General features: G+C 41.8%; 7 protein-coding genes across 13 annotated transcripts; 4 read left to right on the top strand and 3 right to left on the bottom strand.

Annotated features, from left to right (window-relative positions):
• Nucleotides 1–17,490: 17,490 nt before the first annotated feature.
• LOC128740969 (protein nubbin-like) lies at nucleotides 17,491–19,823 on the top strand. Its single transcript, XM_053836545.1, has 6 exons — nucleotides 17,491–17,542; nucleotides 17,591–17,691; nucleotides 17,756–18,109; nucleotides 18,217–18,384; nucleotides 18,453–19,018; nucleotides 19,382–19,823. Exons 1-6 carry the CDS (start codon nucleotides 17,491–17,493, stop codon nucleotides 19,821–19,823), a joined length of 1,683 nt encoding a protein of 560 aa, XP_053692520.1.
• A 10,253-nt stretch (nucleotides 19,824–30,076) lies between these two features.
• On the bottom strand, nucleotides 30,077–59,319 carry LOC128739165 (adapter molecule Crk). Of its 3 annotated transcripts, none has more exons than XM_053834590.1 (3): nucleotides 59,301–59,319; nucleotides 34,645–34,736; nucleotides 30,077–34,581 (listed from the first exon to the last, which is right to left on the bottom strand). In XM_053834590.1, the coding sequence occupies exon 3, from the start codon at nucleotides 34,542–34,544 to the stop codon at nucleotides 33,699–33,701; it is 846 nt and encodes a 281-aa protein (XP_053690565.1). In that variant the 5' UTR covers nucleotides 34,545–34,581; nucleotides 34,645–34,736; nucleotides 59,301–59,319; the 3' UTR covers nucleotides 30,077–33,698. The 3 variants fall into 3 exon arrangements, with proteins under 3 accessions (XP_053690565.1, XP_053690563.1, XP_053690564.1); XM_053834588.1 differs by lacking the exon at nucleotides 59,301–59,319 and adding an exon at nucleotides 40,056–40,376; XM_053834589.1 differs by lacking the exon at nucleotides 59,301–59,319 and adding an exon at nucleotides 34,792–34,983.
• LOC128739164 (sialin) lies at nucleotides 53,103–73,117 on the top strand. The gene is made up of 6 exons (XM_053834587.1): nucleotides 53,103–53,409; nucleotides 59,316–59,411; nucleotides 69,901–70,820; nucleotides 70,881–71,013; nucleotides 71,215–71,456; nucleotides 71,523–73,117. The coding sequence occupies exons 2-6, from the start codon at nucleotides 59,393–59,395 to the stop codon at nucleotides 71,724–71,726; spliced, it is 1,518 nt and encodes a 505-aa protein (XP_053690562.1). The 5' UTR covers nucleotides 53,103–53,409; nucleotides 59,316–59,392; the 3' UTR covers nucleotides 71,727–73,117.
• A 3,824-nt stretch (nucleotides 73,118–76,941) lies between these two features.
• On the top strand, nucleotides 76,942–79,674 carry LOC128742218 (mitochondrial import receptor subunit TOM70). The gene is made up of 4 exons (XM_053838498.1): nucleotides 76,942–77,201; nucleotides 77,424–77,748; nucleotides 77,804–79,245; nucleotides 79,317–79,674. The coding sequence occupies exons 2-3, from the start codon at nucleotides 77,471–77,473 to the stop codon at nucleotides 79,230–79,232; spliced, it is 1,707 nt and encodes a 568-aa protein (XP_053694473.1). The 5' UTR covers nucleotides 76,942–77,201; nucleotides 77,424–77,470; the 3' UTR covers nucleotides 79,233–79,245; nucleotides 79,317–79,674.
• Nucleotides 79,675–82,220: 2,546 nt separating this feature from the next.
• On the bottom strand, nucleotides 82,221–103,548 carry LOC128741498 (eukaryotic translation initiation factor 4E-binding protein Mextli). 3 transcript variants are annotated; one of them, XM_053837368.1, is made up of 11 exons: nucleotides 103,498–103,548; nucleotides 101,943–102,460; nucleotides 93,379–93,677; nucleotides 93,122–93,314; nucleotides 92,879–92,950; nucleotides 92,301–92,361; nucleotides 91,717–92,233; nucleotides 91,574–91,658; nucleotides 91,214–91,504; nucleotides 89,845–89,963; nucleotides 82,221–83,917 (listed from the first exon to the last, which is right to left on the bottom strand). In XM_053837368.1, exons 2-11 carry the CDS (start codon nucleotides 102,049–102,051, stop codon nucleotides 83,663–83,665), a joined length of 2,001 nt encoding a protein of 666 aa, XP_053693343.1. In that variant the 5' UTR covers nucleotides 102,052–102,460; nucleotides 103,498–103,548; the 3' UTR covers nucleotides 82,221–83,662. The 3 variants fall into 3 exon arrangements, with proteins under 3 accessions (XP_053693343.1, XP_053693341.1, XP_053693342.1); XM_053837366.1 differs by having other exon boundaries at nucleotides 91,214–91,658; XM_053837367.1 differs by lacking the exon at nucleotides 103,498–103,548 and adding an exon at nucleotides 102,689–103,465 and having other exon boundaries at nucleotides 91,214–91,658.
• Nucleotides 103,549–106,954: 3,406 nt separating this feature from the next.
• On the bottom strand, nucleotides 106,955–110,390 carry LOC128742706 (kelch domain-containing protein 3). Of its 3 annotated transcripts, none has more exons than XR_008412267.1 (7): nucleotides 109,367–110,390; nucleotides 109,005–109,304; nucleotides 108,313–108,508; nucleotides 108,097–108,237; nucleotides 107,734–108,013; nucleotides 107,601–107,666; nucleotides 106,955–107,109 (listed from the first exon to the last, which is right to left on the bottom strand). XR_008412267.1 is itself a non-coding variant. In XM_053839147.1 (6 exons), the coding sequence occupies exons 2-6, from the start codon at nucleotides 109,797–109,799 to the stop codon at nucleotides 107,953–107,955; spliced, it is 1,131 nt and encodes a 376-aa protein (XP_053695122.1). In that variant the 5' UTR covers nucleotides 109,800–109,932; nucleotides 110,279–110,385; the 3' UTR covers nucleotides 107,555–107,952. The 3 variants fall into 3 exon arrangements, 1 of the variants encoding a protein (XP_053695122.1); XR_008412268.1 differs by lacking the exon at nucleotides 106,955–107,109 and adding an exon at nucleotides 107,150–107,262; XM_053839147.1 differs by lacking the exon at nucleotides 106,955–107,109 and having other exon boundaries at nucleotides 107,555–108,013; nucleotides 109,367–109,932; nucleotides 110,279–110,385.
• Nucleotides 110,391–118,809: 8,419 nt separating this feature from the next.
• On the top strand, nucleotides 118,810–142,969 carry LOC128740968 (DNA-binding protein D-ETS-6). Its single transcript, XM_053836544.1, is given in 5 exon segments — nucleotides 118,810–118,869; nucleotides 118,871–119,216; nucleotides 136,523–136,570; nucleotides 137,143–137,329; nucleotides 142,468–142,969. Coding segments are annotated over 5 exon segments (1,143 nt in total).
• Nucleotides 142,970–144,179: the final 1,210 nt, after the last annotated feature.

Genomic DNA, 144,179 nt, shown 5'->3' with positions numbered 1-144,179 from the left:
GTGATAGAGATAAAAGCAGCGAGAGCAGCATGCAACAAATATGGTAACCCTTGTTTTTGCTCCCTCGTTGGCTCGTTTTTCCAGCCGGTTCATGCATATTGAACCGTTACAACAGCATATTGCCACATGATATGCGTGCGTGCGTGCATGCGTATGCGGATTGGCTGCAAACCCAATCGGCTGCAACAGCAGTCGAGAGCAGGAAAAAATCAATCATCTCGGTATAACAAATTTCGTGTAATTTGCTAGTCGCATAAATACGCGCAACCCCGCAAAAAATAAGAGCCATCTGCATTGAACCCCTTCGCTAAACCCGTTCCTTTTTCGCTCCCTCCATTAACGTCCGGGACCAATTGGAAATTCGAAAAGGCTGGCTGGCCGGGGCACACAATGGCGAAAATTGCGACTATCACTGCTGTGCATCGATAAATGTCATAAAGATGCATTTTAAAGCGCGTCATGACCTCTATTAGCATGATGCATGGTTTGCGCAACGTGTTGCACCCACCAACCCCTATTACGACGACTGAGCCGTGTGCTGCTGGGAGAAAGTGGCCATCGAAACTGCCATGATACGGGCCATATCAATCATCACGCGTTTATGCGCGCCTTTCGACTCGGACAGAAACGTCCTTTCGCCTACTTGGTGATACAAATTGATACAGTAGACTGTTGACTCGGCGGGCGCATAACCCCGTTAATCCGTTGTGTGATCAATTACGAAATCAGTCGGAAAACTGTACGGCGCGGCCGCGCCATAACACGGTCGGCGGGTTCGGTATGTGAGCTCATAATTCATCAACACGCTTTTTAATGTCAAACCCTTTCCCCCGGACCGGGGTCACCCGGTATCGCACCGAATTGAAAACGAGCATTTTGAAACTGTTAATTTCAATTTTCACCCGAGACCAGCAGCAGCAGCAGCCAGCCAGCCATGTTTTAAACATTTATGAAGTTCGTTAAAAATAGTGTACAGCTTTTCGTCGACGTCGTCGTCGTCGTCATGGCGCCCATTCACAAAATCTACGACCCAAAGCCTACTGTGCGCGACCAACACGAGTCTGTCGAGTCGAGTCGAGTCTCGCTCGACGCTTGGCTACAATAATTGACAACACAATGGCGCTGATTGGGTTGATGCGATTGTAGGTTTGATTCCGAGCAGTAGTGCCTGTTCCGAATTCTAGTGCCTGTCTGTGTCCTATTGCTCTTCTGTTTCGATGTTGTGTTCTGTTGTGACACGCGGTTGGCGTTATAGTACAGTAGTTTTGGTAGATAATTTATCCTCCTCTCGTGGCCGTCGTCGTCGTCGTCGTAAATCAAACGTTTAGTATAAACTAAAACGAGTCCGTTCGGTGGCTGGTGATGAGGCAACAACAGGCTTCAAACGGGTGGAAGATAAATTGTGCGGTGATTATCACGAGGTTCGCACTAGAACTGGACGATGGGCAATAATTTAGTGTGTTTGGTTAGCACTTGCCGAGCAAAGCTGCTATCTTGGCAATACGTTTTCTCATCGTTGAGAACCCAAATAGGACTAGAAAATTTAACCAAACGTTCGCCGAATATTGCTGGATGATTTTTCAACTTTCTACAAGGTTGTTCTGAGAGTATAGTTTAGGTTCTGCTCTTCATTGGATACTGCTGTGTGCAGCCTTGAAAATCCCCTTCTTGCCTGGAAAAAAGGTTAGGTGACAAAAGTCAACTTACTCAGCGCTAAAGAGCTTGCTCTATGCATTTCTGTTAATATCTTGCCAATGCAATGAAGAAAAAGTTAATAAATTGTGTATAACTTCTGATTGGTCCGTTCCCAGAAAACTTACATTGTTTTAGATTGCTTCACTTCTTTGACAGTTATAGCAACAAGTAGATTTTTTTCTACTAGAAAAAATCAGTAGGCTTAGCGTGCGCGCGACCTACATGATGCGCACGCATGAAAGGAAAACGGTCAAAATTGGGACAGTGAAATATAGAAACCTTTCAGTTTCAATTCTGCTATTTAGTTATTATTCGAATACGAGCTCTACCGTTAAGTCGTCGGCGCGTCTGTCCGGTTCTCTGTTGAATATACCTTCGCTAGTCGCTCGTCTTATATCCTACAAACTGCCGCTGAAAATTGATCATAAACATTCTAAAACCGATCTAAACGATGCCCGTCGATCGGCCTTCTTTTGCATCCAAGCTGCCTAACCAGAGAGCACCACCAGCAGAAATAAAAGCGTTCTGCTGAGCAAAAATTTTGAGGGAATTAGAAAACTACGGTTCTTCAACTACGGTTTTGCAATTTAAAGGAGGTCCTGTTTGTGACCTTTATTGTCGACCATTCTTTGACATTAAATCCAGTAGAATGACCTTTATTGCTCGACCATTCAAGTATTGTATTTCGTTCAGCAGAATCGCACGCCGTCTGCAAACATATGACCAAAGGAAGGGTCACGAACAGTGTCAGTTTAAAAAGATTTTCGGGAGTATTCTGCACCTGTTGACATTTTCGTACAATTAGATATTAAGGGGATAACATATTTGAAAAAAACAATTTTTTATTGGAACTTTATAGCATGTTCATGTGTAGAGCAATGTTGTAGACCTTTGAATTTCATTTAACTTTGCCGAAGATACCAAGTATCTGCTTCATATGGATTGCGAGGTATAATTGACTTTCTGTCGTGTCTCCCTTCAAATCAGTTCATTAAACTTTTTGTACACAAAACCTCATCTAACAGGTTTGACATGTGCTACAAACTTTTTGATACTATCAAAATACGTAACTTTCTAGAAGGTGTAAATATCGTATGTTGCTTTATTTGCTTTAAAAATTGATTTAAAGCACAAATTTTACCGTTTTTACAAGTAATTTTTCCCCTAAATAGGCACCTACTGGCAGCTATAAGTGTGCCAAAAATCACGGCCGGGTCTGCTCGAACATTTTGGTTATTTGCTGGCTTTAATAAGTTATCGACGTTTTATTATTCCTATATGTTCATAATAATTTCACAGGACCTCGTCCACGTCTGTCGTCACTATCTGTTGCAGAATTACTTTCGATCTGGAACTTGTACCGCTTTGATTTTTTTTACTGTTAGTCTTCTTAAAGTTGAAATCAACGGATCCGACGTCGCTAACAATCTTCTGAAAACCTCTTCATTTGTCGATATTCTGTTTAGAAATCAGATTACTTAAATAATTACATACAATTCTTGAATCATTACTGTTAACATACCTTGCACATTTACGTGTACGCTTTTCTCTTAAAAGTTTTATGTCTTTGTTACGACACGCTTGCGGTTCTTCCGAAACATGACCTAACATATATAACCAACCGTATAACCGTTGAACATATTGCATGGTCGTATCATAGCAATAAATTCTTAAACTGGCGCACATCGACAACATTCCACTGTATTTAATGTAAACAGACGCGATGACAGTCGTGTTTCCGGCACTTGCTGTACACTGAATGCAATAGGATATCCAAGTGAACTGAGGGCTCGGTGCCATTATATTTTCAAATACATCCGGTAAACTCATATGCAAATTCATAATTGAAATAACTAAAACGATTAAAGCAAAACTCAAAATGCCCGAGCAGACCCGGCTATGATTTTTGGCACACTTATACTATATTCTATGGCGGTTTAAGCAATGCTAACTTTAGCTGCCAGTTTAATTACTTGTAAAAACGGTAAAATTTTTGCTTCAAATCAATTTTTAATGCAAATAAAGAAACATACGATATTTACACCTTCTAGAAAGTAACGTATTTCAATAGTATCAGAAAGTTTGTAGAACATGTCAAACCTGTTAGACGAGGTTTTGTGTACCAAAAGTTTAATAAACTGATTTTAAGGGGGTCACGACAGAAAGTCAATTATATTTCGCAAACCATATGAAGCAGATACTTAGTATCTTCGGCAAAGTTTAATTAAATTCAAAGATCTACAACTTACTACCCACTACCCCAGGAATACCCACAACTCATTAAATGGTGGAGTTAATTAGAGGGTTAATTGACTTGATCTATTATCGCACAATCAACTTCAATGTTAACATTCGGTATGTAATGTTCTGACTTTCTAAGTTTTCGACTGCATTGATCACGAAACATTAAAAACTTTAAAGATAAATTATGAATTATGAACAAAACGGATCCTAAAACACCTCCTTGCGGTACACCAAGCGCAATATGGTCTTAACTCAAAATCAAAAGCGACTATTCTAAGTGCTATCACTCGACTAGTCTTTAAATCTTAGTGATGTTATCTCCCTACTAGCACAGTTGTTACAAAACTGTTGAGCTAAACGAAATGTAACTAATTTCAGTCGTAATCCGGTTGCTTCAACTAAATGGACCTAAGCACTATGGGCCAGAAATTAAAATTTCGGGACAAATATATTTATCCGCAACTTCTGCAACTTGTTAAATGAAATATTTAAGTGTTACTTTAACAACAACATAAATAATGACTTTTTGAGTACATTATTTTTCACCTTTTTGGTTTCAAAATATTAAAGATAAACCAATTTCAAGTATTTTTTCTGAAGATATCAAACTTCTATCTTTTACCCATTTTTAGCAATAGACCTTCGTTTATAAACGACCCCTCAAATCACATTTCTTCTTGTGACATGTTTATTTCAACAGACAACTCAATGTGATGTTCTAGACAATATTTTGCCCATAAAAGAGGAATATTTTTGCTGAAGACTGTTTTGCTTTTGCTGTATTAATTTTAATAAGATACAACTGATTTTAGGTTAAAAACCATCTGATGAAAAATGTGTATTTTTTCAAGGGTGGTGTCTTCGGAGAAGTAAAATAATAAAATATAGCGCATCTTTCTGCACTATTAGGGTGACCATAAATTCACCTATTAGGGTGATACAAACTTTTGTTATGTTAAATAATTTTTAAAAAAAGTTTTTTCCTCAAAAAGTTGCAGAATATACTAAAATAAGCAACTTTGCTGAATAAAGTAACTATCTATCTCTTACCGGTTGTGAAATATAATGATGTGTTAAAAAAGAGCATTTAAAAATCAATTACACTCAATAACTTTACACACGATTATTTTATTGCTATTGCTATTGAGCTGTCTATTGAAATAAACATGTTGCAAGAAGAAGTGTGATTTGAGGGGTCGATTATAAACAAAGGTCTATTGCTGAAAATGGGTAAAAGGTAGAAGATTGATATTTTCAGAAAAAATACTTGAAATTGGATTATCTTTAATATTTCGGAACTAAAAAGATGAAAAAAAGTTTACTCAAAAAGTTATTACTTAAATTGTTGCTTAAGTAACGCTTAAATATTGGACGATCCCTTCAAAATATGCATCAATTTTTCATTCAAAGAGTTGTCGAAGACCACATTGAGCTGAGACATGCCGTTTAACCGCAAATATTTTGTCCCGAAATTTTAATTTCTGGCCCATAGTGCTAAGCTATTCAAGAATAAGGATGAGGATCCAAGGAACTGCGAGGGCTTAGAAGAGATTAGAAGAAAAATAGAAGAACTGTTAGACGCATGTCTCACGAATAGTCCTGTTTTACAAGGCCAATTTTCTCTGAGGTGAGTTAATCATTTGAGACGTCATTCAAAACGAAAGTTTGTATCCAGCACGAGTGATAATGGCGGCTATTGAGCACAAATGGGCACAATCTTTTGACATTCTTTGCAGGAGCGTCGAGTCGAGTTCAGCCTGACGGAGTTACTATGGAAACATCCATGATTGTTTGTTGTTCGAGTGTAAAAAGGAAAAACTTTGTTCAATTTTGCAGATCAGCTGAAGTGGAACATAACTGAACGGATTTAAACTTTTGTAGTGATTTGCGGCCATAATTTCCTGAAAGCACCAGTTGAGAATACTTTTTACGATCGTGCGAATTAAACATTCGCAAACATTAACTACATATTGGTCGAGCCGTTGCCACTTGCCAAGTTTGCTCTCGAACAGCGTCTCGACTTTAAAAGAAATTTTCCGTTGCATATTTGGACATTCTCCCGGAAGTTTGCGAAAACTGCGAAGCCACAATCCACAAAACTTCTTATACATTCAATTATGTTCCTCTTCGGCTGATCTGCAAAATTAAACAAAGTTTTTCCTTTTTACACTCGAACAACAAACAATCATGGACGTTTCCATAGTGACTTCGTCAGGGCGAACTCGACGCTCCTGCAAAGAATGTCAAAAGATCGTGCCCACTTGTGCTCAATAGCCGCCATTATCGCTCGTGGAAGGCTGGATTAAAAAGAACTGAATTTAAAAAAAATCTTCTACTCAAAAGCACGGTAGACGGTTTTTAAAGCCGATGAAGTTGAGCATTTTCGTAGGAAAATTCTTGAAGACACTTGGAAGTTCGTCGCTTTTTTCTAAGCATTCAAATTTCTCGCTCATCTAGTTCCAGCGTAAAATATCTCGTGTGCCTTACGGTTCTGTGCATCCTGAAAGTTTTCTACGGTAATATTGACTAAGGGACTAAGTGTTTTTTCCTCTAACCTTTCAAAAATTGAAATTTGAAAATTTTACTATTCAAATTATCGGTCAAGATTGAATATCAATCAGCGCTGCAGTTTTATAACTACACTGACTGAGTAGAAAATTAAATAACCGGACTCGAACCCTACACTTGCAAGGTAAAATGTACATCGCCAACTACCTTTAAAAGCTTGGAAAATTAATCTCTGCATTCGGCATTGTGCTGCTGGTTCCCTCTGAATGTTTTCTTACAGTTCTTCTCAGTGACTTCTTCGGCGAAAATCTTGAGGAATTTAACCAGATATTTCTCTACTACGTTCAGTAATAAAAATAATTGTTCTGCAATTAACCTACATAGGACGACAATTCTTGCTAACAACCGTCTGCATCATCAACAAGTGCAAAACATCCGGTTAACCGAGGACAAAAAAAAATGTCATCACAATAAACCAAGTCACTTGTCCGATAAACTTCAACCCTTCGCTCCGGTTTCCCAATTGAACCCACTTTAAATATTCACCTGTGCAGCTGCGGTTGTTGTTTTTTTTTCACTCACCGTACCAACAGGGGCACCCCCTTCTTATGTGTGTCAATTTATTGTCCAATTCGAAACGATAAACATCATTATCGTTCGCTGATCTGGGTTCGGAGATAGCTTAATCGTCACCTAAGAGTTAATTTACTACATGTCACACCTTTTTTCTTCACTCACCGCGCTGCTGCTGTGCCCGTTATTGTCCCTGCACTCGAACACAAACCGCAAGGTAATGGTAATGTCGTTGTCGGGCTTTTTTTTCTGCCTCTGCCCTCTTCATTATAATATCGTTCATTCACCATAAACCTGCAAACTGACATCATCGGAACAGCAGCAAAAAAAAAAGGTTTTCCGCACCGAACCCGATTTGATTAAATATGCATTTATTCCGGTGTGCCGGTGAAAGGGGTTCGACTGTCAAGCAAGCGGGTCGGTCGGTATTTGAATATGCTTCAGCCAGCATCAGCATCACCCTTTTCCGGGATCGATCGAAGCAACCCTGTTTAAATATTTAAATCAACCCCTTGCGCCTTTCGGGCGTGTGTGTGTATGAGAATTTGCAGTGTGTTGCATCAGTCGGAGTTGAGATGGGCTATGGTAACTAGTCACAGACTACTTGATGACGACGGTGCGGCGGCGGTGGAAAGTAGCAGGTTCATTTATTAGTGTAATCTTCGGTCGTTCTTTTCTCGCTGCCTGCCTTGCCCTGGTGGATTCGGAAAGCAAAACGAAATGCATCGACGACGGACGGCACACCAAATTTGTATCCCGTCAAGAGCCAGCCTACTATGGTTGGATGGATGGATGGATGGATGGTCGAAGGGATAAGATAATTAGATGCATTCGGCACGACGATGGGAGGAAAAGTGAAAGGGGAAACACAATCAAACACCGCGCATAAATTAAGGGAGTTGGTTTTTTTTACGATTCTCATCCAAGACGCGGGCCAATTTGAATTTGATGTGGTTTGGCGTTTCTTCTTTGCTGTTCGCTGCGCCGTACATGGTTTCCATCATCATCAACATCATCGGAAGTACCACAGTGCCAGACTAGTGCCTGGGCCTGGGCGAACAGCGAGCAGCCAATCACGAGCGTCGCCCGGACTACCCGCGCCGCGCGCGAGAGAGATAGAGAAAGAGAGTGTGTGTGCTGCTGGCTGCTGCTCGATGCGTATGCAACGAGATTTCGTGTTTTCCATGTTAAAAATTTAAAGCGTGGCGTGGCCTCGGCAGAAATGCGATATGAAACTGCGCGGTGGCGGGGTTTTGTCCCGCTGGATGCTGATGCTGCTGCTGCTGCTGCTGCTGCTGCTGCTTGCTGAGTGAGCGCCTACCATTTTGATTCGGTGGCGCTCTCCGGCCGCGTCGCTGGCCACTAGCCAGCCCCGGGCGGGTTGCTGCGATGCACAGTTTGTAATTTAATAGCAATAAAACGGTTTAATTGAAATGGAAATCACGATTTGTGAATAAAAACTTGTGCGCTTTCTTAGACACACAGAGGGAAAGAGGGTAGAGAGAGAGCGAGCGAGTGCGCGCGAGAGAGAAAGAAACGAGATGCGCGCACAAATTAGCGAAATCGTGGAAATCCTGCGGGTTTTCTCGGTAGGTCGTCGTCGCCGTCGCCGTCCAACTGCTGCTGGGAAGGGGTTCTTCGAGGGCTCAGCCATGGGAAGAATTTTAATGAAGCCAACTTTATAGCACCGGATCGCTTCTAAGGATGGTATTGCGAAGCGGAATTTGCCTCACAAAACGGGCGATTATTAGCCCGGGAAGTGCCGTGGAAGAGCGTTCTTCGCGGGTATCAGGAATACCGGCTGCGGATTGCCGATTTGTGCAAATTGTTTGATTTGCTTTCCTGGGAAGAAATAAATTATAGATTTGCTTAAAATTGATTTTTTTCGTTCCTAAGCTAATCAGATGGAATGCCATTCTGATTGTTTTTTTTGCATAATAAAAAAACCCAGACGAAATTTAAAAATGGCGCACCCGCCATACCTCTGCGCCTTCGTGTAATCTTTCCTATATTTGCAAATTCCCCACCAATCGGTTCACAAGCTGGTACTGTTTAGCCGCCTGTTTAATGCGATTATTCCCGTTCCAAAGTAACATTACCCGTAAACAATTTGAATCGGAAAAATGGTACTTAAAATTCAAAGTACCTTCACTGTGCCCAATAAATGCAACTAGCCGATGTTGTTATCCGTGTTTCGCTAGATTTTTTTTATTTTGCAAATCAACCAAACGCTAGAGGAATCGCACCGAGGTCCCGGGAACCGCGCGTTCTGACCGCGATCGAGCGCGGTCTGATTTTACAAGTTTTACAAAAATGACGCCCCGGGCGACCGTCGTCGTCAGCTCGGCAACTGTGCCGCCGCCCGGCTCGTGATAAAACCGCAATAAAGAATGAAATGAAAATTTAAATGAAGGCAATTCAACGGGGACAATTGATCATTAAACATTGCTTAATAGCGATCTCCGGAAGGGTGCTGGCCAGCCAGCCAGCCAGCCGGCCGGCCGGCCTGTCAGCTGGAACAAGTTATTAACAACTGCTTTGGAGACGAAATGAAGCGAAGAAAAAAAAATTAAGCCTTGCACGGCTCGAATCGCACTGACGTTTCTTCTCACGCGTTTATGTTTATGAAGTGTCCCTTTTTTGTGCTGCGCAGAGAGGACTTCCGAACGGACGCAATTTCCTTTTCCAAATGCTGCGCGCCTTTTTTTCTGTATTTAATCGATGTGTATGAGTTTCATCGATGAATCAACGTTTTACGCGTTTTTAATGCCGAACTCATTAGGATTGAATTAGTGTCTTTAAGTACAAAATTTCCAATAGAAGCGGCTTCTGTCACGTTTTTTTTCTTGCCCGGCTCGGCCATTGTTCTGTGCCGCTTTTTATTATCGTCTCTTGCTTCTTGTTGGGCATATTTTTTGGTTATGAGGCAGCTTTTTTACGCGTAACTTATATGGGCACATTTCACTAAGCATTCGTAAAATCCGATGCTTTTCATTTCGAAACAAAAAGCTTCCGTTGAATTAATTCGTTTTTTCAATTACGATTGATTTCTTATTGCATTGAGTTAACTTTTTAATTCAATACCCGTCCATGGTGTGTGAGGTTTTACGGTTTTGCTCTTACTGAAAAGAAACTATCTTAATTATATTTTACTAATAATGCACCTAGCGCATTTACCAATTTCTCATTCGGACCACGTGCTTGTAATACAAAAGGAAAATATTGCAATTATTTTTTGAACAAGCGCTGTTAGTGTTGTCAATTACACACAAATTATAAGTTGAAAAAATTAAAATAAAACTGACAGTTTCTTTCACAGGCTCGGTCTCTTTTTCTCGAAATGACTTCGACGTAGATTCGATATCAGAGCAGCAAATGTTCAGTATCATACCATACGGCTGCTGAAGCAGCGCTGCAGCGCTGCAATGAGACAAAACCAAACTCAGCAATCCATGAGCTGTGGTTCTTGCTTGATAAACGAATTGGTGTTGTTGTTTAATGGTTTCCCTGCCAACTGTCAGAATTTTGCACACCTCGGTCAGTTGTATAGCAGTGTTTAGTGGAGTGAACAAGTTCTTCTCGTTAGCTGAACAAGTATGTTGAACTTTTCCGGATTTTAATTCCGGGTTGAGATTTGCAGTTTAACAATATACAAGTGTTAAATTAAAGTGTGTTTGAAAAACCTTGTTGTTTTTGGAGAATTTAGTGATGTGACGGAAACCAACACAGCACAGGTTTCCGATAAAAAAAAGCATTTGGAAAAAATCATTTAAGCACTGCAAGTGGTCGGTCTGCAACAAGTCTTGAAAGGTGCGTATAAATTAGTATCACTGATTAATAAGCGTCTCCATAAGTACCCTAAAGCGTAGACGACGTTTTTTTTGCGGTATTGGATTTAGTTCGTACTAAGTTTTGCGTTATTAGTGGGTAACTGAATACTCTGAAATACTATCATATCGTTAGTGAAAACCTAGAGAAAAATTGGTAAGATTCCAACAAAACGATAAAACACTTATCGAATCGCCATGCATACTGCGATCAAAAATGACTAACGGTATAAAAAACGTCTCAATGCGCCAACCACTTGCGCAGGCCACTTGATTCATTTTCCGTAGACGGAATAAAAATAACTATGAATTTAAAAATTCAGTTTTTTTAAGCAAAATGATTTTAAAATCTACAAAACGTGTAAATCGAATGATGCTTAGATAATCTTTTCGTGGTTGAAAGTTCGTATCAAACAAAATTTGGTCAAAATCTGGATTTTGAAAAATCCAGATCAGTCATAAACCTGCATGAATGATGTCACTATGTCGTGTTTACACTGTGACCATTGATGAATTTAATAAGTGACGCATCCAACGCATGACGATACTAATCGTGAGTCGGGAGATTAGACATTCCGTTCTATAAATTTACATCCAATAACGAGATTTTACGGGTACACTTTTCTGGGTTTTTCTTAAAGGTCAATGCCACAATGTTATCCATTTTTTCCGTACTCGACGTTGACGCTCGATATTGACTCGAGTAGAGTTACTCGACGTTGACGTTCGATAGTGACTCGAGTCGAGTTACTCGACGTGACTTACATAATAGAGCCATTGATAAATTCAAACAAAACTAAAGCTGGCTTCTTTGAGAATTGAGACAAACTTTTGATCATACAGGGATACCTCGATGTAAGACAGCCTCGTTATAAAACAACCTCGATATAAGACAATTTTGTCTTAAATCGAAACAAATCTATTTGACTGATAGCTGGTAACGATGCCAGAGCTGATTTTCCATTCTGAAATCGGTGCCATGAAGATGTTCATTATTTCAAAATAACCCCAAAAATAGTAAAAAACTAATTGTTCAAACAATAATAAATAGTTCAAAAACCGTAAACGGCGCTCTTAGTGGACCGATTTGGAAGTTCATGGTGTCCAAGTGTCGGGAATTTTGTTAGCTTCACCTATGTATTTTTGACATTCCGCAAAACGACTATTTTGTAAACAAACAACATCGAAGCCGAAAGACGGAAAAAACTTGTGCACAATTATTTGGAAAATCCATTGTGGTCTGCATCTAGGCTAGCTAAACGGCTGAAATTGCCCAGAAATACCGTAGGGCGCGTTTGCAAACGGTATAAGAAAACATTGACGACCATTCGGAAGCCTCAAGCTAATCATCGGAGTGGAACTGTCGACAGGAAACTGCGTGGTAAAATTTTAAAGAGCATCTAGAGGAATCCCAATCTGTCGGAGCGTGATTTGGCCAGAAAATTCAGTGCTGCCCATAGTACCGTGAGGAGAATTGGACTCCGGGAAAGAATCAAGTCATATCGGGCTAGCAAACGGCCAAACCGAACCATCAAACAGAATAGTATGGCCAAAATCCGTGCTCGAAAACTATACGACCGGATGCTAACCAAGTTCGACGGGAGTCTTCTGATGGACGATGAACCCTATGTCAAGGCTGACTTCGGGCAAATACCAGGTCCAAAATCGGGGCGATGTTCCAAGCAAATTTAAATTTGTTTTTGCCAACAAAGTTTTTCTGTGGCAGAAAAACGAAAGTTTTCGTTACAAATAATTCGCCGGAACTGTACCAAAAGCAGTGACTCCAAAAACGAATTTTGTCGTTCATTTGATCTCACCACCACCCGTGATGTTTTGGCCAGATTTGGCAAGCTGTCATTACAGCAAAGTCGTTCAAGAATGGTTTGCAGAGAAAGGGGTCCAGTTTGTTCCGAAAGACCTTAACCCACCCAATTGTCCTGGAAGATGCGTGCGGAAGTCTTCTCTGATGATTCTTCGCATAAATTTCTCACACATTTTGGCTTCCTTGGCAAGACGTAACCTCTTCTAAAAGTACACCCAAATATAGTAAAGAAAAACGAACCACACAGTCGCTTTTAACGCGAATTTACGCGGTTTATTCTTACGCAGTTTTGATTTTCGCGCAACGTATCCTTCGGGTAAAAAGCGACTTGAGAGTACAGTTTTAGAATTAAACGTCAAAATATTTGGCGAATAGCGGCTGGTGGAAAGTTTTACCCCACCCGACATACTTACCAGACTCGCCAAAAGTGTTTTTTATTTATTTCAACCGAATAATCGGGTGCCCTCCCTGAAATTTAAAAAATTAATTAGGGGGTAGTCGTCTATACCGGTTTTATTGCCTCTATTTACACTTTAATGCAGAGAGAAACAATATTATAAGCAAAAAAATACAAAGCAACAAAATTTGCGCTGCAAGGTCCCGGTATTAGATAGATAGTATTATGAGTACAAATTTGCTCAAATCGAAAGCTGTCCTCTATGCTCGGACATGATAAACTGATCTATTAAAACCAGCATCAATAGAAGAAAAAAAACAAGAACAATTTAAAACTTCAGCACAGATCTTGTAACTCCAGCCTTGGCAAGTTTGCTGTATAAAAGTTGAATTTAGTTCTATTAACATAAATTTTTTGTTGAGAGTGATGGTAATGTGGAATGCATGCAAAAATGTACGCGGCAACTCCATTTACAAAGCACATCGATAGGTTAACATTTTTGCTGATATTTTACTGCAATTTTTTTCTGATTTTTTCTACGTTTTGCATTGCTTAACTAGTTTTATTTTACATAGGAATCAAAGATATAGCAATTCTAGATGAAGTAAATATATTTTGCTGGTTACTTTACTGTCCGGTCATAGAGACACAGTTTTAAAAAATTAGGTTTTTTCTTCAAAATCTTATATTTTCCATGTCAAATTTAAACTGTTTCGAACAAATAACTTTATCAAGCCAACGTTCAGAAGTATTGCATCTTTTATTTATTAAAAACATTTGCAACTGCACTCATATGAAATCGATTCTCTTTGTTTTAATGGTTGAACCGTTTGACAGTTCTCATTTGTTTACCTTTTGAAACAAAGACGTCATAATTGGGACACCATAAAATTTTGCAATTTACTATTGTTCCATGCTTTCCGAATATTTTTATCAATCTTTATTTTTGAGAAATCCACAGAGGCTGTCCGGCCATAGACGACTTCCCCCTAAATTAAGAGGAACCTCAAAAAGTCTAACGGGATTATGCGAATAATGTGAAACCGGGATCCGAGAAAGGAGAGAGAGCGAAGTTTTTTAACCAGAAGTTGTTTCGTCTGCATGTGTCCTCTGCCAAGTGCTCTTTAGTACGTGTTTCCAGATTCCTTCTAGTCTGGCCGAAGTAAACCTTATCCCAGATTTTCTGTGTTCTTCAATCGGGTCTTTAGTTGATCCCAACTTATTTTTGAGCTCGTTGTTTCGGCTGATGTAGACTAGGTCAATTCCAGATTTCCTCATTTTTCTACGGAGAGGACGTGTTATATTTTCGTCATATTCTACTGCCACTCTCTTAAATTGTGGTGTTATTGGTGTTAGTGTTGTGAGTGATTTTTTTAATGCTTCTCTCCTTTTCATGGCAATAATGTTCTGGATTGTCCTTTCTTTGTATCCGTTCAGTTTTGCAATTTCCAAAATGTGTGTCAATTCTTTTTGTTTCCCTAGCTCACTTAACGGTAATGTTTCCATTCTATGTATCATGTGATGGAAAGCTGCCATTTTGTGTTGATGGAAGTGGTTAGATGAGCTAGGTGTAACTCATTTGGTGGTTTCCTGTGAATTTCAATTTCTGTTTCTGTGCTTTCAATTTGTCTGATTGCAACGATAGCCAAAAAAGGAAGTTTTCCGTCTGAAGTCTATGTTCCTGTGTGTGCCATTCATGGCTGCTAGAATGGTTTCCAGTTCTCCCTTTTTGATTATGCTGAAAACATCGACGTATCGCCACCATCTTTTTGGGAGCACTTTGTTTTGTTCCAGCTTACTTTCAATGTTAACCATGAACAGCTCACACAGGAACGGTGATAATGGATAGCCCATCGGTGCACCTTTCAACTGTTTGTAATAGTTGTTTCTGAATGTGAAGTAGTGCTCCTCCATACACAAACGTGTCAGCTTTAAATAACCTCCCACCTTTTTCTCCACGCGTTGTCCTCATGTTGTTTCAATAGCCAGTCTTCCAAAAGGCTTATCGATTCTTTCACGGGTACGCTTGGGAATAAGGCCGTAACATCGAAAGAGATAGTAGTATAGTAGATAGTAGATAGATAGTAGCATACTGGTGTTTCTTTCAGTTCCTTGACGATGCGGACTTCAGGGTTTCTCTTTTTTTGATGATGATTCTCCTTGACGACCTCGGCGACCGTTGTTCTGACGTGGTTTATTTAGGGGGGTTGAAGATCACAGATGCTAACTGCTGTTTCCATGTCGATGATAGTGTTCTCGATGTTTGGTGTCGTTGTTACTGAGTAGTTTAGTTCCATGTTTAGTGTGTTGATCTGTTCGTCGGTGGATTGTTGTGATGACTGGTTGACTACAAAGTTGTCTAGTAGGTAAACCATGGGCTTTTCTTGTCCTGTGTTCCTCTTCCTCTCGGATTCACATTTCCTCGTACGTAAAGGCAGACAAAGGAAACAAGGTGGTTTTAATGGACAAGGAGTACTACGATAAACAATGCTTTAATTTTAAAAGATGTAGTCTAACTACCAATACTCATCAGAACTTGTTTTATATAATGAACATAATTGTTTTATTTAACAAATAACTCCAAATAACGTACAATATGCTGAAATGTTTCTGACGTTAAAAATGTGCGTTCGCGAGAATTCTACTAACCGATAGACACAGCATCAGTATTTTATTGGCAGAAAACGCTTTACAATTCCTTCTCGTTGATCCAATTTTTGACCGATCAATTTGATTGAAGCAGGTTTCAAAAGTTGTATACTCTACTCACTTCACTTGCTTTGGCTTTGGCAAATTATAGACTGACAATGAGTCGGAAAAATCTGGAAAAACGTGTTCGCGAAAATAATGACATTGACACCGCGCTCACGGCGCCTGCTACGATTTGTACCAAATATGTAGCTGCTAGTGAGTGAGCTCACAAAACAAAAGCATGGGCAATGAAAAACAATATCACGCAACGATCCCCTGGCCGGGGGGCTAACAATATGGTTGCTTTGACTTGTTTAAAAATGGTTATAAAAATCGAACAGGACACGAACGCAGTTTTACTAAACACGTGACCGTCGTCCTACATTAAAGTTATTTTATTTATTTTTTGGATATTAATTGTTAAACAACTTTCGGGATCCTAAATGAAACTTTTTAATTAGTTCGAATGTAAAATTTATATTACTATCAACTGCCATGGCTCACCTCACTAAAGTGGTATTATGATTTTCCTACCGAATCCGTCCGGTTTCCGCGTATTTCTTCATTCCGAATAAAATGATTCAAATCGTTACCAATAAAAACATGATTAATTGGAAATAACATTATCAACATTATTAACTGCAAACAACAGGAAGTAACGTTCAAAGTGAAGGGTTTCAAAATATGTAATTACTTCAACATGAAACGAAATGAAACACTCACAGTTTTCAGACATTAAGTTGGCTTGAACTTGTCCAATTCGAAGTCGGCTTGCAGAAAAAGAAACTTATTGCCCTAGGTCCAATACCAATACGAGCGCAGCGGCGTGGCGTGGAGTTCTCGTTACAGTCGCCGCAATTCCAGTTCCAGTCAGTCAGTCAGTTAGCTTGCAATTCACCCCAACCAAAAACGGCGGCGGTGGCGACGACGACGACGACGACGACGTCATCATCATCTCAACATCAACATCATCATCATCATCGCCATCAGCATCAGCCGGCATAGATTCAACGCAGTCCGTCGTCATCCTTCCGCAAACCAGCTCTCAGCACTCTAGTTTGCTTTTGCTATACATTTTTCCGAAGGGGTTTTGCTCTCCGATCTCCGAATCATATATAGTAAACAACCTTCGCAGAAGGGTAACACGCGCGAGACGCGTACATTACATACCTACCTACTGACTGGACTGCAGACGAAAATTGCATCAACCCTCCTCTGCTGCTGCTGCTGCTGCTGCCAGTCGGTTCTCGGTTCTGCACAATTCGTTCGAATTCGTAACGCCTGCTGCGATATGTCGACGCAAATTGGTTCCCTCGCGTCGTACACGCACTGGCACTGGCACCACAGACGCAAGCGGGCCGACATTGAAATCCGCGTTTGATTGGTTAAATGCATGTTTTGATTTTAAAATCGGTCGTGTTTTCCCCTACGGTATTGTTGAGTTTTTTTTTTTACTTTTATTTACGTCTATAGATCGTTACTTTAGAATCATTTCCACTGCTGCATCCCTTCATTTTATTAAAAAGCGAGTGAGAAAGGGTGCATTGCATTGCACATTCGTTCGGTGTCTTTCCCCATTACTGGAGGAAGAATGTTTTCCTTTTTTTCGCGTTGACTTCTCGACTGCGGAAGAAAGTCACAGAAGAGAATTTTTCACCTTTTGTTCGACGAAAAAGGTTTTCTTAACTAGGTCATTGACAAGCGAAAAAAAAAATCACAGCACGTGGCCAATAATGTTGCGCACCCCTTCTGCGATAATCGCTCTGGAAATTTATGTCGAAGAAAGTTGTTACTAATAGACACCATTTTCTGCTTCTTTTTTCTCTCCCCCAGATGATGCCTATAGCGATCGGGACGATGGAAGTGATCACGAGCAAGCTGTCAGCCCGGTTCCTACGGAACGACCGGAACGCGTTACTCCTCTTAACCTGATGGTAAGCACACTCAGCCGAGCCTGATTTGCGATAATTTTTTAATGAACTCTAAATTCCTCCACAGATTACTGACGCCTCACGAAGAACTCCATCTCCGACGCAGCCGCCAACACCGGGCAGCGTTGGCCCGAACAGTAACAGCATCGGTGTTGCACTGGCAGCCCTTCAAAATCAACTTCCACTTGGATCTCTGTACCTGCAAAATCAACTGGGACTGGGAACCCTCGGTGGACTGTCCAGTCAGGAGCTGAACGTACTCCAGCAAGCCTTACAGGCTCAGCAGGCCTCGTTTCAGCAGCAGCTGCAAAACTATATGCTCCTGCAGGCTCAAAACACTACAGGAGGAAATGGTAGCGCCGCAGCTCAGGCCACGGCCCACGCGGCAGCTCAATTCCTGATGCAAAACCAGGTAAGCCCAGTTGGCCTTCTAGCTGATTGCGATCGTCGTTGGCACCGTACGAATTGAACGTTCTTTCTTTCTTCCTCTCTGTTTTAATCTCTTTTGATGCCCAATTGCAACTGTAGTTAAATCCAAGCTTTCCCCCTCCGACACCGTCCATCACTAACAGTTCATGTGTCGCTGCTAGTGTCAATACTAACAACACGCAACCTCCCGCTATCACGACCAGTTCTACTAACACTACTACTACTACTAACCTTAAACTATCGCACGACGGATCCCGATCGCTGCAGGTTGGAGTTTCCTCTTTTCTAATCCAGCTTCACCGGAACACTACATTCTGTTAATGTTCTTCCCACAGGTCCAGCAGGCCGTCGCTCAGTTGCAAGCTCTTCAGCAAAAACAGCAACAGTTGAAAACGAGCTCCACACCGACTCCGGCTAACCTCTCCGGTAGCTCGCCTCTACACAGTCCTGCCGGTAGTCCCGGACTACACCATCACCATCACTCTTCGTCGCACACCAGTCTGCTCGGTTCGAGCCAAACTACTCCCCCGAACAGCAACCAGCTGAACGTGGGCGGTATACTGACTCCCTCAACACCAGGCTCGGCCAGTCTATCCACGCCGCAAATGCAGAAACACCACGTGGCCGCTCCCCGTGCGCTGGAACCATCACCGGAGGAAACTACCGACCTCGAGGAGCTGGAGCAGTTCGCCAAAACGTTCAAGCAGCGCCGGATAAAGCTGGGCTTCACCCAGGGTGACGTGGGACTGGCGATGGGCAAACTGTACGGCAACGATTTCTCCCAGACGACGATCTCCCGCTTCGAGGCACTGAATCTGAGCTTCAAGAACATGTGCAAGCTGAAACCGCTGCTGCAGAAGTGGCTCGAGGACGCCGACAGCAGCATCTCCAATCCGGGCGGGTGAGTGGTTTTTCGTTACCCAATATCGTATCAAAATATTTAATAACTTTGCTTACCCTGCAATGAATATAAAAGAAAAAAAAATCGCCTTTTAATTTCAAGTGAAAATAAGTTTTCAACGATCTGCTCAATGATTGACAACTACCAAAATAACACTCTAGTTTCTATAGTAACTGCTATTTTCTAAAGCTCTTTGAACACTTAGAAATCAAAGTAGCCATACGTCTTCACCACATGTTACGTTTTTGTTTACTAAAGTTTTTGTACGCACAGCTCAATGGTTACTTTGATTTCTTCAAGTTATTATAAACCCATTCTCAAACCAATCAAACCTAACCTATTTCTTTCCTCTTGCCATTCCAGCCGAATGTTCAGCCCGAGCACGCTGACCAACACGACCACCACGCCGGAAATCGTCGGTCGGCGGCGCAAGAAGCGCACCTCGATCGAAACCTCCGTCCGGGTGGCCCTGGAGAAAGCGTTTCTCGTCAACAGCAAACCGACCAGCGAGGAAATCACCAACCTGGCCGACAATTTGTGCATGGAGAAGGAGGTGGTGCGGGTATGGTTCTGCAATCGGCGCCAAAAGGAGAAACGAATAAATCCGCCGAACGGCATGGAAAGTCCCACCCACTCGTCCGGCAGCAGCGAGATGTTCCAGCTGCCAGCGATGTCCGGCTCGACGTCGACGTCCACACCGGTCGTCGGTTCGGCAGCGGCTGGTAGCCTGGCGAATCCGCACTATCTAGCCCTTGCCACCGGAAGCAATCAACCCACCGGTGGACCGGTGATCAAACAAGAATGACTAAGAAACGGAATCGGCTCGGGCGGGCCGCTATTGTCCTTCGATGACGAGCCTCCCGGTGGCTGTCCTCCGTTTCTGATGTGAATCCAGTGACACGCAGAGGCGACTTCCGTCCCTTGATCTCCCACACATTCCCGGTTTATTCTCCGAGCTCACATATCAACGACTATTCCCGGAGAACAACTTCTGAGAAGTTCAGTTCTACGTCACTCGACCCACGGACCCGAAGCTCCACGCACGCGCTCAGCTTATTTATTAATCCAAACGAGAATAAAACTTTTTTTTCTCCGAATCATCAATGTGTTCCGCAAAACTTGCAGCAAATCAAGCGACGCCGGAAGAGATAAACTTTAATTAAATTAATAACTAATAGGTGTCGTACGTTGTTGGCGTCGTCCTGATCGTCGTCCTGTCGTGTGTGAAATAAGCAGCAAAAAGCAAAATATCATTCCAAAAGAAGCTTTAAGCATTATGTTAATTTCTGATTTCCTCCCACGAAGAGAGTGGAAATTCCTTGCCACCCAGTGAGAAGGCAATGCTCTTTTAAAAGTTTTTCTTTTAATTCTCTTCAAAACTTTCAAAAGACCATCGTCCTTGCTTCACCTTCAAAGCAAGGAATTTCGCTTTCTCCGAATTATACTGTACATAAAAATTCCCATCTGTGACTGTAAACACTAAATGTAAAACATTTGTTGTAGCTATTTTCTCTTTCGTCCTGTGGTAGTATTTTCAGTAGTTTACACACTCCCACTAACCAACACGACCTGATCGAACTTTTGTGCAATTTGCATACCGGTGTTCTTCTTCGGACATTGTGCTGAATAGGAAGTTAGTAGTTTTAGTTGTAATTAACGATTTAGTTCAATCACACAGCACGGTTTTTTTTCGGTTTATTTTTGGCATGCTCACCCAATAACATTTACAAGCACATACACATCACATACTGCATTCAAACGAGAAAAAAAATTAACACAATTTAAGTAACGAAGATGTATACTGAAAAAAAGACAAACTATTGTACTACTTTAGAAGGAATAAAATCAAGAGGTAAGCAAAATCACATTTAGGCAAACGAAGCAAACCCAATGTGTAGTAACGTGTAGTATCCTCTCCGGAGATAGCATGGTGATCAAAAAATCACGCTCTGTAAAAAATACGAAATTTAAAGTAAGACTTAATCATATATCCAAAGACACAGAACAGCCCTACTAGTAATTCTTTAAGGAATCAGTACTCTAATGTTCACAAAATTGTTGCAAAAAAAAAACAAAAACAGAAAACAACCGTATCGCACTGAGAGGCTTCGTAATAACTACGACCCCCTCGCCCTCTTTACACTTTTCACAACAACAAAACAATTGTTAAAACAAAACTGCAGTAGAAAACAATAGAAGCCATCAACCCAACAACAACAACAACAACAAGACACAAACAAACACACACACACAACAGAACGGACAAACGTGAGCGGAGAGGCACGCTCCTCAGCACTCGAAGCTCTCCCAGTCTTCCAGCCACAATAGTAGCGAGACAGCCGTAAAGAGGAAAAAAAGTAAACAAAAAAATACAACACAAACAAAACAAAACAGAAATACATTGATTACTATTATCCGCTAAACGTAAGAGTAGACCTATAGAGTTCAGAACGGATTGAAGTTCCTATTTAACGAAATGAGCAGCGTAATGCGTTGCATGCACTGCAAAACGCAAATTGTTAGTTTATTCAGTTTGGACTTTTTCGCCCGTGGTTGGCGCCCGTGGTTCCCTGATGGGGAAAACTGCGTTCCACCAGGTAGAAGAGAAGGAAAGAAATTAAAGAAAATAAAAACAATCTTCTGTCTACGCAAATATTATATTTTTCTATTGTGTACGATTCGCGCGATATTATAAATAAATCAATTCAATGGTGTACATAAGTAACGAAAATGGAAAACAAACAGAAACAAAAATCAGCTATAAATAAAAGATCTAGATGAATATGAGTAATAAATATTGATTTACAATTGAATTGGTGTGTTCTGTTACTAACGCGAGAAAACCTACCCAGCACCTGCCCCTTTTGATGTTTACTTACTTTACTTTACTGTCTCGGCGACAGTCCGCGGAATCGGTGCCGAATTCAGGAGCCGTCTCCACAATACTCGGGCATCCAACGGGTACGGGATCTGCATCGAAATCGTCGGCCTCTGTCGGGTTCTCTGCTAAATATTCTTTTCGCAGGTTTCTCATCCAACATCCTTGCAACGTGGCCAGCCCATTGTAGCCTACCGTATTTTAATCGCGCAATATCCGCATTTTTGTGTACTTTGTATATTTCATGATTCATGCGCCTGCGCCACAATCCTTCAACCATCAAGGGTAGCACGTATCAGCCTAATCAGTTTTGTTGGAAACCCATGTTCAAGCATAATCTGCCACAGCACGATTCGTTTAACTGAATCGAACACCGCCTTGAAGTCTATAAACAAATCGTGAGTCTGCAAGTTGAATTCCCGGAATTCATCAAGGATTTGTCGCAAGGTGAACATTTGATCTGTCGTGGAGCGTTCCTTTTGAAAACCACACTGGTATTCACCAACAAAGGTTTCCTGCATCGGCCTCAGTCTGAGAAACAGGATGCGAGAGAGAATTTCGTGTATGTATGTATGTATGGAGGTAGCTACCATCACCTAAAGGGTTTCCCGATGTATTCTTCTTCTACTTCAGCAGTTGGTTCGTGCTGTTTCAAGCACTCGTCTCCATTCAACTCGGTTTTGGGCCACTTGACACCAATTTCCTAGTCATCTCAGAAGTCGCAAATCGCTTTCGACCTGGCCGAACGATCGTGCACGTTGGGCCCCTGTTTCTGGTGCCGGTGGAGTTGTTGAAGAGGACTATTTTTGTCGCACTGTCGTCCGGCATCCTTACGACGTGTCCGACCCACCGTAGCCTGCTAACTTTCGCTAGATGTACAATGAGAGTCTCCCCAAGCAGTGCCTGTAGCTCGTGATTCATACGCCTCCGCCACTCTTCGCTTTTTGTTTGTACTCCACCAAATATCGTCCGCAGCACTTTCCGCTCGAACACGGCAAGGGTGCGTATATCCTCCGTGAGCAGCGTCACGGCTTCAAGTCCATAAAGAACTACCGGACTAATAAGGGGTTTGTACATTGTTAGCATCGTGCGGCGGCTTATGCTTCCTGATCGTAGCGTTTTACGAATAGCAAAGTAGCCACGACTTCCCGCTTGGATGCGCCGCTGGATCTCCTTACTAGTGTTGTTGTCCGCGGTCACCAGCGATCACAAATACACGAACTCATCCACCACCCCTAGTTCATCGCCGTCAATGGTTACCGTCCGTGGAAGGCGCGCGTTTGTTTCCTTTGAGCCTCTTCCTTTCATGTATATGGTCTTCCACGCATTTATTTTTAGCCCAATTCTCCTAGACTCCGCTTTCAGTCTGGCGTAGATTGCCTCCGCCGTCGCAAAGTTCCTGGCTATGATATCGAAGTCATCTGCAAAGCCTCTCGCTTCGTTGCCCGCTCGTCGGATCACCCCCTCAAGAGCGATGCTGAACAACATGCAGGATAAACCGTCACCTTGTCTCAACCCTCGCCGCGTCTCGAAGGGACTCGACAGTGTCCCAGAGATGCGTACGAAACACATCACTCGATCCAATCATCATCTCGATCGACTGTATCGTATGCTGCTTTGAAATCAATAAAGATGTGATGCGTTTCCCAATGTATGCAAGTAGAATTACTGCAGAATCAAATTTATCTACCCAACAATTTTCATGTCAATGCTGTTCGTGAAGGACCAAAAGGGGTTGGGTGGATCTATAAGCAATGTCACTTATGATTTTACGAGAATATAAGACACTCCTTCCAGCATAGACTTCCGGTTTCTAGATACAAAACTTCGCCGTGCAAACTTATCTTGTGTGATGATTTGTGTGCTAGAAGGGCGCGTCAAAATCCTCTCCGACCTTATATGACTTGGGCTGGTTACCACATCCCTCATCCCGTCTTCGATTCATTAGATTCCCTAACGCTCCTTCCCCTTCACGATAATGATGGTATATGGCAACGTAATAAAATGTGTTATATGAAGATACATTATGTGAAGATATTTGGACAGAAGTAGAACAATCTCACAGCAGTCCTTCGAATGGAATACAGTTGCGTCATTTGAGTTTCCATGAGTGCTTCCATTAATTATTTAATTGTTTCCTTTATCCATGGTATCTATGAGCATTATTTAAACTTTATTCGGCCAGAGTTTTCACTGTACACTGTTTGTCACTGTTAGGCTTACCTACTAACAACGTCGTGTGGCCCGGCCGTCACCCAAACCTGCAGTTTTGAGATCAGGCAGCCGGGAACCACCCAGCATCGCACCTCCTAGCTTGGCTACTCAATAGAGTAATACCGGGTATGGCCACGTGGAGGCGCTAGGTAGGGGCTTGAGATGCCTGGAGCTGCGTTGGATGCTTCCTCATTTGCCTTCCCCATTTCATACCAAGATGCGGGAGAGAATTTTGTATGCAGAATTCTCCTCAGGTAATTCCTTCTCAGTCCATACCTTTAGTAAAACCTGATGGATTGCACAATACAGCCGTTCGCTCTCGACTTTCAAAAGTTCAGCGGGCATGCCGTCCTTTCCAACTCCTTTGCCGTTTTCAGCTCCCTCGCCGCTTTTCTAACCTCGTTCAGAATTGGTGGATCCACAGCTTGTCCAGCATCCTCAATCGTTATCCTGTTTCTGTTGATCGCTCCGCTCTTGTTCACCATTCAACAATGCATCGAAATGTTGTTTCCAACGCCTATAGCCACCTCCAATCTTTCGGTAATCAGGTTCCCCTCCTTGTTGTTGCACATAACATGTGTTGGCACGGCCCTGTTTCTGATTCCGTTTATCGCATTAAAGAGGCTTCTCGTATCGTCCTCTCGAAACAATGCTCCGCCTTCGCAAGAACACGATCCCAGTGCTGACGTTTCTTACAACGGTGAAGTTTCTTCTCGGCAGCTCTAGCATCTCGATATCTCTCTCTGCTCTGGCGTCACAGTTGCAGCCAATATGTGACTTCTGGCTCGATTCTTCTCATTAGTCAACTGGAACTGGCTGCAACACTAGTACCCAACACCTCCCGCGCTGTAGTACTAATCGCGTCGTGGATGTGCCTTCCCTGTTCGCTCTGGTTCTCTCCGAGATATTTACCGACCCGCTTATCAGTTTTCCGAGAGTCCTCTGCAGCAAGTCCTTCCGCTGATAACCGGCGAATATTGAGTCGTATCTTCCTCGTTGGTTTCGATTTGAATACGTTGAACAACCGGGCGCGGATCTTGACATCAGAAAAGTGCCGGCCATCAACCAGAACGTGGTCGATCTGAGAGCAGACCTCTCCATTAGGGTGTTTCCAGGAGTGCTTCCGAATGTTCCATCGTGCAAAATGGGTACTACACATAATCATCATTCTTCTGACTGCAGCGAAGTTGATTAGCCTCCGGCCATTGTTGTATGTGGTACGATGGAGGCTTTCTCTACTAATAACGGGACAAAAGAACTGTTCACGTCCGACCTGTGCATTTGTATCCCCGATGACTATCTTTATGTCATGTCCTGGGCACTCTCCATATGTCCAGTCGACACCGCCTTACTGGGGCTGCGATGACTAGTCTCGCGGACAGGGCTGCTGTCTTGGGTATAGCTGGTGAGACACAGCGTTTTATAAGTCAGCCGCCCGCTCCGGATCAGTCGCTGTTGTATGCCGTCCCAAACCTGGGATACAGCCGCATACCTGGTACGGATACGGCGATTCACCGTTCAGTGGGATCACCGTCGGGAGCCGCCCCTAACCAGGAGTCAGACGCTCATGGCTGGCAAGGCTGTTCCTTTTGCCAACACTCAGCAGATGCATGAGTGCCTTCTTCCCTGTCGGTATACGACTATTATGCCAAATACAGCACAAACATCCGCAAAGAGCATGTAAAAATTCGCGATGGCGGTTGAACAGTGAGTTTGATAGCCCTCCACCTTACTTTATAGCAACCAAAATAACGAATCCTTCTTACTTCTAGCAGCGTAAAACCGAGGAAGCTCTTGCCGTATCTACAATTCCTCTCCACTGTACTCAATCCTGAGCTACTTATCGCCAATCCATTGAGCATCTCGGCACATGCCAGTCGGCTTTAACCTGGTCGAGCCATCTTGCATGGTGGGCCCCTCTGTTCCTGGTGCCGGCGGGACTCTTGAAGACAACAGATTCCACTGCAGTCGTTTGGCATTCTTTCGCCAGCCCACCGTAGTTGTACATACTCCGCTGAAAATAGTTCGCAACACCTTTCGTTCAAACACGGTCTTCCGTAAGTAAAGTTCCTGTCTCAAGTCGGTAGAGGACCACCGGTCTGATTAGCGTTTTGTACATCGTCAGCTTTGTGCCCCGAAAAAGTAAGCCTAACTTCCACCTCGAATGCGTCATTGAATCTTCTCACTCGTACTATTGTCGGCGGTGACCAAGGATCCCAAATATATGAACTTATCAACCATTTTCAGTTCATCGCCGTCAGTAGTCACTGTCCGTGGGAGACGAACTTTGATTTCTCTAGAGGCTCTTCCTACTATATATTTGGTGTTTGATACATTGATTTATAACCAAATCTTCCTAACATCCGTGTATAGTTTGATGCAGATTGCCCACGCCGTCATAAGGTTCCTGGTATAGTTATGACGTCGTAAGGGTTGATTACTTTTGCTGAAGGTCGTTCCTGTGGTTTCGATGCCGGCTCGCCGGATCACACCTTCAATAGCGATGTTGAATAACATACAGAACAGTCCATCACCAAGTCGCAAACCTTTGCGCGATTTGAAGAGACTCGAGAGTGTCCCTATTTGCGCTCAACTGTACCGTATGCTGCCCTGAAGTGCGCGAAAATATGATGCGTGGACGCGTTGTACTCCTGACATTTTTAAAGAATTTGTCGGAGTGAAAATTTGATAGGCCACATAAAGCCCGCCACGTGCTGCCCCACGATTTCTTTTCTTATTAATGAAAGACGACGTAACAAAATTTTCGAACACCTTGCAGGTGGCGTAGACCAGCATAATACCACGGTAAGCAATCTAGCCGATCGTCCTTTTTGTAGACGGGACAAACCACACCTTCAATCCACTCCTCAGGTAGATACTCCTTCTCCCAAATCCTTGAAATTATCCAGTGAAGTATCGTTGCTAGCGGTTCTTGGCCATATTTGAGAGTTTTGCGGGAAACGGTCATTTCCGGCGACTCTATTATTCTTCAGCTAAATGATTTCTTGTCGGGTCTCTCCGAAATTGGGAGCCGGCACCCTGTCATCGTTCCGCTTGGTCTTCCTCTGTTATATCGTAAGTGGGACTCTAACCCACACTCTCAGTTTGCGCCCAAGTGTTTTGACAGTTAAACTATCACCACACGGCACCCTATATTAGTGACTCACGTCTAGTTTCCGTCACTCCAGTCTAACCATTCGTACGCAGTACGCACACACATACGCTCCACACGCCGACGGAAGTAGAATATTTATCCGAGGAGGTCAGCATTTCGCGAGATATATACCGTTGATAGTTTTGAACACACATATACTGCTACTCTGTAATGATCCGATCCGGTGATGGGTCCGCACCCCGTATGTTAGTAATGTTCAGGAGAAACCGGCCATATTTGTTTGTTTTGGTTCAATGTTTGTTGGCAGGTGTTCTCCACGCGGGTTTGTGGATATCTTTGTGAGGAATAAAATGGAGAAGGCAAATGAGGAAGCGTCCAACATAGCTCCGGCCATCCCAAGCCCCTACCTAGCGCCTCCACGTGGCCTTACCCGGTAATGCTCTATTGAGTAGCCAAGCTAGGAGGTGCGATGAAGGGTGGTTCCCGGCTGCCTGATCTCAAAACTGCGGGTTTGAATGACGGCTGAGCCACACGACCTTGTTAGTAGGTAAGCTTAACATAAGTTATTTTAATTGTTTGTTTCGTTTTAGCTCATAAAGCAAGCACCTCCTACTGTACAGTGAAAACTCGGTCCGAAGAAAGTTTAAATAACGCTCATGGATACCAGAAGAAGGACTGCTGATGAGATTGTTCTATTTTTGTCCATATATCTTCATATAATGTATCTACATATAACACATATTTTATTACATTACCATATACCATCATTATCGTAAAGGGGAAGGAGCATCAGGATATCGAATGAATCGAAGACTGCATGAGGGATGTGGTAACCAGCCCAAGTCATATAAAGTCGGAGAGGATTTTGAAGCGCCCTTCTAGCACACAAATCATCACGCAAGATAAGTTTGCACGGCAAAGTTTTGTATCTAGAAACCGGAAGTCTATGCTGGTAGGAGTGTCTTATATTCCCGTGGAATCATATAAGCGACATTGCTTATAGATCCACTCAACCCCTTTTGATCCTTCACGAACAGCATTGACATGAAAGTTGTTAGGTAGATAAACTCGATTCTGCAGTAATTCTACTTGCATACAATGGGAAACCCTTGAAGTAATGGTGGCTACCCCCATACATACATACATACATCTTTGCGAGGAATGAAAGTAGTTCTGATCACCAGGCAACAGGAAGCTGCAAAGTTGATCCATCATCGTTATCGTGCCGGTGTGGAAGCAATGGGGCTCGATTACCGGTCTATACATCGTTTGCCGGCCAATCTGGGTGTTCATATCCCCGATGACGATCTTGGGGTTAGTGAGGGCGGTCCCCGAGAAATATACAAAAAAGACCTTGTTTCTCTACCGTCTTAGAGATTTTCATAGAGAAAACAAATGCATAATTAGCTACGTGGCGGAAGGGGAGCTGACTGGGGAGGACGAGGAACGTGAATATGAATGTATGTTGCGCTATAACTAAAAAGAATCAGCCCCCGGGGAGGCGGAAGCGGTCTCTTACAAGTAGGGAGGTTCAAATGGCAAGTGGCTGGACGACATAAGGACAGGAATAGGATGGCCATTGACAAGGGGGGAGGTTCAAAAACGTAAAAGAAGCTTTAAAAGAGGCGTAAAACGTAGAATTGATTCTATGTTGCGTAATCGCCATACTAACAGCAAGTAAGACAATCAAAGGAATTCTAAAAATAGCAAAAAGTTCTATCTCGTTTTACGTAAGCCGAAAGAACATTTCGTGTTGCAATTAGGTAGTTCTAAATGCAACAGGGGCGAAATGGAAATCGGGACAAAATGTATGACAGATCTCTAGATATGCCCACGGTTATTCTCAGCAAATTTACCTGTCCTGCGAACATTCTGTTCGAAAAATATGCATATGAGAAAGCATGGGTTTCCGGATTTTTTCTGTCACGTACGTCGTAGACCGACCAGACCGACCAAATAGCGAAAAATTGCGCATATTTAAGTACCTAGTAGCATACATGTAAAGTTGTACTTATACTTCATTGTTGGACCGACCGCTCTAAAACTTGATCCAAATGGGCAAATAAACTCTCGGTCCGCTTTGATCCATCTTAGTGCATATCACCGCCTTTCTTATCTAGAACAGAGTTCTCACCTGGAATTCCTCGTCTTAACCGGTACTCTCCAGTTCGAAGAACGCCATATACTTCACTGATGTCCCTTGATACTGGACTCGCCGGCAACAGTCACTCAGCTGCGAGCATTCGCGCCTTCGATTTAATTAGAAGTTGTCATTCACAGTTTGAATAAGAAGATTAACCCATATTTTACTAGCTTTCACTTTCGTAATTGACGTTATACCTAGGTACATATCTAAGTACAAACCGCACATGTTTTACTTCGTTTGATCACCTCGCCATGGCAACACAACAAATAAATTACGCATGTGAAAAATTTTGACTTTCGATTTAGATCACCGCCTACTTGTCTCTGCACGTTTGGCAAAGGCTTTTCAAAAGGTATTCAATGTGCATAGATCTGTAACGATATTTGAAAAAGTTGTAATTTGCTCCGGAAACTTATTATAGGCGGACCTACTTTAAGAAATATTAAAATCCTGTGCTGATTGCACAATAGAGCAAACTATCTATGGCGTAAAATTAAAGCTTTGAATGACACATTTTAATGTTGTAAAAGCAATTATTTTAAATAGATGCAAATTGGTTACCATGTCACCACACTTTGAGCATGTTATTGGAAATTAGGCCACCTTTAGTTACCTAGTTTTCCAGTTATACGTCGAAAATTTGAAAAAGTAGTTTATACTTTGAGCATTCTTTCTGAATCATAACTCCCGGGGCAGTGTTCCTACGTACTTTCAAGCAATTTGACTGAAGATTTTATTTTTCACTAGTACCTTCCAGATGGCCACCGAATGACAGTGCCTGAAACAAATGTCTGGACTATCATAATAGGTATGTATAATCAATCGTTTTTGAGAATAGTTTTCTGACGGAGTGATTTCCAGTTTTTTTTCTCACGGGATAGATAAATTGTAATCACAACTGTCGTTTTACCAAATTCTTTGCTTTTCCCTCTTCTCTTCCTCTATACATATATATCTCTTCTTGCTTCTAATGTACATGAAATTTCTTTGATCGATTAATTCAACCATCCTGTTTCGATAACCTACTCCCTACCGGTTTTATATATTTGCATGCCTTCTCTTAAATAAACTTTATTTAAATATATATATGTAAAGTGCAATAATTTCATACATGAAGCGATAACTAAACTCTGTAAGCTACGAATACGTCGGTCTTCTGTGTGTGTTGTTTTTTCTTCCTGATAAATTTACCATTCTTTCCACTAGTTTACTGTTTTACTGTTAGAATATGTATCCTGTTAGTTCTTGATGGAGAAAATCTTCTTCTGTTAATGTTCTACCTTACAATCATATAATACGGAAATAACTGTTTGATAATTGTTTTTTTTTTTCTTATATTTGGTTGTTTCTCTTGTTTTTTTTTGTCTGAATGTGAGTTATTAGAGTGAATTTAAAGATCAAATCAGCCTTCTCAGAACACTTACACGCTAATAGATTGTTGATGACTGTGTCACGCCTGCGTCGCGCTGCCGTGCGGGTTTAGTATCATATTACGGTGTGTTACAATTTATTGCACATTCAGATTAGCTTCGTAATTGTGTTATTGACTTTACAAAACGGTTATGTTATCCATTGCTTCGGGAGCATTGGCAAACATATGTGGGAGGGGAATTATCCGAAGGGTAAATCTGGCCCCATTTCCAAACACTTCGATTCTATGCTTCTCACTCCAAGAGTGAAAGAAGAAACACTTTCTACGCTGGTAGGAGGAATTTTTGCCTGCGGGAACCTTATATAAACGATTTTTTTTTGTTCAAAAAATATATATACCTGTCTGTTTGTTCTCTTTCAGATAAAATACACTCTCTATAATGTTTTCATATCTATCTATACAACAAAATGTTACGCTCACATATTTTTCGTATGCAAACTAGACAGACAAAATAGTAGGCATCAGAAACATATTGTGAAAGTTCAGAAGATTTAATATACCTACGCACAGCTTCTCAACAGTCGCTGAAGAAAAATGGCTGCCTTCATTAGATGCCGTTCTTGTTTTCTGTTGTATACTGCCAACAATACTCTACTAAATAGCCAAGAAGTAGACTATGGCGCATGCTACTCACGGTGAATGGTTCTGGTTCTGGTGTTGGCTACTGTACTGGCACCGACATATGTGACGTCGCAGAGGAAACCTAGCAAACCTGTCTGCTTTTCAGCACTAGTCCGGAGTAAATTGGCTAAACAGCTAGACGGAGTTGTGTTCACTATGGCCCCTTTTGGTTCGTTTTGTTTTTTATTTTTAATATGATTTGTTCCGTTTTTTGTTTACATTCTATTTGGCATTAGTTAGTCGGTAGTGTGGTTGGTTTTTTTCTCCGGTCAACGCTGTAGCGTTTGTTTCTTTTTTGTCGATCTGTCATGCTACTACACATTCCAAATTTGGATTGTTTGCAAAAGTAATTGCATTTGATACCTGATGATACGAAATCTGCCGCAAAAGTTTTATTATTTTTAATGGTTACATTGTGTTTCGATTGTTTTTTTCTCTCAAACCGTTTTGGCTGCAATATAGTATGCTAAATAACACGTTTATTGATTATGATGGGATCGTTGTTAATTTTACTTCTTGATTGGTTGGCTGATTGATTGAATTATTTTTGGTTTACTTCGATTTGCGCTTTACTTAGTCGTTCTAGTCTCTTTCCACCCTGTATATAAACGGGATGTTCCACATTTCACAGTCTGTGCTTGGGCTTATGCTGATGTCCTTAGAAAATTTTATGGTTGCTCAAAACTTTCATATACAATTAACGATACCCAATGAAAAATAATAAATGAGACACAATTCGGCAATTTACCTCCAAAACTCTAGGTTTTTGCTGTTTTCAATGCACTGCTTGAAGCGTATCAAATAAAAAAGTATTGTCATTGAAGCAATTTACAGTTTTACAATCAGTTTAAAATACAGTATTAGCATAAAAATTGAAAAAATTAATATTCAAATTTAAAAAATTAATAATCTTAACGGTCATATTAAATTTGCTACTCATTTGCATTTTCGCTTAAAATGATGTGCGTCAATTTTCCTCGCTGTGCTATGTATGCAATACAGGTTACCTAGCAACAGGTAACAGAAAAAGTAAAAGCTTGTAAAAGTTTTTTGACATTTCTGTTACCTATTGGGATCGTTTCTTGGTTTAAACTTAAGGTGACATTAGTCGTCGACCAGACATTGCGAATTTGGTACAAAAGTCTAGCTGCCCTAATGCCCAGGATTGGACAGAAGCCAAAATTATGCGTACCTAACCTGAATTCCACCAATGACCACAAGCTATAGCTACAGCTAGGAGCATCGACCGATGGTTTGAAGAAGGTCACGGATTGCACCGGAAATTCTCGTGACGGCAAGTTGAACTCTAGCATCTTGGTCATGTTCGGAGGTGGACCAACTGCGTGGGGTTCACGCAAGCAGACTTCATGGCAGCAAAGTTCATGACGCTTGCTGAAGGGTCCCGGGAGCTCGTCTCCGTAGCAACCGATTATCACCGTATCGCTAAGATACGCTTGTGCAACAGAAATGTCCAACGACGGAAGAAAAAAGTACGATCTAATTCAAGGGCTTCTCCCAAAAAAAAATTCGAGCATGGAGTAGCTAGACCAGTTCTTATAAAAGTATAGAAATAAATATAGCATGTTCATGAGTGCTAACAAAGCTAAGGACAATGGCTCATCCCTGCAGCACAGAGAGATCCCGTTCCGATCAGCTCCCCCGGTTATTTACCTTGTATAGATTTTTGTTTCATAAAATATCGATATCTACAACACTCCGACGCTAAAACGGTGCTTTTACGCTCGCTATCATCGTATTTATTGTTACGTTGTTTCTCGCTAGACGATGGGATGATGGAGTTGAAGTTTTGTTTTGTTGAACCTTCCGCTTGCAATGCAATTGTCATTAAACAGTAGAGAAGTAAGTTAGACTTAACCTTGCGCAGTAATTATGCTTATATTGGATACTGTGGTTTACATTTACGCTTGCATGGCGATGGTGGCGACCTCATCGGGCCCGGCCCGCCTTCCTGTGGGGCGAAAGTCTATCAATAATAAATCTATATAAATTGGTTGTTTCACAATCTTGTCACTTTAGAATGGTTTCTCGTTATTTCCCCTCTGTTCCTCACGCTATACACCTACGGCCTAGACTTATACCCTATCCACTAGTCCACCTGCCATTATCGTAACAAACATAAAACATAAATGACTCATCTGTTTTTCTTTTCGTACATCCTAAACATAAACTAATCTGTACAATTAAATAAATCCCTCTGATTGGAAAAAATAAACATAGAATAAAACGACTCTACCGCGAGAAGGGGACACGCTTTTACTGTCCGCTCCAGTGCTGAACATCGTCATCTATGAACTCCACATGGGTAAACGGAAAGTGACCTACCTTGCCGCGTAGCTCACCCTCCCACTGGCCGTTGATGTTGGTTTTGATTACCTTGATCACGTCGCCGATATTCAACTTGAGTGCCGTTTCATCGTACGCGTTCGGAACCCGTTCCTGCTTTACGCGAGCCAGCGCCGGTAGCTGCCGGTTCAGGTTCGATTTGAAGATGTTAGAGTTCTCCGAATGGTGCATCCCAACCCCGGGCGGTGCACCGTGATGCGGCTGGTGTGCGTTCGATCCGGCCCCGACGGAATTCAGTGGTCGCTCGCTAATGTTATCCTCGTATCGAGTCACGTAGGGAACCGGAATCTGACCCGTCTGTCCGCGACTGTTTCGTGCCGTCCACCATTGCTCTTCGTCCTTGCTGATGATCTCCAGAATTTCCCCCTTCTTGAACGGCAAATCATCCGGGTCACTGCCGTCGAAATCAAACTTGCCTATCACTTTCTCACACCGGCGGATGGCTGGCCTTCGCAATGGGGTCGTATCGAGATAGTGAAGTTTGTAAAAAGTCAACAAATCGGGTAAATCGGCGAACGTTTGATCACCGATTCGAAACATACAACATTCATCCGCTCCGGGAATTTTGTTAATAATGTAATGACTGACTTTGCAGTCTTCCCGCACGCAGAGCACAAAATCGCCGGAGATGGTAGTACTGTCGCGGACCAAAAATACACCACTTTCCCGTTCGCTAAGCAACAGATCGGTGGCATCCTGACGGGACATATTGCCGAAGTACCATGCGGCACGGTCATACACGTCGAACGACGACATCCTTTAACAATATCTCTTTTCACCAACTGTAGACGTTCTGCAAAAGTTAAAACAGTTTGAATGGGTTTAAACAACAACCTTTTAAGGAGTAAGTACTTACAGTTTTGAAGTGCTGCTACTAGAAGTAATTTTCTGCGGTTTACCCTCGAGACGCTGATGTTTTCCGCTAACAGCAAGCTACACACGTGATACCTAAAAGCGAAAGGAAATCCGTCAGTTTTCGATCCTCCAGCGGCAGGTGTTTGACCTCTGTTCTAAGTGCGTCACAATTTGCCTTTAAACTGTCGCTTTTGACTTCCTTCCTTCTGCGAGAAGAAGGCATCTTAATTAAAGGCATTACCCGCAACCGTACAGCTTCTGTGTCGCGTCACTACCGTGTTTAGCATCATTCTATAGATTCGTCTCCAGCAAAAGTCACGCTTTTCCCATATATGTAGCAAAATACCACCCATGAAAGTGCCGAGGCACTTGTGTGAGGAAAAGCGGTCGCTCTCTGATAAAAGTGCAAAAGTGCAACGTCGCACATTTAGCTCCGGCTTCGGCAGTCCGCCACCATCTCGCTGCTTGCCGGCTCTTCAAACTTCGCTTCCACCCTCAACGTGCCAGTTACGTTCATCATCATTACGTTGCGCCTATCCTATGCTGTGCAACTGCCATAAGCCGTACAACATGAGTGCGAGGATGACCTCTAATCACTCTAGTTGCCTACCTCATCTATACCGTGGTTGGGCGCGGGTTTGGCATGCAAATGAAATTTTGCCGAAAGCTTTGCAATTAGGTCACGATGATGTTTATGATTTGTCTTGCATAGCACGTTTACGTAATAGTCATGGATTACGCTTACACAAATTATGAGATTTTTCTCGATCAATAAATTTTAATAAAAAATTTACCTAACACAAGACAAATTTATATTTTTTAGCAACTAAACCAATGAAAGTATCTGTGTCAATTCTTTTACACTTCAAAGCTCTCAAATGCCAGAAATAATGTTCGTTGCGCCTAATAGTAGTCATTGTCTAATCGAACGAAACCAGCAAGTCGTACGTTGAAAATTATTCATATTCAAATCATTTACTGTATGAAATCGTCTTACATACCTGAGAGTAGGACGATCTTTAAAAAAATACAGAGAAATTTGACTTCAAAACATGCTATCAATTTTCAGTACTTTGCAAGCATATTGAAAATCTCTATTTTTAATGGTATGAGGTAGGCTGATTTATCGTTGACGATCATAGGAATTCATTACTACTGAAGATATGAATAAACCTTACTCTAGCAACACAATTCAACGAGTCAACTCCTTTTTACATGACAGCCCAGAAGGGATCCGTTGTCCGTTTTTGTCCGCGATAACCAGCAACCCTAAATACACGAACCACCCAATTCTCCTATACTGCGCTTTCTGGTTGGCGTAGGAGGCTTCCGCCGTTCCTGGCCTTGCTTTTGGCTACGGTATGAAAGTGTTCTGCGAAGCCTAGGGGTAGGCTACCTTAGCTAAAAGACATGCCTCTCATTTAGATGCTCGCTCGTCGGATCACGCCCTCAAGAGCGATGTTGAAAGGCATGCAGGTCTTGAAGGGACTCGAGAGCAACCTCCACCGTTTACGATATACACCACATGATTGAAAGTAGCTCTAATCAGTCACTTCAGATAATCCGGAAAACTGTATCGTACGCTGCTTTGAAGTCTATGTGTGAAACATGGGCACGTAGTATTCCTGGCGTTTCTGTAAGATCTGTCGGATAGTAAAAATTTGGTGCATAGTGGTGTCTTCAGACGGCAGAGCCTCAACCATTTTCGATTTGAGCACTTAACTTCTCGTCTGGCAAGAAGGCAGCAGCTCATCCAGTATTTGATGTTGTCAATATCCACACCCCGCAGGGAACGTCGACGGTCTTGAAGTGGCGAAAAACTGTCATATGTTGTTTCTAACCGAAGAACGCTTCCTTCTCGTCGCCGTGTCTACCTTCGTGCCGCTAGCAATGGTGCAAATTGTGCGAGAAGCATATGCTGTCTGGTCTCACGCGAGCGAGTGTGAGACGCGTAGCACCCAACGCTTACGCCACTGACGCAAGCGTACAATCTGGTACCTACACACTCACGAACGCACAGCCTCGTAGCATCTTTCTGCATAGCCCGCTTACGAGGCAAACAACTCATGAGCAGCTACCTACCATTGAGTCTAGCGGCATATTGGGATGTAGATTTTGCGTTACTTTTTCATCTTACGCCCTCAATTCTACACGCGGGTGGAAGTGCAAGTCCTCGCGAGTGATCGGTATCAGCTGCTCGGGCTGCAATGACGAGTGAGAGCGACGACCATGGCTGTTAGCTAAGGATTTCGGTATACACCTCGACGAGCAATTAACTTTTAAACAGCATGCTTCCTATGTAGTAACCAAAGCATCTCGTTACCGGTGTCGCTGTACAGGGTTCTGGAAAATTATTTCTAGAATCGTGTGCTATGCTACAACACGGAAAAGGGTTAGAAGTGCGTTCCAATCACCGAAGGGGTTCCGCAAGATTCCATACTGGGCCCAATGTTGTGAAACGTTATGTACGACGAGGTGTGGAAGCTAGTTACCTGTAGGGGTTGTGATTGCCGGCTTTGCGGATGACATCACCTTGGAAGTCTACGGTGAATCTATCAGAGAGGTTAAGTTGACGCCTGCCCACTCTATAAGCATTGTTGACGGACGATTGGATATGCTCCAGGAAATTGGAGCTAGCGCATTATAAAACGGAGGTGAACAACCGCAAGTCGATGCAGCAAGCAAAGATTAGTGTCGTGAACCGCACTATTTCATCAGCTTCTTCTTCTTCTTCTTCTTCAGCATAGAGCCAGGGTGGCTCGTGCTGTTTCAAGCACTCGTCGCCAATTTCCTAGTCGTCCCTAGAAGTCGCAAATCCTTACCGTCCGGCATCCTTACGTTTCCGGTCCACCGTAGCCTGCTAACTTTCGCTAAATTTTCGATGGGAGTCTCCCCAAACAGTGCCTGTAGCACTGTAGATTCATACGCCTCCGCCACTCTACGCTTTCAGTTTGTACTCCGCCAAATATCGTCCGCAACACTTTCCGCTCGAACACGGCAAGGGCGCGTATATCCTTCGTCAGCAGCGTCACGGCTTCAAATCCATAAAGAACTACCGGTCTAAGAAGGGTTTTGTACATTGTTAGCATCGTGCGGCGGCGTATGCTTCCTGATCGTAGCGTTTTACGAAGGGCAAAATAGGCCCGATTTCCCGCTTGGATGCGCCCCGCTGGCTCTCCTTACTAGTGTCGTTGTCCGCGGTCACCAGCGAACCCAAATAGACGAACTCCTTTACCACTTCTAGTTCGTCGCCGTCAACGGTTACCGTCCGTGGAATGCGCGCGTTTGTTTCCTTTGAGCCTTTTCCTTTCATGTAATTGGTATTAGACGCATTTATTTTTAGCCCAATTCTCCTAGACTCCGCTTTCAGTCTGGCGTAGATTGCCTCCGCCGTCGCAAAGTTCCTGGCTATATCGAGCTCATCTGCAAAGCCTAAAACCGTGCCTCTCGTTTCGATACCCGCTCGTCGGACCACCCCCTCAAGGGCGATGTTGAACAGCATGCAGGATAAACCGCCACCTTGTCTCAATCCTCGCCGCGTCTCGAAGGGACTCAAGAGTGTTCCAGAGATGTGTACGAAACACATCACTCGATCCAATGTAGCTCTAATCAGTCGCGTCAGTTTGTCCGCAAACCGTGCTCGTGCAATATCTGCCATAGCTTGTCTCGATCGACTGTATCGTATGCTGCTTTGAAATCAATAAAGATGGGCACGTTGTATTCCCGACATTCTGCAAGAGCTGTCGGATAGTAAAAATTTGTCCGTAGTTGCGCGAGCCCCCATGAAACCCACCCATTCCTCCGGTAGCTTTTCCTCCTTCCAAATCCTCGAAATAACCCAGTGTAGAGCCTTCGATAGCGTTTCTTCGCCATGTCTGTAAAACTCTGTCGGTAGACAGTCCTGCCCAGCGGCTTTATTGGTCTTCAGCAGCCCGATTTCTCGTTTGACTTCTTGGAGATTAGGTGCTAGGACATTACTATCTTCCATGGGCGCTCCTAGGTTAATTTCCGTTCCGCCTCCCTCTGCAACTTCGCCATTGAGGTGTTCATCGAAGAACTGCTTCCATCTGTCGACCACCTCGCGCTCGTTTGTGATTAGATTCGCTCTCTCGTCCCTACACATGTCAGGTTTCGGTGTGTAGCCCTTCCGAGTTTGGTTCACCTTCTCATAAAACTTGCGCGTGTCATAAGCTCGGAATAGCTGTTCTAATTCTTCACGATCTCTGTCCTCCTTTTGGCGCTTTTTCCTCCACAGGATCGTGGTCAACTGGTTACTAGCTCGTCTGTATTTGGCCAGGTTCTCTCTAGTGGCAAGACTTAGATAATTTTTCCAAGCAGTTTTTTTCCCTCCACCGCTTGTTGGCATTCCCTATTAAACCAATCATTTTGTGTACTCCGAGGGTCAATACCTAGTGCCTTGGTTACCTCTGCATTACTAGGTTCTTACGATATGAATTTTTAGGGACATAAATGATTAGGAAAATTGAGTTTTTTGGCCATAGCTGACAGAATAATTAAAGATTATAAATTGACAAACAAGGAAAAATATTTTAAAAATGTTCTAAAAATTAGTACATGGTTGTCTGACATGTGTATTGCTTTTTGCCGTCTTGGACAATTTCGAACCGTTTTCTTACTGATACTGGATTGCTGAGAGAACTTTATTAAATTTAATAATAATGTTTATTCCAGAGTTCAAATTCAAGAATCATAAAATTTTTGAAATAAGCCTTGGAGAAAATTGGAGAATTTCGCTTGCTATTTTCTGGGAAAATACGGTACCCCGAATAATAACTCTATTCACTATTATAGTGGGTATAATAGCCACCCGTGCGCAAAATTTTATGCCATTTTATAAAATTGTACAATTTTAGAAAATGCCAATCTATAAAAAATAATAATAGTATTAAAACTAACATCTCGTCTTATTCAAATCACACAAATAAATTTCCATTTAGATTCATGAAACTTCATCAAACGAATCCAAACCCCGCCCAAATTACGGTAGTTCCGACTTTAAAACCACTCTATATTATTTTTACTTATTCAAGTCGAAACGCAAAGCAAAAACAAAGTGTTTGGCTTGTCCCTCTGCGTCAATGAGCTCATTTTGATGGAAATCTCTAGTCTACGACAACCAGCCTATTACCGTACCGTACCGTATCGTACCGAACCGTTCGGTTGCCATTGCTGAGCTGATGATGGACAGCCGCATAAAGCGCTTCTAAATTATTGTTTGTTTTCTTCCCAGCTTCCCACCCTACTTGCGGGCTGGCTGGCTGGCTCGCTGGCTAGCTGACTGGGTGTCGTCATTCATGTACGGCAAAAATGCAATATGCAAAAATAATGTGTTCCACATTCCAAACCTGAACCGACCTCAACTTCACCCCCCAGGGGACGACGGCTACTTACCGTAATTGACTCCGGACCTGAATAGATTCCGTTGAAATTACACTGCACAGGACGCAAAAGACAGACGAAGACGACGTAGACGGTCGGTGGCAAAACTTAACAGTGATCACTCCCTGTTATGTTACGCCATCGGAAGTAACTACGAAAGCTACCGGCGGTGATGATGCGACGACTCCCAGGCTCGATGCTGGTCAGTGCTCCTCATGCAATGTGCGGCACCTGGTACCCGGACACTCGCTTGGGCTGAATCACGTTTTCAATCACTCGCGAACACCGTTTTTCTGATTGCTACTAAAATTCCTATCAAAATTAGCGGATACGCGACACTACACACAGCAACAGCAGCGGATAAAAAGATGAAAGCACTCCTCTTTTAGCTCTTTCGCGTATTTTTTTCTTTTCGCTTTCCGAACTTTGACAGCTGCGCGTAGTTGGCTGTCACTTTTCCAGCACTGAACGAGGGAACGGACGGCTCTGACTGCATTCAAGCGGAAGTTTCTGAAGGGTTCAAATTTGAACATGATCATGACTGGGCAGGGCAGCATTAAGGCATTCATAGACGAGTAAAAGCATATTAATAAATTCTGGCATTAGTTTTCAGAAGGTCGCATATTGCATGCAAAAGGGTTTGAAAACTAAAACCTGGAATTAACCTGGATTCGTGCTGACTTGAATCCGAAATTTATGAACAAAATGCGCTGTTCGACAGAGCGATCCCTAAATCGTAATGCTAGTAGACAGTTTTAACCTTCGCTTCAAACTGAATTCTGTCAGTTTACCCGGGATGAAATCTCGGTTAATTACTTTGGATCATTTTGACAGCAATTAGATTAAAACAGAGTGCTAATTGATAATGCGAGTTTTCTTGAGAGTCTTCCACCACCAAAGAGCTTTCGTTTACCACCCAGTTCCTCGGGATACAATGCTAGGGATAATAAATCAGTCGTCGTATGTTCGAATCTCAAATGGGCGGTGTTGCTAAAGAGTCTGTAGGAACATTACTCTAGCCACGTAATTGTCCTATACTGTAATAACCGGCTCAGAAGTCTGTCGATAGAGAAGGGTCAAGCTCTTAATGACGTTTATAAGGGGGGCTCCGTAGCCGCAAGGTTACCGAGTCTGCTTTGACAAGCGAGTGGTCGTGGGTTCGAATCTTAGTAGAATCAAGCCATTCGATGTCAAGTGACTTTAGCATGGGTTTATTCTCAGGCCCCTCCATTTACCCTTCCTTCGTGCTGAATTCTATATTTACCCTCTGAAGCCCCTTGACAGTGTAAATGTCCCTCCTATAGTTAAGTGTGCTGGTCAGAGGTACGAATGAGTCCTCGCCAGGGACGGCTATAATATGGGATAGTGCTGGCAGCGAGGAATAAGTGGGTAAAGTAGATTAAGCTTTGAAGGAAGGGTAAACCCCAATACACGCAAGCACGCATAAAATTTAATAAGCATATCGCTCACTCAATAGCGATTATAGCAAAAAGAAATGCAGTGCAGGTCATACAGCAAACACCCGGGCGATATTACAATAGATCAACTATACTGGTCGCAGTAATGAGTCCACACATGGAAAAAAAAATGACGTTTATATCAAAAGAAAACTCATCCGATATCTCTTGTTGGCTTCTAGGATGAAGGGATTCATGTTGCCATGATAACAAAAATGTTGCCGTTTCTGCAAACGTATACTTAACAGGGTCACATCAATTAACTTGTTTATGATACAATATTTTATGAAATTCAGCGGTAAGATTAACGTTCAAATTTGCATCATTGACTTCAAAAATATTTGTAATTTTGAGCATAAAATCAAATTGGTCCATGAAACTATCTTCTTTCTTTCCGTTTAGCAAGCAGAACATAAAGAAAGTATTTTCATGAACATAACTTTCATTACATCTTATTCTTATTATTCTTATTAATACCACCACAGCGTTAATAAAAAACTCTAGAAAATAATTGCAATTATCTCTAATCATAAAAATATTTCAAATTAATTTTTTGCCAATACTGATGAAGTGATGAAACCCTCGGCAAAGCGCGCAGCGGGCGGAGGGAATGGATTTTGGATGAAACTTGGAGGAAGATCGACGAGCGGAGAGAGGCGAAAGTCGGCATTGAGCGAGCGCGGATCAGATCGGCTAAGACAGCTGCCCGTCAACGATACGCCGAACTGGAGAGGGCTGTTAAACGTGCTTGTAGGCGGGACAAGAGAGCCTGTACTAATTCCCTAGCCGAACAAGGAGAAACCGCCGCCGCCAATGGTGATATCCGTTTGTTGTACGATATTTCTCGCCGCCTTAGTGGTGCCAGGATGAATACAAAGATGCCGCTAGAGGACAGAGCTGGTCAGCTATTGACTGACCGTACAGAACAGCTTAAGCGATGGACTGAACATTTCGAACAACTCTTCCGAGTTTCAAATGTCAGAGACCAACAAAACCAGCAGCGTACGACGCCTACAGTTCGTCGAATAAATCGCGTGAACTCGGAGGCGCCATCGCTGGATGAAATTGTAGCAGCCATCAAGAGTATGAAATACAATAGAGCGTCAGGGATAGATCGTATTTCAGCCGAAATGCTTAAAGCTTACCCATCTCTGTCAGCCCAGATGATGCATCAGCTTTTCAGCAATATTTGGGAAATCGCAACTTTTCCGGTGGACTGGATGCAGGGCATATTGGGCAAAGGCCCTAAGAAAGGAGACTGGCGTGGCATCACGTTGCTCTGTATTACTCTCAAAGTACTCTGTAAGGTAATCCTCAACCGGATCCAGGAGAAGATCGACGCTACTCTCCGGCGGCAGCAAGCTGGATTCCGTGCTGGCCGATCATGTGTAGACCATATCACAACGCTTCGCATTATATTGGAGCAGATCAACGAATTCCAGGACTCTCTTCTGCTGGTGTTCGTTGACTTCGAAAAGGCGTTCGACCGACTCAATCACGAAAACATCTGGGGCGCACTGAGAAGTTCCAGATTAGCTAGTCCATCTCATCGAGGCTCAGTACGAGGCGTTCTCGTGCAAGGTTTTGCACGACGGCGTCTTGTCCGACCCCATAAGGGTTACTGCTGGCGTTAGACAGGGCTGCATTTTATCACCGCTTCTGTTTCTCATCGTTATGAATGTGTTATTAGTTGGAGCAATTGACAGTAGATCAAATCGAGGATTGTCTTGGAATCCTCTAACGATGGAGCAGCTAAATGACCTCGACCTAGCCGACGACATTGTCTTGTTCGCACAACGCCGAAACGATACGCAGAGCAAGTTAGATGACCTCTCCGAGAGCTCGCAGGCAGCAGGTATCACAGTCAATGTAGCGAAAACTAAGTCTATGGTAGTGAACACTGACAATTCCACCAACTTCACAGTAGCGGGACAACAAGTTAAGCAGGTAGACGCCTTTCAATATCTTGGTAGCCAGACAACGCCCGATGGTGGTACCAAGACTGATATAGCGACACGGATCAGGAAGGTCAGGGGTGCCTTTGCAGGTCTGCGAAACATTTGGCGCTCAAACCAGATCACTCTACGTACGAAAACCCGAATCCTTAATTCAAACGTTAAATCCGTACTGATGTATGCCTGCGAAACGTGGTGCGTCTCAGCGGAGACAACGCAAAAACTGCAGGTAGGGTAGGACTGTCCATAACGCACCGTGGGGGTAGAATGGCCCATGCTATTAATTGCTTAAAAACGCGGAAACTATTTGGTAAAATTATGAATGCGCATTTTATTTTGGTATAAAACACGCTAATTCATAATTATGTAGCATGTAAAAGCATCAAACATAGCCACATCCAATAAAAACAAGCGATTATCCACGATCTCATACCACATGTAAGAAACGAGTAAGATCTGGAAAGTGTGCTAGTCGCTCGCGGAATTAGAGACTAGCGACTATGGACCGAGTTAAATAGAAGAACCCCGTTATACAGGCCTTGTTATGCAACGTAATGGAAATATAGTAACTGTTATAGGCATACTCTTTATCGACAGCCAAAATTTCGAAGCATATGAGTGATTAGCACTGATGTCCTATCGGTCAACGTAGACGAGCACGTATTGATCGGTGCTGAAGATCGAGTGATTATCACTGTTATCCCTATTAAGTGTGCAATAAAAATAACTTCTTTGCGCTTTGACAGCTATTATTATTTTCGGAGCCAAACGAATACTTTGCTAGACGACCGCAAGACCGCATTACAATGCGGAACAGTTCCGCATAACCCACATCGTCTAGGCGCTTCATTCCAAAGCAATGTTAATAAAATCAGTTTATGGACATGTCAAGAGTTATAAATGGAAGGTATCAAAAGCATAATTCTATTCGACTATTTGTCGAATCGAATGCCATTCCAGAGGTCACCATGCGAATAAGCCATTTTTGCGATTCATACCGAACGTGGTTAACTGCGCAATTCATTCGATTCATGTCAGACGATAATTTTTCACAATCGTTTGCGCCGTGACGCGCGCAAACCATTAAGAAAGGGGCTTGGCACACGCATACACCCACGGGGACAGCGAATTCATCTAACGAAAACCATATCTGGCTGGGGTCGGCGTCGAACGTGGTGGGCCTGGTGGCCACGATAAGTACAGTTTGCGCTTGCGCTGTTAGCGATGCGATGACCCACCAAGTTGCAAGCGTATTTTCAACAGTAGAGAACAAAGTAATTATAAGTCGTTCGCAATGATTGATGGTTACATATTTTGACTGTTTTTTAACTAAATGGCACAGCCTACCAAGTCGCACATTTCGCACGTTGACAAGCACGTTTCCTGCGATAAGATAAAAAGCTCATTTGATACGCTAAGCCCAATCAGTTGCGTAGAGCGTCCCGGATATTTTCATGGTACCTAACTTGGTAGCTGTAGCTTAAAAACAAATTTTTTAGCGGCAGGGATTTTTTTAAATGACGATTACTATCTGCTGACTTTGATAATTTGGTACGCTTCGCAAACGCACACACAAATATGTTAATAAAAACTAAAGTTTCGATACAATGCCTCATGCTGTCGCTATGTGCCAAGATTTGCTGGTTCATTCATTTACATCAATTAGCAGCGAAGCGTTCGATTGTCTCAATTGATACAACAAACGCGCCACGCTAAGTGTCTTTACGCTTGGCTGAACTATGAGGGTGTCGGCTAGTAACGACACTTTCTTCTCCGGTCAAGAAGATGCTGTTTGCTCAATTTAGAGGTATGCAAAGCTATGCAACAAAACAATTACCGTCTCATCGTCTCTATTTGATCACAGTTGTCAATACTGGCGGCATTCTATTTCAGTCAGAATGCCCAATTTAAAGCATAAATTTTCCAAACTGCTAAAATATAAAGCAATTCAGAACGAAGGGGTCCATCTACCGGTAGTGAAGCTATTTATTAATACTTACTTTTTGACTTCGATAAAAGAATAATTTATTTAACAACGGAGTATCCATTCTGGATCAAGTAAAGTTGCATAATTCATAAAATTTATTGTTTTTGTGAGAATTGCTTGTATATTTGTGATTATCATCACAAATTGATAATTTATTTACTGAGAAAATCATACTGAAAATTATGAAAATCGGAGGTATTTCGTATTATTAATTATTTTAGAAAAATTTACTAAACAAATTATCTCAACATTCTAAAGTGACCATTACAGGCTAACGAACCCTACATACTGACCCATTATTCTGATTTGGCATCTATCACAGTTTATCGAAAGTATATTGAATGAATGTACCAGTGGCCAGGGCGAACCAGCTAGAACTGCGAGAAAGTAGATTATTTAGTATTCAACGACCGTCGGAACATTCAAAATTATGGGATAGATCGTATTTGCTTTTGGGTCCGAAGTGGTTCCATTTCAAACCGTTTAGCATTAAGTATGTGACGAGCTATAAATAGCTATTTTAAACATTTATTGGTCAGTGTTTCGCTGCAATATTAGGCAAATTTCAACAATTATTTGAATGCAGGGATGGCATGTACAGTTGGTTAGCTTTTGCTCTTTTGATTTTACCGCCTCACCCAAGCATAATATCAAAAAAGTTATGTATGAGCCTCTCCTAGTATTGGTTATAATCTCTAATATTACTGAAATAAGTTTGCTCTAGCTTTAAAATTTAAATCACTGATCATAAGTACTCCAATTACCCAATTTTATTCAAATTATGTGCATGTATATCTTACACTTTATTTGGCACTCACGGTGTCCTGTTTAGAGCTGATATGATCCTAACTTACTTACTTAAGTGGCTTGCCGTCCTAAGACAAAGCCTCTTGAACAAGGTTTCTCCAATTAACTCGGTTGTGGGTTACCGCTCTCCAATTCCTTGGACACGAAGCCAGGCCTCGCTCCACCTGGTCTAACCATCTTGCTAGCTGCGCTTCTGGTCGTCTTGTTCCTACCGAATTTGAGACAAACGCCATCTTTGCAAGGTAGTTCTCCGAGATTATTGCAGCATGCCCTGCCCATCATGACCGTCCAGCTTTCTGCCACCTTTTGGATACTGGGTTCGCCATAGAGCTGTGCGAGTTCATGGTCCATCCTCTGCCTCCATACTCTGTTCTCCTGTACGCCGCCGAAGATCGTACTTTGCACTCGTCTTTCGAAAACTCCGAGCACTCGCAGGTGCTCCTCGAGTTTCATGCCCATAGAGAACAACCGGTCTAATAACCGTGTTGTATAGGGTGCACATTGTACGGGGACTTAGTCTGCCCGACCGCAATTGCTTATGAAGTCTATAGTAAGCACGACTTCCGCTGATAATAAGCCTCCGAATCTCACGACTGGTTTCATTGTCTGCCGTTATCCAAACCAAGGCCAAGGTAGACAAATTCGTCGACTGCCTCAAACTCATCGTCGTCTATCAATATTCTACTGCCCAAGCGGCGTCGCTCGGCCTCGGTTCCGCTGGCCAGCATGTACTTTGTTTTATACGTGTTGACCTTCAACCCAATCTTTTCTGCTTCGCACTTTAGTCTGGTGTACTGTTCAGCCATCGTCACAGATGTTCTGCCGATAATATCTATGTCATCCATGACACTTGACTAGATTTGTTGAAGCATGTATCCAACGTGTTGATATCTGCTCGGTTCATTACACCGTAGCGCTATGTTGAACAGCAGGCATGAGAGACTATCAGCTTGACGAAGCCCTCTGTGTGATTCAAATGAAGTTGACAATCCACCCGAAATCCGAACAGAACACTGTGTACCATCCATCGTATGATTTTCCATAGCTCTTTTCGGTCGATGATATCATATGCAGCTTTGACGTCAACGAACAAATGGTGCGTGGGAACTCTGCATTCACGGCTCTTTTGGAGAATTTTTCGCAGCATAAGTATTTGATCCGTTGTAGACCGACCTTCGACGTAGCCGGCTTCATAGGTTTTCATAAATCTGTTCGCAATTGGTGATAGTCGGCGGAAAATGATTTGGGACAGCACTTTATAGGCGGCATTGAGAACGGTGAACCCTTGATATTTCTCACAGTCCAACTTGTCGCCCTTTTTATAAATCAGGCAAATAACCCCATCTTTCCACGCCTCCTTTAGCTGTTCCGTATCTCAAATTCTATTAATTAGCCGTTGCGTAGAAATAGCCAGCTTTTCTAGTTCCCTAGTCTAATTCGATGCCATTTTTCCCAGCTAATTTGTTGTTCTTTAGCCGCATGATGGCCTCCTTAACTTCGCCTATCACTGGGGCTGGCATCTCTTTCCCGTTTGTAGCACCGTCGAAATCGCTTTCCCCGCCGTCATGGTTCTCCGCCTGAGCGCCATTCATGTGTTCGTCGTAGTGCTGCTTCTACCTATCGATCGTCCGTCAGAATACTGCCATTCTTATCCCGACAAATTTGGGCTCGCGGTACAAATCCTTTGCGGGATACCCTCAGTTTCTGGTAAAACGCGTTTGCTGAGAACGATGCAGCCGCTGCAATTGTGCATGTTCCTGCTCTTCCAGGCAGCGCTTTTTCTCCTGAAAGATTTAGTTTCGCTGCATCTTCTTCTGTTTGTGTCTTTCCACGTTCTTCCGTGTGGCACTGCGCATCTTGGCTGCCCGCGCAGCGTTCTTCTCATCCATCACCCTGCTACAATCATCGCCAAACCAATCGTTCCGCTGATTCCGTACCACATGCCCGATGGAGCTCTCCGCTACACTGCTTATGGCTGTTGTGGTGGTGTTCCAACAGCCTGCGAGAGGGGCTTCGTCCAGCTCATCCTCTTTCGGGAGCGCAGCTTCGAGTGAATGCGCGTAGTTTGCGGTGACGTCTGGCTGTTTTAGCCGCACGAGATCTAACCGAGCCTGGTGTCGGTACCGAATGTTGTTCACAACGGAGAGTTTTGGGCGCGTCTTAACCATCACCAGGTAGCGGTCCGAGAACGTATCACAACGCTCCGCATCATATTGGAGCAGATCAACGAATTCCAGGACTCTCTTCTACTGATGTTAGTTGAGTTGAAAAAGCTTTTGACCGACTCAACTACGAAAACCTCTGGGGCGAACTTAGGCGTAGAGGTGTCCCAGATAAGCTAGTCCATCTCATCGAGGCTCAGTACAAGGCCCTATCGTGCAGGGTGTTGCACAATGGCAAGTCTGAGACAGGGTTGCATATTATCATCGCTGCTGTTTCTTCTCGTTATGGGCGAAATACTAGTAGGAGCTATCGACAGTAGCCCAAATCGATTGTCCTGGAAAACTCTAACGATGGTGTTTAATCCATAGCTAGCTGGACAGCTAAATGACCTTGAACTAGCCGAGGATATTGTCCTGCTCGCACAATGACATACTGATATACAGAGCTAGCCAAATGACCTCTTCGCTCCCAGATCTCATAGTCAATGTAGCGAAGACTAAGTCTATGGTAGTAAACACTGTTGAGTAGGTGCCTGATGGTGGTACCAAGAGCGATATAGCTACATGGTGCGTCTCAGCGGAGATAAAGCAATACCGTGGATCGGACAAACCTTGAGGAAAGAAACAATAGAAAACTGTAAAGAAGCACTCGACTGGATAATCCGTAAGGATAATCAAAGAAGAGACAAACCCAGAGGCTCCTGGCGACGCAGCTTAGCCAACGACATCCGGACAGTTGACGAGAGCCTTCCAGGTAAAAGCTATGACGGGTAACTATTCTGTTGGACCGGAGAATATAGATCAATAAGTAAATATAAGTGAGAATTTTCACACTACAAATGAAAAAGTTATGAATGTAGAGTCTATAGTTTACAGGATATCAGTTAATAATAACGTTACGAGTATTCAACGGAGACGCATGATGTTTTGTTTTTACATGCAATTAAACGGATATTTCTGGCAAATATTTACATATTTCTAGTTCATCTTTTTAGCCTTATCATACAAAATTATGTATCAGCCTTCAAGAGTAATTACATTAATTGTCTGTACAGCAAATTTGTCGAAAGTGATATCAACAGTGCACAAATATAAGAACTTGTACGATAAGCTTGTGGAAAATGACCATCCGTTCGCTTTGTTTTCAAATCGATGGAGGCGCATTGTATTGCTATACAGTTTATTTCAATAGAAAATAAACCAAAATAAATGCAAATGCAAAAGAAAATAAACCAAAATAAATAAAAAAAATAGAATTTATTTTTAAACATATTTTAGGGTGAAAAACAGGAAGAATACAAATACTTATCATGCAGCATCTTACACCAACAAATTACGCCAGAATTTAAAAGCTAGATCAATCAAAGCCAGATCAACTACCTAGCACCACGTTGGTTATATCTGGACAAGTTCCGGGGACTTCCGGGAACACCCAGACAAGTGGCCAGTTTTATCCATGAACAAAAACTTATCGTGCGACACCTTAAATCACACTAGAATTCAATAACTAGATCAATGGAAGCCAAATCTGCTATCTACGGTTAGGTTTGGTCATACAGTGGACTCTCGGAAAAGTTAATCGATTGGGGAATGGGTCGATTAACTTTTCTGAACTATTAACTTTTCCGAGTTGTCCTAAAAATCATTGAAAATGATAAATACAAAGGCGAAAAATGCATTCCGGGATATAGGATAAACATTTTTATATATTTGGAAGTTGTAATGGAAAGAAATATTTAGCAAGATCTTTATGAAATAATACTTAGTTCAGTAAGCCTATTGTCACACTAGTTACACTAGTTTAGTTTTGATTTTTCGTGTAGTCTGCGACTACGTTTTAATAATGTTCGCGCTTATTTTTAGTTCCTTGCTGTTCCTTTTTTTGCATTTAAAATTCAATCTGAGTTTGCGCTTTTCCAGTATGTTATCAATAATCCTGAAGTAACTATGTGCTCGTATTGAACTATTGTTGCGACAATAATTCAATTTAATTTAATCCCAGTTATGAGGCGACTCTGTTTGAAACTGTGGAAAGGCGTCAATAAACCGAAAAATGAGAAATAAAGATAAAAGGTAAACACACGTGTGTGGACGAACACTTAGACAACCAATCAATTCAAACTCTCAGAAAAGTTAAGGCAAAAATTAACTTTTTAGAGCGTTGCATGAGAGCTGATATTCGCTTAACTTTTCTGAACAATTAACTTTTCAGAGAGTTAACTTTTCTGAGAGTCTACTGTATTTGGACATATTTGAGGGACTCCGGGAACCCCTAGGAAAGTCAATAACACAATTTGGTACATTTTTGATAATCAAGACATGTTCGGAATTGACCATTGTGGTTCTAGTGAGTACCTTTGGCTTACTTTGATCTATTTTAAAAGTTTTAGTGTGATTTAAGGTGTCGTATGATCAGTTTTTGTTCATGTTCGAAACTGGCAATTTTCTAAAGGTTTCCGGAGTCCCCCAAATATGTCCAGATATGACCAAACCATAGCCTAGATAGCAGATTTGGCTTCCATTGCTCCAGTTATTGAATTCTAGTGCGATTTGAGATGTCGCACGATAAATTTTTGTTCATGGACGAAACTGGCCACTTGTCTGGGTGTCTCCGAAAGTCCCCGAAACTTGTCCAGATATAACCAACATGGTTTTAGGTGGTTGATCTGACTTTGATTGATCTAGTTTTTGGCGTAATTTGAGGTCTCGCATGATAAGTATTTGTTCAAGTCCTATACTGATCATTTTCCACAGCGATAACTTAATCCGGAACATTTCCGGTTAGTCCCAGTACAGCGTAAAACTCCTAAAATGAATAATAGAAAATTAATCCAGGCTGTGATTTACGTTCATTTTGGAAGTGTCATTGAAGATTTTTATTTACTTTATATGAGCAATCTACCCTTTCTAACTTCAAAAGGGCTTCAAAAATTGGCTCAGAGGTGTACGATGACAATACAAACCAACTGGCATTTGCCGTTTAAATGGCCTATTTTATTTTTTAATAACGGTATTTTGAACACCATGACAGCAAAAGACTTCCTTTGAGGTCACTCCACAATATTAGCCGCAAGTTTTCAACGAGATCTAATACAGTGGTAACCCGATTTTGTCACTCCCCGATTTTGTCACTCCCCGATTTTGTCACCCCCGATTTTGTCACGTTTTTGACCCGATTTTGTCACCCCCGATTTTGTCACGTTTTTTACCCGATTTTGTCACGCTTTTGATTTATCAAAAGCTTAGTTTGAAAATCATTTTGAAACATGTCAAATGTGTTAAGACACTGTGAAAAGAGCTGTGTTGATTATCGTGGAGTATTCACAAAAGTTGTTTCTTATCTCCACAACTATAATAGCTAGAAGTTCACTTTCTTTGGCAAAGTTCTTTATAATAATTTTCTCAAAAATTTTGTAGAACATTGTTTTGCTCTATCTCTTACTTCTTGAAAAATAAATTTTCTATCTTACTTTTAGGAGGATTAATCAAAGAATGGTTCATACCATAAGAAAGAGCTTTTCACGCTATGAAATTTCTATGAACATAGTTAACCAGTATAATCAACCATTTCGGCGCAATTAAAAAACGCGTGTTTTCATACCTGTGGGACTGCTGTGAACAGGTGACAAATGTCCACAGAGAGGTAGATGGAAGTGCGAAATGTCCTAAAAGTGATCAGAAAGAAATATATGTAGTTCGTTTATCAGCAAAAAAATAAAAATTGAAAAAATACCCGATTTTGTCACTGTCCCGTTTTTGTCACCCCTAAATTCATCATGGGGGTGACAAAATCGGGTCATTACTGTATAAAAAAACGCTTTTGGCATGACATTTCTGAAGGTAGAAGCATCTCGAAAATGCAAAAAAAAAATAAAATTCTGTTTTTCCGACTTTCCGGAGAAGGGTCCCCCTTAATATAAAAAATAATGCTCACAGAGAGTATTTTTGACTTTACTTAATTCAATTCTAACTTATCAAATCTGTCTTTTTTCGCCAAACTTCAATCTACTCTGACCAAAACTAATGGTTGGTGCCAAAATTATAGCAAAAAATTGATACAGGTAGTAAAATTTAAAGTATCGCAGAATTATTACATATTCTACAAAACATTTAGTGAGAACATAAGCTTCCTATCAGTACATATTTAAAGTTGATAACAAATCGTGCTTTCTTGAGGAGCCACTCTTTCCCTATGAAAATAAGCTTGAAATTCCGACGTCTGCTGAATAACTGTTGTAAGAACGTTGGAATGTTTTCTCGCCGTTGCTGTACAACGGAAAGGCGTCGCGTCGGTTGAATGTAGAATGAAATTTACTTTACACCAACACTCATGGGCGCACGAATGAATGGCGCAGCCGGACACGTGAACCGAACGGAATGAATGAATGATACAGCCGTGCCATGCCAGGAGGATCCGCAATCCGATTGATAATAGGTATAAAACCTCAAAAGAATACAAACGAACGAACGGCGGCAGTAAAGAATGAAAAAAGCAACCAAAAGCAAACGTCGTATGAATACTATCACGCTTTCCGTTCGGTTTGCATGTGCGAAGTGCGACGACGACAACGACGTCTGTATCAGGTCAGGCGGTAGCGATCAGCTTTGGTTCCGCGACCGCGCTTGGTTTGTGGTACGTATACACTCTGGTTTGCGTGGCGTTGGGTGGTTCATCTGCGAGCAGCGCCCCTACTGACTGGCTGTCTTGCTTGCCTAGTGTTGTTGCCGATTGATCGAAACCGTCGGTTTAGTTTGCTGCTCGCATTCGTCTCGACAGGACGTGAAACCGAGAAAATTCAAGAGGTATAGTTTCAAGTGGAAAATAAGTGGTGAGCATTGAAGAAAAAAAAAAGTGAAAAGTGTTGTCCATCGTTCGAGGCCGTGTACAGTTCACCGTTCTTTGTTGTACGCTGCACTCTGCCGGAGTCCAGTTTTGTATCTTTAGCAAAGCAGTGATTAATTGGCCGGAAACCAGAAAGCGCGCAGAAGAGCAAAAAAGTGGGTTTATTTCAGTTTTTAATCATCGTTTCTGTCCAAAACCGGTAGCAATTGCACGAGACTCATGTCGCTCGTTGGATTCACTTTTTTTGTGTACATCGTAGAGAACTTTTGCACTTTTGTTTCACGAGTATGGGTGTTTGAATATTTATAGAAATGTTAATATGCTGGTGGTTTTCGAAGCACTTATTTCATGTAAACAATTTGCGTTGGTCGCGACGCTTGGCACACAGAGCAGTCATTTTGATTCTGCGTGCGTTTAGAGATTTTCCTTAATAGCTTTGTGTCGAAATTTATCAGCAATGGAGCGTGAAATGTGTACTGAACAGGAGGTTATTTATAATTTGGAAACTGTGAACGCACTCCCCTGCGAAAATATTGAATTACACAAACACGTGCTTACGTTTAACGTATCTGCTTTTTATATGCGACAGACACCGTATCGGCAAAAATCGCGCCATAATCCATGCATGCCATGCCGTGGATTTGCAGAAGGTTGCGTTTATCGGTCGAGAGCCAGTGGTGAACCAGTGTGGTGAATTGCATAATTTTAAAATCCAGACCGGTGAACACGGCGCTGCCGGCAATAATAACAATAATTGCCGGTCTCATATTGCACCGGTTTCTCGACCTTTCCTTTCGTGTACCTACATAATCCGCGTGATGCTTTTTTTCCTTCTCCTCGCCGCTCTCATTCATCGTTGTTCCCGCGCAATGCCGGCTGGCCGGTTCAACGGCGATATTATAGAGCCATGGACGAGCCTCCTTTTTGTGTTGCTGTTGCTGTTGTTATTAGCGCATTTTTGCTTCGTTCAGAAAGGAATGTGACGACCGCAACCATGACCTTACTATACTTAGCGTAGCTGGAATATGACGGTTTTACCGTCTGGAAATTTTTGAAACTGTCAATCAAGGTGGCGAAAAACTGATTTTTTGAGTTTAAAAAGGAAAAAAACGTTAAAAATATTTGTTACATCAAAAAAACATCTTCAGAAATTGTTTTTATTTGAATAATAGTTTTAGGAGGCAAACTCTCAAAAAATTGAGCAAAAATAAAGTACAAAATTAGCCTTCGATTCGGCCTTTGGAAAAGGGGTTTTGATTCTAAATAAATTCAATATCTGCGATACTTGAGAACTTAAACAATAATACCTAATTGATGGAAAACCTCGAAACGTAAAAATTTGAAAAAAAATTGAAGTGTAGATACAGTGTTTCAAAACAAAGGTCAATGCAAAAGGTAATTTTCCGAAAAAGGAAGAAAAAGAATTTTATGTATGCATCAAACATAAGTAATTTTATGAAAGATAACTCACATCAGAAAACTAAGGAGAGGTTTGATGAAAGTCGATGATGATTGCCACTATCAATGATATAAATCAGGGGCGAATGCCAAATTAGGCAAAGTTACTATAAAAAATGATGTAAAGAACTTTCTCCAATTTACCAGTTGAACATTTTCTTCAAAACGACGGTAGAAAAATAACTGAGAGAGTTCTCAATTTCCAGGAAAGCTTCAAGAAAAATGTTTCTGAGAACTGATAAAGCCTCTGACAGAGACTGTCTACGGAAGAAGTTGTTTGTCTGATTTACAAGAATGATGATTATGTTGAATAATGCCGGTAAAGAGGGTACACATCAGTACTACCTTAAAATTTACCGTCAAGAAGACCTATTTGCCTACGAGGAGACCTATAGTTTACTGTGTATTACCTCAAAGACGGTCACATCATGAAGACTAATTCCGGAAACTCTACAGTCTACAGCCTTGCTTGTCGAGACTAATTCGTCTTATGTTACCTTGAACGTCAAAATATATTGAAGCGAGTCAAAATATATGACTCGAGAGTTCATGCGTCAGTGTTAGGGTTTAAATCTTGCTCCTTGTGAAATTGGCACCATTGTTTGACAAATCGATAATAGTACTTAAATTAAGATAAGATCACGTCAATCATAATCAATGAAACAGTTATGAATCATTCGAAAACGAAACTTTCATATCCGCTAGACTCCAATTGTTCCGACACCTTGGGCTCTTTAGATTTTTTATTTTACAAAAGACACCAAAAGTAAAAAGAAACTGGTAAGTAACTTCTTTTCTTAATGGCAGATCGATTGAAAGCTTTTATTTTTCGAAGTTACTTTCTTCTCAATCACCTTTTGACAAAAAGTAACCTCACCCGATAACCTTTTTTGCCTTCTATATTTACTATGTTTTTTTTTCATTCTTCTGTTTATATTGAATTCAGTAGTTTTTTTTAATCTGCCTGATGATGCTAATGGTGTAACAGCCTCGTAGTTTACTTACCAAGAATATGTCAAGTCGAAAAAACACTCATTCGTTATACAAATTAGTTCTGACTGTTGATTGCATTTTAATGAATTGATCAAGGCGATAGCGGACATGAGGAGCATTCAACCTCATATGCAGCAACGTACACCCGGCCCGTAGACAGTTTGCTGGAAATGATTATAATACGGCCTCTTCATGCAAACTTGCATGCAAAATCGAATTGCACTAGCGCAAATGCATCATTCGCTGACAGGCGATATGCTACAGCTGACAAATTCTCACGATTTGTCGCGTTGACGCGTGGTTGATTTTTCCTGCGAAAATGTGTTATGTTCAAATAGTTATCTTACAATTTCATTTTAATCAATGATTTCAAATTTTTGCAGAGTTTATCGATAAACCTATATCTACAGTCATTATTTACACAGATTTTAGACAAATTCTCTACGGTAAATTACAAAAAAAAAGCTTGAAATTAAAAAGAAAACTTTCCAATTAAATTCTACTATGTATATTTGAAGCCTGCAAGTCGTAGGCGAAATACGTATCTGTTAAAAATAAATATACATAGTAGAACTTAATTGGAAAGTTTTCTTTTTAATTTAATTTCAGGTTTCGTATTCCACTTAGACGCTCCAAAAATTTCAGACAAAAAACAGCCCTAAATCATAATATTCTCTTTACCATATATCATGGTTGGGTTTCTTTGGCGTCGTTTTTTTTGTCTATCCGTTCGGACCAGGTTTCATCGAGGCAGACCACGTGTTCGCAAAATTCCATTGGCTTATTTATGTGATTTCTTGCCACTTATTATTCGTTCCCTCTTGTGGGTCTGGCCGTTCTTTGTTGGTTTCACGGATTATCTTAGCATCTGTGCCTGTTCTTACAGTACATTTCCGCGTTGGTCCTCTTTCTGGACCAACAACAACACCTGACCTGAGGGATTGATACTTCAAAAAACATTCTGTACTGCACCATGGGCTGCGCCATATTTTGACGTAGGACTACGTCTTTATGGCAAGGTAGGGTGTCATTACCAATCACACACATGTCTTGAATGGAAACAAAGAAATGTCAACTTAGAATGCAAGGGATGCTGAGGGATGGTAAATGATGTTGTACCATAATCTAATCATTCTGTACAAATTTATTTTATACAACAAATATGCATCATTATGCTTTTATGATTATTCATGAGCTGGAGATTGCCTACGCAAGCAGAGCTAAGGTTTCAAAGCAATGAATCAACAATACATTCAATCGTAAATCTATTTGGTTAGCTTCCGGGCGTTCCTAAGGTCGGACAGTACCGGGCTAGCTTTGTTTATATCGCATTATCAATGTGGCCATCACTGAAGTGGAAAGTTCGTGGAATGTCTTGGTCTATAGTCACAATCTATGTTAAATACAATTGGATTACAGAATTTCAGATGGGAATTCCCCAATAGCTGACACTTTTCATAACAGAATGACGAACGAAATTGGAAACCCAACATCAAAACACTAGAAGCTATTACGACTTAATCACATGCTTTGACTACCGCTTGTGACTGTACCGTGCAACAGTATCCTAGCGACGACGCAGAAACAGCTTTTTTTTCGGTCACCGGCTGCCAACGGAGCATGATTCACCATCAGACCACGCATAAAATTTCACCGCCTGCTATCCTATTCCAAAGCCGGTCTGCCAAGCAACGTATGAATAATTCATAATTTATTCGCACGTTTCGACCTGCTTTTGGGTGTACACACGGCACGCTCCGTCACGGCGCCATGTCTCGTGACTGGAACTGCTGCGTAGATGCAAAAATTTCTTCTGACTTTAGGATGACGATCGGATGCGTTCAGTTGTACGGGGATTTATCTTCCAGTTTTATGACCTTTCGCTCAAAAACGACTGGTTCGCCTTAGGCTCGCCGCCTCCACTTGGTTGGTCACATGACGGTGGATTGTTGAAAGTAAGCACAGCTTTCGGCTGCTTTTTGGCTCGGTAGTCTGGTCGAATCCGGCCGGCACTAAGCGAAGATAGAAAGAAGAATTCGTGCTTCCGAGAAACCCCATGACGCGGCAAAAAAAAACTAAAAGCTCCTCATACAACGTTTAAATGTGAAGGTTATTATTTTGCGGGGAACTCAAGTTGGTTGCACACTGGAACTGAGTTTTGGTGGAATTGGTTCAACTTTACTAAGAAAAAGATACAAGATTTCACTTGTTTAGGTAAACTTCAATTCAGGCCCACAGCAAACGCAGGATGAAGCTCAATTTAAAGCCCTCTGCCGCTCCATAACAGTGTGCTTTCATCATTGCTCAATACCGACCGAGCATGTAACCCTGGTCGCCCGACCCGATGTCTGTCGGTGGATCTATGCGATCCGAGGACGGCTACCTACTTGGTAAGCGAATTCCTTCTCTACCTACCGTACACCGAAGTCTTTTAACTGGTCGAACGAAGTCTAAAAATAACCCCGCAGGACAATAAATCAGGTTTAATCACCCCGCCGCCGGCCGCGGCGCGATGGGCGTGGTGCCGGTCTCGTCGGCTGTTATCCCGTGAACAGAACACGGAGAAGTCGCGTTTTTCGTTCGATAATAGTCTCCGACGCACGGAGTGGCTTAATTATGTGAAGATAAAACAACTTTAGTGCAAGGTTATTCCACACCGCAGTGGTTCAGTTCGAGGGATAGTCTGAGGAGGGCTGCAGTGGTTCGGGTGGTAAAGGTTGGGGTTAGGAAGAGGGAACCACCGCAGTGGCAACCTGTTGCTTGTGGCTTGGAATGCGACGCACGTGAGATGGGACACTGTCGCTGTTGATAGAAAGCAGGGAGTGTTTAACGAAAGTATCAAACTCCCGATGAATTCGAATTTTTTTGGTATTCTTGACGAACGTTCTACCTAGTGGAACCAATCAGAGGGAACACAAATTGGATTGGAATGTCAACAATAACACGCAATTTGTGAGAGGACAAAAAAAGCTGGAAAAATACTTGTCTCTCGAGTACAGTTCGCATCAGTACACACCAATTTGGCTCTAGCACGTGTTTATTTTTGGGCAAATGACATGTTTGCGTTGCACGTTTTAGTATTTCGTTGTCATTGAAATGTGTTTTATAGCGTAGATTGCTTTATGGAGGTTCTCAGTTCGAATCAACACTTTATATGTAAGGGAAGTAGGCGGATATACTGTGGAAAAAAATTGTTTATGCGTTCCGTTCCGGGTTTGTGTTTTTCTGAACCTAAAACCTGTTGGGAGAGATCAGCGAACTGTTTCCCCCCTTGCTACAGTAATGGCACGATGTCGGCGTTGGTTGCACGAGCCAGCTTGCCCGGGTGGGGATGCATCCGCACGTCCCACGAGACAAATATCTGGTTCGAAGTGGTTCATGATTTAGTACTACATACATGTATACCTTCAATATACTGTGAGCCGCTCGTCGTAAATCGCTGGCGCACAGCTCCGTTGTGCTGTGTCACGGCGTTGTCTACGGGAATGGTTCTGATTTTCGACCAAAAAATTTGTTGGTATGAATGTGGCTAGTGAATTGCTACCGGGTGTCGAACCATAGAAGTATCCATTATTATGCTAATCGATTTTCTTACCTGTGTACGTTCCAGGTGTGAAACTTCAGTTCAGCAGCAGCGCATACCAGGCGGTGGAGCAGTAAACAGAAGGTGTATTTGTCGTTTAGAGAATGACTACAGGCGATAAAGGTAGGCAGACAATTTCATTATTTACGTCACTTATCTCTAGGTAAAAATGTGGACCAGCAAAAAATTAATCAGATTACAAAACAGCATCAAGATAGAAGATACCATTTTACACATCAAATCAAACGATGAAGAGATGCAGAGCGACCATCCTCATTTAGTGAACACCTTTGATGGATTGCATTGCACTGACTGGTGACATTGACTGAATGACTGGCGGTCGTCTTTGTTTATCGATTGGATTACCACGTCAGCCGAGCCGGCCGGTACTGATGGCAGTATCGTGGGAGTAGCACAGTCATAAGTGCCGAATCGCCAGAACAATCGTTGGTGGCTATATAATATAGACAAATCTAGCCGACAGCAAACGAGTTTATGTGATGGTAATAAAACTTGTACACAAACGTGCAATAACCTATGCGATTGTTAACCTCATTATTACCTTCCGAGTGTCATATAGAAATCGCATTGTGGAGTGTTTCAATTCAGGTTGTTGCCGCTTTTCCGAGAAAGAAAGTTTTGAAAACAGTCATCTGGTCTAATGAAATACCGACCTAGTTATGGTAGGTTTTATCGCACAAGCTGGTGTCATCTGACTAACGGTGGACATACTTGTAAAGCAGGGAGGGAAAAGTGTTTTCTGTTACAACATAGTACAGCTCTTTGTACCTCTGCGAGTCGTTAATGGTGAATGCTGTGAGTTGCAGCCAACGAACTTGCGGCTTAAAACAAGCGTGACTGGAGTATAATGATGCCTAAATTTGTCCTAATTTTGAGTCGTCGATTATCATAAACACGAAAAACATGAGTTCCAACAACATAATACTTTTGAATTTAGATCTAGCTGGATCTTTAACTTGAAACCCCTAGCACAGCCGTTTACAGTACACTACAGTTTTCTTTTTAATTCCGAAACAGCTGCAGTCAAAACAGTTAGCAAAAAATGTTGTAGTATCAGTATTGACGGTGGTGACGTAGTACCACGTCTTACGGCAAGGAAGCGTGTTATTCCAAAACATCTAAAAACGCGATCGTCACGAAAATAAGAAAGATTTTGAACGATAATAACGCTAATAACTGATGTCTTGTAAGAAAATGTTGTCTTTTCTTCTTGTATGGGTACTAGATCCTCCCAGTTGGCCTCGAGGTATGATGCTGGCCTAATAAGCCAGTCGTCGTGTGTTCGAATCCCGACTGGAAAAGGCTGTTCGAGTCAATAGGATCGTAGCAACTGGCCCTGCAATTGTCCTGCACTCTATAACAGCTAACTGCGAAGTCTGTCGTATAAAAACAGAAGGTCAAGTTTCGATAACGGAATGTGGCACCTAGGTTTTGCTTTGCTTTGCTTATGAGTATTAGATACATTCCAGATTAAGAAAGTATGAAGGTCTGTGCCCAGGGGCACGAACGAAGGGCCCACGTAGGACTACGAATGTAGGTTCAATTTGACAAAGCTTGACGTTTGGCAAATGTTTGTCACACAAATTTTTAATTTACTGTATTGTAATTAATGCTCTAAAACATTACTATGAATTTGACACAAGAAAACAAGTTTAAATTTCCTAACTACCCATGCCATGTATATTAGTTTTATTTGTTTCTTTGTAGTTACACTAAGACTTCAGGCCACAATCACACTTTTTCTGGTGATTGATGACGATATCGCGTTTTAGAAATTTTGTAGCACTTGTAGGTACACCTTGCAGCAAGATCCTTTTAGCTCAAAACATAATTGATGAAAGTCAGCACACAATTCGACTTAATAATGCTCAAACTTGATATCTTTATACGAAATCCAATCCATCCGTAAACAGTAATAATATTAAAGCAAGAAACTGTATTAACATACGTAGTTCAGTCTTGAGAGTTTCTGTTCTGTGGCACAGACTTCTCTACTTTTTTCGGTATTCGAATAAAGATTTTGTCATCTTCGTGAGAAAGGAAAAGCAATTAACTATGAATATTATTGCAACCTCTTGGATCAGTTGAATGACAAAATTCGTGAGAAAAGACCTGTTTTGCTTGTTTTTGACGTGAAATTGGTTTCATTTTACTGTCATTCGGACGATTTTGCTCTACATTCCATTTCTATAACCTAAATGAAAGCCCATCATGTTCCAGTCTTGTCACTGTATTGCATACTGCACCTGTGCTTTGAAACGAACATTTAAATTCCGGTTTAAGCTTAAGCTCAAGTTTAACCGCATCATGTGTATCTCGCAAAAAAGGCTGATGCAATAATTTTTGTTATTTGTTCATCCGAGTGACACACGTTTTGCCGTATGGTTCTTTATCTTTATCAAACTTAGCTCTGATTATATTGTTTTTCCTTTACCACAGGCAAGAAAATCCCTATACCAATTCAAAATTTTGAGGTTAACTCGTCTACTATTCTCGGCATATTTTCTAAGCCAATATACAGTGCGGAGCAAAAGAAATTCTATCAATCAATCCGTGCAGCGGTAAAAGTAGAACCACGCTTGAACCTGCACGGTCATGTAAAAACCCAAACCAAACCTAATAAATTTGATTTCAAACGAATATTTTTTTCGCAATCGATTGCGCGCTATTCCCTTTTCCCAGGAGCTGTGCCAAATAAATCTTTTAGAAAAAGTCTACTTTAGTTCTAGTTTCTAGGTTAATGTCTGGGTACAAGATATGAGCAGAAAATGCGATTGTTACATAACAGCAATTCCGCAGATTCCGGATAGCAGCAAATCCGCAGGTCAAAGCATGTTCTACAACTATGTACTTCGTAGATTCCGACTTCTTCGATCTGACCGCCAGCCAACGACTTAAAACGTGCGAACTGACAATATACGACACACTAAGGAAGGGCCCCAAAAACTCCACAGACGAAAATTGGACAGATTTTCGAGTAAATCTTTATACTACTGTCTGAGTCATTACGAATATTAGTGCTTCGATACTAGTGTCTCGTATAACCTCTCCTAGTCGAGATCCAAGCATGCGACAACTGACTTGTTAGACTTTCGTCGTACCTTGAGGGAAGCTGCCTGGTTACTTTCTAGGATGTTTTGGATTAACTTTCCAGCACTAAATTCATGCAATGTTATAAACGTGGAAGGTTGTAACACATTGGCATAGCTAGAGGGGGTACCTGGGGGAACAGGAGCCTTCCAGAAATTTTCGCCAATTAAAATTTAAAATCCGGACAAAAATTCAGGACAATTCCCACTGCGTAGATGTATTTTTGTATTCACTAGGCATCGCAAACGCGTAGTTGTCGTCTGCGTCGTCAGTAGCCTAGTAGCCACCCCGGTTTATCCTGCTTCAAGCAGTCGTCTCCGTTCAACTCGATCTTGGACCACTCGTCGGTAATTTCCTAGTCGTCTCAGAAGTTGTAACTCACTTTCAACTTGGTCGAGCTCTCTTGTATGTTGAGCGCCCCTGTTCCTGGTACCGGTGCAGTTGTTGAGGAGAATTGTTTTCGTCACACTGTCGTCCGGCATCCTGACGACTTGTCCGGCAGTACCTTCCGCTCGTACACGACAAAGGCGCGTATGTTCTCCGTGAGTAATGTCACGGCTTCAAGTCCATGAGGAACTACTGTTCGTCGTATGGCGGTGTATGCTTTTTAATAATAGCGTTTGACTCCTTACTACTGCAGTTGTCCGCGGTTACCAGCGATCCTAAATACACGATTTATATTTAGCCCAATCCTCCTAGACTCCGCTTTTGTTGGAATACCCCCTCAGGAGTAATGTTGAATACCATGCAAGATAAGCCGTCACCTTGTCTCAAAGGGACTCGAAAGTATCCCCGAGATATTACGAAACACATCACTCGATACAAGGTAGCTCTGATCAGTTGCGTCAGTTTATGCGGAGAACCATGTTCGTGCATTATCTGCCATAGCTGGTCTCGATCGACTGTGTCGTATGCAGCTTTGAAATCAATAAAGATGTGATGCGAGAGCATGTCGTAGTTGCGCGAGCCCCATGAAGTCCGCCTGATAATTCCTTTAAAACCCTGTGCTATCGGTGACAGCCCGTGTAACAGGAATCGTAACGATTTTGCGCCCCCTAGGCCCCCTCCAGGGAAATTTCCTGGCTACGCCAATGGTTGTATCTCAAGCAACAATGTGAGTTTTATTGTACTCTTATGGTGGTCTCTAAGACCAATTTTGGTCTTAAATGCCATCATAAGAATGTAATAAACCCCAAATTGTTACTTGGGATGCTGTCTTCAGCAAAGTCATTCGATCTAATCTGGAACTTTCTGGAGAAAGCAAAGTCGCAACAAAAAACAACAAAGTTCGTTCTGCAACTGTTGAGCAAAATTGGGATGTTCAAAGCCATCAATTACACCGAAAGACGGGCAAAATTTCTGTCTCACGCAATGCAAGGCTAAGATGCTGCACATCATTCAACAAACATTTCTGTAAATAATAGTCTAAATGCACAACGTTTTCGCTTTCGTTGAAACGTTGAAACCAAACCATTTCGGTCATATTTTGGGAATTTTTCGACGTCATGCTTTCGTAAAAATGAATGAAACACTGTCGAAAATAAGTTACCTTCAAACTCTTTCCGTCAATTGTGGCGACAACAAAAACAAAAAAGACGCGTTTATTAATACCTAAAAGCAAACTCGAAGTTTTTCCATCGTGCGTCAGTGAGACCGGCCCACCAGCCGAGCCATGCTGTGCTGGTGTTCACCACTCGGTTGTCGAAATTAAAACCCAACGATAAAGCTGATGGTGTTCTGGCCGAAAATGCAATTTCATCGACCGGTTGTTTCGTTCGCACGCAGTTAACAGCTTGTACGTCACAGAATTACGGTCGATTTCGTGCAGACTGATTGTACCAAAAGATAGCTAAACCTGAGCCGATTGTAATGGATAGAGATGGATGGATAGTGAGAGAGGGGTTAGAGAAGGATGGTAAAGACGTACGGTACGTACTTTAGTGTGGTGTACGAGAACGGCGGAACCAACAAAACGTCAATCACGTTGAACATGGTTCAAAACCGTGCGCATAATGTGGCCCTGAGGTTCAACCGGTCACAGTGTAATCTTTGTGGAATGTATTTGTTTGCTAAGTTTGCTTAGTTTAAGTGCTGGGGAAGGGGTAATAATTACACTCTAGTACTACGAAATCACTCTCGGATGTGGATGTGAATGGCGAACCTTCCGGTAACCTATACATCGTTCGATTGTTATTTTACAAGTGTGGTTAATCTTGTTTAAATCCTTATGATTTGAAACTGAAAAAGTCAGTTTCAGTCGAAAAAGCAGATCAACAGCTAGACTAGACTAATTTTTACGACTTTCTAGCGATGATAATCCGTTATCAATCCGCTTCGGACTACTCTTCTTAGCAACAATAAATTATTTACTACAATAGCAATAACAGTAACCACTTACTAGGATCAGGTAAAGCGAATTCGAGAGGCCAAAGCGTGCTCGAATTCAGCGATAACAACGTGACATTAATGCGCGTAAATCAGTGAGGTCTATCCGACACACAATGAAATCAGTCTCGAAAAGTAAAACAAGTTACCACGAAGCGGAAACTTTCCTTCAACAAAAAAATGTTGTTTTTTTTTTGATTAGGTATGAACGCAGCAGAGGTTTTTGACGTTTTATGTAACAATATTTTTAGAAACGGATGAACGGAATCTAACCCCATTTCAAAGTTCACTGGTGCTTGTCGGTTGAAAATTTAACCCGATGATATCAGATAATTGAAATATTTTTAAATCGTTTGGACTAACTAATCTTGCATTGTTTTTGCTATTGGCAGACGTACAACAAACCGATTGTTTTGCTTGAAAGGTCAAATTCCATTCGCGGAAATTGTTTATAACGCGCTGGTCGCTGGATGTTTGTCAGCAGGGTCGACCATACTGGGGGCTGGTCTGTGCTGAGTGGTGACGTATTGAACGGATTGCCTCTATTATTGAAGATTATTAACGTGTAAAGTACCGGCCGTCTGTCAGTTTTTTCTAAGAGATTCCATTTTAAATGGATGTGGCTGGCGTAGAGGGACGAAGGGAATCGTACAAAGTTCGATTTATTCAAGACGGATGTCGCATCGATGTCGACGGAGGAGATTAGCACAGGTTTCTATGGCGATGATGGAGTAGAAAAACAAGCCGCTGTCTAATCGGGCACAGGATTGTAGCAAGCGGGGGGCGCACCACTGTACTTTTGAGGTCCGAATCTTAATTTTGTTGGAAAGTTTTGGTAGCATACTTGCAAGTTGTTTATCAAAACAAACATATTAACGACCGTACCCTCTCGTTGTTGATTGCTACTGCAACGAGTTTAATTGTTGTTTATTTTTTTCCATCGGATTGATGTGATTGCCAAGAAGACGGCTCAATTGAATCTAACTCGCAATAAATTACAAACGTTTCGTATTGTTGGTGTTTTGAAATGACGTTCATCATCAGCGCCAGCGTGCGGTCACATGAGATACAGGCAATGAAATCTACTGAGCCTGTTTACTTGAAGTTACAGTTACTACAGTTGTAACGGAGAACCAAGCACAGTAATTGTTTCGGAAGCTGTTACTGGACCATTGCAATTATAATTTTAATGCTGAAGAAGTGATTAGTATCAAATGATAATTTCCAAATCGTAAATGGCGCCTCATTGTTCAGCATATTACATGACAATCCTGAATGACTGTAACTACCATCTGGCGTCTTAGATTTAAAAATGACATCAAATAACGATTTTTGACTTGATTGATAACTTCCTTCACTCTGAAAAAAATCCATATTGTAGGAGTTTTACGTAAAATGTGAAACAATTACCCCCCACCTTTAATTTGAAAATGGCGTTTGTAGTTCAATAATCTGTTCTGAAATACATTGCTGCAACACATTTTGCCTTGAAACTTTGAAAAGTCATTTAATGATGATTATCGCTTATCGATGAAAAAATTTCCGACCTTCATGAGTGTACAGCCGCACCATGTTGTCGAACTGTTCTTGTCCTGCTTGAGTAAAGTGCATTCACCCGAACACAAATCTGAACAGCTGATTTTTCCTAATTGGGATTTGTTCGAACCAGCGTACTGCACTTACTTCATCACCAGATAACCTTGTGCACGAGTTTGTTCAAACAAAATTCTACATATTTCGACTGCCGCTAGCATCGACCGACCGACCAACCGACCGTTGGCAACCAGCAGCCATTATTGTTTCGCAGCTGCGCTTATCACACGGCTCCACATGAATCATCTTACTGGTTGGGAGCGCGATAGGAGGTATCATTTGTCAAAGGTCGACCCACTAATCCCGATAGATAAAATCCGCTGGCGAGCCCCTGCCATTAAGGCGATCCACGAGGCGGTTGTAATCAGCTGACTTCAATAACTTTCGACGAATCCTGGTCGAATCTTAAAGTTTCAGATCAAAGCATTATATCAGCCCGATTCAATTTTAATGTATTTTAATTTGCAACGAACCAGAGTAAACATTTCTAATTATTCAACTTCAATTATTCAATTTTACTTTGAAATATTTAAAATCAGAATTGACAAATCCACCCGCACTCGTAAGATCGCTGCCATAAAACGTCACCATTAGCTGCGGTGCGTTACGCTATCAAGCTACGACGTAATCAGTTTCTCGTGTCACTCCGTTCGACTATAAATAAGCACAATGATGCGGGGCAGCCCTCTACGCAGCAAGCCATGCGGTGGAAATGTTTGACCCACATTTCCAGAACGTTCTTCAATATACGTTTTAGCATCAGTGTGAAGTTCTGTATGGGTGGAGAACGATCAGTCACCATGACCACACTACAGCCTAGGTACAATAAACAACGAAAGAGGGGTCGGCAACAGCAACGCCCGCCGCCGGACTCCGGCAGAGGTCAGCCGTGACAGCGAACGCGCAGAGGACAGAGTTTAACTCGAACTCAACACTAATTGACTCCTGGTGACCAGCATGAAATTTGTCTTCGTTTAGTGAAGTTCAATTGGGATTATTTCGAATCGTGCGGCCAAAACAAACGATTGGGAGCATGACGTTTGCTGATTTATTATTGCTGAGGGGCACGACGACAACACGGGCCTTATGGGTGATGTATGTTTTAGGGGATAGTCGCGTATTGTGCGGTAATTACTGACCTTGGCAATTTTTGAATGCTTTGTTACCAAGTGGCAGAGCTTGGGTAGTGACCAAACATAACACAAATTCGGGTGTATCGCCTTCAGTTTTCCTGAAGTGTGAAAAGAATACTATATTATCACTAACATGTTTGATGTGATTAACACTCACCTTGTTATTGTTTTTATCACGACTTTTCGCATTTTACGACTAGCCAAAATCTGGGATAGACCGAGTGTATCTGTTTCCAACGCTGCTTTTCGGTTGGTTTAATATTACTGGCACTTCGCTAAAAAGTTGGAGAATATTCTCAGCTGCAAATGGCTGTAAACAACAACATGTCTGCAGCCAGACTGATGGCCAGATTTTCGTTAGAACCATCGTGTGAATCAGAATATGCTATTAATTTGAGATACAAAAAGTGTACATGCTAATGACAATGGCAATTAAACTTTTAGACAATAGTTTGAGAATTTAATTAGACTCGTGAAAATAGATGTTGCGAAGGCCATATCGTCAAATTATGACGATGGCGCTTCCTGAATTTACTCAATTAACTTGTTGTGAATTTGGCCTAAAATAGCAAGCTCTAGTTTTCAGACCTCGTTGGAAATGGGTTACTAAACATTATTCAAGAATAATGTGCCACTTTTTGAAATATAAAATTGACTAACTTGGAATACTGTGAAAAGGAATTTGCAATCAAACTTTAAGGATTTGAACGAACGATATCAACAGCATTTCTAAAGCTTGAGTCATTCAATATCTGGACGTATTTCACTGTTGCGTTCCTAGTGGAATGTTTTGACAGCAGTTTGTTTTCAAATGTTTCCACATTTAGTGCTCAAAAGTTCTTCACGATTATATTTGTTTCAAATAAGTTATGCTTGATGGTAACCACGAACTGGTCCGGTTGGGGTTGAACGATTACGACAATGCCATCATGGCTTCCGGATTATAATACCGCCAAGAAATGAATTGTCAGCCAAAGCACCGTCATACCAGTAAACAAATAAACAAGACACAGAAGTAGAATCTAGTGGCCAAAAAACGTGCCTGGAGGTTGTACAATGATCTGGTAAGGTATTTACAGTTCTGAAAAAAAACAGCCTTTCGAACGATATAGCACTCATGCACGCGTACTTCTCCGTACAAGACTTTTCCAAGTGACTTTCCTCCTAGTGTGGAGTGATTCCAGAATGCGAACGTTTCGAACTAAAAATTTCGAATGCCGTTTATCCAACTTGTGTTTCTGGTTACTCTAATACAACTGTGGCTTAATTTTTATAGGCTAAAAAACTTGCCTATCCTAGTGATGCCTTGAAAGTCACGTCAAAATTACTTGGTAATAACTAGGACTAATAACAGGTCATCCATTTTCACTCGCCATCCTTGCTGAAATGCATTTTCTCAGCACCATACGAATGACAGCTTCAGCTATTTTCAGTAAGTAATCATCATCATCAGGCGTCGGGAATCACAAAGAGCTCTCGCTGTAAATTTTGTGCAGCAAATAAACACAATCTTTTGCTTGCCTTGCCCACTCACCACTCTCTATATGGTGTGAAGTTGATGACCGTCCGCGCGTGCATATGTAATTTGCAGCATCACTTATATCACGCGTTTCCTCGACCGCCCGGTACGATGTGTACTACATATTCTGTATGCACTTAACTCCGTCCGTAATGAACTAAGGTTATTTGTAGTTGTGACCTTTAATCAGTGGCCAGTAGGGAATCATATATTTTTTCTTTCACAAATTTCTAGCGAAGAAAAATAAGAAATTGCTTTTTCCTCAGCGAGTGATAACGTTACCGCAGAGTGCATTTGTAACGCTTTAGACGTAATGAAGCGTTGCGACGCTGGTCGTTATGATGTGGTGCGAGAAGAAAGTAAAAATAATCACGGCTACTGCGATGCGTGATGGTTACGTAGCTATGCTTCAGTTACATAAATTTTTTAGGAAATTTATAGAAATTCATAAAATATGTGGTATTTGCAAATCCCAACAAATACCGAACAAACTTTAACGGTTTATGTAATCATTGTTCTGAAATGACACGATGGATTCCACATCCCAATGGATGATGGGCAATTAAAGCCAGGCCTACAGGCCATTAATACGAAAGTGTGAATTCATTAGGGAGCGTCAGCGCGCGCCCGTTCAGCCGTGGGAGTGTAATTGGTGCTAATTGATGAGAAATGGGTTCCATGCATGCGACCGTAACGAACGCTGTGTCAGATATGGCACCAACAACCATCATTTGATACGCTAAGGCATGCGGCAAGATATCAAATATCGCTGTGCCAACCTTGAACGTGTCGAAATTCCTCCACAGGGGTCATGCTCGGAATTTTAAAACCGTTTTAGTAAAACGCCTTCTTCTGTCTCTCTCTTTTACAGGTTGGTTAACATGTCGCCAAGTACTGAATATTATGGTCATCTTCGGGTTCATGTTGAACTACGCGCTGCGGGTGAACTTCACCATCGCCATTGTGGTTATGTGCAAAACGCTGAAGAGCCTAACCACAAACGGGACACTCGGTGACGACGGTCTGGCTTTCGGGAATGAAACATCAGCGGCGGCACTAGCCAGTGCTAGTACTACCACGGAACAGAGCGTGATCGCCGAGGAGGACAAGTTCGAGTGGGATGCCTACCAGCAGAATATGATGCTGGGCAGCTTCTTCTGGGGCTACATTCTAACGGAGCTGCCTGGAGGTCGCCTGGCTGAAGTTATTGGTGGACGACGCGTTTTCGGATACAGTATGCTGTTCGCTAGTATACTGACTCTGTTTCTTCCTATTGCCGCGTACACTCATTACATGGCTGTTGTAATATTGCGAGCTGTTTTGGGTTTCTTCTTGGGAGCCTCCTGGCCTGCCATCCATCCACTAACTGCCGTCTGGATTCCTCCGATGGATCGGTCAAAGTTCATATCCAATATGATGGCTTCCTCGCTAGGCGCCGCCATCACTATGCCCATCTGTGGCTTCCTGATTGCGACCCTTGGTTGGCAATCCGTGTTCTATTTCACCGGCGGAATCAGCTTGCTGTGGTCAATCATTTGGTTCCTGGTTGTGTTTGAAACACCAGCACAACATCCTCGCATCACAGCAGAAGAACGGAACGAAATTGAAACGGCAATCGGCGCTGTAGGCAAAACGAAGAAGCCGACATATGTGCCATGGAAATCCATTCTGACCTCACCTCCCGTGTGGGCTATCATCCTGACTCATGGTGCTTCTGTGTTCGGATTCTTCACGGTCGTCAACCAGCTACCGACGTACATGAAGCAAATTCTGAACTTCAACATTAAGGAGGTACTAATTTAAATGACCTTACGTTCAATAGTTCTGAACTAATCGCCACTATTTTTACAGAACGGTCTTCTGTCCTCGTTGCCATACTTGGGTAAATACGTGATGGCTGTCATGTCGTCCCATTTAGCTGATCACTTGCGCAAAACTGGTGCCCTTTCAACGACTGCAGCCCGTAAAATCTTCACTGCTTTCGGTAAGTATTTTAGTATAGCCCCTTGGAAAACACGTTAGATTAAACTTCTTGTTCGGTTGTCCCTTTCACGTCTTGCTCTTCCTTGATGATACTATTCACACCTCTATTTTTTCCTTTCCTCGAACCTTTGCTTTTCTCTTTCGTAAGGATTACTGCTATGAAAAATTATACAACGAAATTAACGCATTGTCCACATTCTAGCCGTAATGACGCCGGGTTTCCTGATGATCATCCAGGTGTACATGGGCGAAAACCGCAGCTGGGCAGTGGCCATTTTCACGCTCGCTTTGTTCCTGAACGGTGCTGTTACGGCCGGTTATCTCGGCAATGGACTCGATATTGCACCCAACTTCTCCGGTACCATTTTCGGTATGGCAAACACCCTGTCCTCGTTCGGTGGATTCGTGTCCGCCTATATGGTTGGAGTTCTGACCTATGAAGACGTAAGTTGATGCAAATCAAAACGATTTCAGCGTCCTATTCTAAATGCCTATTCCGTTCTCGAACAGAAATCCTACGGTCAGTGGCAGATTGTGTTCTGGATTCTGGCGGTTGTCTACATCGTAGGATCGTCCGCCTATGTGGTCATGGGCACCGGTGAGCTACAAGCCTGGAACAATCCGCCGGAGCGGGGCGTTACCGACAATCATGAAGCCGAGGAAGGTGTACCGCTTAATCAGCAAAACCAAAACAACAAACCAATCTCATCGTAAATTGTTACTAAAATGCATCAAGCAAACAAATCAGCCCGCACTGGAGATAGGGCAAAATACGGACAATTTTGTTCAGCCTTTATTCAGCTGGTGGTGTCTGGTTAAGTGAATCGTGCCTAAAGAAATAGGTAGAAACCTAGTATACAATGAACGGTAGCTGTATAGAATTAATTCTCTGACTTTACACTTAGTCGTAGCTGTCGTGTACGAAGTTTGCGATGACACTTAGATACTTATTTTCCCCCCCAAGAATCACAAATATGATGTATCGGCTCGGGTGCCGAAAAACTGAATGTTCTATTTTTAGGTGAGATTTTACAAGTAGGTAGTAAGCTTTGGACGAATGTTTAGCAAAATAGATTTCAACAAAATAGGAACGCTCTTCTTAGAAGTTGCTTGAAGCATTTATTCAAGTGTTGCGCTTCGAATGCGTACCGTAGAGCAAGTCTAAGCCTTAGTATTTTAAATTAACATTTGTTATATATGTCTGTTGATTCGAAGCAATGACGAATCAGATGAATTCCATCAGTGCTTTTTAAATCCTGAGTGTAGCATGCACATTTCGGCTTCACTTGGTACTGATTAGACTTTCATGTTTTAGTGAAAAGGAGTGAAAAGAGTTTATAAGATCATATGCTAGCCATAGTACGGCGATAAATGGGACTTAATTTATAGCTTGGCAGGTTGAGCATTTCTCCCGTAAAACATTGAAACAGAAAATAAACAAAACATTACCAGTGATAACCATCCAATGCAGTGCCAAATCAGGACTATAACGTACATTGACACTCAGGTTAAAAAAGACAAAAAAAAAATAATTTTTGCATGTGCCCTAGATTGGTAACGTATTTCGAAAACGTATTCTCATGAGCATAAACTGGTTGATGCAAATTTTATTTGGATTTTATTCAGAATCCAGCTGCGCTGGATGAAATAAAGTCAAAACATAACCTAGATGGGATTTAAAATACGTTTGGAAAGTAAAATATGGAACCAATCAAATCATGTTAGTTATCACTTTAAAAATTGTACCGAATGGAGCTAGAAATAGTCCCTTTGGTTATCTTTTATAATTTATTCTCGTAGATTGATTGATTTCAAATTAGGCAAAACGTGCAATTCGTTTCGTAAAAAGTATCATAACATGAATTTTTGATTCTTTATTCCTTTATCATCAGTGCTCATTATCTGAAAAAGCGAAAAATGATGCACTTGCCAAGACAAAACAACACAACAGATGCTACAAATCAGTGAAGCGCGCAAGCGTCTAGCTAGCCAGCGATAGCCAATAGTTGTTTCAGGGGATGTAAAATTTTTATTTACACTAGTGCTCTTACGGAAAAGGTAGAAACGTATACAACACATTTCCCAACTCTACTCAATTGCGAAATAAATGGTAAATTAAAAATAAACGTATTTGCTAAGGATCCGAATGCTTTAACCACAGATATTAAATACCTGCATGCCGTTGAAGATATATACAATAGCCATCGCATTTCTTTGTTGAATATTTCAATGCGGAAGTTGCAGAAGGAAGCGGCTGTTACCAGACTGTTTCGTAGGGAATTATTAGACGGGTTTTGCGGAGCGCGCGCAGCTACCATCCGAACACGAACTTGCAGAAATGTCGAGAATATCGCGTGCTTACACCACAGAGAATAGATTAACAGGCTCGAAGAAAGTAATCGATTTTTTGTGTGTAAAATCTGTCGGCAGCGCCCTCCAGAAATAGTTTGCCAAACGCATCAAAAAATATCCATGTACCTTTATCAATATTTCTTTGTGCTGGAGTTACATAGCAGCGATGGCAGCGACATCAAGATTTAGTTTGCCACTTACTTCTCGAGGGGTGCTCTATTGAAGGATTACTCATAGATTACATGAAAACCTTTTACACACTTTTTGTCAATTACCTGGTAGTCTGTTCTCTGTGCTTACACATCACATGTTTATTGACATCAAAGCAGCATACGATACAGTCGATCGAGACCAGCTATGGATGGCAGATAATGCACGAACGCGGTTCGTGCGGACACACTGACGCGACTGATCAGAGCTACATTGGATCGAGTGATGTGTTTTTTCTTGCGCATCCAGGGACACTCCCGAACCCCTTGGAGCTGCGGCGAGGGTTGATACCAGGTGACGGTTAATCCTGCATACTTTTCACCGTCGCTCTTGAGAGGGTGATCAGAAATGGACTTCGAAACGAGAGACACAATTTTCACCAAAGTTTTTTAGCTCCAAGGCTTCGCAGATGACTTTGGCATAATAGCCATGAACTTTGCATTAGCGGAGGCAATCTGCGCCAGACTGAAAGCGGAGTATAGGAGGATTGGGCTAAAAATAAAAGAAACCAAAGACCAAATACATAAAAGGACGAGGCTCAAAAGAAACGCAGGCTTCCCGTGATAGGTAGGCTATGGCAAATCGAATACGCCGTAAGGACGACAGAGACGAGCACTTACTAAAACGCACTTGAATGCCAAATCTATCGTTCCGAAATTTCTATCAGCAGTCAGTCGGCCCAACTAGCGAACACGATTCGATAGTAAAAGGGCAATCGTGACTGGATTAACGAATCCAGGCTGCAATTGTTGCGGGCTTTTGATCGAGGAAATAAAACAAAGGAGTATTTTTGCTTTGGTTTTTACGCAAGTTTTAACAATACGTTTAATTCATACCTCTCCGAACGCCACCTAGAAGTTAGCATCGACGGTTTTACCTCCAGACCTTTCACTGGAGACTCTGGAATTCCACTAGGTAGCCATCTCGGACCTTTGGTCGCATTTATTGTCTACGCGGCCTGCAGGAATTTGGGACTTATCATGCGGTTCGCCAAGAACTTCAACGACATCTACTGTCTCAAAGCTATCTACTGCGCTCCTGTCCGGTACAATCTTGAGTACTGAGCTCCAGTGTGCAAATTTAAAAAGAAGTCCAAAAGGAAAAGTTCAAAGGGAGTCCTTTAGGTTCAAAAGGAGTCTTTATTACCAAAATGGAGTTTGACCGAATCGAGTCTGTGCAGCGCAGACGCATACGTTTCGCTCTTCGGAGATTGCCCTGGAACGACCCCTTTCAGCTGCCTTACTATGAACAACACTGCAGCCCACGCAGACTAATCGATCTCGACCTTTTAGACACCTTTTAGACGACCTTTTCTCGTCGCGATGTGGTCAGAGCATTAACTGTTGCCAATTTGCTGACCTCGCGAATGCAGATTGCCATTGTCTACTCGCAAACCTCAACATATACGCTCAAAGTCGCGTCCTACGTACTTACTTTACTTTAGTGGCAATGGTCCGTTACCGATCATGCGCCGAACGAATTATGGTCCTCCAGTACCGTCGGTCCTGGGAACACCAGCAGAACGTGTATCGTCTTCGACAGCACACACCCACCGGGTGTGGGGTCTGCCTCGGAATCTACGGCCTCTTCCTGGTTCTCTGCTGAAAATAGTTTTGGCTATTCTTTCATCGGACATTCTGGCCACGTGTCCAGCCCACCGCAGCCTGCTACATTGCACTACCTTCACTATATCAGCATATTTGTATACTTGGTACAGCTCGTGATTCATGTGTCTGCGCTACAGTCCATTTTCCATTTTGCCACTAAGTGGTTTTTTACGCAGAATTTTACGCTCAAAAACCCCAAGCACTCGCCGATCAGCTTCCTTTAGCGTCCATCATTCGTGTCCGTAAAGGGCCACCGGGAGGATTAGTGTTCTGTAGAGCGCCAGTTTTGTGCGAATTTGCAAACTACGGGACTTCAGCTGGCTACGTAATCCATAGAAAGCCTGATTCCCGGCTGCAACTCGTCGTTTCACTTCACGGCTTACATCGTTGTCACATGTCACGAGTGTACCAAGGTATATAAATTCCTCCACTACTTCATATCGTTCCCCATCTAAAGGCCCAGACACAATGTATACGGGTTTTACTACGTTGCGGAAATTTGACAGAAAACCCATGGAAAAACTGTCAAATTGCCGCAACGTAGTAAAATCCGTATGCATTGTGTTTGGGACTTAACTCCACCTCGGCACCAACACCACTTGGGCTCCCACGTTCCCTACCAGCAACCATGTACTTCTTTTTGGCGGTTTTAATGGTAAGTCGCAATCTCGCCGCTTCACTTTTAAAGGGCCTGAACGCCTCTTCCACTGCTCTACGGTTGATTCCGATGATATCGACGTCATCCGCAAAACCAAGAAGCATGTGAGATTTCGTGATGATAGTTCCATTCCTTTCCACGTTTGCTCTTCGTGCTGCACCTTCCAAGGCAAATGTGGAATATCAGGTTAGAGAGTGCATCCCCTTGCTTCAGTCCATCCAACGTCACGAAAGCAGCTAAGGTCTCACCCGCTATTTTAAAGCATTATTTGGATCAGCGTCGCACGAATCAGCGTAACTAGTTTTGTCGGAAAACCATGTTCTAGCATTATCTACCACAGCTCATTTCGTTTAACTGAATCGCATGCCGCTTTAAAGTCCACAAACAGATGGTCTGTCTGCAAGTTGTACTCCCGGAACTTGTCTAGCAACTGACGCAGGGTAAACATCTGGTCCGTCGTGGAGCGACCCTCACAAAAACCAGCTTGGTACTCAACGACGAAGTACTCCACTAACGGTCTCAGTCTGCAGAACAGGATACGGGAAAGCACCTTGTAGGCAGAATTGAGCAATGTAATTCCTCGATAATTTTTACACTCCAGTCGGTGTCCCGTTTTGAAAATTGGGCAAATGAGGCCATCCAACCACTCCTCCGGCATTTGTTCTTCCTCCCAGATCCTGACAATGATCCGGTGGATTGTTTCGTACAGCCGCTCGCTCCCCGCTTTTAGAAGTTCAGCCGGGATACCGTCCTTCCCAGCATCTCGGTTAAACTGACAGCATTCAGCATTGAAGCGAAGGTTAAAACTGTCTCTAGCATTACGGTTTATTGGTCGATCTGTCAAACTGCCCGAATCGTTCATAAATTTTGGTTTCGAGTTAGCACGAACCCAGGTTAATTTATGAATTCGCTATTAGTGACTCAAACTCGCAGCATTTTACTGTCTTTAACGACAGCCAAGACGGCAGCCTTCAGAAACGTTTTAACTAATCTGACAGCCCTGCTTGGCACATTATTACCTGACGGACACGGAGAGAAAAATTACGAGCTGTCACTTACCTCTCTCGCACTCGCACGTTGACTGCGTGAAAGCTGAAAGTGAAGTGCAAGTGAGTCAATCAGTCATTCATCAGTATCAGGAAACAGGACGGGGTGGCTATCGCCGGGGTCTACCGGAGAATCCGAAGGCGAGGAAAGGTTGCCGAAACTGATTAAAAGGCCACCGTTATATAATCCCGAACGGTCGTGTTGTTTTCATTGTGCAAAAGCATAGTTGAATTGTGCTGTGGGAACAAGGATTTTTCTCAACTGAAACAGGAAATCCGCCGTGCATCCGATTGCTGATGTTATAAAATAAATTCGGTAAGTTTTCTGGAGGATGTTACAGAGCAGGTCAAGTTTGTTTGTCGTCGATTGTGCCATAATCTTCATTTATTTCATGCCTGCTAGAATAGCGCAAAAGTTCTCGTTGAATAGATCCAAGCAAACACATGCCCGCCGATGTTTCGTAATCAGTAATGTTTTTTTATCACTGACTTGTGACATTTTCGCTCGATGCTAATCTTTTGCTTTCGACGATTGTAGATAATAAATCAGAGACTGTGAGCAGAAACTTTTAGATAACATAAAGGATGACTACAGGAAGCACTGGTTCTACCTTTCCCAAGTGGCAGCTGGCGATATTGATCGGAGCACCGGTTGCTCTCGGCATCGGCTATCTGTACTGGAAAAAATCAACGGAAGCAGAAGAACCGGATGATAAACTAACGAAGAAGAAGCTTGGAGAGATAAAGGAGAAAACTATTTCGTTGGACGGGGAAAGCTCGCATGATACGGTGGCTAAGCGGAAGACACGTACCCCATTGGAGGAAGCACAGAAACATAAAAATGAGGGGAATGTCCATTTTCGGTAAATAACAAACTTCTTTTGTATTATCATAAAGTAAATAAAAGTTACATTTTAGGGAAGCGAAATACGATCAAGCCATAAAAGAATACGATTTAGCGATCGAGAAGTGTCCGGCATCAGAAATTAATGACCTATCGACGTTCTACCAAAATAGAGCGGCAGCCTACGAACATCTACAGAAATGGAGCTCTGTAATAGATGATTGCAATAAAGCACTGGATTGTAATCCGAAGTACCTGAAAGCTTTAAAGCGAAGAGCAAAAGCCTACGAACAGCTGAAAGAGCTGGCAAAATCCCTGGAGGATATTACCGCCGCTTGCATTCTGGAGGGTTTTCAGAACAAAAACACGCTTGTTCTGGCGGATCGTGTACTAAAGGAACTAGGCCAACAGCATGCAAAGGAAGCTTTGAAAGATAAGCACGACGTGGAACCATCAAAATTCTTTGTAAAGAACTATTTTGCTTCTTTTGCGGATGACCCGGTTAGAAAGATGGTAATTGTTAGCAGCGAACCGAAAGGTTTCGTCAAAGCCAAGCAACTGTTGGATCAGGGACAATACGAGGGCATCGTAGCAGCTTGTACGGAAGAAATTGAATCTAGTGAAGCGGAAGCAGAGCACAAAGTAGAGGCCCTCCTGCTCCGAGCTACATTCTACTTGCTGACGGCACGCTATACTGAAGCAACAGTTGATTTGGATACCGTTATTGGCATGGAACTGGCGGATAAAAAACTGCGCGCTAACGCACTAATCAAGCGCGCCTCGCTTGCCATGCAAACGCAGCCCAACATTCCTGAGGAATGCTTCAAATACTTCAGCCAGGCCGAAGAACTCGATCCATCCAACAGTGACATCTATCATCACCGCGGTCAGGTGTACATCCTGATCGAACGACTAGCGGAAGCAATCAGTGACTTCGAGAAAGCTTGTTCACTTTGTCCAAACTCGGGAATGATTGCTATTCATAAATGTTACGCCAACTACCGGTTAGCGATGGTCAACAAGGATGAATTCGCGCTGCGCAAAGTGATGGAAGGATTCCGTGACGCAATTGACCGTTTTCCCGACTGCGTGGAGTGTTACAGCTTGATGGCGCAGGTTCTCTGCGATCAGCAGGAGTTCCAGGAGGCAGATAACTTCTTCGAGAAAGCTACCAAAATTGAACCGGAAAATGCACAGATCCTGGTTCACAAGGCTTTGCTGCAGTTGCAGTGGAAGGCAGATCTAACAGCGGCCGTCAAACTTATCGAGGAGGCTATCAAAATCGACGATAGATGTGAATTTGCCTACGAAACACTGGGTACCATTCAGGTTCAACGGGGGCATCTGTCGGAGGCGATTAGGCTGTTCGAGTGTGCGATTAATCTAGCCAAAACGGAAATGGAACTGGTTCATCTGTACTCGCTGAAGGACGCTGCTATTGCTCAGGTTAACGTGACGAAAAATATGGGTTTGGATATTCATACGCTGGGACAATTTGCATAAGGTGCCGTTTTAGGTGAGTTCGTCTCTAGATCGAGAATGGCCAAAAGAGCTTGCTGTAATGTTTACATTTATTTCACGCTGCAGGAAATTTGAAGCCACCAGTCAAAGCTTTTACCTCTTCGTTAAGTTTAGCTGTCGTATGCTATTTTCGTCATTCATCACCGTCTCGGCGTAGCCCGTTAGCGATATTTTGCCTCGGATTAAATTTTATTGTTTTTTTTGCTTTCGTTTTCCGAAACGATCCCAAGAAAAGATGCCGGCGCTGGTATCTGATTACTATATTTTTTTAGAACCCAATTCTATATCATCCTTAAACTCGATGGAACAATAAAAAATACCACTAGATTAAATAGTCACTATACTTCTAGCCTTAAGGTCCTATTACGAAGCAAAATTTATTATACATAGAAAAAAACGCCCTTGTGGTTAATAAAATTACAAGTGAAAATCTATCAATACCGTAATCTAAAGTTAGATGTAAAGATGATTTGCAGGAGATGATGACAGGCTCCAATCAGTTAAAAAGTAGGTATCAGAAAATTAAGCGATTCAAGGAAGTTAGTTTAGTACCTATAAAATTATATTAATTTTGTTTCGTGAATACAAAAGTTTGTTGGTGCTTATATTGGAGACATCGCCATTTCGCAAAAAAATTTGGGTTTGAAGCCTGGCGCATGATTTAAAACCAATACCATGACTACCAAATCAACAAGATCAAAGCAGTCGTTTTATTCTGCCTTGAACAATTTTTGCTCTAGCAAAGTGTATAAAGCGATTATTTTTCAGATTTAAACAGTGCCAAGTTTGTGAAGTAAGATAAATAATATATGAAGATAGTTAATCAGCAAAGGTAAATATTTTTGAGAGCAAAATATTTGAATGAGTTTCGTTGGTTTTGCCTTATTCAAATTCCATGCGTGGACGCGTGATTGACCGACTAAATCACTAACACATCTCGGTGTATTCGGAAGACCTAGAGAAGTTCCTGATATGCTATATGCTCATCGACCCTCAGTATGAGGCGGTTTCGTGCAAATTGCTGCACGATGACGTACTGTGGGGCCCTATAAGGGTTGCTACAGGAGTGAGACAGGGTTACATACCGTTCCTCGTCGTCATGAATAAAATTTTAATTGTCATTGATAGCAAACCTAACCGAGCATTACCCTAAAACTCGTTGACAATGGAATAATTAAATGACCTCGAGCTGACCGACGACATTTTTTTACTCTCCCAATGGCAATATCATATGCAGAGAAATTTAAATGGTCTGTGTTACCACTCCAGGTCTTTGCGACCATAGTCAACGTCGCAAAGACCAAGTCAATGGGAGTGAACAATAACAATTCCTCCAATTTCACAGTGGAGGAGGTTTTAGGTTGACGGTGGTGCCAAGACCGATATAGACCAACAAATCAGGATATCTAGCGGTGATTTTTTGGATCTTACTTTGGAACGTTTCGTGCTCAAATCAGATCGGAGACAACTGCAGCAGGTCTTCGTTAATCGTTGCCTGAATACATAATTCGGGCTTGATGGCCTAACACTCGATCGTTGATATCACCAGCGCCAGATAGAAACAGAGATTTGGAAACGTAGGTAGAGGTGGATCTGACATATTTTGAGAAGAAAATCGAACGAAGTCTGCAAGAAAACTGGACTCAACTGTAATCCACAAGGAGAGCAGAAAAGGTAAACCAAGAGGCTAATGGTGGGCTACGCCGTCAACGTCAGTCAACTGATTCAGACTATTGACGCAAATCTCTCCTGGCGACAGGTGAAAGCCAGGGCATACGACCATCGACAGTTGGGAAAGCAGACTTTTTGGTTTTGTCGAACCAGCGGACATGAACACACAAGTAATTAAGCAACCAGAAGGAAATAATTTTTTTTCCTGATGAACTGAAAATTCCTGTTTTTTTCCCGGTTTTTCCTGGTGAAAAAAAATTCCTGGTCTTTTCCTGGTTTTCCCGGTTTTCCTGGTTGAGTTGCCATTACAGTCAACTGGATATCCAATGAGGAACTCCATCGTTGATGTCATCAACGTCCGATAGCAACGGAAATTCGTGAACGTAGGTAGAAGTGGATCGGTTACACCTTGAGGAAGAGGCTCATGGCGACGCAGCATCCAACGACATCCGGGCTGTAGACGAGAACCTGTACTGGTAACAGGTAAAACCCTCAGCAGTGAAGATCTCTGATTTCATCTGTTGATCTCCCGGATCGGCGGACCAGCAGTTCCAGCAATATTGTCGTACGAATGACAACACCCATCTTCGTATGTGGACACTTTTTTCGGTGAACGGCCCTACTCCAAACCCAAATACCCCGCAACCAACATCTCCAGCTGAAGTGTTCCTTAGAATACCAGTGCTCATCACATTGGAGTTGCTAAGGAAACATGGTCCTGTAACGCAAGCTGAAAGGAACCGCAAAAAAGATGAGCAGTTCAATCGTCGATATGGAGCTATCAAGCGCAACTTCAACGAAGCCAACCTGGGCTACGTTGAGCGGCACCGGGTTCCTGGTGGAGCCATCGAACGAAAGGGTTCCGTAAGCTACATCGTTCCGCTGGGCACGGTTAGGTCGCATGTCAACTAAATGCGTCCTTAATACGATTGTGACACCTCTCAGGGAGCTGCAATAACTACCATGGGAAATCCTACTCTATGAGGTTTAAACTACAATGGTACCTGTAAGAGATGATCCAGCAGAATGTACGCATGGCTCGATTCCTGTTCCGATTATTGAAGAAACAGAGGACGCAGTGTCATCTACACCAACACAGAAGCTTTCCGGGAATCAAAACTTCCAAGATAGCTAGCTAAAGAAAAAATTCTCTATTTTATAGACTCCACAATGGACAGTATGCTTTCAGGCGGAAATGTAACTTCACTTTCCGTTGGGACCGATTTTTGCGAACGTGCCATTTCTCAATCTATCTCCTCATAAGTGAAGAACGGTTGTTTTTACAAAAAATAAATCTCACTTTATTAGTAAACCCTCTCGCATCCTAAACGTGTTCCACCGCGAACAGAAGTACACTTGGTTAAGCTCATTTTCTTAATTTTTCTCTAGAGGTTTCTAACTGTATTTTTTTGTGAGGGTACAAATATAAATAGGGGGACTGGTTGAATAAATGTTATATATTACTGTTTTGCGTTGAAAAATGAAAATCCTATGACTTTTTGTAGGGTATTAACATATATGTAGGTATATTGATTTTTTTTTCTTTGTTACCTTCCTCACGAAACTACCACGTGTTAAAGGGATTGGAAAAAAAGACAAAAAATCATGAAAGGCTTTGTTTTCAGTTACAGCAACCATCGATTCAGTACAGCAGCTAACCGGGAAAAAGAGCAATCCTCTTCCCCAAACTGGATTGTTTGTTGTTAGGGTCAGTTTTGGTTTAATCAGTTCTAGCGCGTTTTCTGCGAAGAGAAACCTAGGAAACAAACGTATGATACTTTTCTTGTTTGGACGTTATAAATACTCATATAAATTAGCGAACAAAATTAAATAACATTCATAAGTTTCGTTTTAATATATTAATAATAATCATAATAGTAATAGTAGGTAAATATGGGAGGAGATGAAATAAATAGAATCATTAAAAAAACTAAACAATTTAAACAAAAATAGTCAAAAAACAAATTCAACAGTAGAATTTAAAGCTAGCATATGTGATGTTGCCAATTTAGGTTCCCACTTTCGAGAGGAAAATAAAAATGGTGAAATCTTTTTTTCAAATTAGCGCGAATTGCGTTCCAAAGAGTTGTTGATTTGCTTTTTGCAGACTAGACAGTTGTTAATACACAGCATTAATGTTGGATCTTTTTTTTTCACTTCCGAAGCAACAATTTTGGTTTGCTAAAGAATAGTTCAAAAAACAATGAATTAAAACGAATAGCAAAGAGAGATGTTTTTTTTTGTGTTTTTTGAATAAATGGGATCATGCGTAGAAGCTAGTTTCCTATTTTTTTGTGTAGAAAAATGAGCATCTACAATTATTGCTTAATGTTACGATTACGTTCGAGTAGTGTTAATCTCATAGATAAACTATATCACTGTAGTTTCGAAAGTTGTTTCGAACTCAGTCCTTATTAGACTTGTTGTTTTTGTTACTGAAAGCCTCTCTTTTCCATTGAAACGAGAAATAAACAGAGGACAAATTTTGATTTGCGAGACTTAACTAACCTAGTGTTTCAGGTTATAATATGGGAAGAATGGTTAAATACAGACCAATTATCATCATCAAGTAGAGTAGGTAGGTTGCAGTTTTTCCTATCTTTGAAATACATTCTATACTTCAATGTTAAATATTGTTTGTTAGCTAAATTGGAGAGTATACATTGGGCATGCAGGTCCCGCACTATAGCCTATCCCGAGAGCAAACAGCCTTTCACACCCTTTCCAATGAAGCATTTTTCTCACTGCTTCGACGATTCGGCTGCTCCGCTTGTGGTTGTATTATTATTCTTCTCAGCCTCACCTGCCGCCGGAATCGCCGTCGTAGTCGTCGTCGTTGCCGTCGCTGCGGACGCCACGTCGCCTTCGCCAGCGTTTCGATCCGTTTCCGCCAAGCCGCTGCTGGCGGTCTGTTCCAAACCACTCTCCGTAGTGGGTTGCTTTCTCTGTACCAAGAATGCGTCACCATTGAAGCGGTTCTTATCGTCGTCGAGGTCCTGCGGGAGAGAGTGAACGTTTAGAACGTGGTACTTATTAGGCCTGCTCATGGATATGGTAGAGAGGAGGTCGAGTTCTGGACTTATATTAGGCAACCCCGAACCTTGTTGAAATGCAGGAAAAAATTACGGATAAGACAGGAATCGAAATTTGGGTAGAACTCGGATCGGACTCAGATTTAGAAACTAAAACACCGACCACCTCTAATGCACGACATGCATATGGGTGCAGCCTAACCTATAAAAAGTATTTACCAATTAGTTTTTTTTCCACAGCTTACTATGATCTAATATTATTCTCTCAGTGCCTTTCATTTTATGTCATATTTGTGATTAGAAAACAATTTAAATGTTTTGTCACCGGGTTTGGCTCTCATATTTCTCATTTCCAAAAAATTTGTGATCAAAACTTCTGAACAAAATTGAATAGCGGTTTATACAATTTTAACAATTGAATAAAAGAGTAAGTTTTTATTTCGTGGATGGCGATAAAGTGCTGCTGGAACAGCTAGAGCCCCGAAAGTTTGGCATCGTGGCACTGCAGGAATATTGTCGGAAATGGGAAAAGGTATGGAGGATCCGTAGCAGAATGCAGAATCGCGTGATGGGAAGGAAGACGATCAACGAGAGGATGTGTATGTTGAAGATAAAAGGCCGTTTCTTCAACTTTAACTACACCATTATAAACGTGAACTACCTAAAACGAGAAAGGAGCGCAGCTGGAGGCAACGTACGATGGCTGGTCACCACGAGATATCAAGATCGTTATCATGGTATGGACGGCCTGATCGACAGGAAAGTGCTGTATAGACCGGTGATCGGCCCCATAGCCTACACCCCGACACCTCGAAGACACGAAAAGGAGCATATGGGTGCTCGGTTGTAAATGAGGCCGCAACCGCGGTGCTGGGTGAAGAAACCTCGTGCCAACAAGCGATGGAAAGGTTCACGAAGTCCGTCCAGCTTCTTGGTTTCGCTGACGACGTTGACATCATTACACGTACCCTTGAGAGGATGGCGGAAACGTACATCGGACTGAAAGCTGAACCCAAACGGATTGGACTTGTCATTAATGTATCGAAAACAAAATACATGAAAGGAAGAGGTTCTAGAGAAGTGCATGCTGACCTCCCTCCCTGGATTCATTTAGACGGTTATGAAATCGAGGTGGTAGAAGAATTCGTGTATCTGGTCTCACTGGTTAGCGCAGACGACACCAGCAGAGAAATACAAAGACGCATTATGGCAGAAAATCGTGCCTAGTTTAGACTCCGTAGGACGCTGCGATCGAACGAAATTCGCCACTGCACGAAGTTAACAATCTACAAAACGCTGGTAAGACCGGTAGTCCTTTACGGCCATGAGGCATGGACTATGCTCGTGGAGGACCAACCGTGGAGTGCTTTCGAACGGAAGGTGTTGCGCACCATCTACGACGGAGTGCAGATGGAAGACGGAACGTGGAGGAGGCGAACGAACCATGAATTGCATCAACTGCTTAGGGAACCACCCATCGCTCACAGCACAAAAATCGGTCGCCTGCGATGGGCTGGGCATCGTGAGGATGTCGTGAGGATGTTGGACGACAGCCCGGTTAAAAAAGTTCTCAATAACAATCCGACTGGAACGAAACGGCGGGGCGCGCAGCGAGCAAAATGGATCGATCAAGTGGAAGGCGACCTGCGGACCCTACACAGACTGCGTGGCTGGCGAATTGCGGCCATGTTTTTCTCAGTTTTTCAGTTTTTCTTACTAAAATAATCAAACACGTCTTTCCTCTTAACCTTTCTATTTATTATCATTGGGTCGACAGGTGGGAACAGTTCTTCGACGGACATTTCAATGATGATACAACAGGAGACAGAACGGAAGTTAACCCTCTCTGTCCCAGGGGTGTTTTGGTGATTTACAGTTTTTGATCATGTAAAAAAGCTATTAATTAGCAATTCGTCAAACGCAATTATGCAGCTTGTAAAACAATGTTTTTACTACGTTATAAAATCAAAATATCCATATTTGAATGCCTCAAAAATTTTATCGGCCAATTTTAGTATCGGAAGTCATGGAGCACCTGTGCTACCATGGGACAGAGAGGGTTAACCTAGGAGTGCCTACACACGATAACAACGTGCCCGCTTCCGATCTCGAATAGATCCGACGAGAAATTGGTCAGCTGGCAACTAATACAGCTGCTGGAAAGGACCGAGTCCTGGTAGAATGATAAAGAATCACTAGCAACGGCATTTCACTAGCAAATTTTAAGGATTTGGGAGAATAAACTACCTGAGAAGTGGATGAAATGGGTTGTCCCTTTTCCAGAGAACTTATGTGGAACGTCGTCTATCCCCAATAACAAAAGAATTCGATTGGAGGTACCAGGAGAGCTTCAGAGCACCATACGATACAGCATACGATTTGACGGTGAATGTAGGAGCGTCAGAACGTAACGTAGAGACACAAACAGAAGAAAATGCAGCGAAGCCAATATTCCGGAAGAAAAAGCGCTACCTGGAAGAGAGCTACCTATGCAGAAATGGAGTGGTTGCATCGTTCCTAGGAAACGCGAAAGTTCTACCAGAAGCTGAACGGATCCCGCAAAAGCTTTGTGCCGCGAGCCGAAGTGTCGCGATAAGAATGGCAGAATTTTGACGGATGATCGCGAGGTGATTGAAAGGTGGAAGCAGCACTTGTATAAATACCTGAATAGCGGCCAAGCGGAGAAGGCGGGGAAGGGCAAAGTTAAGGAAGTCAATATGCAGCTAAAGAACGTTAAATCAGCTAGAAATGACGGCATCAGAGTGGGGCTCATTAAAATGGAACCAGAAAAGCTGGCCGTTTGTATGCACCGGGTAATTGTTGAAATTTGTGATACAGATCAGCGGGAGCGGGAGTGGGAAGATGGAGCAATCTGCCCGATTCAAAAAATGGGAAGAAGTTGGACTGAGAACTATCGAGCCGCCTGCAATGTGCTGTCCCAAATCATATTACCCAGACTATCACAAAGTGCGAACAGATTTTTGGGAACTTATCAAGTCGGCTTTGTCAAAGGATGGTCTATAACGGATCAAATATTTACACTGCGATAGATTCTCTAAAAGGGCCGTGAATACAGAGTTCCAACGCATCATTTGTTCGTTGAATTCAAAGTCGATCTATGGAAAATCATGGACAACAGATTCCCCAGGAAGCTCATCAAACTGATGCTGTATTCAGATTTCGGGTGGAAATCGCACAGAGGGCTTCGTTAAGGTGATGGTCTACCGCGGCTGCTGTTAAATATTGCGCTACGAGGTGTTATGAACCGAGCAAATATCAACACACTTCATAAGCAATTGCGGTCAGAATCCCCGTACAAAGTGTACCCTACGGATTAGTCTACGGTTATGAAATATGGACAATGCTCGAGCAGAACCAGCGAGTGGTCGCAGTTTTCGAAAGACGAATGCTAAGAACGATCTACGGCATCATACAGGCGAACTGCTGACAGATAATGTACGAAAACGATTCTGGGATAAACTGACGCAGCTGAACTCTGGGGGGAGTGATGTGCTAAGTGCGTGTTCCTGGTCTCGTAGAATCACGCAGAAGGTTGTGGCAAGCGGATGGAATCTCCTCTATGTTATTAAACATCGCTGTTGAAGGTGTGATCCAGTGAGCAGGTAACGAAATGAAAGAAACGATCATCGGCACAATAGTCAACTCCTAGCCTTCGCAGGCGACTTCGACGGTATTACTAGAAACCTCGCAACAGTGGAGACGATGCCTGCCTCCCACGGATAGTGGAAGTGATGGAAGAGTTCATGTATTTGGGATCTCTGGTCATCGCTGACAATAGTACGAGTAAGGAGATTCACCGACGCCTGCAAACTGGAAGTTGAACCCGCTTTTTCCTCCGTAAGACACTTCGATCAAAGAGCAGACGCCGCCGCACAAAGCTCACGATGTACAAAACGCTAATCAGACCAGTAGTCCTTTACGGACATGAGACTTGCTTACGGAAGACGAAAAGAGTTGCGGACTATTTTCAACGGAATACAAACAGAAAGCGTAGCGGCGCAGGCGTATGAACCACGAGCGGCAGACATTATTTGAAGGATTTCCATAAAACAGGTGGGCCGGCCACGTCGCAAGGATGTCCGATGACTGTCCAGTGAAATCTGTTCTCTTCAAGAACCCCACCGGCACCAGGAAAAGACGGGCTCAACGTGTGCTGATGGCTGGCCCAGATTGAAGCCGACATGCGCTAAATAACACGTTGCACTGCTTCTAAAGCAACTAACACTGCTTTAAACAATTCCTATCTGTTTATAGCGATACTATATTGGACACTTTCACGCATCCCCGGACATCACATGTTCAATATTTGAACAAATTCCGATGTTCATGATGACGCAATGTTCGGCTGCATTTTTTTGCGAATTCTCCAATCACTGCACTTAACGAATTGGCGATGACAACGAGTAGCCCAGGACCGAGTACAGCAGAGAAAAATTCTTGATATAGCAAGAGCCTCCCCGGCATTACGCCGCTAGAAGTAAGAAGCAAGTTAGTTTTTATAGGTTAGGCTGTTTGGAAGGTGCTGCAATTGATATGACATGCTATTGTTATATATGTATATACTTTTGGAATTATGGTTTTGTTACTTTTGAACTCGACAGTAAGTTGCGTCTAAATTTTGGAATACCAATAGGTTATAACCTCAACAAAAGACTTAGATATGTACAAAAGAAGAACATGAACTTAATCGAGCAAAAAGGTAACTGCAAAAATTTACAAATAACAATACCATACATCCAACTAATGACCAACATAGATAGAATGTTCCAAAAAGTCCAGTGAGTATACTTACATGGGTGCTTGTGACCGTCGTGGTTTAGTAGTGCAACATTCACAGGTGAGAGTGTTAGATAAAATGTTTTTTTGCTTATTTGTTTGTTTGTTGGTTTTTACATCACTCAACTTAGCTTAACTAACTAAAAGCGTTAGATTAGATATTGAACAAACTGAATGAAAATGCACATTACAAAGTATTGAATACAGCATTTGATAACAGTTTCTCGTTATGGTACAACCTGCAAGCTTTGTTACTGTTGAGAGCAGCACATCACATGTGTTCTTGGAAGGCTTCGTTAATTCGTTGATTTTGTTCGTTCGATAATACATACAATTTTTTTTCACAGTTCGAGAGCAAAAAAACATAACAAAATTAAAAACTAGTCTCATGTCAGAGTTTTTGCTTTTGGTTTGAGAATATTTTTAGAAACCAACAAGAAATATTCTGCAACACTGAAGTATTGTTCGTTTTTTTTGTTCTTATCACATATTTTTCACGACAGTTAAGTATTTACAGTCAACGAAAATCATTCGAAATGATTTCACTTAAACTCTGAGTATTAAAAAACTGAATAAACTTTAAAACAGGGAAACAAAAACTCGTCTCGTCGTGTTCCGCTGAACACTCAATCGCCGGTCGATTTGTATCGAACCAGTCGATACTGAATGACGTCCGATCGTTTTGCTGCGCTACCGCTACCGGCGCAGTATAGCGAGGATTGTTTTTCAGAAGATTGATAGTTGTTGTTGCTGTTGTTGTGGTTTTTGCTGCCCGTGACGGAGTCGAAGCTACCGGTATGATTGGATGAATAGCGACCGAGAAAACCCCTTGATATGTACTGAGCTCTTCGCTGCTGATGGTTTGGGTGATAGTAAAGGTTATTGTCACTAGTGGTAGTGGTGGTGGTGGTGCTATGGTTATTGTTAGTATCACGCTGGCCACTGCCGGGCTTATTATTGGTCACATTGTTAGTATTGATGGTGGTGGTGGTAGAATTAGGACAACTTGTACATTCCGAGCCAGTCATCGGAGTTAGTGTGCAATCGTGGTCGTCTGATTGGTCGTCTTCGCGCGTCACGGAACTGTCGTTTACCTTATTTCGCACCAGATACGGTAATTTATCGCAGATCTTCAGCCAATCACGTGGCAGAGCCCATGAATGGGGAGATTTGGAATAGTAGATCAAACGTTCGTATTCATGGACAATTCTCACTGAAAACACAGAAAGAAAAAAAAAGAGTTTGGTTGATCAAGGTACGATTTTTGACTTGGGTTTAGCATAACAAGATTGACAAAGGACAGATACCTATATTAAAAATTAGGAGGAAAAGAACTTTCTGAGGTCGTTTTTTGTGTAACTCTGTAAGATTTCAGATTTCGAGCACGCTGTTTGCCTGGGCTTAGTGATTCAATCCTAGAGTCCGTACTCACGAGGGGCAGATCTGAGTAGCGTCATTGAATAGTTCTACGATTTAGCTGCTTTTTAAGCAATACAGACCTTGGTAAAGCGAACAATCTGACTTTGACTGAAGTTACATCCATCTTCCACGGTGAGCAGTTGTTTATTACTTTTGCGTCGACGATGGTTAGCGGATGGTTGTGCTTGAAGATATGCTCAGCCACTTTTGATCTAAAATGGTGTATCACACCCTTCTCGGTACCTCTTGATGCTTTCGCTACATCTGCCGTGTTCTTTTGTATATGTTTCTAGATTTCTTCTCGTTTGGCCGATGTAAACCTTTTTGCAATGTGGGCGACTGATTTCATTACTTCGATAAGGTCTTTAGTTGATCCCAACTTACTTTTGAGCTAGTTGTTTCGACGGAGAGAGCGTGTTATGTTTACGTCGTATTCTACTGTCACTCTCTTCAGTTCTGTGTTCTGTGTTACTGTCGTTAGTCAGTTTCTGTAGATTCCCTTCTTTCCTTGGACATAATGGATTGGATAGTCCTTTCTTGTCATCCATTCAGTTTTGCAGTATGTTATGTCAATTCTTTGTTTCCCTAGCTCATTTAACGGTAATGTTTCCATGCTATGTATCATGTGGTGGAAAACCATTTGCAAAGTTCTAAGGTTTATGCACTTTTCACGCCTTCCTGTTTTCCTTCTTTTTCCATTTTGTATGTGAAGTATACGTTCCTGTGCGTGCTGTTTATGTCCGCTAGAATGGGTTTCAGTTCTCCTTTTTTGATTATACTGAAAACGTCGTCGATGTATCGCCACCATCTTTTCGGGGTATCTGGTTTTGTTCTAACTTACTTTCAAGGTTAGCCATGAACAGTTCACACAGGATAGGTCATAGTGGATTGCCCATTGGTACAGCTTTCAATTGTTTGCAAAAGTTTCCCTAAAAGTCCCTCTACGAAACATTATTACTCACAACGCGTTCTTCGCATCCATTATCTGCTGACGCTGCTCGAACACTGAAACTACAGAAAAATAAAAACGTCACGGTAACGTACCTGGACTAGAATCGTCGTTCGTTGTAGCTGGCGCACCCGCGCCGCCAGCACCATCCTTAATGCCCTCAGGTGCGCTGTCTTTACGCGAGAAATGACTTCTTCGCGATCGGCTGAGCCCATTGTTTACCGGCACCGATGCACTAACCAGCGTTGAGTTAGACGAACTGGAGCTGTCGCCCGATTTGAGCCCGCTGCCACCGGTTAGGGTCGGTGGGTCCACGATAAACACGTCGTCGTCCACTTCTATGCAGTTGCCCCCCATGGCCATAGCGTCCAGACCGACACCGCTATCTACAAACGGTGAACCAGTTATCAGTTGATGTTGACCCGCCATCGGTGTCCCCGGGGAAGATAACGAACCCGGCATATCGAAGCTGGATCCCATTTCCACGGCAGCCAAAAATTCATTACTACTGAAGTAGTCATCCAGTACCAGTTTGGCAACCTGCAATAAAACCAGAAATAATTTAACTTTAAACTAACTAATCTGGATGATTTCTTACCCTCACTAAATCGAAACAATCTCCGGTAATTTTGACATTATGCCTGCCAACGTTAACCGTGTACTTGTACTCGCCCAGCGAGGCATCGTTAGTGGATAAACTATGCAGCAGGATTGCGGTCTGCTGTTGTCCATTGTTCTGTGATCCATTTCGAGTCAGTTTTGCGTGAGTATACTGGGACCCCTGCTGGTGCTGCTGTGTTTGATAAAGGTTGCCATTGTTGCTGCCGGTCAGATTTAGATTCAATCCAATACCGGACTGCGGTCCGGCCTGTTGCTGCTGCTGCTGACCGGTGGCGAATGTGCCATTAGGGTTACCACCCAGCATCACAGCACCACCCCGATGGGAGGACGGATTGCTGGACATTGAACCGGGACCGTCGGACAGCGGTCGTCTGGGGAGCATCTCGTCCGAAGCGGACGATGCCAGCGAGCTGCACGATCCATCCTGGGATGTTTCCAGACGCACCGGCGATGCATTGCGACGGATTGTATCTTCGATTAATTGCTTCGCGTAGCTATTGAGAAATAGTCAGTTGTTAGCAAAATTGTGATTTTTTTGGCCAGCGAGTCACAATAGCTTACTTGATTTTTTCTTCGTTGGGGCCCGTGATCTGGACAAGACGTTCCTTAGCACCTGGGTTAACTGCGGATGAGCGATCGAATGTTTTGCATCAGAAGACGTTTATAGACAATCGCAAGTTGTTTTTAGCACACAAAAAGAAAAAGCTCTAAAACTATTTATGACGTGGATCGATGGGATAATGAAAGACGACGTTCGGCAAACCATCTACGGTTTGCTACGGGTCATGTGGAATGTACTGCTGTCAGCTTACAAGCTAATGTGTTGGTAGCGAAAAGAAGTGCATGTAGAAGACAGCGACCTTTGAAACACGTGATTTTTAGTGCAGTTTGCTAATTTGATAATGTCGCAAGAAATGAAATGCTCCACCAGACTATGTAAGTGTCATTGTCCATTTTTTATTATTACATTCATGTTCAGTGCAATTATTTTGGATGCAAAGTTTGATTACAGGTAGTCAGTAAAATATACAATTATGAGTGGTGCGTGCTAAATATGCTGAGATAATTAGTGTCTTTTGGTGCAATTAGTTATCCAATTTAAATTTTCACACACACAAGCAGACCAAATTGGTCGTTACCTCTTTGGAACGATATAACAGTTTCGCTCAATTCCTCAATCATGTGAACTCTACGTCCCTTGATTCCCATAACTTAGCATGGGTGTTCACAGTCCAGGGATGTGGAAATAAATCTTACATTAACAAAGATAAAAGGTTATCACTTCGTAAAAAGATATGATCCGTTTTTTTCTATTCAAACCCACAGAAAACGAGATCATATCAGGCATTTTACGAAGTCATCATATCACAAAACAATACTACCTTTTCCAGAATCGGCATTGCGGATGACGATTTCGTCCTTACAGTACGTCTTGCCCGGTATTTTGGTCGGTTTCGAGAACTTGCCCGAGGCACGAATCAGCTCGCCGGGAGACAGCGATGGAATCATCTGCTGCCCGAGAGACAATCCAGGAGGGGAGGTGCTCAACAACGATGAATCACCAATGACATCGGGCTACAAAAAGAAAACCAAAATACAGTGGCAAATTTTACACGCCCATTTTTCCCAAAAAACCAACCTCAACATTAGTTGCCTTGTGCTTGTAGTAGGTGTTGATACCGTCCGACACTTGCCACGACTTGGCCCGCAGTTCGATTAGCTCCAGCAGATTCAGTCGGGTCATAATGTTAAGCCGCTCGTCCTGGGACGCATTGCGGAAGATGACGAACGCCCGGTCCAGCGTATCCTTCGATACGTTCTCCAGCTGGGGCCCATAGAGGCGCAGGTTAGCCAGCAGGGCATTCATGCCGTCCGCATTGTTGCAGCCGTTGTTCAAACTGGCTGCCACGTTCTCGGTCAGTGTAATCAGTTCTTCGACTGTTAATCAAGAAAAAATGCATAAGCATGAGTAGAAATTTCGTGTACTCCATTTATTTTGCAACAATTTTTTTAGATATCTGTTCCAAAAATTTACTGGTATATTATCAAAACGTAAGTGGTACGAATATAAGAATTCAGGACGGCTTCCCTGGTTATATACATTAATTTGAGGTAAGTGCTAGTTCCGCTAAATAACCTTTCGAATTACTCATATTTCTGTACACTCTCTATTCAGCTTAGGATTGTACTCCGGAGCTTTATTTAATCTTTTTCTATCCACTGTATATTTTCTTCTAACTCCCTGTGACACTTCTAGGTGTTTCTTCATCCTGTCGACTCTCAGTCAAGTATTTCAAGGCAGTCAACTGCAGTGCGATGAGGCAGTGGCCTAACCAGTGTGGCTAGAACATTCCTCGATCCGTAACCCTGAGCCGGAAGTCCAATCCATTTGAAATTTCTTTCGCGGATAGTCTAGCTGTCACTCGATTGAATCGACCATTTCTCATTCGTACCCTTCCCTGTCGGATTCTTAAATCACCCGATGAAATAGGTTCCACTTGTTAGGTCCGTTTGGTTTTCTTCAGGAATCTGGGTCTCCTCCCCAGTCAGCATCCGAATAAGTTGCCAACTCTCCACAGCACTCCTTTGAATATGTAATCCGGTTTTCAGTTTTACCACGCAAGTACCGCGGTTCACCTCGCAGCTAATATCTGGAATTATTTGTACGCTCGTATCTGCTGATGTGAACGCCAGATTACAGTTGACCATGTTAAACCTTCATAGAATCCTTTCGATAATGCTTTTGATCCACAAACAGCTTCCCTTTTGCACGGTCTCTTGTGACTGTTAATCCAAGACAAAAGGTAGATTCACCAACCAATTTGTGAACCATTAGAAAAAATTAAATCATTAGAGAATATTAAAAAATAGATTGATAGGTAGATGATCCACATAGATTGTCCAGCTTAAACAAGGATCCACATATGAACGCTTCAATCCACTCTTTCAAGGCTCCATCTAATTCGCAGTTCACACACGGCTAAACTGTTTCAGCGGATATAAAGCTTTTCGCAAACAACAGACATGTTTTGAGTTTCCTGCAAAGCCCTCCGGTAAATCTATGTAATTTCGTTTTTCAATTCTCCTTGGAGAAATGCAGTCACAGCGTCCTTTGCTCGATATCCAAATTATACTTCATTGCAAGCGCCAAAAGATAACGGATCGTGGAATACCGTACCATCGGGGAATACACTTCGTCATAATCATTTTCCGGTCGCCAGAACAACCTTTGCCTTCCAGTTGGCCTCGAGGTAAGACGCTGGTCTAATAAGCCAGTCGTCGTATGTTCGAATCTCGAATGGGAGAGGCTGTTAGAGTCAATAGGATCGTAGGACTGACCCCGCACTGTCCTGTATTCTAACAGCTGGTTGTGAAGTCTGTCATATAAAAACAGAAGGTTAAATTTCGATAACGGAATTAGCACCCAGGCTTTGCTTTTTTAGAACAACCTTTCACGACCAAGCGCGCCTTATATCGCTCGATCGCACCATCAGGACCTCACTTTGTTTTGAAGACCCACTTGTTTCAAATGAACTTCCGATTTTTTATAAGATTGGTTTACATTGGTGACACATCTAGACACCAAGGTATTAAAAGGGGTAAGACAATGAAGATGCGTCCGACATAGCTCTAGCCATCCCAAGTTCCTACCTAGCACCTCCACGTGGTCATACCCGGTAATACTCTTTCCTTAAGATTGAGTAGCTAAGCTAGAAGGTGCGATGCTACGTGGATCCTGGCTGGCTGATATCAAAATTGTGCTTTTGGGCAGACGGCTGATCCACTCGGCCCCGTTGATTACCTATCACCTCAACCTCAACATATATTCTAATTGTTTGCTTCGTGCTAGCTCTTCAAACACCTACTATCAGGTATGGAAGATCAGTGATTTTGTAAAATCTGTGAGTTATCGTCACACGCACAGATCACGATCCGTACAGATCTTGACAAACAGTGAATCTTTAGCGTTGATCACAAGATTTTGTTCTCTAAACAGTCTCAGCAGTCGATCACAGTGTTACATCTTACCTAGCTGCGAGAAAAAAGGTCACACATATTGTTTGTATTGTGATTCATACGATGAACACAACCAATCGTCTGTATCTATTATATTTCTCAACGCAGTCATGCAATGGACATGATCTGACATGAATTGTCGTTTACAAGTGTTTGTCGTTTACAAGTTGTGATGTCAATGAATCTGAATCTGATCGCTTTTATGATCTTGATCGCTAGAAGCGATTTTTTTCCATCCCTGCCTACTATACAATGGAAACGTTGACCGTAAAACTTGCTAATAATCTACATAGATATTGTTGGGTTGCTGTACATGTAGGTCTGATGGAAACTCAAATGACGGCATCATTATGATGCAACTATATCTGATCCAAACCAACTACAGCACCTTTAGCAATATAACTGGCTTACAACGCAATTTTAACCGTTTTGTATCCTGTTTTGACCCTGGCGTTAGCCGCAACGTGTTGAAATCTCGCTTTAGAACATTAGCTAGTAGTTTTTATTAGTCACTAGAGGACCCGGCGCGCGTTGCTACGCCATTCCAAAAAGGGGGTAGATTCATAATGCTGAAGATTCGCTTAATCGTAATCTTGCAACCAAGAGCTTTCTTTTTGACAAACCAAGATATTCCTAATTCATACAGCACATTTCTAATCCCACGTAACAATTTGAGTTTTTTTACCAACCCTTAAAATGATAGTGTTGGCAAAATCGCAATAAAATATCAGTGCAGTTCGTTTGAAATCAGTTGAAAACTGGTCAGAAATCATGGGCTTAGAGAAATCAGTTTTGTTCCAAATTTACTCTATATTTTAGTATGGAACACTCGCGGCCTGCGACCATCTCGCCCTCAATCATCTAATGTTACTATAAGCAGTTTTTGGTGGTATTGGTAATGCCTAATGTTTTTTGTCGCCCCAGAGGGGAAGGGGTCAAAAACTACCAAAGAAAAAAAAACTTGCCTTCAAAAATGTGGCCATGTGGGAGGCCACATTTGTTTCCATTTGCTTGATTATTTCTCGAGTTATGCAGAAATTTGAGTTTCATTTGTATGAGAGCCCCCCTTCCAGAGAGGAGAGGGGTGCCTACAAAACCCTTAGGTTGCCAAATTTGTTCCCGAGTTATGCAGAAATTTGTACTTCATTAGTATAGGAACCACCCCTTCTAGAGGGAAAAGGGGTCTTAAACCAACATAGAAAAAATCCTATCTCTGGAAACCCGCACACGCCAAATTTGGTTCCATTTGCTTGATTAATAGTCGATTTATAAGGAAATTTTTGAGTTATTTGTATGGAAGCCCCCCCCCCCTATTAGAGGAAGGATGGGTCTCACCACCATAGAAAAAATTCTGCCTCCAAAAACCTTGGGTTACGAAATTTAGTTCCATTTGCTTGATTAGTTCCCGAGTTATGCAGAAATTTGTACTTCTTTTGCATGGAGCCACCCTTTCTAGAGGGGGCAGGGGTCTTAAACCACCATAGAAAAAAATTCTGTCTCTAGAAACTCCCACACGCTAAATTGGTTCCATTTGCTTGATTACTTCCCAAGGTATACCGAAATTTGTGTTTCATTTGTATGGGAGCCCCCCCCCCGCCTTCTAGAGGGAGGTGGGGTCTTAAACCACCATAGAAAAAAAACTACCGTCAGTAACCCCCCTCATGCCAAATTTGGTTTCATTTGCTTGACTAATAGTCGAGTTATAAGGAAATTTTTGTTTTATTTACCCCTCTTAGAGGAAGGAGAGGTCTCAATCCACCATAGAAAAAATTGCTGCCACCAAAAACCTTCATATGCCAAATTTGTTACCATTTGCATAATAGTTCCCGAGCTATTCAGAAATTTGTGTTTCATTTGTATGGTGCCCCCCCCCCCATTCTAGTGGGGGGAGGGGTCTCAAACCACCATATGAAAAAAATCTGTCTCTAGAAACCTCCACATCCCGAATTTGGTTCCATTTGCTTGACTATTAAGAGTTATGCGGAAATTTTGGTTTTTTTGTATGGGAACCCCCCCTCTTAGAGGAAGCAAGGGTCTCAGTCCACCATAGAAAAAAAATCTGCCTCTAAAAACCTTTACGTGCCAAATTAGGTTCCATTTGCTCCATTAGTTTTCGAGTTATGCAGAAATTTGTGTTTCATGTGTATGGGAGCCCCCCTTTCTAATGAGGGGAGGGGCCTCAAACCATGCTAACAACATTCCTCACATCATACGCAATGTGTATGCCAAATTTCATCAAAATCCGTCGAGTGGTTTGTGAGTCTATACCGGACACACGAACAGCATTTCATTTTTATATATATAGATTAGGATCCAGAAATCTGTTGACTTTTTTAACAAATAAGCAAAGGACTGCTGGTGAGCTCGTTCTATTTTTATGCATATTAATTTCATTTCATTATATATCATGTGATAAATTCATCATATGTATTACATGAAAATTCATGGGATGGTCAGAATACAGAGCCATCATATAAGTGGAAGACTGGAGGATAGAGTGAGGAGTAAACCGGAATCACTAGGGGGAAACTCCTGAAGGTCTGAAACAATATTTATGTTGCACTCTTCGAACAAACAAACCATCACGTGGGTTAGTGCTGGTGCAGCGAAATTGATTGTTAGATGGAAGGATCCTAATGATGGAAGGAAATAGTTATAATCCCGGAACTGTTGAAGTATTCATGACGTCACTGGTTATTACCACCTTTGCCAAACCTGCACTGTAACACGCAGTCCGTATAAACATGTACCTTTGTTCAAAGTACACGTTTGCACTCGGCAGTTATTCGATCGTTAAAATAAAGCGTTTAGTTATTTCGTGCGTAATCGAACTAGTTTTATTGCGGTAAACCTAAACAATTTCCATAATCCACAGCTTCTAATCGTACAACAAGAATGCGCACAAGTGTCTCTGCTTGTGGGTCCGCCCAATCCTTTTTGGTCTTTCTACAAAAGCTTTAGTGTGAAATTCATTTGACAATCAAGTTTGGATCTACTGTAAGTCTGCCCACATACACTGGCAGGACCTTGAAGTAATGGTGGATTCCACCCATACATACATACATAAGTAGACACCAAGATTGCTTTATTCCTTTTACGATTTGTGGGAATGATAGCTTCAATTTGCTCTAAAACTTTGCTCGAATTCTTCGAGGTATACTAGCGTTATTCCTGTTGAATTTCCGATAGATTAGCTCATTGCTTCCTCTGCTTTCCTAGATTTTCCGATAGCCTTTCCTGTCTAATGTCTGGAGAGTTTGCCCGTTTGTGGTACATTTTTCCGCAAGCGTGGCAGTTGAACGTAAATTTCCTGTGCTCACCAGCAAATGCCTACATATATCCAAATGTTTCATTCGTTTTTGATCTCTTGGTTCGGTTGCAATGTAAATGCACGTTTGATTGTGTCCGACTCTAGCCGTGGGAGATTCCAAAACGACATTAAACACGGACAGCAAATTCCTCAACCAGATTGTCTCGCATGCTGCTAGACTCAACGATACACTGGTCTGCCCCTGTCGTCCACGAAACCGTGTTTCCAAAAACCTGGAACAAACAACCGGACGTAGATCGTTCACGTCGTTTCCCCAGTTAGCATCAGCAAATCCAACAAGTGGTGAAACGGCGTTCCTTCGCTGACAAATCAGGGAGTAGTTTCTGGTTCCTTGCACAGCCTTTACGGGGTCGGTTACATTTCTGGAAAATTATTATTATTGCGAAAAAGCGACGCGGATTTAGTCCATTAAGCTTAGAAAAATTCGTTCCAGTTTCTCTGCTCCTTGGCCTGCATCTCCCTCGTGGAATATTCCTAGTATTCCGGTTAGACATTTCGCAGTGAATTTATATAGTTAAAGTGTCAGACTGAATAGGGGAAGGTGTTCCCCTATTCAGTCAGCCTACTACTGATAATTAGCCAAGGGCCGATTTGTCGTAAGCGGTACACGATTGGACGTTTCGAGCACGCACGTACAGTTACTACGTTACGGTCTCGTCATACGTTGGTAATGTTCATAAAGAACCGGCTATCGATAAGAACGCAATCCGACTTGTATTAATGTTCATTGACCAGGTGAGCTTCATGTAGGCTTCGTGCGTATAGCTATTGACGCTCCTAATGCATTCGTTCATGTCGACGTGCATGTTCCGGTGCCTTCGTGCTCAAGCCGCAAATTACATGGGTCGATTGCAACCGTGGGAAAAGATAGATCAGCATTTTGCTTTGTCAAAATATCTCTGTGAAATTCGAATGGATCCGAATGAGACCCGCAATCCTTACGCAGCACTGAATCACATCCTTGATGACATCCCAGACTTGATCGATCTGGATAGTTAGACAACTAAACGTCAATAACCTAAAACTAAGCCCAACTTACCAGCATGCCTAGTTTTGAGACCTGATTTTTTTCTACTTCTAAGATAAGATCCGGAAGAGTAAAATTCACGAATACCTAATGTTGGTTTTATCCTTTTATCTCATGACACACGTACCTCAGCGGGTTTCATGCCGTTAACTAGATAACACTTGTAGCAGATATAGTAGGCATAGCATGTAGTAGAAGTTAATATAAGAGTGACATTCAGTGCAAAATAGATCATTAGCATTTGAGAAGCGAACGAATAAACATTGTTTTTAATATTTGTCTACAATTATCAGAAGTGGGATGACACCTTGTGAACGCCCCGAACGATCGAAAAAATTTCTAGAACCGAAGGATTGCTGGAAAGAAATTCATCGAATCTTTCAACATGGAGGAAATTTTGGATTCCGAGCTAGGCCGTCGGTACTCAAGCACTCGTTTTTGTAACGAAACTAGGACCGTTTGTGCGACTGCTGGTAGGACTGTTGGAGCAGTCAGAAGCGAAACTGGCGCTGTTAGTTACAATGGAATGACGAAATTACGAAGTTAATCAGGACAAATTTATAAAAATCGAATGAATGCAAGCAATTTATAATAAGGAAAACAGAGAAGTTCTTCAAAATTGAGGCTCAAAGAAGTAGAAAAAGCGGTTAATGATTGGACAGACTTCAAACTCAAAATAATGTAAGCTTTTGAGCGAATTCTACGAAAATTTTGCCTGCGACGTCATCGTAAAAGCAAGACTAGTGGATTTGAGGGGACTTCGGAGCAAAATTACAAGTTTAAACATAAAAACAAATCAGAGCCGTTGGTGCGACTCTTGGAACTATCAAAAGCGAGACGTGCTGTTGGAGCAGCAACTAGTGAAATCGCCGTAACTGTTGGAGCAGTTAAATCCGTCGTTGTAACAATTAAAACTACGGAGACTATTTTTGTAATAAAACCAGAGCCGTTGGTGCGACTACTCGTATGACTGTTGGAGCAGTCAGAAACGCTGTTGGAGCAGCGCCTGGAGGAATCAACACAACTGTTGGAACAGTTGAATGTGATTTGACAAATGTGATTGCGAATTCTGCAGGTTCCTGGACGAATTGTTGAATAATGATATGTAATGTACATCGAGGACGATGTAATTTGTCAGGATGGCCGAACTGTAGCAGATATAGTAGGCATAGCATGTAGTAGAAGTTAATATAAGAGTGACATTCAGTGCAAAATAGATCATTAGCATTTGAGAAGCGAACGAATAAACATTGTTTTTAATATTTGTCTACACACTTGACACATGTTTTACTTGCATTCAATTGCTTGGTTAATTTCCACTAATATATTAATTTTCTTCTCGATTTTCTTAGACTCAGATGTATTATTCTACTTCGATTTTGAGATCCAGAAAAAACTATTTCAACGTAGTTTACGTTACCTAGCAACCTATATAGAACAGCGTTATGAAAACTGTGTTTCCCTTAACCAGCTTGCTACGATTGTATACGACAGCACCGATGAGCTTAACAAAAACGATGTCGCATGGCAAAAGTGTCACTAAATATTTTTGAAAATATGAATGTATTTTTCTTATCAATTCACAAAAAAATAGATTGCACCTTTATTCCACCTATTTGTTTTCTCCCTGTTTCGATGTTGTTACGATTCAAGGATATTTCTAGCAGCGATATTGACCTTGTTGGTGTTCGTGTTCGTGAAAGCAATTCCACTGCAATAAAAGCGCTCAATTTTTTTTTTGCAACTTGACAAAACAACGAGAACTACTCATAAATATAAATCTTCTCGATAGACACTACTACCTTCGGTGAACGAAAAGGATACTCACTTGATTGAACCTCGTAAACTGGCACGTGGCCGTGCTGCGACTGCTTCATGGTAGACTTCAGTGGACGCGGCGGTTCCAAATTCTTTACGGCCCGTCCCAGCTGTGCCATCCCGGCCGGTTGAGATGCGATTGGATCGGCTTAGCAAGGAGTTTCACTGGCACGGTTGGTGACCCGTGGGTGGGCTTCTCTAGCCGCCTGCTGTCCCAACCAGCTTCTGCTTTCTGACTAATGCCGGTCCTGCGGGTGGTATTGATTTTTGTTCACACGCAATTACCGAAACAAAGACGGTAGTTTCGAAATACGGCAGTAGGTAGTTGGCGGGTTGGCTTGGCGGCACTCGTCAATGTGATGCACCCGTTTCGTTTCCAGTACCCGGTGCCTTCTTCGAGCAACTTTCTTATGTTGAGCTCGCCTGGCAAAACACACGCACCTTGTCACGTGAAGGCGAGCCGAGAAATGGCACAAGAACAAAACGGAAGAAAAATAAACGGATTTTGTCGATGTTTGTGCACCTCCCCTGCAAATAGCGGTAGCAAACGTAATGAAATTGTGGTGAATGAAGAAATGCCAGATGTACTGACGGAAGGAATTTAGTATTAGGACGGGTGAAGCCCTTCAAAGTTCAATTCTACATCAAAATGCGGTTGTTATCCGATCGGTCCACAACGTGGCGGACAACGCTGGGGAATTTTTTTAATGACAAACTTCAATTCAATCAAATCAAGAGAAAGCGATATGGCATTACATTTTCTATCAACGAAAAACGGAGAAGAAAAAACTTTGGCTATTTACTGAGCAAAAAGCCACTGTACATAAATATTAGCTGCCACCGCGATAAATGGAAAGGAAAAGATGATTGCTATATCTGCAAGGGTGCAAGAAAAAAAATTATCGGATCTCCACGGACAGACCGAGACACGGTCTGTGTGCAGCAGACAATCGCCACTATCAGACACGCTGAGGTGCACGGGTACACTTCAATATAGAGTTCCTCTCTGTGTATAACCATGCAACATTCACATTCTTTTCGCGAAGGCACCTATCGTCTTGGCTGACGTTGACCTCGTCCAGTGGAATTAATAATAATCATTGTTCCGTTCTGTGCAGCTAGACCTTCTACCTACTGTGCAGTGTGCATACAATCAATTACAAATTCGATCGTAATCAATTTCCAGACACAAACACAGCAGGCTGGCGCTGCAGATCGCGCAACGCAAAGCCACCCACTCTCTCATCTCATCCCGTTTCCCAAACACACACAGCACTTTTCTTTCCTTCTTCTTTATTCACAAGCGACGAGACGGCACTGCACAGCTGCGCTGCTGTCAAACTCACTAATGACGGTGCGCAAGTTTCTTTTTCTTTTCACCTAACAGCCAGCCAGCTTAGGAAAATTTATCATTCGATGCTTTTCCGACCCAATTCCAACAGGAAAAGGCATTCACACTACACTTTGTCACATCTCGCAACCGTGGGCACAATTTCCCGATCAATTTGGCCAACCGAAGATGCGAAAATTACGCATTTTCCAAACGATGATACTGCATGGCTCACCTTTTTCACTGCTGCTACTGCTGCCACAGCTCCAACTTTCCTCAACGCGAACAATTTGTCGAATGTCGAACGCGAACCGAACGAGCGAGTGAGCAGGGAAAATGTGCGCTGCGGACGGCCAGCCAGTCAGTGAGTGAGTCGAGCGTTCGCCAAACAAGTGCGATCGTTTTTGCTCTCGCTTTGGCAAACGCCAGTGGCACATCAGTATCACCAAGGTAAGTATAATGAATGCAATGTTGTGTGCGTGTTTGTTTTGAACTAAACTTTTGCTGTCAGTGCGCCCAGTGTCAACGTCCAACTGGAATCGGGGGCCATTCAATGTGATGTACAAATCGATGGACCTATTTTGTTAGCTAGAATAGTTTGACCACTTCATTGCGCCATGTGATTGAATGTACATAATAATATTGGCAATCGTATTGCTGATTGCAAGAAAAATTTTACATTTAAAATCGAGCAACCGCTCATAAACCTCGTAAAAGTGTTATTCTAGATTCGCAACCTTTCAAGCAATAGCACTTTTATGATCACTTGCATTTTTGAAAAAATATAATTTTTCGAGATCTATAGCTCCCTCAAGTCCCTACCTAGCAACTTCTCACATATCTAAGTCGAACGATGGCCGTATCTGGAAATGCTTCCTGTACATACTGAAGCTACTTAGGTAAGATGGGAAGTTGCACGCCTGTTTCTCGGGTGAGGGGCGGTTCATTCAGCGTCTGTCTCGGAGCGAGCGGTTGAATATGACATGCTGTATCCTGCAAGCTATACCTAAGATGGCACAGCCATCAGCGGAGTGTATACGTATCTCGACCCCAGTAATGTAGTATGTATAAAGAAACTCATTTATCACGAACAACGAAAATGCCGAACCCTCCTCCAGCAACCGGCACGAACTGGCTATTGCTTGCTCGAAAGCTACATCGACTCGGAGCGGAGATCGCTGCTATTCAGAAAGTTCGGTGTCCAAAACTGTCAGAGAATGGGAGTTCTGTGCAGAACAATTGCTTTCGGGCTAATCTATCTATATATATCTATACCTCTAAAAAAGGATCTCTGTCTATCTGTCTGTCCCTATGTTCCTTTTAGATTCGAAAACTATTGAACCGATCGGAGTGAAAATTTGCATATAGGGGTTTTTGGTGCTAGGAAAGGTTCTCTCGACGGCAAAAGTCCCCTACCCCCAGTAAGAGGGGTGGGCTCCCATACAAATCTATGCCTAAAAAATGGATTTCTGTCTGTTTTATGTTCCTTACAGAATCAAAACTACTGAACCGATCGGCGTGAAAATTTGCATGTAGGGGTTTTTGGGGCTACGGAAGGTTCTTATGATGGAGTATGAAATGAGGAAGGCAAATGAGGAGCGTCCAATATAGCTCTAGCTATCCCAAGCCCCTACCTAGCGCCTCCACGTGGCCATACCCGGTAATGCTCTATTGAGTAGCCAAGCTAGGAGGTGCGATACTGTGTGGTTCCCGGCTGCCTGATCTCATAATCAAGGTTTTGGGCAGACGGTGGAGCCACACGATCTGGTAAGCATAATATGTTATTTTAATTATTTTTTTCGTTTTAGCTTATGAAGCATTTACTGCTTTATAGTGAAAACTTTGGCCAATACGAGTGTTAATACTGCACATGGATATTGGATACCAGAAGAAAAATTAAATTAATTATTAGAAGCATTTATGGAAACTAAAAGGACGCTACTCTATTCCATTCGAAGGACTGCTGGCGAGATTGTTCTATTTTTACCCATATATACCACATTTCATGAATAAACTAGAATCGGGAAGAGGGAGGGACCATCAGAGCACTTGTTTGAAGTGGTGGGCCTAGGGAGAGTGAAACAGTCAACTTTCTAGGGTTAATCTTGGCCCGATTAACAACACATCGTGGATAATGAGCGGGCTCTTCTCCCCACCTGCTGGAGTCATTCTGCATTAAGACGGTTTATTCAACGATTGACTCAGGTGACTTAGCCCTTGGAAGGAGATTCTCTAAATCCCTGGTACGTGTAAGTGATGTTGCTTATCGACCAATTCCCTTTTGGCCCTTCATACAAGAGTTGGGAAGCATGACCAATCGTTGAATATGTTCAACTCTTTTTGACATGATAGGCTCATTGCTATGAACGGATGTTCTGCTAAGGCAGGTGGTAGTACCATATATTCATATTCAGGGAAGGTTCTTATGATGGTTAGAGACCCCTCCTCCCACTAAGAGGGGGACCCCATACAAATGAAACACAAATTTCTGCATAACTCGAGAATTAATCAAGCAAATGGAACAAAATTTTACATGTGGGTGTTTTTGTAGACAAGAATTTTTACTATGGTGAATTGAGATCCCTTCCCATTTTAGGAGGGGGGCTCCTATACAAATGAAATACAAATTTCCTTATAACTCGCGAACAAATGGAACCAAATTTAGCATGTGGCTGTTTTTGTAGGCAATTTTTTTTTCTATGGTGAATTGAGACCCCTCTTCCTTTTAAGAGAGGGGGCTTCCATACACATGAAATACAAATTTCCCCATAACTCGACTACTAATCAAGCAAATGGAACAAAATTTGACTTGTGGGTGTTTTTGGAGACAAGAATTTTTGCTGATGAATCGAAACCTCTCCCCACTTTAGGAGGGGGGGGGGCTCCTATAGAAATGAAATACAAATTTCCTAATAACTCGAGAATTAATTAATCAAATGGAACCATATTTGGCATGTGGGTGTTTTTGGAGACAAGAATTTTTGCTATGATGAATTAAAACCTCTCCCCACTTCAGGAGGGGGGGGGGCTCCTATACAAATGATATACAAATTTCTTCATAACTCGAGAACTAATTAATCAAATGGAACCATATTTTGCATGTGGGTGTTTTCGGAGGCATGAATTTTTTCTATGATGAATTAGGACCCCTCTCCCTTTTTAGGAGGGGGGGCTCCCATACAAATGGAACACAAATTTCTTCATAACTCGGGAACTAATCAAGCAAATGGAACCAAATTTGGCATGTGAAGGTTTTTGAAGGTAGAATTTTTTTTTTCTATGGTAGATTGAGAAACCTTCTTCTAAGAGGGGGGCTGCCATACAAATAAAACAAAAATTTCCCCATAACTCGACTATTAATCAAGCAAATGAATTTGGGGGTTACTGGAAGCAAAATTTTTTTCTCTGACGTATTGAGATTCCTCTCCCCCCTGGAAGGGGGAGGGCTCTCATATAAATTAAACAGATTTTTTTGCAATATTCAAAAAGTAATCGAACTCGCGAGAGATAATAGGTCAAATTAAATAAAAGTAAGATCGCACACTTTCCGAGGGCACATGAATAACGGAAAACACCGTATTGTCGTTTAGTTTGCCTTCATTACACAAGCGAGCTTGTTCTAGGAGTTAATGCATTGTATCTTACTGCATGCTGCTCTCATCGATGTTTTCTCCTACGGCGTACGTCCAGCACCAGCGGCTGTTGTTTTCAGCGGTTCCTCAAACCGCCTGCGGGTGAGTCGGATTGGCTACGGTGATGGACACAACGTGGTGAGTGGTCGGAAGTTTGCCTTCGGACTCACGACAACGACAACCGTCAGATGTCACCCCTCGGTGGTGTATAGGGCCTGAAACATAAATGCGACACGTGGGTATCACAATTCCACTCGGCTGGCTTCGTGGGAAATCGGTAGCCCACTGAAGGTCGAAAACGTGGGGAGGCCGACTGACGATGGTCGCGCTCTCCGGCCTAAGCCTAGACCTCCGTTTGGAGGAGGATGCTTCAAACGGATTGAACACGAGGGTTAGTACGTTTATACATACACTCAAAATAATCCACACGTCCTTTCCACGTGAAAAATCACGTAAATTTCTCTACAGGGATTTACGTGACTTTCAGCTGATTGTTATTGGAAAAATAATAACATCTATCTGATTTTCACGTTAACGCATTAGTATGCGTGCGTACTACCTGAAAATCACGTAAATAGTACAGGAAAAGCTGGATGGAAAATATTCACATAACTTTTCAGGTAACTTCGACGTGAAATATATTTTGAGTGTAGGGTTTGGTATACAGATATTTTTTTCGTTCACATACAATTAATCTATCATTTACCTGTTGGTATTTCGTTCGTGTTAAAACTAACCAAACTTCTTCCTGCTGTACCTCTTTAGCTTCTACCTGTAACACGGTTGTAATTTTAACGTCATCATGCTTTTTTTTTGTCATTTTTATTAAATTCACCTACCAACCGTATCTTTACTAAATTTCACTTCCTTTTTGTTATCCACTTTTACAATCCTTTTACTCAACTAACTTAACTAACTTTTCTTGTAGCTTCACTAAACCGGGGAGCACGCTGCTATGGTATACACAATGAACGGTTCAACGGTCCTGATCGTTATGAAGGTGACTGATATTTTACCAACTTTGCTTAACAATACTGAGCAGAATGCTCAGGTCGATTCTAGCCGCTAACTAGCGATCGGGTGATTTTGTTTGGACTAGTCATGTTGCGCATCTCCGTCCTTCAATAATTTTAAGAAAGAAAAAAACAAACGGTTACGATAGGAACAAACTACGTAACTAAGAAGGTATCAAACATACTAACTTGATTGTCCTCGGCAGACAGGAGCTGTCCAGCTTGTATTCCAGCACCTTGACCATTGCAAGCGTGCGTAAGGTCGGGTTGAAATCTAGCACGTGAGTATCACTGTAATCGTAAGACGCTGAATCCGCCAGGGCCGAGGGGCTACCGGTTAAGCAAAGCAAACATAAAAATAAATTAACCAAGAGAAGATGAATAAAATTCTACAACAGTCCCTACCGTGTTCCACCGAAAAGGTACATCCGCTGACCGATAACCAAACACGTCTGTCGTCGTCGTGCCATTGGTGATTGTCCTTGTGGTCGAATCAGCCGCCACACGTAACGATCCGGGTCGAAGCAGTAGAGATCGTTGAAGTGTACATCTAAGTTTCCGTTGTAACCTCCGAAAATGTAGATTTTGTCGTTATATATAACTATATGAAAAGGATAAACAAATATAAATTAAAAACAACAGAAATTGACCAATGTGTCGTCGTCCAGAAAGTAAAAACAAGGTCGGTGGTTTCTACAGTAGGTGGAGGAAGAGGCACAATTTGTGTCCAAAAATAGCCCAACCTATGTCGCAACGTTAATAAGGGGGGTTGTGCACACTTCTTTTGTCCAGCGCCTCTATGGTTCAAAGATACACGGGTACCAGCGAACCACACGCCCTGGCAGGTGTTGTGGGTTCAAATCCGGTTATAAGCTCTGATTATAGCTTGGTTCGACTCACGCATCTTCCAGCATTGGACAAAAGATGGGAGTCACAACGACAACTTGTTAATCGTAGCTACCTATTACCACCCCTTCCTTTCCACTCTTTCCCAAAAAATTTTCATTACTTTCCCCTACCGTCCCTCCATCAATTGTAAAAACCATCGTTTCAAAAATATATTAACAGAAATTGGTTAATAAATAGGCCTATCTTACAAGCCGAGTGACTTCGTCTTCCCAGCGGTTCTGCGCCCGTTGTATTCGGCATCTCCCAGCATCTGGTTTTGAGATCTAGACAGACTATCTTTGGACAATAGATTTCATCCTGCGAATGATATGGGCCATAGGCATCTCCTCGGCCACCGAAAACGAACATTTTGTGGTTCACGATCGTGGCCGAATGAAAATCCCGATATGAAGGCGGATCACCTCGAGTGTTGACGTACATCCAATGCATCGTCCCTATGTCTAAATAGTGCACATCACAGGAAAACCTATCGATGTTCTCCTCGAAACCTGTTGATTAGAAAAGGGTCAACCAAAAAAAGGAGATTAAGATAATTTCATCGTACACTAACCGCCAAAAATGTACATCCGCTGGCCGTACATGCAAGCGGAATGACCATCGCGTGCTCCTGGAATCGGCCCAGTAACAGGGGGTGTACTCCATTTAAGCGTTTTTGTGTCAAAACAAAACAGAATATCACACACTATTTCGTCGTTTCGTCCTCCCCAGAGGTAAACCTTTCCCTCGAAAGCTACGGCCGTGTGGCCGTACCGTTGAAAAGGTACTGCTGGATGTTTGCACGGTTCCCCGTACTCATCCTTCATCGATGGGGCAAGCACCCAGCGCAGATTGTTCGTGTTCAAGATGTGCACATCGATGGCACTGGTCGAACGATAATCCTCACCCGTGCAGTAGCCACCGAACGAGTAGATGTAGTCCCCCACGGCGACCGAGGCATGATTCACTCGTCTTGGGCCACCCTCAAGGTTGACGATCCAACGCATAATTTATTAACACCTTATTTTCCGCTATTTGCAACGCAACCAACCTTTCTTCTCAAGCAGATAGCCACTATTATCTCTGCGCGCGCTTTCAGAATTCCATGGTATTCAAAAATCGACAACGCACTATCACTTGCTGATAAGAAAATCGAAGAAGAAAAAAAGTTGATATCACCACTGCCGATTTGTGGCCCAGCAAATTAAGCCATGTATGGAAATAAAGAGGCGTAGATTTGTAACGTAAACAAAGATGATTTTTCTTTTGGCTCTTCCACTGCAGTGAACTTTTCACGTCGGCAACAGCACCACTTTGCAATAGATCGACGACCACTCTGTCGTAATCAGACGAACAATCACCAAACGACGGCCTTGATCAATCGATCGAAGACACTTCGATTTTGTCTGTGCTGCTTGCGCAAACTTTGCCTATTTGTCTATCGTTCGACACTACTGAAGAGCTAGGAACAATACGAAAGGCATACCTATTGTCTGCTGCTGTTGGCTGATCTGCTTCTAAATCTTTGCACTTTCTGCACCACCAAGACGGCCTGCGATTGTTTTGTAAGTCATTACCTTCGTTCTCTCACTCTCTTTATTTTCACAATCTTCGTGATGTTGGATGTTATGTTTCGAATGTTTTGATTCGCGTAAATTTCAATCCTCACGCGTTTGACAGTTCAATCTCACCCACTAAACAGATCCACGCCTCATCGCCTCATCACTTCATCACCTCGCTTAGCAGAAATGCTGGGAAGCCAGATGCGAATACTCACAGAAAAATTAATAAAGCCAATAGTATGTTTACTTTTTACTTACGGAAGACCGATACAAAAATCGAATAAATGAATAAAATTGTCAGCAACGAAATTTGGACTAAAATTCATAGTAGTTATAAGCTAACGAATATTCTCAATATTCTTGAGTTGAAAAATGCCGAGCAGATAATCATGTGCGACGTGTGCGATGTCATATCTTCTGGTAAAACTGGCATCACTGATGATTGAACGATGTTGATGAATGGTGAACCATTTTGTAGAGGAAATGAGAAACATTTCGAAAGCAACTTTCAAAGTACAGTGGTTTACCGATTTCATCTACCCATCCGAAAATTTTTGGTAGATATATTTGGAAAGTAGACAAATTTGGGAAAAAATAAATTGCTCCAAAATAATTTAAATGAACGAAAAATATTGTTAATGTTGACCATTTTCTTCAATTGTATATTATTTCAGCGTAATTTTGCGCATAGGGCTCATTTTATTCATATCAACCATTAGCCATAATGCACGTCAACTCAGCATATTATGAATAAAGACATATCGAAATTCAATTCTGAGTCAGTGTGGTCCCAAAAGTAACCATTTTTTCCACCTTTCTTTAAAAATTCATAAGACGTAGTTACGACACACAGAACAAGAATTAAACCGAATGTCACACGTCGATTATTACGCTTTTCAACTGCAACAGCAATAATTGAATTATTCTCTGTGATAAATAACGCACTTTTCAGTTTCTACTACATTTTAATTGATAAGTACAAACAAAACAAAATGGTTAATGAATAAATTCTTATACACAATAAACTTTGTAGGGTATGCCTGGCTCAGAGGCCGATTCCTCTCTGCAGCTTCAAAAATGTAGACTATTGCCACCAAATGTTACGGGATGGCGACCAAAATGTGACCAATGGCAGGCTCAGAAGCCCGTTTTTCCTTCTAGAGAGCAACCAAATTAGAAAGGTTGGCTGGATTGCTGATATTTAAATGGCTTCCAGCGTCGTTAAAATATTAAACCCAGAAAAGAATATCCAGCGTCGTTCCGTGGATGCTTTGCAAGGGTGATTTTAACGACGGAGTAGCGTTCGGATGCTCAACAACCAGTGGATGGATATGGTTAGAACTAGTGAAGAGAGATACCTTAAAACGTGTGTACGTGGTTTCCATGTTACTCACAACTCACTAAAATTTTATTTTCCAAAAGCTATCCCATCTATACAAAGTTACACGGAGAGAAAACTTTAGTTAAATAAAACAAAATTTAGGTTAATTCAAACAAATTTTCAGTTTGATTTGGTAATAAACATACATTTGCTTAATATCTACAATAAGTGTTGTTTGAAATAAACTGTAATCATTATATCATTACAACCTGGTGGTTGCTAATTAGTTTAACAAGCAATTGGTTAATTGTAACCAAGTCTTATGTATTATTTTCAGCAAACACGATGGCTACACCAAACAAAATGTTTTTCGATGTAAACAAAACTTTGTTACGAATAAAAATATAAAATATTTCATTCAAACAAATTGTTTATTAACATTTAAAGCTTTTTCTTTGATTATTTTTACTAAAATTTTATTTAATTGTACTTTCTCAATATATTTTTGTTTAATGTATTATTTCATGATTAATTTTATTATAACAGAGACATTTAATACTTTTACAACTTTGATTTTAAATAATGCAATTAATGTTTCTGAGTTATCACGAAGAAATATTTTTAAAACCCACTAGGAATTAATTACCTACACTATTTTTTAAATTAATTTAATCGACACTTCAAACCTCCAAGGCAATTTATCCGGGATAATCCAGGGAAACGCTGGAAAATTTCTTCGAGTTGTTAGTGAAAAATGCCAGTGTCTAAGCGGACGCTGCAAAAAGTTCACAATTTGGTTAAAAAACCGTTAAAATGAAAACGATGATCCTTACTTCTATACTCGCCTCCATGTCCACTCGAAACGCTAAGTAGCTTTGAGTTACATGTAATCAAAAGGAGTTTTAAAATAATACGAAAAATAGCAATGTCCTCTAGGGAACGCAAAAAAATAATAATCCAAGCTTACATCTTAAGCACTTTGTTACATAACGAGACGATGATGCACATTAAAGCGCGCTTGTGAGAAAGAGAGCGAAATAATTGAATATAAATTAACAGTGCGTTATGAGCGTTGACAGAGTAGTTCCAACGCACAACAACTGCAGTCATTTGTTTCTAACCAACACTTTAGTTTATTTTAAACAAAATATTGGGTCGCAGTGTGCACAAGCATCACAAAGTTTTAAAATAAACATAAATGAGAGTTCGTTTCAAGGCATCTTTTGGGGGTTAATGGAGACATTTCGAAATAAAGTTAATGTTATTTGAAATAAGCAAACCGTTAATTAAAATTAGCGAGATTTTTGGTAGTTACAAGCAAAATCTTTATTTGGGATAATATAGAAATTAAACATTGATCACAATATTGAGACGATTTCGCAATAAACTGAAATAACAATTTGACGTCACAAAAATGTAATTTGAAACAGCAATAATTTTTGTTTGTTTGACAACCAAATTAATGTTTAAAACAAGTTTGTGAGATTATCCTCCGTGTACATGTAATTTCAATTACAGGTATACCTCCATAGTATGTAGGGCAGCCCGGGGTAATATGCACCGTTTAAGGAAGTCGTGGTTTTTCCTTGTTAAAGCTTAAAAACAATGACCATGTCGTTATTACCACAGAATTCTGCAAACAGCTCCCCGTTTTCGCTCATCTCTCCTAGGCCATGGCGTCCCCTGACGCGTTCAAGGTCCGCGTTGTTTGAGCCAATCTTCGCGTTGAAGTCGCCCATGTGAATTTGGATGTCCCCCTTCGGGATTTTCTCAACCACGCTGTTCAGCTGGCTGTAAAAACTCTCTTTCTCCTGCAGGTCGGCAGCATCTGTTGGCGCATTGCACTGGATTGCCGTAAGGTTTCTAACCCGTGTTCTGAATCTGGCAACGATTATTCGCTCATTTATCGGTTCCCACTTCATCAGGGCCGCATGTGCCCCTGGGCTCAGTAGGAATCCAACTCCTCTTTCTCGAGTAGCATTTTCACCTCGTATGCCAGAGTAGAGCAAGACTTGCCCGGATGATGTCCTGTGTTCGCCAGTACCCGGCCAGCGGACCTCGCTCAGTCCCAGGATTTCAAGCTTCAGGCGACTAGCTTCCCTTGCAAGTTGAGCCAGCTTGCCCTGGTGGGCAAGGGTCAGTATATTCCATGTTCCGATTCGTGTCCGTGTTTTCATGCTAAAGGTCGTTGCCAATAATCCAGAGAGATTTCTTCTTTCATTTTCGGTAACTTTTTTATGTTCTGGTACAGTAGGCTGTTAACCTAAGGTCCTTATCCCGCTGATGGGGCTGCCATCTTAATGTGGGCGGGAGCCACTGTGCCCCCTTTCCTGTTAGCATACGACAACCGAAGTTGCAATCTTTGCAATTATGTGCGGAGCTCAGTTTGCACTTCAGAAAGAACCAATAGGTAAGATTATCTACTTCTGTTCTGAAAGTCAAGCCGCTATAAAAACCCTTTGTGCGGCTAATTCTAAATCTAAAACAGTCATCGCCTGCCACACTAAATTAGAAGAACTAAGGAACTAAGGGGTTGTGATATAGAACCGTTTTCCTTATGACTGTCCGGTCCACCGTAGTTTACCGTATGCTTCACCAGATGTTCGATGGTAATCTCCCCAAGTTGTGTCTGCTGCTGTTAAAATATTGACACAAAAGTAAATCACAAAAAAGGGACGTAAAAAGAGATTCGTACCTCCGCCGCTCTCGGCTTCCAGCTTTTGCTCTGTCAAATATCGTTCGCAAGTGCGGGCATGTCCTCCGTGAGTATCGTCAAATCCATAAAAACTACCGGTCTGATAAGGGCTATGTACTCTGTCAGCCTCGTACGGTGGCTATTATTTGCTAGCGGATGGAAGCGTTTTGCGACGGGCAAAGTAGACTCGATTTTCTGCTTAAACTGCGCCGCAAGATCTCCTTATTTGTGTTAACCACGGCTACCAGCGATCCCAACAATTATCCTCCACGAAAAGTGCACGTTCGTCTCTTTGAGCATCTACCAATTATGTATGCACTACGACGCATTTATTTTTAGCCCAATCCTACTGCCCTCCGTTTTCAGTCTAGCGCAAATGACTCCCACCGTTGCGAAGTTTCGGTCTACAATATCAAAGTCATCTGCGTAGTCAAGAAATTTGCTACCTTTACTCATGAAAATTTAGGCTCTCGTTTCGATTTTGCTAGCCGGATTCTCTTCTCAAGGGCGATGTTGAAAAGCATGCAGGTTAAGCTGCCAACTTGTCTCGACTTTTGCCGCACCCGGAAGGGACCTGGTCCTTTTGACTCTAATAGTCTCTTCCAGCCAATATTTTAATATACAACGTACCACGATGTCAACTGGGAGACGCAATTTCAACATCTACTTTTTTTATATCAAATTGATTTTTTTTGTCAAATGAAGAACTCAGAGTATAAACCAAAATAGCTTATGATAGGGTCTTTTTCTAATTCACGTCGTAATAAGTAAAGTCATTCTAATTTTCATCATTTGCTGGATGTATTTAATAAATACTCCACAAGTTCTTGTGCTAATTTGATTAGAACACACTTACCTTCCGATCCGTGAACTTTGAAATCACTGAAAAGCGACCATTAAAGCATATTATTGAAATTACGCAACTGACTTTATTTCTAAAATTCGTCGTATCGTTTTAAAATCCGTCCATCAAAATTTTTCATCGTCCGAACTAAAAATCACAACAATGCTTACGAAGTTAACGCGCATGTATTTGTGTAGGACGGCATGACAAATGTTATTCTACAAAATTTCTGCAGGTCAGGCAAGTTTTCCTGGCTGTAGAATAACGACAATGCATTGCGTGAGTTATTTTCATTTATGAATGACGGAAATTAAAACGATTTGTCGACATTGTCTTCTTCGTCGCACGAAAAAACGTAGGAAATTTGGCTGGTAGGACTTCTTTAATGATAAAAAGCATTTAAATAGATCTCAGCTCACTTTGATTGATCGCGTATGATAGACAACTAACTAAAATATTAGGGAATAACTAGTTTTGCATTGTGTGTCATAAAATCACTGATATTTTTAATAATTTGTGTTGGATAGGACGAGAATAGGCAATTACGACGATGTAGCAACATACCCTAATTGAAAATAATTTTATGAATAAACTCCTTAAGGGGACATAAACGACTAAAAATTTTGAAAAAATCATTATTTTTTTATTTCAGATTTTATTTCTTCAGTCTTTTCCGTTTATTTTGATACTTAATTTGTAATGATCCGACCACGGAAAGTGGCCGAAAAACGATCATACACATAAGCATTCCAGTGCGGCGTGGAACAACTTCGGTGGAATAAAACGCCGCTCCTGAAAAACCATGATTTTTAAACTTTATATACCTTTTTCTCAGAAACTACACAACGTATTGAAACAAACGAACGAAAAAGAAGAAAAATAGATGCCTGAAAAAATAAAATTTTGTCTTCTTTTTCTTTTTCCTCAAGCTGTGTTTTATTTACAAAACTGAAAAGTTATAAAAGTCTTTGCCAAGCTACTACCAACAAAACAAAAAAAAGTTTGTTCCAATACGTTGTGTAGTTTTTGAGAAAAAGGTACATAAAGTTTAAAAATCACGGTTTTTCAGCAGCGGCGTTTTATTCCGCCGAGGTTGTTCTACGCCACACTGGAATGCTTATGTGTATGATCGTTTTTCGGCCACTTTCCGTGGTCGGATCATTACAAATTTAGTATCAAAATAAGCGGCAAGATTACAGAATCAAAATCTGATATAAAAAAATAATGAGATTTTCAAAAATTTTGGTCGTTCATGTCCCCTTAAGGTTAGGCTACGTCAATTTTTTTTGGTAAAATTCCCCCTATTTCTATAAATATAAATTAAATACTTCTGGCTACGCCCCTGTTTCATTATAATTTATGCGAATCCGACTACGGTACACCATATCACGTAATTTGCAACTGTCCTGCAGTAGCCCAATTGCGTCATAGGATCTTTGAATCCTACGTCTTAAATGAATCGGATTTTAGGAAACTAAAATTACGAGACATTTTGATGTTTCTTACCGAAAGCGGTATTGAGCTATAGGTTCTTATTTATCATGAGTATAAGAGTTTCATCAAATTGTGCTTTAAAAATCAAATAATAAGCTGTGACAAATTTACGAAAAAAACTCTTGAGATTTAGCTTTACACATAAATTAAAGTTTTTAGAAAATAGAAACAAAATTTGGACAAAACTGCGCCAAATTTCATTACAATTTCTATACAATTAGTATGTAAAAGTATTACTATGAGTTTCAGTAGAAGCATTACGTAACAGTGCTATTTACTAATACAAAATAACATCAAGTTGATAAAAACTTGTAGGCTGTTTCTACGGCAACGTAAAGCATTTTCAAAATCTATGATTCTCACTTGCGAATAGCCTATTCGCCGGCGTGTGACAGCCTATCAGATCACATCACATTAACTCGACCACTCAACATGATGAAATTCTTTTTGACATAAAATTGATTACTTCCGACACATTTTGATAGGATCTGTAGAGTGTATACTGCAATTAACTTCTTCAGAGTGTTTGGTTTCCATGGAATAAAATTTTGTATGACGAAATGGAATTCAAGGAATTACCTATTTCTAACATTTGTAATTATGAGATTTGTCTGATTGTGAGTCACAATTTTCGTGGAACCTCATAATTTGGATCGAGAGCATAAATACGATCAACAATTTTATAGTACGTATCACAGGCTAATCAGAAAACCATAAAATTTACATGCGCGAATCCATATTAAGGCAAATCAAAAAATCATTCAACTAACTGCGAATACAGAGACACACCTCTTCAGCATTTTGGTCAGGCCCCCTTTGTAATCGATAACTCAAACTAGAATATCCTCTGTCCGACGGTCATGTGATCTGGGTTCAATATATTCAAACGCGGGAAAAATCCCCAATCCGACCATAAACTAAACGGGTAATGTTTGCTAATACCAAACCGAAGGTACTTTGCTTTACCCCCAAATCATATGCAATACAGCGCGCGACGCGATCAGAAGCACGATCACGCTCTCCTTGGAGCAACGGACGCTCTTATAACCAAACTGAGACCAAAAGCGACACGAGAGGATTGCAATCGGCGCAAGGTGGGTTTTCCCAACCGACCGGGTGAGTAATGTATGTATCGGAACTCTGTTTGTTGAGCAGCTGTTTGGTTTGGTCTTTGGTCGTTGAGCACCTAGCTGCCTAGACGCTTCACACTGTCTCCAACTGTCATTTGGTTCAGGTTTCGTTGAATCAACTATCGAAGCTGGCAGACCGATTTTATGAGCGACCTTGACAACTCTCCTATACCGTCCGCCACTATCATCAAAACAAAATTTAATATACAAATTCACTGGAACATGATGATTAATGCACCTCTCGTACTTATTTGTATGTACCTTGAACGATGCTCGCATTCGGCGTCATCTATTTTCCACGAATTTGCTCGTTTCGAAAATCTAACCCCAGCGCAGCGCCAACGTAGTGATTACACTCATGCTGTGAGAGAGCGAAATATTTTTACGCTGTTTTCCACGTGGTAGCAGGCGGCGTCACTTTTTTCATGAATGAATCACGAATTTATGAATGAAACCGTTCGTTCGCTGTGTGGGATGCAGGGGTGTGGCTAGGTTTTCGCAGATCCGGGTAGCGAACTCACTCTTTACGGAGATCGTTACGATTTACGAACCACACGCAGCTACGCCACCGGTGCCATCCAGATCTTCAACGGATGGTTGTATCAAGTGTAGGCTCCGATCGATTGGCGCACTCGCGTAGCCATTTGTTCGCGCTCTCTTGTTCTCTCGTTCTGTCCGCCGCGGTTGGTTGCGGTGGTGGCAACTTTGCACTGCGCGGTTTATTTTACCTCGATCTTTCAGCTCAATCCATCCTTTGCACTCTCATCTGCATTAATCATCGGTCGATTTTTGTGAAATTCGCGGGATTCGACAATTGACTCAGTTTAGTTCCACCAGTTGATACATGCAGATCGGTTCGGGATGGATGGACTGTTATAGGGCGCACGTTGTTATATTTGAATTACAAGTGTAAAAAAATGTTTGCGCCTGGTTTAACGTACGGTTTGAAGAGCTCGCTAAGGCAGTGTTAGATGTGTCCTAGATTAAGGATCGAAGAAAGTAGCAAATGGAATTATCACCGACACAGGCGGAAAGATGCACGATGATGGCAGTGAAAGGATCGTGATAAGTGACGCATCCCCGGAGGAAGAAAGTGATAGTGGGCTCACCTATGTACCGACTAATCCGTTGGAATGGACCGACGAGCATATCAGCTCTTGGGTTCAGTGGGTGTCAAAGAATTTCGAAATTTTCCCTAGCCTGGAACCGGCGAGATTCCCGAGCAACGGAGTTGATCTGGCCAAGTTTGCCAAAGCGGATTTTTGGGTTTGTGCCGGCAGCAAAGAGGGCGGCGATAGACTGTCGAAACATTTCGCTTACTTGCTGCAGACCGGAACCGGAATTGAGGACAACCTGCTCGCAAATGATGTTGATCCAGGTAATCGCTTAGCTTTTCCCTTACATCGTAGCCGGTCAGTGGCAATCAAATCTGCCGGTAGAAATCTTGATAAATGACCATTCACCCCAATCTAGTGAACACGGCCGGTGAATTATTTCTGCAACTCTGAGAGTGTGCGAACGGGGATGGAAACTGAAGTGATTATAGTTCGGTCATTTCAGCATCCTTAGTGATAATCAGCCACGTAGCCAGAGGTGGGGGCCAGGAGTCCTATCGTGGCTCCTAATACATTATATGCATATCTTATTGGTTATAACTATAACATATTATAATACATTTAATGTATTGTGGTTCTAAACGAAAAAATATGCACATAAAACAGTTAAAATCAAAATTGGGCCCCCGGGCCCCCCCTTCTGGCTACGTGGCTGGTGATAATCCTTTCGACATCATTTACCGTATGTGCAGATAGTGGAGCGGAAGGGAAAGAGAAGAGGCTGTAATAAAATAAACGTTTCCTGATTGCAATCGGAAAATGAATTCAATTAAGGATAATAATAGCTTCCGCAGTGATTCCTTTCTTCGACATGTTTATTCAGTCTCCGTCGGAAGGAGGCTCCACACTCTGCTGTTTCGTTTCCAATGTTTTTGTCAAATTTATGCTCCAGATTGATCAATCTAGTACTATCAGTTAGTTTGGTAAACATCACTCACGTGTCTTATTAATATTTACACTTACGGTGCAATTGCGGAACAAGGCATTTCAACTAAATTCGTACTATTGCATTTGCTCTCGCAATAATACTTAAAACTCTGTTACTACCTTTGAAAGTGTTTCGAAAATATTTCATTAAGCAGAAGCTGTTTGTGCATTAAAAAATTGCGTAATTGGGTTTGCCAAAATTTTACATACTGCATAAATGAATTTCCAATCAAGTGACTTTTTTCCATTCTCATTGAAAAAAAAATCAAAATATAATATAAGATTTTGATTCCGGAACTGTAGTATTGATATTTTAATCGTATTTGTGCTTTTTCATAAGAAACCAGTGATTTGCAAAAAATTGTTACATGATGGAGAGAAATGAAAACTAGTGTTGAATTCAACAGTTAGAAAGACGTGAAATTTTCCAAAAGTATCTCGTGAACTGGATGTTTCGTAGGCATGTGATAATTAGTAAACATCAAGGGTAACCAAGACAACTCGAAACAACATCCAGCTTTCCATGAGCGATAATGACGAACAGCCTCGGCATGCTGTCAGTCGATTTTGACAGTTTATGTAGGTGTTCGCCATTCCCGCTCATAGATCGTTTGATAGAATTGATTACCTTGTGCGCAATTTGTGGTTGCCGTTGGTGTTTTTCCACCCGTTTGTTTATTTTCCTTTAGTTATAGGTACCCCGGTAAAAAACGATACGGTAGCATAAACTTTTATAGTTTTTCACATTCGGTTTAGCAATCTCAATTTTTTTTAGCAATATCTCTGAGCCTCTCTGATGATTGTCAATATTCACAATCGCAAACACTGTATAAAAATTGGTTTATTTGAGATAGGTCCTTTGTAGTTTTACTTAGCTACTTTTACAATATATTACTTAGACCAATCTCGTATTTTTGTCTTGACCTTTAATGACGTCAGGCATATAATTAAATTTTTATAATGATAGCTCTTTTACAATTAACGTAAGACATGGTAGAAGAAAGTAACGAAACAAAGATGTTGATAGGATCCCACAGACCGAAAAATAAGGCAAGGGAGGGTCATTGAAACAACGCTTAAGAAGTTGTGTACCGCTGCTTTTTATCCAAGCTGTGGGATTCGCGGATCGAACTAAGCCAGAATCGGAGCCAATTATAACTGGATTCGGACCCACTCGTCCTCCCAGGCCCTGCAGATTGCCGGTAGAGGTCCCAGATATGAGCTCATTAACCCCTTTCGGTTGATGGCCGTCAGTAGTCACTGTCCGTTAACCCGAATGTTGTTTTCTCTGGATTCTCTTACTAGTAGGAAGGTCCTACCAGATATTCAATTTTCGAAGCGATGATTTGTAACCCAATCCTCCTAGTCTCCGACGTCCCAAGGTTTCTAATAGTGATTTCAAATTGTCTTCGCAGACGAAGACTAGGAGTTGGTTACTTTTGCCGAATATCATTTCTCTCGTTCCGACGCTAGCTCACCGGACCAAACCTTCAATAGCGATGGAAAGTAACATACAGGAGAGTCCATCCCCTTTTCGCAACCCTCTGCGCGTTTCGAAAGGACTCGAGTGTGCCCGCAAAATACGTACGTAGCACGTTATTCGCTCCAGTCTACCTTTGATTAGCCGCGTCAGGTTGTCCGGGAAACCATTCTCATGCATTATTTGCCATAGCAGGCAGCGCTCAACTGCATCGCATGCTGCTTTGAAATCCACGAAAATATGATGCGTGGGAACGATCTACGAGAATTTATCGGAGAGTGAATATTTGATCCGCGGTAGCACGAGCCCCCATAAAATCCACCTAAAACTGCCCCACGAGATATCTTGCTAATGAGATAGACGACGTAACAAAATCTGGGAAAGCGCCGTGGCGTTGAGAGGCGGTGTGTATCAGCGTGAGAAACCCAATAGCGCTTTTTATGGATGGGACAAATCACACCTTCCATCCATTCCGCATTCCAAATCCTTGAAATTATTCATTGCTATTGGTTTTTTTGATATTTTTGTAGGGTTCTGCTAGATGTCAGTCTTTTCTGGCGTCTCCATTATTCTTCAACCGACTGAATTTTCGCTGAATCTCTTTGAGATTGGGAGCTGGGTCGCTGTTATCGCTTTTAGGCACTCATAGACAGGCTTGTGTTTGCTCATCTTAACCATAATGAGACAGAGAAATCTGCTTCCTACAACTACCCTGCGTTTTCGTGTCCTGTTCAATTGTTTACTCTGCCCTCGAATGATGCCAAAAACTGTTTTCTCTGACAAAAACTCATCGTGCGCAGAAAGGGTACAATTAGAACTAGAGCTAATCTTTTCTTCACACTCTAGAGGCAAGAGACTATTTCCCCTAATGCTAGAAAGACTATCGGATAGGCATTTACTGTAACGATTTGCTCGCTGACATTGGAGCATGTAATACAGTGTGTTCAATAAGTTCAAATACACTTTGAAAATGTGTTTAAAAAATGAAAATACAAGACATCCTTTTCTGAGTGAATTTTTATTGAAGCAGTGTTTATTGAGAACCTTAACGACATATTTGGTGGAAGTACCCCCCTTTGTGCTTTATAAAAAGCTTGTGACGTTTCTAGAAAGAATCACACGCAGCTCGCACCTGGTCCATGAGCATCTCGTCCCAGATCTTGGAAATGACCTTCTTAAATTGGTCCATAGTGCTCACTTAATGTTCGCTCTGCTTGGCCAGCATGTACAACCATACATAAAAGTCCAGGGGAGCTGGGAGGCCACAAAGTCTTATCGAGAAAATCGGTCAAATACTCCCGACACTACGCTTGGACGATATTCGCCGTGTGATTGAAAGGCGTTATGATCTTTCCCGTAGAGGTCACGAAGTGCTGGGGACACGACCTTCTCCAGAACCTTGGTCTTATAGTACGCGGCGTTGATTTTCACGTTTTTCTCGACAAACACTAGTGGAAGCTTCCCACGCTTGGATACGACCCCCAAACCATTACCGACGCGGCGCTCTGGGACCGCGGTATGTCTATGTGAGACGGGGGGATGCTGGCCAACGCCGGCGCCGACAGCCGATTATTTTGGACATTGTGCGGCTGTTGCAAGATGCATAGTTTCTCATCAGAAAACACGAACTCCTGACCAGCGTGCCGCGAAAGTAGCAGTTTTGCTCTGTCCAGTCTCTTCTTCGTTGCAACTCCGTTACCCCAGGGCAGTCTCGAACGACACATCCAGGTCAACAGCGGTCTTCCGGATCGAGCGGTTCATATTTCGGCGAACCCGCTCCCTCGCCACCTTGATGGCTGCTGGCGTCCTCGCCGAACGCGGCCGCCCGGATCTAGCACGGTCCTTGGCCGAGCCCGTCTCCCGGTACCGACGGATGGTGTTATAGATGAAAACAACTCTCGCAAACAAGTTTACAACGACGTTGCGGTACTCCTTCATCGCGCGCGGTAAACAAATAACAAATGACATCAAGTCGACACCTTGCGCGTCGGTTAGCCTATATGGTTGGGGTTAAGTCAGACCGGACCAAGTCGCAAAATTTAAAAAAATGAGTTAATGACAGCAAACGATCAAGAACTTCCTAAACTACATTTTACTCTAATCAGCTTACATAAATGTTACAAATAGCCAGAGATATGACCTCATTTCGAACGGTTGATAGCTTTAAATGACACAGAGTAGCAAACGTTGACTTCGCTTTTCTCGAAATTAGATTTTTGTGACTTGGTTCGGTCTGATTTAACACCGACCATATATAAGGCTAAAGCTGACACCAATACAAATACACAGAATGCACATGATGCGCACTTGATGAAATGATGAAAAGCTGTGTTCGAACTTATCGAACACCCTATATGTAGTGCTCTGCTTAGCTTAGGTAGACTGCTCGTAGTTGCACCGAACACCCTGTATGTAGTGCTCTGGCCAAAAAAGAAAGATGAAAAAAAGCGTACGCATAATTGTAGAAAGAGCATAGCCACAAAGCGTTGCAAAAGACAAAATACTCTTTGCTTACCCGTGAAGGTAAGCTCCGAGAAAGCGAGAGAAAATCGATTCCGCTTTTTTGGTTTAGCTACAAAACGCTGAGAATTGAGATTAATTGCTGAGCACGGCATAAGCCTGCTGCTAGATTAACTTCCGTTCCGTCTCCTTTTGTTATATCGCCATTGAGTTGCCTGTCGAAGAACTGCTTCCACCTATTGACCACCAAGCGCTGGTTTGTGACCAGGTTTCCCTCCTCGTCGATACACATATCACGCTTCGGTGTGACAGACAGGTTCACCTTCTCATAGAACTTACCTGTATCATTAGCCCGGAATAGTTGTTCTAGCTCTTCACGATCTCTCTTCTCCTTCCGGCGCTTTTCCTGCTCAGGATCGTGATCAACACATTCCGCGCTCGTTAATAAAAAAAAAGCAAAGCCTAGGTGCTAACATTCCGTTATCGAAACTTGACCTTCTATTTTTATACGACAGACTTCGTAGACAGCTGTTAGAGTACAGGACAATTGCAGGGTCAGTTGATCCTATTGACTCTAACAGCCTCTCCCAGCCGAGATTCGAACATACGACGACTGGCTTATTAGGTCAGCGTCATACCTCGAAGCCAACTGGGAGGCTGCTCGTTCGTTAATACTTGGCGAAATTCGCCCTTATGGCAATGCTTAGATAGTTTTTCCTTTCCATGCTCTTTTTCCCCGTCCATCGCTTGCTGGTATTCCCCGTCAAACCAGTTATTTCGAGTGCGTTTTTTCACCCAGCACCGAAGGTCGACGCACCTAGCTCCACAGAGGAAGGGAGACCTTCATCCAAAATATCTGTGGATATTTTTTATCGTATTCTATCCCACCGCTGTCACCACAATGTAAGATAGCTCCGAGTTACCCACAATTTTACTTACTAAACCTAGGGAAACGGACCGCTGGAAGCAAAAGACAACTCTTTTTCAGTCAACCACACGGCTGGACTCGTCACTTCCGACTTATTTCGAAGGAATTCTCGAACTTTTCCTGTAATATGGCTCATTAGGCGGCCCATACTTTCTTCGTCCATCGTTTTGACCAAGTCTTATTCCACCAGGTCTTCATCTGATTGATGTCTTTGACAACATTTCCCTTTGCATTGACTCTCCTCTTCATGATTGACCAGTATTTCTCAATAGGGCACAACTGGGGATAATTGGGTGGGTTAAGGTCTTTCGGAACAAACTGGACCCCTTTCTCTGCATACCATTCTTGAACGACTTTACTGTAACGACAGCTTGCCAAATTTGGCCAAAACATTACGGGATGATGGTGGGATCGAATGAACGGCAACATTCGTTTTTGGAGACACTCTTTTCGGTACAGTTCCGACGTTATTGTCCTATTTGTAACGAAAACTTTCATTTTTCTGCCACAGCTGCAAATGCCCAGCCAAATCATAAATTTTCGTGCAAATTTGTCGCCAAAAACAAATTTAAATTTGCTTGGAACATCCCCCGAGCCGCTGCAAAGTAAAATTTTTGGCCTGGAATTTGCCCGAAGTCAGCCTTGACATAGGTTTCATCGTCTATCAGAAGACATTCGTCGAACTTGGTTAGCACCCGGTCGAATAGCTTTCGAGCACGGATTTTGGCCACACTATTCTGTTTTATGGTTCGGTTTGGCTGTTTGCTAGCTCGATACGACTTGATTCCTTCCCGGAGTCGAATTCTCCTCACGGTACGATGGGCAGCACCGAATTTTCTGGCCAAATCGCGGTCCGACAGGCTTCCGAATCGTCGTCAATGTTTCCTTATACCATTTGATAACGCGCCATACGGTATTTATGGGAAATTTCAGCTGTTTAGCTAGCCTAGATGCAGACCTTGGAAAATGGAAAATGAATTTTTCAAATAACTGTGCACAATTTTTTCCCTTCTTTCGGCTTCCATGTTGTTTGTTTTCAAAATACAGTCGTTTTGCGGAATGTTAAAAATACATAGGTGAAGCTAACAGAATTTCCGACACGTGAGCGCTAAGAACTTCCAAATCCGTCCACCAAGAGCGCCACAATATGAGCAAAAGATTGTTCCAATTATAAATGAATCATGCTTTATGCCTAGTGCTGAGACTCTACACTCTGTATACAGATGATCCTACTGACTCTATCTAGCAGCATCGCCCAGCCGAGATTCGGACATAGTACGACTGGCTTGTAAGGATCATTGTGCTAGTCTCGTAATTGTCCTGCATAGCAGTATAGCTCTTAAGCGCAAATTACACTAGACGAGTTTGTTGGCTGCTACCAAGCAAGCGAATTTGTGAGCTGTTCGTAAACGCGCATCCTGTCATCATGTCTTCTCGCTAACTAACTAGCCAGTAAACAAGAAAGAGAGAATAAGAGAGGAGAATCATAAAACCATCATCACATGTGTTTTATTGAAGTTTTAACCGATTCTCGGAAGCCACTATAAATAGATATCGATACAAATTACAAGTAGACCTTTGGAAATATTTTTGAGAACCTTCTTTAGTGTGGACCTCTCTAGTTTTATAAAAGTTTTATATCGGAGTTTTGCAGAATGACAAATTTTATGATCGGTTTTGAGAAGCAAGTACTGAAAACCTCTTTTATCTTATCTTATCTTATGTCACACTAACGCAGCCAATTCTTGAAAGCATCCTGGAAAATAACGATTACTTGAATGAATCTTTTTTTTGTCAACGGCCAGGCTATTAACTGCACAGCATGTACCACAGACAGAATTCCAAGGAATCAAGTGGAGCCAGAAATAATACCTAATTCCATTAAACTCCTTAAAATCAAGGGGAAGGAAGAAAGCGTGGACCTCCCGTGCCAAATGCTTCCCATATAGATAATGATTTATTTACAGTCGTTGGGAGTATCTTTGCTAATAAAGGTTAAGTCTTATTTCGGACCCTCGGGGATGAACTAATGGCATTCAGACCAAAAGCCAAGCTGCAACTGACCAAGGATATAGCGCCTTATTTCGTTCCCTGAAAATGGATCAGTCTACCAAAAACATTAGTTTAAATAATATTACACTTCAACATAAAGTCGTGTGGTTCAATGGTTGCCTAAAACCACAGTTGTAAGGTTAGAAACTGAAAACCACACAACCTTGCGCCTCCTAGCATGCGATTATATAAATTGAAGCATTTCCAGGTTTGGTCACGTGGAGGCGCTAGGTAGGGGCTTGGGATGGCTAGATCTATGTTGGAAGCAAGTACAGAAAACCTCTACAATAAAACTGAATTTGTATTTGGGTTTGATTTTACTGTTAACATCTGGCCGGGTGTATGAACATGAAGATTGTTCCACCGACAACGTGGTGGAATGAACGTAAAGTTTCCTCCATCTTTAGCTGTTGTGTCGAGAGTTGACCAAATCCGATGGTGACTGCACGTTTTTTGACCGCTATTTACCAAAACCACGATGCCAATTTTTTTGCTGTTAAATTCCTGGTAAAAGTTTAACTGCTTTCAATGAACACGAATTGAAATATACCTAATTGTAATTTGACCGTGGGTCTGAATTGCTCGAGTTAACATCGATGAATCACAACTGATTTTTTTATTATTGAACTCGACCATGAAAAATGATAGGGTAGATGCTCCAGTAGTTGTGGTAGCACCAGTAGTGGTGGAAACTCGAAATATATCATAATTTTGGCGGATTTCGAGATAATTTCAGTTTTCTATTGTTAAATATATATTTGTTAACAGTTTTATCTAAGATACACAGTCAAAATTCAAGATGTTGGTGCAAAAATTACAAATTCCTTATCAGCGGACCAATCAAGTGGAATTGCTTAAGAAATTCGTAACAATCCATAGCATTTTAACAAGCCTACGCTGTATCCACCTGCTCCCATGCTCACTGCAAGCGTTGCTAAGGCGGTAAACAACATTCCATTATTATAGGCAAATTTTCCACTATTATAGGAACATTACCACTACTTTGGGAGCACATACTAATGTCAGGAAAAGCAGTATTTTAGATATATCAACCAGCAGAATCGTATAATTTTGGTAGGTATTTAAAGCCAACATTATGGTGCACCATATTATCATGTAGTTCAATTGGAAACTGATAAATTGAGCGTTCAAATTGTCTTTACACACTATGCCCCGACATAATCCCTCCATTACTGGAGCATCTACCCTAGATAAGTTTACCAAGCCTAGAAATTTATTGTTTTACAGAATATTACAACAAGTCGGGAAGACACGGCCACCTTCAGAATCAAAATACAATACATAACGTATCTGTTTACTTTGCCTGATTTTCTGTGTCTGTCAAACTACCACATCAGCCGCAGAAGATTAAGTAGACATTAAAACAAATATTGAGAAAACAGAACTCCACTGCAATGTCTATTAGCCACTCTTGTTTGTAAGTTACAAAAATAAAAAAGACAGAAAATTTTCTAATTTTGTTAAACTGCACACAAGTTTCGTGATAGCTGTCAAGGTTAATGCAGCCTACTTTAATTTTGCTACACCCCAACAAACAGTAGAAAAGCTCCATCAACATTTACGACAGATCTGTGGACAATCTGCAAAAAATCATCATTTGTTTGGATCATTTCTGCATCGAGATTGGCATAAAAATTCCATTCGACACCTTCTTTTATTAGAGCCTTTAAAATTCCATCCATTCCATGATGGGAACCTTCTTGGGGAAATCCTTAACCTCTCGTCACAGTAAATCCCGCATAGACAAGACTGATACTGCTCGCATATTAACACACCCGACGGCGGTGTCGAGGGTCACGTCACAAGATATAATAAATAAATGATCCTTGTACAGTGAACCTGCCTCTGCCTGCCTGCCCACCGCACCGATTCAGCTAGATACTTCATCGAAGTGAGCAATCATGCACCCGACGGCTCCCGTCCGCATTCTGGAGAACACTCACCTCGAACAGTTCAGCTTTTACAAGGAATTATGCTAATTTAAACAATAAACTCAGTACACCTAAGCCCCGACAGTTGACATTTATATCAATTTTCATTCGCTTCCTGCAGTGAATAGTGCGGGGGAAAAACCGCCTTTGCACCGCAGGGATTCTCCGGGCTTTCGTTACCAAAGGAAGAAGAAGGGATGCTAGCCCGAAAAAAAAGGTCGTCAATACCCATCGTTCTGGCCGTACTGAACCGACGACGCCTAGCGAACAGCGAGCGGAAGCAGGAAGGAAACGTTTATAAACTGGAACCAAAGTGGGATTTCCTTTTGTCAGTTCAGTCGAAAGATTGACTGATGTGATTTACGGAGTTCAATTGCAGTTTCGTTTGTTTTTTAACTAAATTAATGGATAGCAGTAGTTTCTAATCCAAAAGTCGAAACTGAGCTCTGACCTATGTTTATTACATACTTTGACATGACTAATCAAACTCTATCGGGCACGTAAACCACTTGTTCGGAAGGTTCAGTGGTTAAAATTCAGCAAAAGAACGTGCGGAACGATATAGAATAGCAAACTTAAATCCTTCTGAATAAATTACCAATAGAGCAAACCGCAGGAGTCTACAGTTATTGAATTTTTATAAATTTGTTCTCGCCGGACGTCCGTTAAAACCGTCACGAAGGATGGTGGTGTTGTTGAATTTCTGATGGACTTGAAAAACCCCTGTGAGTATCATTTATAACAATGCAGATTAGAATCTTCGTTCATGGAAAGACCCCGTCAGATAAAAACTTCTAGTGCGAAAGCGAAAGCAAGGAAAACTTTTCCCTCGCGGGTTTTCCTCCTGGCGGAAGTAACCCTCTCGCTGCCGTTTGGCTGTTGACATAGGAATTAAGTGTGGATCATGCGCTTCCGCAACAAACAAACAAAATCGGGCTATAACAACCCGCAGTACCTACCCGTCAGGTCGAACACGGGGGGAGGACGAAAACAGTTCGCCGAAGATTCCCCGACATGCGGAAACGGTCAGCCCGTCAGTCACGCGGCGGCTTTCGGTCAGTACAGTGTCTATCCGGAAGTGTTCCGTTAGGTTTAGGTCAATTACCGTGTCTAGATGAGTGCGAGTGTCGACTCGATGAGTCTCGGGCTCGGTCCGGCAGCCATGTGGAGATTTTCCGAGGATCTGCATGTCGCGTCGCGCCGATTTGCATCCGTGCGGGTTTACCCCGGTAATCACTACAATCATCCGCATCATCATCATCTGCATTCGCACCACCATCACCGGTCGGCGCTGCCGTTGCTGTATGGAGGTAGAGCAACTACCCGTGATCAACAGTGATTTGTATAATAAAACGTCTAGTAGTGGTGACTCACTTTGCCTATTTGGGCGAGCGAACAAAAATGTTTGCGGTTGGTTCTTAATTTTATCGGCTATCTTGTGCGGCACCTGGTCCGCAGCTTAAGAGTGCTGGGTGGTAAACCATTGAAATTAAACCATGATGGTTCGCGCGGCTTTGAGGCGCCAAACCAAATGTCACAATGCGAGATATTCCGGGAACGATTGAATTCGTGAATTAGTGTATAAATTAAAGCGTATTATGACGTGGTTTCCGAGAAATTCTTCAGCTGCCGCCTTTTCTCATACCGACTGTTGTCCATACATTAGTGTGTTTTGTATGAAACGAAACGGCGCGGCTTAACTGGTCTTCTATGGGAACAAAACCAAAATGGCTCATCCTGATGATGGTTTGGCGTTTTTACTTTGCCTGCATTGAAATTGAATCATTACCAAATTGCCGTACGTGTGTGATTGGTAAAGGAAACTGAGGTCATTGAAGTTATAAAAGTGTGTAAATATGGCATCATGTTGTAGCAAATTTGGTGAATCAAAAGCAGCACAAATAATAGGAATCTTGACGAAATATAGGTAAAAGGCAACAAAGACAATAATGACTATAAAGTCTTCATTTAAAGTTTAATTTGGTTTTTAAAACCAGGCATAAGAAATTACTAGTTGAATGTTCTCTTAATATTTGATTCATGGTAGAATATTAATTGAAACGACGGCTGGGCCAATATTTTTGTTTTCGTTCTTGCGTAGCCGGTCATTCGTTTACTCTTTGATTCCTTGATAATTTTTGGTTTACCGTCGGTAAATTTTGAAAACGACTTTACGACTTCACATTTTTACGACTACTACCCAAGCTCGAAAATAACACTACTTGAAGTTACAAAGACTTTGACGGATTTATAGTAAAGATTATTTAGAAGGATTTTTGCTATTACTACTGCCGTCGGCAGTTTAGAGAAATTCTGGGAGCACGGTGCCGGCTGTTTGTTTTCATTCGAACGCTCTGTTTTTCTAGAAGTCTGCAGTGTTAAATCATAGTATTTATTGATGCAGTTTGCGCGAGTGTACAGTTTAGAGTTTGCTGCTTTCCTGTAGTATGCTGATCATGTCGATTGGCAAGAGATAAGTATACATTTTCAAAGTTAAAGTGGTTTCCAAACACATGTCATAGAAACAAAACAAACCTGATAAACCCCAATAAAATTCTTTCAGATGCCAATTATCGAAAATTATTTTCGATATTTATTGACGAATAGTGGTTTCATTTGACATGTAGTTGGCGCTACGGTAGAAATTATGCTTTTGTGCTTCAAAATTAAATTGGTCTAGAAGAATTTAGCAATTATGACTTTGTTTAACTAAATACGTGCCAGAATAATGAAAATTATTCTGGAAGTATGGATATGTGAAAATATCCATGCGGGGCTGATTGTTTATGAAGGCGACCTCGGAATGTACGTGTATATCCAGGCATTCTAGAAATGGGTCGCTGGATGAACAATAGAGCTATCACCTTCCATCTCCAGGACTAAAATTATTTGCATTTACAGAAACCAACTTGTGGATGCAAGTAATTTTATTACATAAAAGCGCTGCCGGTCAGCGGGCGATGGATTGTAACACACACACACACATACTACTGCCGTCGGCAGTTTAGCTAATGCTACTGGACACTTTCCTTTTTCTACAACTTTCAACAAAGACACATTTAAAAAACATCTGCCTGCCATCGGATGCCAGTTGAAAATGACTTTCTTTAAGATCCCTTCATATCGAGCAAACTAGGGTATCCTTCATTAACTGCTAGAACTGCTTTGGGGCGTGTGCCGCAAAGAATCACGACACATCACTGGAATCCTTATAAAAATATCATTCTTTGAAAGATTGAATCTAGACCCTGCGGCAAAAGTTACAGGAAAAAGATTCTTCTTTTCACTTTTTCATATTTTTATATTTTCGAGTTTTTGTATTTTCATATTTTCATGTTTTCATATTTTCTTATTTAAATATTTTTATATTTCCATATTGCCTCCCAGCAGGCCTTGAAGTACGACACTAGTCTAATAACCCGATCAGGAGGACTTATTTGTTATTGTTATTGTTATTGTTATTGTTATTTTGATATCAACTTTTCTAACAACGGTTCTTATCAATTAGATAAATTATAACAACCGTTGTTATAAATTTCCTAAGGTGGTTAAAATAACAAAAATTACAACTAAAGTTCCATTAATTAATACCTGACTTATAACAAGCACTGTAATGATTTTATCTAAATTGTAAGACATTGTGTAAAAGGTTAATTGTCGATATTTTCAGATAATCTAAAAATAAGCTAGCAAATAAAGATATATCAGCAAATATTAATAACTGCGACGTGACACATTTAATACAGTTTTAAAATGCTGATGGTAATTATGGCAATTTTTTACAAGTAACATATTTTGTTATAAAAGTGATATGTAACATTTTAGTGGCAGAATCTCTATATTGCTCATTCAAAACTCAATGCGTTACTCCTACCTGAACATGTTATAAAGTTGATTTTTGTTTTTGCTTTCTAATTAGTTTATTCTCGAATTGTAATCATACTTTCATATTTTCTTTTTCTGTTTTTTTGGTGTTTGGAATTCCTCCGAGTCTCTTGTAATTCCATTCTTCTTCAGTTTTTTCTTGACAAAAAACCTTGGGGTAAAACGTCTTTAAAAGCATAACTCTTTTTTATCGATAGACTTCGAAGCCGCTAATTAGTGTACAGGACAATTACGGGAATAGTGCAACGATCCTACTGACCCTGTTTAGCAGCATAGCCCTGTTCAGATTCGAACATTTTTTGTACATGGAACATGGACGATCAGCCCATTCACAATTGACCAGTATTCTAAAGTCGGTCTTAGCTCCGGAAATTCGGTGGGCTCCATTTCTTGGGAACCAGAATGACGCCATTGTCATTGTACCATACCATAGTGTTCAAAAATGAGAAACTATCGACCAGTACATAAAATATAACTGAACTTATGTACAAAATTTCGGAGAATCGCGGAGTTCGTACCCCTTTTCTATTAGACATTTAGAAAGCGTACCATTTGGCTCATTTTTCCGTACATTTTAACAATATTTAATCATATTGGACTGTACCAAGCAAGAATTTGGACTAAGATTCAAGAATCAAACTATTTTGTGTAAAGCAGAACTTTACAAAAATGAGCAAGAACCGCTAGCAACGGTACTTCACTGAACCATTTCAAGGATTTGGGAAGAGCGGATGGGGGGTGTGGTCTGTCCCACCTACAAAAAGAGTGATCGGATCAAATCCTTCAGAAATTTTGAGAGAACAATGTGCCCACACATCATACTTTCGTGAATTTCAGGGCTGCATACGATACAGTTGAATGCGAACAGCTATGGCAGATAATGGACAAGTACGGTTTTCCGGACAAACAGACCAGGCTGATGAAAGCTACCCTAGAGCGAGTGATATGCTGCGTGCGCGCTTCGGGGACACTCTAGAGCCCTTTCGACTCGCGCAGAGGGTCGCGGCAAGGGAATGACTATCCTGTATGTTATTCAACATCGTTTTTGAAGGTGTGATCCCGCGAGCGGGCATCGAAACCAGAGGAACTATCTTCAACAAGAGTAGCCAACTCCTAGGCTTTGCAGACGACCTCGACATCTTACTAAAAACCTTGGAACAGCAAAGGCAATCTAAGCCAGACTAAAAACAGTGGCTGGGAGGATTGGGTTGCAAATCAATGCGTCGATAACCATATATAGAGTAGGAAGATTCTTCAGCGAAAGCAACGTTTGACGGCGATGAACTAGAAGTGGTTGATGAGTTCGTATATTTGGGACTTCTGGTCATTGCTGCCAACAATACGAGTAAGTAGATACAACGAAGCATCCATGCTGGAAGTCGAGCTTACTTTTCCCTCCGCAAGACGCTTCCATCAAGAAACATACGCTGCCGAACAAAGCTGATAGCCCTTCTACGGACTTGAGGCAGTAAGTTTGCTTACGGAAGACATACGTGCACTTGCCGTATTTGAACGAAAGGTTTTGCGGACTATTTTTGGCGGAGTACTAATGGATAGCGGAGAGTAGCGTAGGCGTATAAGCCTCGAGTTGCTTGGCCACCTGGTGAAAGTTGGGAGACTACCGTGGGCCGGCCACGTCGCAAGGATGCCGGACGACTGTGCAGTGAAATCCGTTCTCTTCAAGAACCCCACCGGCACCAGGAATAGAGGGACCCAACGTGCTAAATGGCTCAAACAGGTTGAAGCTGACTTGCGTGTGTCGAAACGCGCAACGAATTGACGATGAGTATCTCGGGACCGAATACAGTGGCGAGGAATTCTTGATACAGCTAGAGCCACCCCGGCCCTCGGCTGGCAAAAGAAGTTGTGTAAAGCAGTCCGTAGAATTGAATATGGTTAATTCTGTTTAGTTTAATACCGTGGACCCCCGTTCATTTGAACGATTCCTGATGCAAACTAACGAGGTTAGTTTTTAATTTGAACAACTGGCAACCCTAAGTATGCTGAAACTTGTATGAACTGGCCGCCCTGCACTTTGTTATTGTTTTGGTGGATTAATTTAGTTGGCAGTTGCAAGCAGCAAATATTTCATTCTCCGACTGCATTTCTATCAAAATTGTTGGGAAAATGCAATGTAAAACAGATTAAATACACTAGATCAGGACAAACGAGTCGTGTGTATTGTGCATTGACTGCATAAGCAAATGATGTCATGTTTAGAATGACATTTAAGCCACTTTTAATTGGCACGTCGCGCAAACCAGCGCGGTTCACATTAAAAAGAATTCAGATTAAAAACGGTCAAACGAACAGGGGTCCACGGAACTTTTGACAAAGTCTGTTTTAATCGGGAGAATTAGTAATCGATACTATTGTTTTTTCGCTGTCTACAGCTTGGTTGTTGACTTATTTTACCTAAATTACGTGGTGGCGTGGTGTGATATATTCGAATAATTTCAATTGACATGGAAAGCTGGGTAAATTTAGCACCAACTGTAGTCTAAATAAATGGTAACCCTATTCGATTCTTCCTCAAATTCTCGTTTTCTGCATTACGTTTACTGCCGCTACTCACATAACAGTTCCATTTTCTATGGAGTTTTCTATATAAATGGGACTGCTAAGCGAGTAGCGGCAGTTTATATATTGATCAAAATAGGGAAAATGTGCAAAATGGAATACTTGCCGATGATACATTGTTTGGTCGAATTTGAATAGTGATAGGTGATGATAGTTTGCCAAACCGGCCCAACAAAACAATCAACCTCATGTTACTGCAGAAAAGATACCAACCTTTTATGACGGGACTCTTTTTGGTAAATTTCCTAATTCTTGGTTCCAGAAGTTATGAGAAAGTTCCGCATATTGCTAAACGAGTAACTTTTTCTCTTGTCCAGGAATTTGCCCTAAAAAACCTTCGTAGGACGTGTCATGTCATCATCTGTAACGAGGCAATCCCGTTTCGTCGGCAAATGCTCCTGGAGTTTCCTTGATCGTTTGTTTACCTCCAGATTTTACCTCGCGTCTGTGTTCTGTGCAACTGTTCACTTAGCTTCGAGATACGATACTGGTCTAACAAGCCAGTAGCCGTATGTTCGAATCTCGGTTGGGCGGTGTTGCTAGAGAATCAAGTAGGATCATTGCACTAGCCCCGTAATTGTCCTGTACTCTAACAACCGGCTGCGAAGTCTAGCGATAAAGAAGGGTCAATTCTTAAAGACGTTTGTAACCCAAAGTTTAGCTTTTTTTGTAGGTTCTGTGCAACTTGTGCCGTGAAACCAGTCCTTTTTTATGCTTTGGTTGAGCCAGGATTGCAAAAAATCTGCAATTTTCCGTATCTCTCGATGACAGCAACAAAAAGCTAACAAGCCAGTCGCCGTATGTTCGAATCTTGGTTGGAAGAGGCTGTTAAAGTTTATAAGATCGTAGCAATAGCTCCGCAATTGTCCTGTACGCTAACAGCTGGCTGCGATCTGCGAAATCTGTTGATTAGATTTCGAAAACGGAATGTAACAAATCACGTTTATTAAAGCCACCACTTTCGTGAGGATCAACCGTCTTGGCTTTTCTGCCACTTCTGGTGTTCCTGTCGATGGTCAGACGTTGTCCAAATTATTTCAGGATAGCACTTACCGTGTATTTGGGATAATTCAAGTGCAGGACCAATTTGCGACGTGCCAATTCCGCTGATAGCCGCCATGTAAATAAACGAACCAACAACATATGCCTACTGTGATTCTAAAAGCTCTTAATAATTAATAATTTATAGCCTTCAAAACGACAAGCCTTCTTATAAATATTGCAGAATTGTAGAATTACCTATAATATGATAATCTTTTTTTCCTCAATTGTTTCATGATATTTATTTCTGTTTATTTCTTTTAGAGCCATATCAACTGTTGAACGCAGCCTCTCATCGATTGATAGCTCAAGGTAAGTGTTGTCAACTTCTTGGCTACGTTTTCAAGTGAACGTACGCAAATATGGGACGCACCGAATTGGTTTCTTTTACTATCAGTGCAGCTTAGTTGTACAGCAAATAACTCACATCATTCCATAACCTCTAATAGTAAATTCGTTTACTTGCCATGTTTAAAGTTTTGTGTAAAGAACGGTCAAATAGAAATAATACTCATTGCGTTCAATTCAGTTTTTATTTTTCTGTTCCATTAAATGGCTCAAACGTTTAAAAGCTTCTTTTGTCTAAGTAGACTTAGTAGGGACTTGCCATTTAATTTGACGAGGTAAGGTGATTGCCATAATTACTAACCGACAAATTTCCCACATAAACCTGATGGTCAAATTTCCTAACTTTACCTTAACCATTCATTACAAACCTATACACAAACACAGTCACTCTACATCCAAACCAAGTGCATAATCTCTCGCCTCGCAGCCAGCGCCAGCATGTTATCTTCCCTGCTGTCGTGGCCATAAGGCTCTCTATCCCGCTCGCACTTTCCGTGCCGTGTCTACTTTATTTTCTTCGTGTTGTTTGTTTCTAGGTGGGCAGATCCAACTGTGGCAGTTTCTGCTCGAACTGCTTGCTGATTCGTCCAACGAGCGCTTCATCCACTGGGAAGGAACCAATGGCGAGTTCAAGCTGATCGATCCGGACGAGGTGGCCCGCCGGTGGGGTGAGCGGAAGGCAAAGCCGAACATGAACTATGACAAGTTGAGCCGGGCACTGAGGTGAGCGACAGAAACATTCCGTTCCGCCGGGGAGGTTTCACTCATCAATCAAATCGTTTTCTATCGGCAACGCGGTGCGGATTGTTTGATTATAATTGTTTAATTTTTTCGCTGCCCACCCGCTGTGGAATGAGAAATTGTTTCAATCCATCGTGAAATCGTGAATGGACTTTTTTTTGTGGGAATTTTTAAGAAAATTGCATTAAGAAAAGAAGCTTTTTACTACAAACCCGAATTTTCTTGATTCCGTTTTTTTAGGAAACTATTGAAGTTTTTAAAATATTTTGTCAGACAAAAGAAATCTGAAAATTATTCTTGTTTGAAATAATACAGCAAAGTAGTTGGAAAGTTGAAATATTGCGGACCAAAATAGAGGAAACGCACAATATGTAGAACTTTTCAATATGTTTTGAGTTTTACCGAAAATTATAATGCCTAAACGCAATCGAAAGCGAATAATTCTAAATTGTCATTTTCACGGCTTATTTGCACTCATCAATCAGCACAAAAAGAATTGAGGTTTGAAAGCACCATCTGTTGTCCCAGAATAGTTTGAACAATGGAAGTCTGTTCACTAACAGGTGATCCAGCCAGTGCCAAGTTTGCTCGCTGCTCACAATGACACAATTCAAACCAGGCTACGTTCTCAGACGAATTTACTAACTACAAACTGAACACAGGCTGGGATGAATACATTCTCGAATGCTGCAAGCGCCTTCATGCTGTACAGCCGTCCCACTATCAGCCACGTAGCCAGAAGGGGGGCCCGGGGGCCCAATTTTGATTTTAACTGTTTTATATGCATATTTTTGCGTTTAGAACAACAATAGATTAAATGTATTATAATGTATTATATTTACAAGCAGTAAGATATGCATATAATGTATTAGGAGCCAAGATAGGGCTCCTGGCCCCCACCTCTGGCTACGTGGCTGCCCACTATGTAAATACCAGTTGGATGGTAAGATTTGGGCATGCACACTTATCGTTTTAATTCCAGGGAGTTACCTAATTTACCGATTTTAAACGGATTCAACTTTCCCCGGACGCTTGTCGGTTCCTTGGCTTGGTACGGAACCGACGTTTGATGAGATTATGAACTACGAAGTACGTCTTACGGCAAGGTTTGGGATGCGAACGTCCTGAAAAAATAAAAGATTTTAAACGCTAACAGCTCTGCCAATTTTCAATGGGTTTTAATGGCTTGAATACCAATCGATTTATAATAATTGTAGTGATTTTTATGTTATGTGGTTTTTATTACAATTTCCATCTTCAATCAAAGTTTCAAGGTCAAATTTCTCCATGCTTTTTCTCGTGATTACCTTGCTTCACAGGCAGTAACGACAGTTAAACACACCATCTGTTTAGTGTGGTTTGCTTTTACAAAAAAGAAGTACTAAACCCCCCGTCTCAGTAGGTCGATAATTGTTTGCGACATTTAAACCTATACCAATTTGATGTCTGTGCTTGGGAAGTACTCTACAGTGCAAAACCATCCCTTTTCTTCAACCGATTTTATCGTTTATCGATTTTATCCTTTTGCCAGATTGCATCCACTTATACTGCAAGAATTTGTTCGGAACTGTTGTCCTGCACGGAAACAGGGCGAAGGGATATTTGTGCATGTGACGCAACGTCGCAATTCGCAAAGCGAGGCAAATCAGCGACTGTCTTATCCGAGAATAGTTTTCGAGTGTTTCATTTTCTGCTTTGCGCCAGTTAGTTGCTTGCCAAAATTGTCAAAATGCAAATTCATCGCCAATCATTAGAAGATACTGGCCTGATGGTTTAACTCTTAGTGGAACTACAAACTCTAAGAAACTGTTTAAAATGATGTACAGAGTATAGATAAATTATAAATAATAATTATAAATTTACATAACAAACTGCTGAACATTTTCAAATTGTCAAGCATTGTCGAATTCCAGCTCAACTAGCAAAACGGTTTAACTCCACTATTTTTGATTGGATTGGAGTCCTCCTCCGCTGAACAATAGACAGCTAGATCACCCGCAATCTGCCGAGAGCTTCGCGCAATTACTGAATAAGGCACTGCCCTCTTCCGATGACGTAGGTGGCTCAACCCTCGAAGACTATTGGGGCAGTATACGCTCGGCCATCAGAGAGGCCGCTGGTTTGATGGGGAATCCCAACAAGCGGTGGAGAGAAAAAAAACGGCTAGGAAAAATTATCTGAGCATTGCCGCTAGGGAGAAGTTAGTCAAATACCGACGAACAAGGAACCAGTTATCCACGATTCTGAGGAGTAAAAAACGCCCGAAGAAGGACAGAGATTGTGAAGAATTTGAGCAACTTTTCCGAGCTAATGACACACGCAAGTGTTACGAGAAGATGAATCAAATAAGGGGTAAGGGGTAAGGGGTAGCCAACGAAACCTGACATGCGTAGGGACGAGGAAGAGAATCTGGTCACAAACGAGCGCGAGGTGGTCGACAAGTGGAAGCAGTTTTTCGATGAATACCTCAATGGCGAAGTTGCAGAGGGAGGTGAAACGAAAGTTGACCTAAGAGTGCCCATGGAAGATAGTAATGCTCCAGCACAAGCAAAGCCGTGGGTATAAACGTCCTTAAGAACTTGACCCTTCTTTAATGACAGACTTCGTAGCCGGTTATTAGAGTACAGGAAAACTACGGGGCCATTGTAAAGATCCTGTATTTTTATCGCCGTCAGTTTTTTTGAAAACTGGAAAAAATGGCGTCACCCGAAAAGGAACGTTGTGAATTGATTTTGCGCAAGCACCTGGAAAATCCTCAACTGTCTTATCGGGACATCGGAAAACAACTCGGGATTGTGCGTTCAACTGCGAGTTGTATAGTTAAACGTTACTACGAAACTTTGAGCATCGAATGGAAGGAGAAATGCGATCAGAATGGACGTTCCATTAGTGATCAGGATCACAAGCGTGTCGTGGAAGCGTTTAAGGAGAATCCCAATGCTTCGGCAAATTGAAATCTGTCTAAGTCTTTCGTTCAGAGAGCCAAGGACCGGGAGGGACTGAATACGTACAAAATGCAGAAGGCTCCAAATCGTGACTAACGGTAAAATACGGTGAGACAGTCACGAGCCTGGAAACTGTACGTCCAGATGCTGACAAAGTCGCAGTTTCGCGTCATGGTTGATGAAACTTGCGTCAAGGTGAACTTCCGGCAGTTTCCGGGGCCAATGTTCTTCACTTCCCAGTATAAGTTTGATGTTCCAGTAGAAGTAAGAAAGCAGAAACTTTAAAAGTTTGCCAAGAAATCCAGTTCCAATTGCAATGATTTGGCAAGCGATCTGCTAATGTGGCAACAGAGTGCGCCGTTCGTGACTAACAGGACTGTAAACGGGGAGATCTACCTCAACGAGAGTCTACAAAAGCGTCTGCTTCTACTGTTGAATCAGCACGAGTGCCCTATCTTCTGCCCGGATCTAGCTTCATGTCACTAATCAAGGAATATCCTGGAGTGGTAAGAAGCCAACGATGTTATTTTCATACCCAAGGACATGAACCCCCCTCCCAATGCACCGGAACTATACCCGGCGTAAATGCGAGCATACGGTTATGGTATTGAAGTTGAATGAAATTAATATGCAGCTTACTAATGGGTTATATTTTATTGTCTGAAAGTTTGAAAAGGATTCGTCAATTAGGTAATTTTCTACAGCGTTTCTTCCGTGGTGCAATTTGATGTGGGACACCCTTTACACGCCCTTGACCTTTTTTAAGCGGAAGGTGCTACAGATGATATTTGTCGGAATATTTACAAACTAAAGGACGGAAAGTGGCGTATGAGCTACATGCACTGCTAGAACAGATTTCCGTCGTACATCTGGCGAAAGCTGGTAGGCTACGGTTAGCCGGACACGTTGTAAGGATGCCGGACGACAGTATGACAAAAACAGCTCAACAACCCAAACCAGCGCGAGAAGCAGATGGGATCAATGTGCAAGATGGCTCGACTAGGTCGAAAGTGATTTGCGCATTCTGAGGGTCCTGGGAAATTGGCGACGAGTGGTACAAGATCGAGTTAAAACTACTGCTTGAAACCGCACGAGCCACTCAGGATTTATGCTGCTAACGATAACGATACCAGGTTTAAGAATTACGAATTTTAAAAATTAGTGATGTCCAAGAAAATTGAAAAAAGTCCTAGGCATTTTCTGGGAAAATAACAGAGCATCAATTTTTTTTAAATACTATTTTTGTTCATAAGTTCATTAACTATACTTGCGCAAAAAATTTAATTTCAATATCTAAGACCCTTAGACCCGTTTCGTACGATAATTTTAAATATTCCCCAATAGTTCGAGTTAATCCTCCTTTTGTCAGAGTAAAAAAAAATATTTTTAATAACAACCTTGTTTTTATAATTTACACACGCATTTTTAAACTATTCAAAAGAGCTGTAATAAGAAAAGCGTGATGCAAACATTACAAAATTAGCACTGAGCTTAATTAAGTTAAATAATTATGTAAATTATTGATTAAAACGTGTTTATCTCTAGTAACAATACGACGCAACAAGTCTTTTTTGTGCCATACAAAATTCTGAAATGTCAAGTTGAACTTTTCTCAATTTTAGGTTCGTTTTTTTGGCAAACCATTGTAACAAAATTTTACAGTTTCGCCCAAAAATTGATTATATAATTATTATTTCACTGCCTACTACATTGAATAATAATGTTACCAAATTACGAAGTCATGCATCATATCTTGTGATTCACATCTCTCCGTGAAGCATAGTGATGACAAACGTCTTCCACTTCTTTCATCTCTTATGGGCCTTAAAGATTAATTCATCACTCACCACGCTAGTATGTCCGGCATTCTGGTTATGTTGCTCAATATCAGGCACCGGTTTTTATCGGCATCTGGCCAGAGGTGCTCCCGTTGTACAAAATCAGCCACGCGTTTTCGCACGCCATATAAAGCAGAATGGTAAAACAACACGCTCTCGTTCGGTCCCAAAGAGGAAGCTGCAAAAATGCTCGGAATGCGACAGAAAGGTGAATCATCCGAATGTTATGCCACCCATTCACTATCGGTGGACGAGCCTTCGCGGTTGCTATGGGAACACCGTGTATCCGTTACCGTTGCAAGATTCCGTTTCACTCATTCTTTCTTCTCTTTCGCAGGTACTATTACGACAAAAACATTATGACCAAAGTTCACGGCAAACGGTACGCGTATAAATTTGACTTCCACGGACTGATGGCAGCTTGTCAGGCGCAGGCTCAGCTTAACGAGCCGAGCACCAGTGGTATGATCTCTCCTAGCTACGATAATTTCTCATCACACACCGATCTGTACGGTACCGCCCGCCCGGCTGGCACAAACCCTTCCGAAAGCAGTCCAAGAAGTTTCGGCACGGCCGCCAGTCCGGAATCCATCTCGACGGCATCATCCTCCTCGCCTACCTCATTGACAGCAGGCGGCGGCACCACGACCGGGAAACCGGCTCCAGTCTCCTATTGGCCACCGTACTCATCCTACTCGACGATTCCTCCGGTAGCTCAACCGGAAATTCGTACAACAACAATCGTTCCTAGTACATCCACCGTGCCGACGACGACAACGGCCGTGTCCACTCCAACGCAAAGCAGCGATGAATCGACATCCTATAAACCCTTTGGTTAATAAGACTTTCTAGCAATTCATAACCAATGCTTATCTAACCAGGCTACCTATACAAAAAGAAACACCCTGATAGATGCTAACATTTAAACATAGGAATGTAAGTTTGTTTCTCAGTCATTCACTATCAATGTGTCCAAATCTTATCATGTAACCTGATCATAAATTAGTTATCAAACATTGTGTAAGATTTTTAAATTTGTTCTGTTTGTTAGGAGACTATTTGAGTTAAGGTCTTTTTAAACCAATACGGTAAGAAAAATACGTAAGATGTACAATAAGTTTTAATAAGAAGCTGTAAGGAAGAAAATATCATGGCAACTTGAATACTTTTAAGGAAAAATCAAGCTTCGAATTCATTATGAAAAATTTTGTCACACACTAAAATTGAATAAATATCTAATCAATTTGATTGTTTCTTATAACTGGTTCGTTTCCATCAGTCACAATATAATAATCGCTATATGATCACAAAGATTTATCAAAGATTTTGCTATTAAAAGCAAATATGAAGCATTAAAAGGCTTAAAAAGGCATATTTTTTAACTGTACTCATCTTTAATTGGAAGATTGGAAGTAGTGACGTTACGATACTACCGAAGCTGAATCGAAATCGATTCTTTTTTCGCCATATTTACTAAATTTGAATCGATGCATACTGTTCGATACACTCCAAGTATCGATGCATTTGGACAGAATCGAAAAGTATCGAAAACCAACAGCCCGTCTCACACTTACATAAAATATCTCAATGAGCTGTCAAAATAGGTACTAAACTAGAGCAAATTTAATTATCTGCCCTTCTCCACAGAACCCAGAAAACAAAAATTCGTAAAGTTGCAGACGCTCCTCTGATCTTAATATAGATTAATATATATTAGCGATGATCGAGCGGAACGAGCTAACTAAATGCCGATTCAGATTAACAACCAACCATCGCACAGTGGTCGAAAAGGGCGAAAAGCGGAACTTTTTTCCTAGTGTCTTTTGCTTTCATTTTATCATTTAAAGTCTTCAGCACTTTTGTTCATATGAATATCCCCCTAATCTAAAATTGTCAAAAGTTAGTCATTACTTACTATAATGAAAATAAAAAAAAACACTTTTTTGTGTTAGGAAATACAGACATAGTTTCTTCGACAAAGTTGTAAATAAGCAACTTTGCAGAAGAAATAAAATTTATATTTTCATCGAATGCTGAACTAGATGGCAT

The sequence above is a fragment of the Sabethes cyaneus genome, chromosome 3 (genome assembly GCF_943734655.1).
Source record: "Sabethes cyaneus chromosome 3, idSabCyanKW18_F2, whole genome shotgun sequence".
NCBI classification, from domain to species: Eukaryota; Metazoa; Arthropoda; class Insecta; order Diptera; family Culicidae; genus Sabethes; species Sabethes cyaneus.
The sequence above is the reverse complement of the archived record's forward strand: the minus strand, read 5'-3'. Positions and strand labels throughout refer to the sequence as shown.

Coding starts and splice junctions, on each gene's coding strand:
- LOC128740969 (XM_053836545.1), top strand. CDS start 17,491: ATGTTGCGCACCCCTTCTGCGATAATCGCTCTGGAAATTTATGTCGAA. Junction 17,692..17,755: donor TTACTCCTCTTAACCTGATG/GTAAGCACACTC, acceptor ATTCCTCCACAG/ATTACTGACGCCTCACGAAG. Junction 18,110..18,216: donor TGCAAAACCAGGTAAGCCCA/GTTGGCCTTCTA, acceptor TTGCAACTGTAG/TTAAATCCAAGCTTTCCCCC.
- LOC128739165 (XM_053834590.1), bottom strand. CDS start 34,544: ATGTCGTCGTTCGACGTGTATGACCGTGCCGCATGGTACTTCGGCAAT.
- LOC128739164 (XM_053834587.1), top strand. Junction 71,014..71,214: donor TAAAATCTTCACTGCTTTCG/GTAAGTATTTTA, acceptor TCCACATTCTAG/CCGTAATGACGCCGGGTTTC. Junction 71,457..71,522: donor GAGTTCTGACCTATGAAGAC/GTAAGTTGATGC, acceptor GTTCTCGAACAG/AAATCCTACGGTCAGTGGCA.
- LOC128742218 (XM_053838498.1), top strand. CDS start 77,471: ATGACTACAGGAAGCACTGGTTCTACCTTTCCCAAGTGGCAGCTGGCG. Junction 77,749..77,803: donor GAGGGGAATGTCCATTTTCG/GTAAATAACAAA, acceptor GTTACATTTTAG/GGAAGCGAAATACGATCAAG.
- LOC128741498 (XM_053837366.1), bottom strand. CDS start 102,051: ATGGCACAGCTGGGACGGGCCGTAAAGAATTTGGAACCGCCGCGTCCA. Junction 93,678..101,942: donor AGTTTACGAGGTTCAATCAA/GTGAGTATCCTT, acceptor CTTGATTAACAG/TCGAAGAACTGATTACACTG. Junction 91,659..91,716: donor ATTGTTTCGATTTAGTGAGG/GTAAGAAATCAT, acceptor GTTTTATTGCAG/GTTGCCAAACTGGTACTGGA.
- LOC128742706 (XM_053839147.1), bottom strand. CDS start 109,799: ATGCGTTGGATCGTCAACCTTGAGGGTGGCCCAAGACGAGTGAATCAT. Junction 109,305..109,366: donor GCGGATGTACATTTTTGGCG/GTTAGTGTACGA, acceptor TCTAATCAACAG/GTTTCGAGGAGAACATCGAT. Junction 108,014..108,096: donor TGTCTGCCGAGGACAATCAA/GTTAGTATGTTT, acceptor AAATTATTGAAG/GACGGAGATGCGCAACATGA.